The sequence below is a fragment of the Mytilus trossulus genome, chromosome 3, assembly GCF_036588685.1.
Source record: "Mytilus trossulus isolate FHL-02 chromosome 3, PNRI_Mtr1.1.1.hap1, whole genome shotgun sequence".
Classification (NCBI taxonomy): domain Eukaryota; kingdom Metazoa; phylum Mollusca; class Bivalvia; order Mytilida; family Mytilidae; genus Mytilus; species Mytilus trossulus.
In genome coordinates, this window is record NC_086375.1 from 40,068,839 (window position 1) to 40,213,017 (window position 144,179).

A 144,179-nucleotide genomic window follows, 5' to 3' on the forward strand; every position below is an offset into this window, starting at 1 on the left:
ATAAAGTAAAACCAAGATCAGCATGACTAAAAACAAGATGTCACACAGCTAAAAAGAGATACAAATCTACGTTAACCTCTACAAAGAAAAAACAAAAATGATAATCGTCGGTCAGTTTTACAGATCATACGTCATATATTACTCTATAATGTTTTACTTTTATGAAGGAGAAGTTATGATAAAGCCTGATTTTAGCCCCCTTTTCCCCATTTTTCGATTACTGTTTTTGAAAGCTTATTACGTTAAAACATTTCCTCAGGGTAGAAATGTTTTGGATGAACTTCAAAACCACTAATGTATGCAACTGGGGAGATGAAGGGGTTAACTTTCTGTTACTATTCAAATATTGTAATTATAATTAATTTTGCAGGTGATTTTAACAACAAATTATTTTTTGTTAGTGCCTGCTCCAACGTGAATCAGGTGTTTTTTTTCCAATGTCATGAGATCTGTTTTTTGCTAGTTAAATCGCCATAATATTTTCCTGGTCACGTAGGCGCACGCTATTAAATTTTAAGAAACAATGGCCAAAAATCGTTATGTTCCCTTCTTTTGACACCTTTGGTGCCCTTATTACCCCTAAATACCCCCTAATCTCACCCATTTTCTGAAATTATGGGTTTTTAAGGTTCGATCATCCAAACAAACTTCAAACCCGAAGAAATATTTTAACGTGATAAACAAAGGCAACAGTAGTATACCGCTGTTCATAACACTTAAATCGATGGACAAAAAAACTAAATCGGGGACACAAACTAAAACTGAGGGAACGCATTAAATGTAAGAAGAGAACAACGACACAATATTAAAATGTAACACACACAGAAACGGACTTAACATTATACAAAATCCGATGAGAATGACAAATATAACATCAAAACCAAATACATGAATTTGGGATAGAAAAGTACCGTGACATGTCTAATAGTATTGTGAATTCACACTCAAATAGTAGAGAAAACAAACCGCACAGCGTTTAAATATAACACACACAGAAACGAACTATAATACAACACTGGTCATATTCCCGATATGGTACAGATCATTTAAACAAAAAAGAAAAAAATGGTGGGTTGAACCATGTTTTGTGGCATACCGGATAAATAGCTTTCCAAAACAAAATTTAGAAAATGAGAAAAAAGGGGGAAAAACAGACCTTATCGTACCTTGTCTATTTTACTTGAATGGCAGTCATACCTTCATACCTTATCTTACTATATCCATAGATATGTATATAGAAAACAAAATATGGTCATATGTTTTTAACACTTGTGTGAAATTATGTTCGTGGGTTTTTCATGTAATGCAATATGTTGTTGTTTTGTACAAGTGAATGTAAAGTCAGCATATAATTCACAAATAAATGCACCTTCCTTTATCTATTGACTGCTTCAAAAAGACACAAGATATAAAAGGGAGATTAAAAATAAATTGTATACGTCGAACATTATTGATAGTGTCATAACAAAAAAACAAAAAACAACGAACTAAAAAAGTGTATACACAACACAACATAGAAAATTAAAGCCTGAGAAACATGAACTCAACCATGAACCGGGGATGATTTTAGGTGCTGCAGAAGGGTACGCAAATCCATCTTCAAATGTGGCACCCTTCATGTTGCTCTTTTCTAAAATATTTGTCACTGACTGTTAAACAAACGTGGATCAATATGTGAAGTACACATATATTTGGTACACTCCTTATAAGCATGCATTTACTAATACATTACGTATACCATTGTTATGCTTTCATTAGTGTCGATAGGTTGGCTGTTTAAATAAACTGTGACTTCTCCATGTGTCATCAGTGTTAAATCCACGTCATTGATGCTCAGAAGTTGGTCTTCATTTCTACAAAATTTGCATATAAACTAGAAAAATACCTTACAAAGAGTAGTTACAATTTCTCCTATAATACTATCAGTATACCTTTATACTACGGAAATCATACATAGGAATTAAAAGCTACACTTATATTTTACCATATGAAATATTTGGGTGAGGACATATTCAAACAGTTCAAAATTTACTCAATCCTAATACAGTTTGGGAATATTAAGAACAAGATATTACATTTCAATTGAATACAATGAATATCTAAGAGTGCTTTTATGTGTACCTGATATTTAGCTGACCAAAGCATATAGAGCTTGACACCGTCTGGATCTCAGAAAATACAAAGATGTGCTGAGAGTATCCCTCATTAGCAATATACCGGCTTTGTAAGGTCCCAATTAAGCTGAAACTATTATTCTGGCTTGGTGATGCATTTAAATTTGCATGGATCTATACAAAAATAAAATCAAACAAATATGAATTCGATTTGCACGGACATTTCATACACATTTGCTATCAAAATGTTTGCAATACCATCACCCAAATTATCAATGTGTAGCATTTCAAGTATGCTGCATTTTAATTAATTTATTCTTTTTAAATGATCTTCAAGTTATGTGTATTTTAGTTTGTAGAACTAATATTTATTTGGTATCGATTCTCTGATAGTTAATCAAGTTTGTGTTGTTTATATCTTAGATCAGTACGGTAATTTTTATGCGTGCATTCTCCAAATCAGCTAACACAATACACCGTGAAAATTAAACTTGACAATTGAGACTTTAAATACCGAATTGATCAGTTTGTGTGTTCATTCAAACAATGTCAATGGTAACGACAACACAATTCCCGAAACCTATTAATCGTATCACAACTAAAAACAAAAACTTTTGAACGTTCGATGCCGTGTAAGTTCCTCGACCAATAAACCAAAGGTTAACATATTGTACGTAATGACAACCACATATTCAAAGCTATCCCCTATGAACAAAATACAAATCAAATAGTGTGATATGTAGCAGTTATACTACAAATGATTGTATTATAAAACATAAAAAATAACTTACAGTAGGTTTGATCTTTTCTGGTTTTGTCCTGTTGCTTGGTATTATCTGGTTCTCAATATCATGTAAAGAACCTTCACGAAACGTGCTTGTTTTGTAGACATTGTTAGCAGGGTAGGCTAAAATACAAACAAACATTTTTCAATTTATGTCCCTCTGGTATCTTTCGCAGCACCTCTTTAATAGATTATATACACAACTCAACTGTTAATTCCATCATCAAATTGAAAAAAAACTGTTACTGTTTTTTTAAAATCATATATGACGAAATCAACATAGCTAAAATCGGTCAGGTCACATGAAAATGTTGCTAATTAGTATTTTAATTTTGACACACACGTCGTAACAAATAGACAGTTAACATGTCTAAGGAGACATATTGTGAATTTAAATGACATTCATTTTACATTCTTTACTTTATAAATGTAGCAATGTTCACCTTCACTACTTATATGGGTTTTTTCTTTGTTGACATCATTTGTCTTTTTAATACATGTTATAGTGATTCAAATTATATCGTAATGTTGTATGATTTGTATATATAAAACCAAATGTGGTATGTATGGAATTTCTACATTTCGCGAAACGTTTATTCCTCGAATGCCAACATAAAGATGGAATAGATGTTGTTTTTTCGAATGTGGGAAAGTTGTTCTCGATTCGTATGATTTGTTCAAGCTTTTGCTTTTTGCATCTGATATTCTATTTTCCGCCTTGAATCTTCTTCGGAGTTTGGTTTTTGTTCATTTACCTGACGTATTTTTTTTTCTTACAGTTTTTAGTAAAAAAAAACATGTACTGCTTGTCATTAAATTCAGGGGATTTGAATTAGTAACGAAAATAGAACATCTCTCTTTTATCTGTTATAATATCGGTTTCAATTGCATATGTTTAAATGTAATGTATACAGTTTTTCCAAATAACATTCTTATTTTAACAAGAACCTTTTCTGTTTGCCAATAATTTGTCTCATCCTTGTTGTGCCATTCTTATAGCGATTTCCTTTTCTCAAACAGTTTTATATCTTATTACCATGTGACTTTTAGATATTCAGTAATGCATTACATACCTGCCCGTGAGAGGACTAAAGTAGGTGCTGATCTTCCGCATACTGAAACATATTGAATAAGGTAATATACAAAAAAAAATGTATACATTATAATTATTATTATAAAGTTATTGCACATAAAGACGATTTCATCAAACACGTATAAGTTTAAAACCCAGATAAACAGCTTTTTAATAAGTTGGCATAACATTTTAACTGCGTCATATAAACATACTCTTTACTTTTGGTTTGATTGGTTCTAGATTGACGTTCTTTTTATTTGCGAACATATTTTTGTAGCATATAATAATGTTTACTTGATTTTTGCTCTTAAGTTCTATATTCATTTAAAAATGATACAGAAGATAGTGGTTTGTCATTTAATAAGTTGTAGTATAAGCAAGCTACACATACAGGTTTAAAAAAGAGGGACGAAAGATACCAAAGGGACAGTCAAAACTAATAAATCTAAAACAAACTGACAACGCCATGGCTAAAAATTAAAAAAGACAAACAGAAAAACAATAGTACACATGACACAACATAGAAAACTAAAGAATAAACAACACGAACTCTACCAAAAACTAGGGATGATCTCAGGTGCTCCGGAAGGGTAAGCAGATTTTAACCCACCACTTTCTATGAAAATTGCTAGTACCAAGTTAGGACTATGACAATTGTTGTTCACTTGTTTCGTTGATTGATAGCGTCTAATTTTGTCCGGTTTTTTTTAATTTGCCTGGGAGCTCGGCATTTTATATTTCTTTTTTGAACGACTACTTTGGTGTCGGATTACTATTGAGGATTACGTGGTTTGAGTAGACGATCCATACAACTTATACAAAGTACAACGTTGGTTGCTGTCGAGTAAATATTTCTCCACCAAACTAAAAGTTGTAGATTGTTACCTTTGTAAACAAAACAGTTTCCTGAATAAGCATTGCATATTTTGTTCTTTTTGTATATAATATACAGTGACTGCTTACTTTTACAACTTAGAATACTGCGTAAAGGGGTTTACGCTCTCTTCGATGTTAAAAATGCTCAAAAAATTAAAAGTAATTTGTTAATTGAAATATGTTGTCTTTGATTGATAAACATTTATAAAATATGTCGACGCATACTTTTAATATCAAGAATAGATAATCATTGAAGTTATAGAACTTGATATAAGTGGTCATAGGATGTTGATCATTGACAAAAGGTTACAGGCATTTCACTCTCACGTTTCAATTCATGAAGTGAAGGCGGAAGATATCAAAGGGATGGTAAAACTCATAATACGAAGACAGAATGACCTAGAAAATTATAAGATAAGCAACACGAATTCTAACAGAATTTGGAGGTAATTTCGGTGGCTCCTGGAGGAGAACCAGATCCTGCTCCAGATGTGCACCCAATACACCACCTTTCGTGATATAAATACGAATCACAAAATATATAATTGAATAGAAAAAATGGGGGTAAAGCATATTTTATTTTCCGATGCAAATGGTGAAAAGGTGAAAAAAAAACAAAAGGAAATTAAAAAAAAAACACCGAAAGATAAACGACATAATACAAAACACAACATAGAAACTCAAAGACTAGGCAACACAAGCCTCACCAAAAATAGGTGACCTCAGGGGCTCCAGACGGGTAAGCAGATCCTGCTACTCCACGTGTCGCACTTATCGTGTTGATTGTATTAGTATAAAACTAGTGACACATTTTATTAAATGGGCCGCATTCATGGACGTGATTAATGTTACATCAATTGAAACATATTCGTTGTGATCTGTGAAATAGATATTCCATAATGTCAACCAAATCGTGATGGCGTATGTTATTTTTTTCAAAGCCACCACTTGGAATTCTTGGTTTTATAGTTTCTTGGTGAGCAGCATCCGTGTATCCAATAAAGAGGGATAGAAGATACAACCCTTGGAATAAAGTAACTTGGAGAAGAACTCTGTTTGCAGATGCTACTGGAGTGTCTCTACAAAGAACATATCGTATATATTATTTACTTACCAACAGCTTCTTCTTTAACCATATAAACTTCCTGGACTTCTTCCATTGCAGGTTTAGATATTTCCTCTTTATTTACAGACAAATAGTTACTGCTATGAATTAAAAACTTGATAATATATATGTGTTGTTATATTGTCTGTTACATCAATGAATAGAAAGTGAATGAATGAATCGTATTGCCTTGTTTATTTGTTTATACTATACACACACGTGTACTTTCCGTATGACAACATTTCCGACCACTACGGAACTGTTAATACCACATCCGATACTGTGAACTTATATGGTTTGCTAGAACTTAGTAATTTGGGGTTTTCATATATACAGAACAAGGAGAGGAAATCAAATTTCAATGTGATTTATGTATACGGACGTTTTGAAAAGATATATTAGAAACAAAAAGTACACTTTCCCGTCTTAAAAACCATTAAACAACTTCCTTGTATTATTAAGGATTGGCTTGACTTATTGTTTCATTGTTTTCTTATAGATAAGATTTAATGAATGGAAAAGAAGGAAATGGCCTCTAATAGTACTTTTCTATTTATATTTTTTTTAACTATATTTACATTTTTTACTATTAAACTAAGTTATCATAACCAAAGGAAAAATATAAGACAAATAGATTTATTTTTTTTCTTTTCTATATAACGATTTTTTTTTTTTTTTAAAGAACTACCTTTTTTAAAATGACACACATTTCACATATTCTTGTTTCAAGGTGTTGTTTATGTTGGGGATAGGGATGTTCTGTTGGCTGTATTCAATCAGATACAGCGTTTAAGTTACACTCCTATGTTTTTTATCTTAAGTTTGCGTGTGTGTTTAAGAATAGCTATGCAAATGCGATTAGTACTAGAAAAAGGACTTTTGGGCAGAATTACTACCAAAATAATGATAAATATAGGAATACATTTGATCGGGTCTCCAAAAATATTAAGGTGTTATTACAATAGCCTCAAAAGTGTCTGAAAAGACTATAGATATAAGAAGATAGGCATGACTTCTTATGAGACAACTCTCAATCTATATCACAATTTGTAAAAGTAAATCATAATGGACAACATATATTAAAGTACGATCTTAAAAATGAAGCCTTGGCTCAAACCGAAAAGTAAACTATAAAGGGCTCCATAAATGACATGTTTAAAACCATTCTAAAATTAGTTACAAAACACACCTCAAAAATCGAATTAACATGTTGAGCAATTTGCCAACCCTTTTGAAAACCAGGAGTAAACTCAAAAAGTATCTGCAGTTTCTGCTCCACTTGGGGACATTCGCCGTAATTTCTGTTGTTACAGTGCATCATACAGCTCAAACTAAACCGAATGTGAAAGTTTATAAAAAAAATGATTATTTGGACATATGACATAAGAAATTTTACCGGAAGTTACAAACAAGATTATTGTTTGGTTTGAGCAAAGGCACCGTGTTGAAGGCATTACTTTGACATTTACCAGTATAATTGTTACCTTTTCATTCATTGTTACTCGAATGAAGAGTTGTCAAATTAGCACTCATGCCACATCTTGTTCAGATTTCAACACCTTAAACACAAGAAAAAGCAACATGTACATCTGTGAAAATAAAAGAGGGACGAAAGATACTAAAGGGACAGTCAAACTCATAAATCTCAAACAAACTGACAACGCCATGGCTTAACTATAGGTGTTTTCTGGTGCACCGGTTTGGTACCTCGGTATACCATAATGTTATGTTACTTCTTTTAGTAAATGTCTGATGATGGGTTATAGTTTTAAGAACGTAAGGATCGTGGAAAAGAAAACGGAACTGCGGTAACGGAAAGTCCCTAAATCAAATGGCTAAATCAAAAGTTCAAAGGCAAAAATTAACAACTTTGATATACATGAAAAGATGTAGTTCGACTCCGTGTAGTGGTTCACATTTAGGTTATATTAATTATTATTACAGCCACTGTTTCAATTTCTTAACCTTACTCCTCTATAAAATAAATCTGTTTAATAAACCAATTTAAATTACTTAATTTTGGGGGGATGTAAAAGTACCAAGCCACGTTCAACTAGTTAACCCTAGTCAAAATTTACTATTATATTTTGACGGTCGTTTGTTTGCGAAGTTTAAATACGCAGACTCTGTCGAAACTACTGCACTCTGTCAATTTTAAATATTTATAAATTTAGATCGTGCAGTACTGTTTATTTGGTACTTTTATTAACGTAATCGTTCTTGTACCATCAGAAAAGAGGGACGAAAGATACCAAAGGGACAGTCAAACTCATAAACATGATGAAGTTGCCGTTAAAGCTTTAGAATTGTGCTACTTCATATCTGACATTATTATATTTATTTAAAGCATGTATCTGAACTTTCTGTTGTAATTCGCCATATAACCTATGTCATGTTTGACTTTTTTATGGTATAAATTTCAAGATTGTTATAGTGTTATATAAGAAGACTAAAAGATGATTCATTTAACATCAGAATTTTACTGAGGAAGGATATCTGTAATCCGAAATATTTATAGAGAATTACATTTACAGTTACCTTTTTGTTTTGTTTTTGGTGTTGTGTACACTTTTTTAGGCGTTTATATATATATATATTTTATTTGGCATTCGCCAATGACAGTCTGCAGGGTTAAAGAATATCAGTTGTTCGACCTGTTAGTCAAATGCGTTTTGTTTAAATAAATATTTTTTCACTTTTTTGGTCTTTTGGAAAATGTTATTTGTGCTGTTTTTAGACCCTTCTACAACGAAATTTGTTTAACATGCACACGTATAAAAATTGCGGTTTTTATCCAACGCAATCGATGTTTAGACGAGTTGTATATATATATATATATACACACGAGTCTAAATTGAAAACTACGTTCAAACCTATGATTGCGTTGGATAAAAACCGCAATTTTTATACGTGTGCATGTCAATCTAATTTAGTTGTAGAAGGGTCTAAAAACAGCACAAACAACATTTTCCAAAAGACCCCAAAAAAGTGAAAAAGTACATTTAAACAAAACGCATTTGACTAACAGGTCGAACAACTGATGTTCTTTTACCCTGCTGACTGCCATTGGCGATTGCCAAATAAAATTGATCACAAGATGTAACAAAATGGATCTTAATATAAATTTAATACGTCACAGAAAAAAAAAAATTGTTAACTTGTGGCTACGATGTTGTGCCACAAACATTCGGTGTCAATATTTCTTTAGTACACCAGATCTAGATTTCGACAATATATGTCTCTTCAGTGATGTTAGGGATCGAAACGGTATTTGGAAGGCCATATAATTTACTCTCAATTTAAGATTGACTCTTGAACTTTAAGAGACAATATAGGATGAACGGATCATATAAACCGGAGAGGAAATATGATACATGCCCAAACAAAAAATATGAATGAGTCTAAATTGAAAACAACGTTCAAACCTATGATTGCGTTGGATAAAAACCGCAATTTTTATACGTGTGCATGTCAAACAAATTTAGTTGTAGAAGGGTCTAAAAACAGCACAAACAACATTTTCCAAAAGACCCAAAAAAGTGAAAAAGTACATTTAACATGTTTAAACAAAATGCATTTGACTAACAGGTCGAATAACTGATGTTCTTTTACCCTGCTGACTGCCATTGGCGATTTCCAAATAAAATTGATCACAAGATGTAACAAAATGGATCTTAATATAAATTTAATACGTCACAGAAAAAAATAATTTGTTAACTTGTGGCTACGATGTTGTGCCACAAACATTCGGTGTCAATATTTCTTTAGTACACCAGATCTAGATTTCGACAATATATGTCTCTTCAGTGATGTTAGGGATCGAAATGGTATTTGGAAGGCCATATAATTTACTCTCAATTTAAGATTGACTCTTGAATTTTAAGAGACAATATAGAATGAACGGATCATATAAACCGGAGGGGAAATACGATACATGCCCAAACAAAAAATATAAACGAGTCTAAATTGAAAACTACGTTCAAACCTATGATTGCGTTGGATAAAAACCGCAATTTTTATACGTGTGCATGTCAAACAAATTTAGTTGTAGAAGGGTCTAAAAACAGCACAAACAACATTTTCCAAAAGACCCAAAAAAGTGAAAAAGTACATTTAAACAAAAAGCATTTGACTTACAGGTCGAACAACTGATGTTCTTTTACCCTGCTGACATATGAGGTTCCAATTGGGGATAAAAACGTCGTATATATACCCCGGCAGTTTCCAGGATATATACTGACATCTCTGTGTTGTTATCCAATCACAAACCTCGACACATTTGTAAACCGTAATTTACATGTATATACACCTCGTCTAAACATTAACCCAACCATGTTAGATCTGTAAATTTTCTTTCGTAAATTTTTTGTTCTTCCCTCGCCGGGATTCGAACCAATGCTTATGAGATATCGTGACACCAAATCCCCTGCACTATAACCGGCGCCCTAGACCAGACGACTACCTGGGCTATATATACATGTATATATTTACACATACATGACTGTTTATCACGTCTTTATACTAAATCCATTGGATGTTGGATGTGTACTGATTGATAATTTGATCTAAGAAACATGACTTTTTTTTATTAGTTATAAATGAATTTAAACTATAGTGCCTAACAAGATTTTGTGAGGGAATTCGATGTTTGCTTTACCACTGTTTCAACGCACTTTTTGACAATACTACTATACCAATCGAAATAAAGACTTCTGCAGTGTTCCGAGGTATTGTTCGTGAAACAGTTTAAGTTTTAAAAGGACGAATTTTCTGTATAAAGTCAATAAATATGTGTACTTTTGAAGCCCAAATTTTGTATTGCCTTACATACATAAATTAAAGATCCAAAAACTGTATCAATACAACACGACATATTTATGAAATGATGGCAAAACTTTTGGTTGACAAATTTTTACTCGTTATTGCAAAAAACTGAACTTTTAATATCTTACATTTTCTCCCTACCCAGTTTACCCCTATTACTTATGAGAGTATGGACCATTGTTATTGAACATAACGCAATTTGATTGGATGAAGTTATTACTAGTTTACTTTAAAACTGGTTATGCTTTTCATTCTCGACTATTGATTAAATTTTACACTCCAGCTGTATTGTTATACTTCATAGTTTCTATTTTTGAAACACGTGTAAATTGAATAGATCTATTGTTACGAATAACAATGGATTTTGACCACAGGCTGTGACAAGCGGGGTTTCTGGAAACCCCTGCTTCTACATCCCGCAAACAAAGTCCATTGTTATTCGTAACAATAGAAATTGATTATTCTTTAAATAGCATGAACACAAAAAATACTTACAGTGTTCACTACAAATTGTTTCAAGATATAAAAAAAAATTATTTAAGGAAATTCCAATAGCAAAAAAAAAATTAAGCATTTATTTTAAATTAAAAAAATCCTTCAATTACTCCTTTGCTGAAAGTAATATTTTTTTTTATCCCAGTCATATGTTACTATTATAAAAAAAAAAGGGGGGATTCTAATTCTCGACACTAATATATATAGTTACGATTACCTTTATTAAACTGATACAGGTAAGTACTTTGGGTTATAATATTGCCTTTATCTTTCAAATTAGTCTCATCTACCAAATCCAACGCTTGCTAAGAAATGTCGTCCGTCTCATACCCTTCCATATTGACAACTGCATACAAGGAGCATGACGTATATTTTGTTTTTAATATGAATACACGATACGGTCAACCTTGACCTGCTGATCCATATCAACCCAAGGATTTATTTGGAATATGCAAAACAGCCTTGACATTGGTAAAACATACTCACTTGTCAAAGAGGGAACGAAGATAACAAAAAAAGGCTACTAGTGGGTTTTCATGTAATAACAAAAAAATCTTATAAATCATGGTTTGATATTGTCAATAAAATATATGCTATCGTTGTTTTTTTTCATTTGATAATCAATTTTAACAATATAGAGTTTAAAAAGGGGTGTAAGTTAGTTATACACCTCGGCCGACGGGGTTTCTTATCCAGACATACCTTTCCCTAGGTGTATAACTATTACGTAAATAAAGTAATTCGAAAAATTAATTGGAAACAACACGATGTTTTGATTTATATCATTTATATAAATCAAAACATAAAGATTATTCCTGAGTACTTTTTTGAATTATTTTATAATTAAAGGCGTTAAGAAACCTTTGGTGACCCCACAGTTTAAATGTCTATCGTAGGTACGTCGTGAACAGTGGTCGTTACAGACAAACGTTCACGTAAATTGTCCCAGTCAATGAATGAATTTAATCTGTCAGTCAATAGCCACATCCACACTGTTTTAAATTTCATTCTAAGTTTCAAGAGCAGTTGTGGGTCAACATTCGTAAGGTAGAACTCCACACACAGTTAGGAAAAAAAATGAGCCACAAAATGATTTATCATCTCCTATTCCTGGATTTCTAATACATTTATTTTACTGTTTGTGTTGTACATGTGTATATGTAAGTAATCAGTATCTTTCATAGATTTGATTTTCAAAAGTTAAAAGTCGAAAAATAATTCCTTTCATGTGTATCCATGGCAACATCCTGCATTTATTTACTATAAAACATTGCAAAAGGGGCGTTCATGTCACATAATGATCAAATAAGAAATATGTGTCTTTCGCCTAATTTTTTCGTAAAATCTAATCACAAAGTTCGTGCGTCACAAAGTTGAAAAAAACCACATTACAATAATTGCCAGACCAATGTATGATGTGGACATACAAATACGGAGCGTCATACAGAAAAAAAAACTGTATTACATACATTATATAATCTTGTTGTTCATATACGCCCAATACGAAGGCTATTTTAATATCCAGCTATCCAAAACGGAATTTTATTGCACACTAGCTCTCATATTTGAAAAATCAACAGGACCAAAATACAAAACTACCCACTTAAGGATGTTCGCTGCTCAGTTTCAAAATAAATAACTTTTCATGAAACTAGTATATATTGATAGGGGATTAATTGAGGTTCTTAAAAGCAAAACAAAATATAGGGGTCAATGTGCTCGTTTTCGAGATATAAGCAATTGGCATTTTGGCGGGAAAATGTACTCTCTTGAGTTTTCATAGCTTTATCATTGACCAGTCAAGGTCCTCAAATACTATGAAAAAATTAAAAAGATTTTATGAGACTAATTCAAATGGCTTATAATTATACATGTTAAAGATTTATAAAATAGAAATTGGGGGTTCATGAGCAAAATATTTTAAGGCGTTCAAATGGATAAAACCAGAGGATTCCAAAAAAAAATGACAAAAATTCCAGAACATAACAAGCAGACATCCTTAACTGTGAAGTGCTTACGCGTCCGTTTTGTTTTGTCAGTACACAACGGACTCCCAACGGATAACAATTTTGTCAACGGACAAGTTTTATATTCATCGTTAGGCGTCCGTTCGTGCTATCCGGTAAGGTGTGACCAAGGTTTAAAAACCAAACTTCGCCTTATTATCTTTGATTGTTCTTGCACACGAAAAAAAATGATGTCACAACGACCAACAGTTACTGTTTTGTGTCAGTTTTGCTCGGAGTAAGTTATAATTTTGGATACTGAAATAAATCACAAATTTTCAGGCAGACAATGACATAATAGAATACATGATTTGGGGTTCGTGTTGTTTATTCTTTAGTTTTCTATGTTGTGTCATGTGTAATATTGTTTGTCTTTTTGTCTTTTTCATTTTTAGCCATGGCGTTGTCAGTTTTTTTTTAGATTGATGAGTTTGACTGTCCCTTTGGTATCTTTTGTCCCTCTTTTATGTAAAACTAGAGGCTCTAAAGAGCCTGTGTCGCTCACCTTGGTCTATATGAATATTAAACAAAGGACACAGATGGATTCATGACAAAATTGTGTTTTTATGATAGTAATGTGTTTGTAGATCTTAATTTACTAAACATTCTTGCTGCTTAAAATTATCTGTATCTATAATGAACTTGGTCCAGTTAGTTTCAGTGGAAAATGATGGTGAAAATTTACAAATTTTATAAATATTGTTAGAATTTGACTATAAAGGGCAATAACTCCTTGGGAGGTCAATTGACCATTTTGGTCATATTGACTTTATTTTTAAATCTTACTCAACTAAACAATATTGCTGTTTACAGTTTATCTCTATCTATATAATATTCAAGATATTAACCAAACACAGCAAAATTTCCTTAAAATTACCAATTCGAGGGCAGCAACCTAACAACGGGTTGTCTGATTCATCTGAAAAATTTAGAGCAAATAGATCTTGACCTGAATAACAATTTTACCCCTTGTCAGATTTGCTCTAAATGCTTTGGTTTTTGAGTTATAAGCCAAAACTGCACTTTATCCCTATGTTCTATTTTTAGCCATGGGGACCATCTTGGATGGTTGGCCGGGTCATCGGACACATTTTTCAAACTAAATACCCCAATGATGGTTGTGGCCAAGTGTGGTTAAATTTGGCCCATTAGTTTCAGAGGAGAAGATTTTTCTAAAAGATTACTAAGATCTACGAAAAATGATTAAAAATTGACTATAAAGAGCAATAACTCCTAAAAGGGTCAACTGATCATTTCGGTCATGTTGACTTATTCGTAAATCGTTTTTTGCTGAACATTATTGCTGTTCACAGTTTATCTCTATCTATAATGATATTTAAGATATTAACCAAAAACAGCAAAATTTCCTTAACATTACCAATTCAGGGGCAGCAACCTAACAACGGGTTGTCCGAGTCATCTAAAAATTTCAGGGCAGATAGATCTTGACCTGAATAACAATTTTACCGATGTCAGCTTTGCTCTAAATGCTTTGGTGTTTGAGTTATAAGCCAAAAACTACATTTTACCCCATATGTTTTATTTTCAGCCATGGCGGCTATCTTGGATGGTTGGCCGGGTCGTCGGACAAATTTTTTAAAACTTCGGGCCAGGTGAGCTAAAAATGAACCAAAAATAAATATGTAACACATAAACAAACGACAATCACTGAAATACAGGCTCCTAACTTGGGACAGGCACATACTTAAATAATGTGGCGGGGTTAAACATGTGAGGGATCCCAACCCTCCCCTAACCTGGCACAGTGGTATAACAATACAACATAAGAACGAACTATAATAAACAGCGGTGCTATGAGCGCATGCTACGTCCGACGTCTTGTGTGGAATTTTTATAAAATAATCATAAATAGTTTCTGAGAAAGTTTTAAGCAATAATCATATATTGTTTTTGAGACACGGCGGGACATGTGAAACCCCAAACCCTGTTTTTTTTTTCAAAAAACTAAATATCACTTAATAAAAATAAAATTTTGAATCAAAACCAAAAAGTATACAGATCTTTAGATTAATATAACAAAGAAGTGTGTAAAGTTTTAACAATAATCAAAAATTATTTTTGAGATACGGCGCGACATTTTAAAAAACCCTCCCTTGTTTAACAAAATACTCAATAACTCAAAAATAAAGTTTTAAATCATCACCAAAAAGTATACAGATCTTTAGTTTAATATAACAAAGAAGTGTGTAAAGTTTTAAGCAATAATCATAAATTGTTTTTGAGATACGGCACATGTAACCCCCCCCCCCTTTTTACAAAATACTCAATAACTCAAAAATAAAATTTTGAATCATCACCAAAAAGTATACAGATCTTAAGATTAATATAACAAAGACATACGTAAAGTTTTAAGCAATAATCATAAATCGTTTTTGAGATATGGTGCGACATGTAAAAAAAAACCTCCCCCTTTATTACAAAATACTCAATAACTCAAAAATTAAATTTTGAATCATCACCAAAAAGTATACAGATATTGAGATTAATATAACTAAGACGTATTTAAAGTTTTAAGCCATAATCAAGAATTGTTTTTGAGATAGGGTTCGACATGTGAAAAAAACTCACCCCTGTTTTAGTTACAAAGTGCCGTAACTCAAAAAGTTTTAATCTTATTATCACAAAAAAGTATACAGATCATTTGACTATCATAAGAAGCAACTATGTTAGGTTTCATGAAATTTGGATTAGTCGTTCTCAAGTTATGGTGCGACATGTTTACGCCGGATAGACGGACGGACGGACACCGGACATTTGTATACCATTATCCGTCCCGTCAAAATTTTGACGGGCGTATAAAAATCAATTGATAAAGGCTTAACTCATCAGATGGACAAAACAATGTTTATTTCAGAAACGACAGAATATCAATACTATACATTTAAGTGGTAGTACTGCATTTACACAAGTGAAAATGACAAAAATTCGTTCTAAAATATATCAATAACTCTTTACATAAACAATTGAAATATATCACACTCTGCCTGGCTCTTACACAGAGCTGTACTTAATATATATAACTAACTTAAATATAATAACTGAAATATAGCTGGAGATTGAGTAAATTGTTAAAAGCAAAAGTGCAATAAAACTTCTTTGTCTTCTTTTTGAGAATATACATCTTGTCGATCTTTTCCTGGGGTAACAATGACACGAATAACCCAAATTTCGATTTTCAATGGAAATCAATTAAACAGTTCTCTTGATTTAAACATTAATTTGTTTAGATCGAAAACATGAAGCTTACCGAAGTCAGTCTTTTCTTATACAGTAATCAAAATGATATTTATATAGTTAATGCATACATTAAGAAAAACAACAAAACACAGAAAAGAGAAATTATGGACAGCTATCAACTCTATAACAAAAGTTACAAGCTACTATAGTAGGATCAAAACATAAACCAGGTAAACAAGCTCCAACATAGGTGACTTTCTCCACACAAGTGACAATTCTGTTGCAGTCTGTAGGATGCTGGTATAAATTGGTTCCATTATAATTCCTGTTACAGAAATCATCTAAAAATGAAAATATGAAGTTTCAATATTATCGTTTTGATTAAGAAGTTTTTGGTAATTTCAAATAGGGAAGGTGATATTTTTTGTATCACATTTTGCGTCTCGATTAAGGGAAAGTGGTTATTTGAAAGTCTTTTGTACTTCTGTATAATTTGCCTTTAGTCTTTATATCATTCGTGTCGGTCGTATCAGATCGTTTTCTATTTTTAGTATAAAAATCGATAATGTGTGCCAGATATGTCAAGTTTCAAAATCCAAGAGAGATTATATTTTTCTGAAATCAGCATACACTAAGATATCATTGTACACCATAAATGATTTTTTAAACCTAATTTAATTTTGATGTATTTTTTCTTTAATTCACGATTTTTGAATGCTTCCGAAACTAACTGTTTAGGAAAAACTGTTTGTACTAGACTTGGGGTCAATTACATTGGAATGTAATTAATTAAATTACAATTACTTTACTAAAGCAATTAATTGAATTACACATTACATTTCATCATGATATTTTTTAACAATATTATACATATATATATAATGCATGTGTAAATTATTCATGTAAGCATAGTTTAAGCATTGCATTTGATAATCATTAGTTATTTTAATGTTTTGTCATTTAGTCTGAATCGCTCTGGTCTGAACACTTTGACATCAATTCTAAATAGTCTTCCGACAGTGACTAATGTGGCAAATATTGCTTGATCAGAACATGGAAGTTCCATGATCAGAAGATCAGATAAAGGAGAGATAATTTGTTCCTATTGACTTGCCAAAACATCAAGGTGTATTTTGACATCTCAGAAATGAATTCATTTAAATTAAACATAATTAAATAAAGAAATTATAAATAAATTAAAAATATTTTTTTTTACTTTAAAAATATTAAAAAGTGTGCTTGTCACAATATTGAAAATATTTTTTAGTGCAAACAATGTACATAATGTCTAAATATAAGCAATATTTTGCTAATTAGATAAAATACATGTTATAGCGGCATTGTCCCTGGACATTTTAATCTGATTAATTGCTGTTTGGTTTTACAGCTGTTACTTTTTATTTCTATAATCCTTTTGTGTATACTAAATTTGACAAAATGATTGTGTGCAGTGATTTTAAATTCTGAATCAACTGTCTGAGAAAGATTTTTATTGTTTTTTCGTTTAACAAGGTGATGAATTACTTATCAATAAATTTAGTTAAAAAATCTTTCTTAAAAACTGAACAACACTAATATACATGATATATGATCCTCACATTTGTTTTAAATTATAAGACTATTCCAAAAAAAATAATAATATAAAAACTTAAAAAAATCATATATTAAAAATAGTATGTGATATCAATATTTGAAAGATAAATATGGTTTTACAATTTATATTATTAGACACAAATCATTATCTTTAACACCATAAAAGTACATGTAATTTGAAATGTAATTCAAAAGAAATTGAGTATTACATGCTTTTTTCAATGTAATTAATTAAATAACCTTTACATGTAATTAAAAAATGTTCAATTACACATTACATTCAATAACATGGAAAATTGTAATTCATTACACTTAATTACCATTACATTTTCAATTACCCCATTCCTGGTTTGTACCATTTTATTGGCAGTGGGATTTAACAGTGCATTGGGATGAAGATTGGTAGCAGAGCACAAATATTTAGGAGTATAATTTTCTATTCAAGTTTATATTGATTTTCAAACAATTAGCAGTGACGGCATGTTTTGTGGCGTTGAAATATTTGTGTGACGCACAATTTAAATTCTGTTATGCTTTATTTGTGTATGTTGTGAACTGTCGGAAATTAATTGTAGGCGTTTGTTGTTAGTCTGTGGTTAATATGTCAAAATGTACTATTATATTATCTTTTTATGTATTTTTCTGCCCTAATGGTTCTTGCATTTATTTGTATTGTATTCCTTTAATGTTGTCAGGTATATGGTAGGTCTAATTTTATAGATCGATTCTATGTTTGTCATATTGATGTTTTTGTTGCACGTCTGTGTTTCTTTTGTTTCGTTGTTTTCCTCTTGAAGTTTTAGTTTGTAACCCGGATTTATATTTTCTCTCAATCGATTTATGATTTTTGAGCAGCTGTATATTACTGTTACTTTTTTGACAAATCAATGTTTAGATAATTCCATTCAGTTTTTTCTTCTCATCGTACGTAACAAAACTAAGATGTCGCATGGAAATTCAAGTTTGGAAAATGTTAAAGCATGCAGAGTAGTGGTCCTGAAAATGGCAAAACATTAGGTAATAACGCCGTTTTCCCCCTGAAAACCTTAATTAATAAACACCCAAAAGATTCAGAAGTAAAATTAACGATCACTAATCAGGTCAAACGTACGTACTAAGTATCTTTCGTTAAATGGTAGGTAAACATTATTTCAACATCACTCAAATAAGACCTTTATACTAATTTGTACATTGTTGCTGTAGATATGATATTGTCTAATCGCGGTCAAAACGTTTCAATATATTTACTATATTATGCAAAAGTATAGATAACGTGAGTAAATTTAAAATTCAATTGTGTCGGAGATAGGCATTACCTTGATATTTTCCTATATAAATAACAACAACAGAACTATCCGTTAGAAACGTTCAAAAAGTTTGTAAAATTAATAAAGGAATCGAGCAGTGTGTGCTATATTCGTCTGTTTATTGTCATTTAGACTCATTAAAAGCTTTGCTGTAGTAAAATTATATAATCTAAGATTCCTTTCATCAATTTAATACCAACCAAAAATGTGAATTTAGTTCCATTTAATTTATTATATACTGGCATTTGTATATTAAGCTTCGTATTGTGTGTGTTTATTTAGTTACATTTGTGTGTATTCATAAGAAATTACTTCCCTTTCGGTTTCTTTATTAATGTTTTTAATTAAATGTTGTTGTGTATTACATGGCCACTTGACAATCAAATGAACTACTTCGTTATAAAGATTGTAACTGTGTCGGTCTTTTTTACTCATCATTTATTTTGAAAATTATGCATGCGCTTTGGATGCAGAGAAAGGCGAGACAAAATAGTTAATTAACATGTAGCTCACAAAAAGTGAAGAAAGAGAGAGACATATATATATAAATATTTATAAATATAATTATTTTCTGTGACTGTATATTACATTAATTTGTAGGATCCTTTACTATAGATAATTTAGCTGATCTGTAACAATAACATCTTCATGCCTTATATATCATGTACTGTAGTACGCCGCTAGATTAAAACTGACGTGGAAAGGTAACATACGGCCAGCGAAAGCTCTTTTTTTGAGAGCCCAGCTGGTCGTGTGGTCTAGCGGGACGGCTGCAGTGCAGGCGATTTGGTGTCACGATATCACAGTAGCATGGGTTCGAATCCCGGCGAGGGAAGAACCAAAAATTTGCGAAAGCAAATTTACAGATCTAACATTGTTGGGTTGATGTTTAGACGAGTTGTATATACATTATGTACACAGCCATGTATCACCATCATTGATGGTGATCCAATGGATACATCTGTTGTAGAGTTGTCACTGACTCAGACTTACTTATAAATATAATTATTTTCTGTGACTGTATATTACATTAATTTGTAGGATCCTTTACTATAGATAATTTAGCTGATCTGTAACAATAACATCTTCATGCCTTATATATCATGTACTGTAGTACGCCGCTAGATTAAAACTGACGTGGAAAGGTAACATACGGCCAGCGAAAGCTCTTTTTTTGAGAGCCCAGCTGGTCGTGTGGTCTAGCGGGACGGCTGCAGTGCAGGCGATTTGGTGTCACGATATCACAGTAGCATGGGTTCGAATCCCGGCGAGGGAAGAACCAAAAATTTGCGAAAGCAAATTTACAGATCTAACATTGTTGGGTTGATGTTTAGACGAGTTGTATATATATATATATATATAAAACGTCTGAATAATAGTCAACGATTTTTCCCACGAGGGCGCTGGATCGTTACAAGTAACGATACATGTACACAATACAATAAATTATATAAACGCCTAAAAAGTGTACATAACAACACCAATTACACAAAAAGGGACTATAAATGTAATTATTTATAAATATTTCGGATAACAGATATCCTTCGTCAGTCAGATTCTGATGTTAAATGAATCATCTTTAAGTCTTCTTAGATTGTAAACTTTTACTAAATCTTGAAATTTATACAATAAAAAAGGCAAACCGAACATCAGTTAAGACGCTTGCATCATTGCAAAAATATGTTGAATATGAAATAGGTTATATGACTAATTACATCAGAGAGTTCAAATAAATGTTTTAAATAAAAATAATAATGTGCGATATGAACTAGCACAATTCTAAAGCTTTAACAGTGTCGATAATTATGATGTAACAAGAAAGATTGCGTCAATAAGAATTCCAAATAAACAGCATTGAACGGTCTTATTTCTAAATAAACAGCACTGAACGGTCTAAATTTCTAAATATTTCAGATTTAACAACTGTAGTGTAGTAACATTAGAGTCTGCGATGTTTAAAACAAACGGCCGTTTAAAAAAATAACAAATTTTGACTAAAGTAAAATAGTTGGACGTGGCTTGGTACTTATGCATCCCTCAAAAAATTAAGCAATTTAGATTGTTATATTCAACAGATATATTTTAGAAATGAGTAAGGATAGAAATAAAAACGGGGACTGTAATAATAAGTAATATAACCCAGATGTGAAGCACTGCATGGTGTCGAATTACATCTTTTCATTTATCCCATTTGGTGCCAAAGTTGTTAATTTTCTTATCCAAAATCTTTCCCGAGTAAGTCTATCCTCCCTAGACCAAGCAGAGTTGTGGTCAATGATAGTAATGGTCAGTCGATTGAGATCTGCCTTAGTGTGGCCAGGGGATCTCAAATGACGACTAAGAGGGAGGTCTGGCTTGCATTGGTAGTCGCTACGATGACCGTTCATTCGTTTGTGAAACGGCTGTTCTGACTCGCCAACATACTGTTTACCACATTTACACTGTAGGAGATACACAACATTTGTAGTCTTGCAATTAACATTGCAAAATATGGTGTATTCTGTACCAGTGGAGTGACTGTTAAAAGTCTGGGTATCCAGTATTTGTTTGCAAGTCAGACATCGTTTGTTTCCACAACCCTTGCAAGAGCCCACTGACGAAGAGCCTGCTTGAGAGCATAACTCAGCTCTCACCAGCAAGTCTTTAAGGCTTTTGGGCCTGCGGAAAGCCAGTACAGGTGGCTCGGGAAAGATCTTGGATAGTTTAGGATGTTTTTCGATATCTTTCCAACTTTCGCGGATAAGGTGAGACAAGTTGTCAAATTTTGGATGGTAATTCAACACAAAAGGCACCCTCCTGTTGACCTTTTTGACTTTATATTGTAAAAGTTCATCTCGGCTGATGTTGCTAGCACGAGAAAAACCTTTATCAATGTCTTTCCTTTTGTAGCTCCGATGTTTTAGGTGACCGCGAAGTTCTTGAAGCTGTGCGGTTACTTAAAAACAGAGACGACATTATAATTAAACCAGCAGATAAAGGTAGCGCTGTTGTCGTCATGGACAGATGTGACTACATTCAAGAGGCGGAACGTCAACTCTCTGATGAGAGATTCTATAAGAAATTAGACTCTGACCCCACCCCTCAATTTAACACAGAGATCACCACAAACCTGAAAAACATGTGTGAACAGGGACACATTGATGAAACCACATTTAAATATCTAAAACCGGAAAAATCAAAGCCGGGGCGTTTCTATCTACTGCCCAAAATACATAAAGTCAATAATCCAGGTAGACCAATTGTTTCCGCCAATGACCACCCTACAGAAAAAATATCAGAATTTATTGACTTTCATCTCCGAACACACGTAGAAAATTTACCATCATATATTCAAGACACAACACATTATCTTTAAAAAATGGAATCTTTGAACCCTCTCCCACCTGAAACGATCCTTGTCTCGCTTGATGTTACCTCCCTCTATACTAATATCCCCCATGACGATGGTATAGAAGCCTGTAGGGAAGTCTGGAACTCTCGTAACACCTTACATCCACCAACTGAATGTCTCATCCAGCTTCTTACTTTGGTATTAAAATGCAATAACTTCACATTCAATGGTGAGCACTTTCTCCAAGTTAATGGAACAGCAATGGGAACAAAGATGGCCCCGTCTTATGCCAATATTTTTATGGGGAAATTAGAACAGAGAATTCTCAATTCTTTTCTTTATCAACCCCTCTCTTGGTTCCGATTTATTGACGATATTGACATGAAGTGGGATAATACTAAACAAGAACTAGATTTGTTTATTCAACATGCTAACGATGCCCATCCCTCAATAAAATTCACATATGAAATCTCTGACTCTAAGATCACATTTCTTGACACTACAACGCAATTGAGGGATGGAAACATATTTACAGATCTGTATTGCAAGCCCACAGACAAACATCAATATCTGTCTCCTTCAAGTTGTCACCCTAAACATTGCACCAAGAGCATTCCCTACAGCCAGGCCATACGAATAAAAAGGATTTGCTCCACCAACGATGTTGCCAAAAAACGACTACAAGAACTTCGCGGTCACCTAAAACATCGGGGCTACAAAAGGAAAGACATTGATAAAGGTTTTTCTCGTGCTAGCAACATCAGCCGAGATGAACTTTTACAATATAAAGTCAAAAAGGTCAACAGGAGGGTGCCTTTTGTGTTGAATTACCATCCAAAATTTGACAACTTGTCTCACCTTATCCGCGAAAGTTGGAAAGATATCGAAAAACATCCTAAACTATCCAAGATCTTTCCCGAGCCACCTGTACTGGCTTTCCGCAGGCCCAAAAGCCTTAAAGACTTGCTGGTGAGAGCTGAGTTATGCTCTCAAGCAGGCTCTTCGTCAGTGGGCTCTTGCAAGGGTTGTGGAAACAAACGATGTCTGACTTGCAAACAAATACTGGATACCCAGACTTTTAACAGTCACTCCACTGGTACAGAATACACCATATTTTGCAATGTTAATTGCAAGACTACAAATGTTGTGTATCTCCTACAGTGTAAATGTGGTAAACAGTATGTTGGCGAGTCAGAACAGCCGTTTCACAAACGAATGAACGGTCATCGTAGCGACTACCAATGCAAGCCAGACCTCCCTCTTAGTCGTCATTTGAGATCCCCTGGCCACACTAAGGCAGATCTCAATCGACTGACCATTACTATCATTGACCACAACTCTGCTTGGTCTAGGGAGGATAGACTTACTCGGGAAAGATTTTGGATAAGAAAATTAACAACTTTGGCACCAAATGGGATAAATGAAAAGATGTAATTCGACACCATGCAGTGCTTCACATCTGGGTTATATTACTTATTATTACAGTCCCCGTTTTTATTTCTATCCTTACTCATTTCTAAAATATATCTGTTGAATATAACAATCTAAATTGCTTAATTTTTTGAGGGATGCATAAGTACCAAGCCACGTCCAACTATTTTACTTTAGTCAAAATTTGTTATTTTTTTAAACGGCCGTTTGTTTTAAACATCGCAGACTCTAATGTTACTACACTACAGTTGTTAAATCTGAAATATTTAGAAATTTAGACCGTTCAGTGCTGTTTATTTAGAAATAAGACCGTTCAATGCTGTTTATTTGGAATTCTTATTGACGCAATCTTTCTTGTTACATCATAATTATCGACACTGTTAAAGCTTTAGAATTGTGCTAGTTCATATCGCACATTATTATTTTTATTTAAAACATTTATTTGAACTCTCTGATGTAATTAGTCATATAACCTATTTCATATTCAACATATTTTTGCAATGATGCAAGCGTCTTAACTGATGTTCGGTTTGCCTTTTTTATTGTATAAATTTCAAGATTTAGTAAAAGTTTACAATCTAAGAAGACTTAAAGATGATTCATTTAACATCAGAATCTGACTGACGAAGGATATCTGTTATCCGAAATATTTATAAATAATTACATTTATAGTCCCTTTTTGTGTTATTGGTGTTGTTATGTACACTTTTTAGGCGTTTATATATATATATATATATATGTATAAACGAGTCTAAATTGAAAACTACGTTCAAACCTATGACTGCGTTGGATAAAAACCGCAATTTTTATACGTGTGCATGTCAAACAAATTTCGTTGTAGAAGGGTCTAAAAACAGCACAAACGCACAAATGCGTTTTGTTTAAATATACTTTTTCACTTTTTTGGTCTTTTGGAAAATGTTGTTTGTGCTGTTTTTAGACCCTTCTACAACGAAATTTGTTTAACATGCACACGTATAAAAATTGCGGTTTTTATCCAACGCAATCATAGGTTTGAACGTAGTTTTCAATTTAGACTCGTCTATATATTTTTGTTTGGGCTTTGTATCATATTTTCCATCCGGTTAATATGATCCGTTCATCCTATATTGACTCTTTAAATTCAAGAGTTTATCTAAAAATGAGGGTATTTTTTCAAAAAATGACGATACTCTTTATATGGCCTTCCAAATACCGTTTCGATCCCTAACATCATTAGTACTGAAGAAACATTTATTGTCGAAATCCGGATCTGGTGTACTAAAATATATTGACACCGTATGTTTGTGGCATAACATCGCGGCCACAAGTTTAAAAAGTTTTTTCTGTTTAGTATTAAATTTATTTTAAGATCCATTTTGTTACATCTTGTGATCAATTTTATTTTGCAATCGCCAATGGCAGTCAGCAGGGTTAAAGAACATCAGATGTTCGACCTGTTAGTCAAATGCGTTTTGTTTAAATATACTTTTTCACTTTTTTGGTCTTTTGGAAAATGTTGTTTGTGCTGTTTTTAGACCCTTCTACGACGAAATTTGTTTAACATGCACACGTATAAAAATTGCGGTTTTTATCCAACGCAATCATAGGTTTGAACGTAGTTTTCAATTCAGACTCGTTTATATTTTTTTGTTTGGACTTTGTATCATATTTTCCCTCCGATTTATATGATCCGTTCATCCTATATTGACTCTTTAAATTCAAGAGTTTATCTAAAAATGACGGTATTTTTTCTAAAAATGAGTATACTCTTTATATGGCCTTCAAAATACCGTTTCGATCCCTAACATCACTAGTACTGAAGAGACTTTTATTGTCGAAATCTGGATCTGGTGTACTAAAATATATTGACACCGTATGTTTGTGGCATAACATCGCGGCCACAAGTTTAAAAAGTTTTTTCTGTTTAGTATTAAATTCATTTTAAGATCCATTTTGTTACATCTTGTGATCAATTTTATTTGGCAATCGCCAATGGCAGTCAGCAGGGTTAGAGAACATCAGATGTTCGACCTGTTAGTCAAATGCGTTTTGTTTAATTTTATCCAACGCAATCATAGGTTTGAACGTAGTTTTCAATTTAGACTCGTTTATATTTTTTTTATTTTGGCTTTGTATTATATTTTCCCTCCGGTTTATATGATCCGTGCATCCTATATTGACTCTTAAAATTCAAGAGTTTATCTAAAAATGAGGTTGTTTTTTTTTAAAATGAGGATGCTCTTTATATGGCCTTCCAAATACCGTTTCGATCCCTAACATCACTAGTATTGAAGAGACATTTATTGTCGAAATCCGGATCTGGTGTACTAAAATATATTGACACCGTATGTTTGTGGCATAACATCGCGGCCACAAGTTTAAAAAGTTTTTTCTGTTCAGTATTAAATTTATTTTAAGATCCATTTTATTACATCTTGTGATCAATTTTATTTGGCATCGCCAATGGCAAACAGCAGGGTTAAAGAACATCAGATGTTCGACCTGTTAGTCAAATGCGTTTTGTTTAATTTTATCCAACGCAATCATAGGTTTGAACGTAGTTTTCAATTAAGACTCGTTTATATTTTTTTGTTTTGGCTTTGTATTATATTTTCCCTCCGGTTTATATGATCCGTGCATCCTATATTGACTTTTTAAATTCAAGAGTTTATCTAAAAATGAGGGTATTTTTTCTAAAAATGAGGATACTCTTTATATGGCCTTCCAAATACCGTTTCGATCCCTAACATCACTGAAGAGATATTTATTGTCGAAATCCGGATCTGGTGTACTAAAATATGTTGACACCGTATGTTTGTGGCATAACATCGCGGCCACAAGTTTAAAAAGTTTTTTCTGTTTAGTATTTAATTTATTTTGAGATCCATTTTGTTACATCTTGTGATCAATTTTATTGGGCAATCGCCAATGGCAGTCAGCAGGGTTAAAGAACATCATATGTTCGACTTGTTATTCAAATGCGTTTTGTTTAAATATACTTTTTCACTTTTTTTGTCTTTTGAAAAATGTTGTTTGTGCTGTGTTTAGACCCTTCTACAACGAAATTTGTTTAACATGCACACGTATAAAAATTGCGGTTTTTATCCAACGCAATCATAGGTTTGAACATAGTTTTCAATTTAGACTCGTTTATATTTTTTTGTTTGGGCTTTGTATCATATTTTCCCTCCGGTTTATATGATCCGTTCATCCTATATTGACTCTTTAAATTCAAGAGTTTATCTAAAAATGAGGGTATTTTTTCTAAAAATGAGGATACTTTTTATATGGCCTTCCAAATACCGTTTCGATCCCTAACATCATTAGTACTGAAGAGACATTTATTGTCAAAATCCGGATCTGGTGTACTAAAATATATTGACACCGTATGTGTGTGGCATAACATCGCGGCCACAAGTTTAAAAAGTTTTTTCAGTTTAGTATTAAATTTATTTTAAGATCCATTTTGTTACATCTTGTGATCAATTTTATTTGGCAATCGCCAATGGCAGTCAGCAGGGTTAAAGAACATCAGATGTTCGACCTGTTAGTCAAATGCGTTTTGTTTAAATATACTTTTTCACTTTTTTGGTCTTTTGGAAAATGTTGTTTGTGCTGTTTTTAGACCCTTCTACAACGAAATTTGTTTAACATGCACACGTATGAAAATTGCGGTTTTTATCCAACGCAATCATAGTTTGAACGTAGTTTTCAATTTAGACTCGTATATATGATATATATATATATAAATATATATATATATGCATATAAGTGTCTAAGAATGTAACTTTAACACACTGATCAATATGTCAAACTTTTGTGTAGCTCAAGCTACAAAGATATTTTTTGTCATGCATCCGATTTCACCTTGATAGATGCACACGCCCGATGAAGCTAATTTGTTTAGCGAAATATTGCGTGAATAATATATAAAATATAACACCTAATTTTATAACACTCATAAGTGTGTTAAAGTTACATTCTTAGACACTTATATAATTCAATTTAGTAACTGCATCAGTTTATTTACAAACTGATCCACACCTATATAGATTGAATGTTGATTGTTGCTATTTTTAGACACTATATATATATATGCATATATATATATATATATATGCAATAAATAAAACTTAAGGGTGTACTTAGGTGATGTTTTGGAATTTGTGTCAAATGTTCGGACTCCTTGGTGTTTTTCCATACAATACAATGTAAAATATTTTGCCCCATAACACCCATTTATTTTTTCATATAAGACTTAATAGCTGATGAAAGGTCATTTACCCAAATTTTAGAAGATTATTAATTTTTATTCTTTTGTTTTGAGACCTAATAATACCAATGCAAATATAAGGTAAAAGTCCGAGTCAGCCTTTTCCCGCCATATTTTAAATCTCAAATATCTTGAAAAGGAGTTCCATGACCTATCAATATGTTTAGCTTATTTTTATCCTTAATTGATGCTCTACCAGATTATATTATCAATTTTAACTTCTTAATTTATTCACTTAACCTCATCTAAGTACATCCTTAAAGCTTAGGAAGAAAGAATTGATGCCACAGACACATTGTTGTGGATAGCTCTCTCAGTGAGCTCGAGAACACAGATACTTCGTAGTGCATTTCTTTTAGACAATGAATTTAAATTCAAAATAAATCGCACCTACTAATATTGGGCCAACTAAAATGAAAGTTACAGATACTCATACCTGTTCTAACTAAAACATTGACAATTCTATGTAAAGGGGAGATCTAAAATTCAGTTTGACAGCTTCAGACGTACTAATTTTTGACCTTTTTGTAACTAGACCAAATCACTTCTTAACATAAAGATTCAGCACCAACTATTTTTTAACATGTCATTTTATGCACAAATATCAAAAATGAGTTTGTGTCGCTCACTTTAGTATTTGTGAATATTTAACAAAGGAAGCAGATGGATTCATGACAAAATTGTGTTTTGGTGATGGTGATGTGTTTGTACATCTTACTTTACTGAATATTCTTGCTGCTTACAATTGTCTTTATCTATAATGAACTTGGCCCAGTAGTTTCAGTGGAAAATGTTTGTAAAAATTTACAAATATTTTGACAATTGTAAAAAATTGACTATAAAGGACAACAACTCCTTAGGGCATCGACCGACCATTTTGGTCATGTTGACTTATTTGTAAATCTTACATTGCTGAACATTATTGCTGTTTACAGTTTATCTCTATCTATGATAATATTCAAGATAATAACCCAAAACAGCAAAATTTCCTTAAAATTACCAATTCAGGGGCAGCAACCGAAGAACAGGTTGTTCGATTCATCTGAAAATTTCAAGGCAGATAGATCTTCACCTCATAAACAATTTTCTGCATGTCAGATTTCTCTAAATGCTTTGGTTTTCGAGTTGTTAGCTAAAAACTGCATTTTACCCCTTTGTTCGATATTTAGCCGTGGCGACCATCTTGGTCGGATGGCCTGGTCACCGGACACATTTTTCAAACGAAATACCCAAAAGATGGATGTTGCCAAGTTTGGATTAATTTGGCCAAGTAGTTTCAGAGGAGAAGATTTTTGTAAACGATCACTAAGATTTACGAAAAATGGTTAAAAATTTACTATAAAGGGCAATAACTCCTAAGGGGTCAACTGACCATTTCGGTAATGTTGACTTATTTGTAAATCTTACTTTGCTGAACATTATTGCTGCGTACAGTTTATCTCTATCTATAATAATATTCCCGTTAATAACCAAAAACAGCAACATTTCCTTAAAATTACCATTTCAGGGGCAGCAACCCAATAACTGGTTGTCTGATTGATCTGAAAATTTAAGGGGAGATCGATCTTGATCTGATAAACAATTTTACCTTGTCAGATTTGCTCTAAATGCTTTGTTGGTTTTTTGTAGTAATATACCAAAAAACTGCATTTTACCCCTATTATCTATTTTTAGCCATAGCGGCCATCTTGGTTGGTTGGCCAGGTCACCGGACACATCTAACTTTTAAAATTTAAACTAGATACCCCAATGATGATTGTGGCTAAGTTTGATTTAATTTGGTCCAGTAGTTTCAGAGGAGGAGATTTTTGTAAAAAATTACGACGACGGACGACGACGACGACGACAGACGACGACAGACGCAAAGTGATGGGAAGAGCTCACTTGGCCCTGCCGGCCAGGTGAGCTACAAAATGAAAGTTACACACTGTTCACACTAAGGACTATATCCGTAAACAACGAAATTCAAAGGACAATAACTGTGTCCTTGGACAGGATTCGAAAATTTTAAAGAGTTCTGTCCATCGAAAATACGCTGTATGAAAATTTAATATAGACAAATTTAGTTCTTATTATTGGGACACATTTATCATATTTATTCCGATGTCCAAGATGATAAAACTAAATGACAATATAACTTACCTGGAACAAGTGCGAGGTTTTCGTTATTAGAATTTATTGGCGGATCAGTTGGGTATTCGTCATTTGTTATCTTACATCTAATAGTTGCGTTATTCATTGCCGCTGTAAAGGCAATCCAAAACTTGAATTCCCGATATATCGTGCAATTTTCATGAGTGTCTGATATGGATTTAAAACTTGGCTCGTATGTTTGAAAGTTATCGTCTCCGTCAAGAAGTATTTCAACGCCAATTGTACCTCCCGGATCGCCGATAGTACCAGTACACGAATGTAACTTTTCGGATCTAACAGTATTGAGGCCAGCAATCTGCTCCGGATGAATTTTGAATTCCAAAGGTCCGCTTGGTTTTGCTGAAATATAATTTGAACCTTATACTTGTTGTCAATTAACTTTTACAAAAAAACATAACATAACAATTGGAACCTAACTTTTTTCTTTCAGAAAATTTACTTCCTTTATGAAGCAGCGAGTACATTTAAATAAATCAATGTGTTTAAAATATATTAAAGAACAGTACGATTGATTTTGTAAAGACATTTCTCTATTTCTATGGAAATGTATCCCTTTCCGAACCCATTGCATAAAAAAATTTCTCTAACTCTATGAAAATTTATCCCTTTCCGAACCCATTGTATAAAAAAATTTAATCAACGTGTGGTTGCTGGTGATCTCAAAAGATCATTGGATGATTTTGAGGGTCATGACCTTTTTAGCTAACTGAATGAATCAAAATACGATAACAGGTGTTAATGAAATTGACAACTTCGTGCAATGTGAAAGGCACTCGAAGGGGATTTTCGGTTAACAATAAAAGAAAATGTCTTTTTGATCATTAGAGAAACAGATTCTTACATAGTTACTCGTGGATTATCGGATTTATCCAATCTCGATAGTTAAATTATAAATTTTAAAATCCTCGCCGAGGCGGCTCAGACTTTAAAATTGATAATTTAACTATCTCGATTGGATAAATCCGATAATCCACTGGTATCAATGTAAGAATCTATATTAAATCAACGTGTGGTTGCTGGTGATCTCAAAAGATCATTGGATGGTTTTAAGGGTCATGACCTTTTTTAGCTAACTGGATGCATCAAAATTTGATAACAGGTGTTAATGAAATTGACAACTTCGTGCAATGTGAAAGGCACTCGAAGGGGATTTTCGGTTAACAAAAAAAGAAAACGTCTTTTTAATCATTAGAGAAACAGATTCTTACATATTACTCGTGGATTATCGGATTTATCCAATCTCGATAGTTAAATTATTAATTTTAAAGTCCTCTCCGAGGCGTCTCGGACTTTAAAATTGATAATTTAACTATCTCGACTGGATAAATCTGATAATCCACTGGCATCAATGTAAGAATCGATATGTATTAGCATTCATTCCAGTTAATTGATAATTTATAATGGTGATGTTATTTTAACAAACATTCAATTTTTGTAAATAAATTAATAAATTATTATCACCTCGTTTTATTTTAGGTAACATTATATAGTTTTGACTCAGCTGGAACTACAGAAATAGATAGTAAAAACGTTAGGATTTGTATGACTGGCCAAACAGAACATCAAGATGATAAACAAATTCATTTAAGATTTAACTTTGTCTGAATGTTTTGTAACCTTAGATACTTAATTCAAATAAGCATATTAAATTCAACGCATGTCATTACCGATGCAGGAACTACAGATCTGATGATACTTTCGATGACCTGCATCTTCTCCGTTTCTAAAGGAGAATGAGCCAACTGAGATGCATACGACACATGGGAAAAACTAACTAACTACTAAATCAGGAATTTATCTGAAAGGTACCACGAAAATTAAATAAAATGAGAACATTGAAAAGATATGGTTTTAAATGTAACTTATAATTGTATCAAAACTGATCTGCATAGAACTTTAAACAAATGACCACTTACCAGTTACTGACAATTGACCATCTTTTCTGCCTGTCAAACCATTACCATTGTCAACTGCAACACCGTAAAATCCCTCATATGGACACGATGCATTCTGGATAGTTACAGTAACTGTTGAAGATGCATATTGAACGACAATTTGATCACTGAAATTTGTATATATAACCCTACCATCGCTTTCAATCCGTGCAATAAGTGACGGATTTACTCCAGATGATTTTGTGAATGTCACATTCATCATACCAAACGAAGTTGTGTTGACTACACAAACAATATTTGTTGGTCCAGTGTTCAGCAAAACGGACGTACCAGTACAGGAAACATCTTAAATAAAAATGTATTTCTATTTTAACAAATTTTTAATGATCAAGCAGGAAAACAACCACATTTCAATAAACACATGTACAACATATGTGTTTTTGCCAATTACCAATTATAACTCATTGTGAGTACTAAGGCCAATAAATAATCGTCAAATGTCGACAAACATTAATATTCATTCAAAGTTGAGGTTGTATTTCAATTTTTAATTTGCGTGCAAATATCATATTACATAAGAAAAACAACATATGGTTTAGGAATAATTAAAGAGACAGTGCAACATTAATCCCGTCAAAAGTCGAGGATGATCTCAGGTGCTACGGAAGGGTAAGCAGATTATGCTTCACATGATATATTCGCCGTGCTACTATTAAAAAAGTTGATACGCTATATATCAATGAATTTATCAAAGATATCTGGTAATACTAATAATTTCAAATGCCGGAGGCTTGTATATATTAGATTCTAAGTTAAAAGGCCAAAATGATTCACGATGTGGAAGGGCATTCCGGGCCCTAAATTTACCAAAAGGTTTATTCAAATCCAGCTTAGATAAACTATTATCACGTGATAATGCACCGCGTATAAGCTAATTAGCTTGCAGATAATCTTCATTTGTAAAACGTCATCTGTGTTTGTACAAACAATTTTTGTACCAGTATTTCACAAGCAACGTTTCTTCCTTATTGTTAAAAAACAATTTAAACGAAAAATACTAACACCTTATAGTTAGCATTCATGATCAGTGTTTACTTTGAAATAAAATAAAACAGTTTGAAACATGATTCTAGGTACTGAAATTGCGCATCTTTTCATTTACATATCATTTTTCCATTTATTTGCATGTGTGTGTGTTCCATGTCGTATGCCTCTAGCTGGGAATAAGTATTGTGCATCCAGCTATTGTGGCGCAATGAGGTTTTACAATGTTTATTTGATTTTGCGTACACTTGTATATACGATTTACGTAATTTGTACTATATCGAGATACATTTTGTTAATATACCGTGTGTACTATCAATTAAACAAATCTTCCTGGTTGACGTCTTTGTCATATTTAATTTCAACCCCAATAATTTTAATGTTGTGTCTGTCTCATATGTACGTGTAAGTTTATATGAATTTGTAGTCAGTTGTGTTGTGTAGCTGTGATGAATGTTTGCACAGTTTGGTCTCCTGGATCACAATTATTGTCACATTAACACATTTTGTTTGTTGGGTTGCTCATTTGCTGTTGTCAATTTAAATTGCAATGGATCTAAATCTATTGTATCCATTCTTTCCGTTGGTTCGTATTCCTTAACGCTGATGTATGATAGTCTTACAATGTCATGAATATTTACATTCGATTTTGCTCCTACCAGAGCATTATAACTGTTTGAGCAAGATGGAAACGAAACCATTCTTAAATTGACTTCACACAATACAAAATTATAAAATCATATCTAAAAAAACTTAAAAACAAGACATTCAGAAAAAAAATCCTCAAAACAAATTGAAATAAAGGGAAATTCGCCTAACTGCGGACACTTTTTAAATTCCGGAAGTTTGGATACCGTAAAGGTCAATTGCGGACACACTTGTAATTGCAAATATAAATGTGCTTGCATGCATGTTAGGAACTATATATACCAGCCACAAAAGAAACGATACCAGATTTTATCAAAAACATGTTTTAAATTTCAACAATGATACTTTAGTTTTGTATTTTATGGAACAATAATATATAAGCATACAAACTCAACAAATTTACCAGATCACAATTATTTCCTTATTGTACGGACTGTTTAAATATCTCGTTGTCAAAACCCAAATTTTAAGAGTTAATATCGCGTATGGCCACCTCGTGTATTGATTACAGTAGTGAATCCACTACGCATTGATCCGAATTAACGCTGGGTAAATGCTTACGTCGTGAACCCAAACCAGACTCTCATTGCCTATTACGTACAGTTTAGATTGTATCCTTGGATTATGCCTCCAAGGTGTTTATCTTGCGGTAATTGTAGCTTGCAAAAACCGATCCTTGAGATAAGTGAATCTTGTTTGACGGTCTTGGCTTAGCGTTGTGTCATTGGACGTCCACTATACGTCGCCTGTCATTAGATGAGCCAGTTTGTCTTAAACGACTCATTAATCTTGTTATTGTCAATTTGGAAGCACCAAAGATGTTTGCGACGTCAATATGGTGCATACCTGCTTGTACCATTCTCACTACTCTATCAGGTTCCTTTTGGCGTAGACGAGGCATATGAAACCGTTTTTTTTTTCATATATCACCTTCAATCACCTTTTGATTACCTGTGTTGACCGGATATTTAACCAACCTCATTGAATTTTAAACCAGTGTTCGGACGACATTACTGTGTTTCAGCTCCAAATTTAAAAATACGCTAAAATTACGTTATATTCCGGTAAAAAAAACCAAGTAAAAGTGATTTAACATACAGACGTATGACTCCCTTCAAACAAACAGCTAGTCGCAATCCATAAATTTTGTCAATAAAAATTATTATTTATTAGGGTGGGTATCGATTTTGTTTGCCTAGTATAGATAAAACGACTGCATTACACAACTAGGATAATTCCTTGTAAAGTTCATACATTTCTTAAATCCTACATGATAAAAGTAAACTCCATTTCAATACATTATTCTTACCAATAGATGGTACAGGTACAGTGGTTTCTGGTTTAGCTGTCGTGGTTATATCTATAACAAATATCAATTATATAGATTATATTTGACTTCTATTTTTTTCATCTACAACATGTATATTATAATACTTTCAAACGCTATCATAAGAAAGTTGCGAACCGAAAATTATAAAAGAGTGAAATTTGCATAATGCTTGTTGGCATAATAATTACTTAACATATACTATTTAAGTTACAAATTTTTTGAAGAGCAGTAGACAATGTAGACTGTACCTTTTTAGTCAATATTCTATGTTTAGTATTGGACAAGCTGATATCAAGATGCAAACTAAAGGTACCCCAAATCAGTATACTTGCGTAGCAGTATATTGATAAAGGAAATGACAATGTATTACAAGTAAACATACCAATTTGACTGGATTTGAAAATAATTGTTAATCATATATGCACAGAACTTTTTTCCTGGCTCTCGCATTTTCTTTAGTTTTTGATTACAAAATCTTGTCTTATATAAAAGTTATTCTAGGAACACATATTTCTCGCATGGAAATCATATCATAAAATTTCATAAACATTGGATGCGCTCTGCTTTTGAACAATTATCATTCCCAAAATCTGCTATACGAATATAACAAGTGATATCTACACATTTTATGGATACCTGTTTGTTAATAGAAGATATATCCAAGCGTATAATTATATTGTGCGCCAAAAAATCATACGTTTTAAGAATTATTTGTATTAAAGACTTGGGCATACATTTGTATGTTGTTGTTTCTATCAAATAGTTCGTTTCTATGTAAGTTGGCATTTGTTGTTATTACACTACAGTGTGTTCTTGTTGTTTCTTTGATTTGTTCTCTTATAGTTGATGTATTTCCCTCGGGTTTAGTTTGTTACCCGCATTTGTTTTCTCTCATTCGATTTGTGACTTTTGAACACCGGATACATACTGTAACATGTTTAAGTTACCTATATTTATGAGAGATAAATCGATTTTAAAGTGGTCTTAACGACAGTTTTATTTTTAAATACTAAAACTTTAGTAACAAAAAAAAGGTATTTATAATTTGTTAATCTAATCCTAGTGCAATCTTGCAAAGAACTTTATACTGCCGCATGGTATTTCATGAATCAGTGAGCATAGACATTTAGTTGTTCAAACAAGTTTGCAAAGACAGAACCTCAATATACAAAGAAAGAAATGCTGCCTTTGTAGGGCCTACTAGATTTGAATAGCATGCAGTTGTAAACGAACCGACAAAACAGGACATAACTTATAGACCTACATGGAGTTATTTCCTTTCGTAACAACATGTGTTCCTTTTGACGAAACAAACATTGACGATATAATTTACAATGAAATATCCTTCAAGGCTTTAATTAATGTCCGGCATCAGGTCGTTATGTTCCTTGATTACAAATGAAAACTATAAAGTCTTAAAACACTTAATTGTGTATTGTTGTCATCTGGGTTTTATTTTACAATTTTCCATTTTTTAACACTATGAAAATATTAAGTCAAAAACAATTCTTTCCATCGTGTATTAGACTAAAATTAACAATCATTGCTCTATTAACTTACAAAATATTCCTCCTTTATCCAGGGGGTCTTAATATATGTTATCCTGATTTTCAAGTTTTGTAAACTAAACTGTTAAAAAAACAGATAAAAACATTTCTATTGGGAAAACCGTCAAAAAACTTGAAAATTGATTTGCCTTTCTACGAGAAAAATGTCAGGTACTAGAGAAAAAAAAATAGAAAGCATTACCTTTTGTATAGGTTTTTAAAATGATGAATTACTTACAACATGCACAAACTGAGTGGTATTTTTTCGCCTATTCGTAAAAATTCGGTTGCATCTTTCCGCATGTAGTATATATACCATTTAAATAATAACAGTACAGTTATTGTTAGTTTTTCATGTATCTAGATTAATTAGTGAGTTTTATTTCACATTAAAAACGAGCCATAGGGAGGTGTTATACCTAAATATTTACAAAGTGAACGGTAAAGGAGGATACAATTCCCGAAAACATTTAAAACAAACAAATTTTTGCTGAGGTAAGATAAATCAGATAATGCATATTTTAAGTTGTTTCTTGTTGTGTAACAGCTCGTGATGTCAAGTTTTCCCCACACAAGATTTCATTACGGTCGGTCTTTAATTCGATCGATCCTGACACCCCTCGGTGTGTTATACGACAAGAAACACATCAAACTGTGCATTACTAGTATCTATAACATATTTGATTTTTGACAAATTTCTTTTTCCTCAGTTGGTCAACCTTTTTATCAGAGGTTAAAACACATTGTTACCATAGATTGGTGTGACGTCAAAAGCTGTTTAAAAGAAAATAAAGAAATAACCGTTAAAAGTGTTCTTCAATACTTATAGATATCTCAACCTAAACGAATCCAGGATTCCATCCATGTGTATCCCAAATGAATGAATCACAAGAAATCAAACGTGTTCACAAGGGTATTGGCTTTTGTATAGAAATGTAAAAGAATGCATGACATGTGATTAAGGTAAAGGGACAAAATCCTGAAACGCACATAAAGAAAAGGTACAGCAAATTTAAGAAAATTCTCTATGAAAACCTCATAGTAAGAACTTCAACATCAAGTTTAAAAGGCAACAGTAGTTAACCACTGTAAAATAGTCAAAATTGACTTAGTGAAATCAATTTCGGATAAAAAACTTAAACCGAAGGAAATAAATCAACTGCTTAAACAACCGAACAGCAGAAAAAATGAACTTTAACAACAACAAACGCTAATATACACCCGAACGCACTTTTCGATTTCAACAGTCATATTCCTGACTGGGAATATCTCCTCTTACTTTTTTTAAGACGTCGCTTAGCTAAATACTTCAATAAAAGAAAGGCAAAATTACATCGATCGTCACTGATGAGTCTTTTGTAGACAAAACGCGCGTCTGGCGTAAATATAAAACTTTCATCCTGGAATTCATGATGAGTTTATTTACTAAGGAAATACTCAAATTTGTTTGTCGAAAAAAATAAGACGAAAACTTTACTAGTTTTATTTAGAATTGTGGTATTTGTACGTATCAATTGTGAAAGTACATAAAAAAACGGATAACGTGTAAATGTCATTTACTTCAAAGGCAGAATACAACTAACGTATTTTGAAACAAACAAAAAACATGTTAAACACAATGTTTTACCTAGTGTACAACTGCCGACATATCATACTAACCTGATGGACAAATCGCATTAAAACAGAAGTCACATCCATCTCTTTGTGTAATTCCAAAACAGAGACTGCTTTGACACTTTTGACCATATACAGTATTGCCTTGGCATTGGATGTAATAGTTACAGTTTATTGTATGAGGATTGTAGGTAGCATTATGGCTTTCACAAAAATCACCTACAATATAACGTTTGCTTTATTAACCGTGATTTTACTCATACAATGTAAATATATTGCGACATAAGCATATTTAAGATCCATTATAATCAATCTCAAATTTTCAAAACTTTCATGGTTTTAACTCTTGAAAAACACTTTTTCTCACAACTGTAGTTTATCAAAATCACTGTCTAAAGTGAATCACTGCATAGGCTCTAACTTTTCTTTTACAGATCATCATATACCTCAACCCATGTTTTAATTTAAAAAAATGACAACAAGGCTTTTCTTTATGCCACCTTATGGTGGTATATATAAATGTGGTATGATTGCCAATGAGACAACTATCCACAAAAGACCAAAATGACACAAACATTAACAAGTATAGGTCACCGTACGGCCTTCAACAATGAGCAAAATCCATACCGCATATAGTCAGCTATAAAAGCCTTAAGGCCTCGATAAGACAATGTACCCCATTTGCAAATATTTCTAAATTGTAATGCCTAGACTAGGATGATTGTTTGAAACTATTTTGGTAACGAATTAAAAACATTTCTGAATGCTACAAATATATAATACTAAAATTACGAGGTCCAATTTGTCAGCCGATCTGACAGGCGCACCACCAAACGGTGTATTTAGGATTAATATGCTATATACACGGGTCATAATCACAAGGTTGACACTACTAAATTGTCAAATTGTTACCTATTGTAGTATTTTAACCAGTAAGACTTTCTAAGATAACAATACGACTACTAAAAATCTTGACTAAAAATAAGGCGTATAGGTACAGTTTTCAATTTGTTAGTGGGCATGACGTAAAACAGCGAAACAAAGAATTCAACTTTATTTATAACTAATATAGGACAATGCTGTTGACTCCATTCCAGGACCTCTTTTTTCCAAATAATAAATATTACCAATAATTGATAAGTTCCGGTTCGACGGGTTCAAACAGAAAGATTTGAAAGCAGAGAAAACTGTGTATCTTATAATCGGCATGACTTTATCAGATGACAATACTAATACTAAAATAAGGCTTGCGCATAGTTATATACTTTAATTCAGTCACGGACCCGTGAGATCACGGGTGTGTTCTAGTGTAAATATAAGAAGTAAACCATTACAGAATTTAAATCATATAAAGTTTTAAATCCTGTCTCTGTCTCAAATCCACATATCACATAAGCAACACGACGGGTGCAACATATGGAACAGGATCTGCTTACCCTTCCGTAGCATCTGAGATCACCCCGAGTTTTTGGTGGGGTTCGTGTGGTTTTTTCTGTAGTTTTCTATGTTGTGTTATGTGTACTATTGTCTGTTTGTCTTTTTCATTTTTAGCCATGGAGTTGTCAGTTTATTTTAGATTTATGAGTTTGACCGTCCCGTTGGTATCTTTCGTCCCTCTTGTATGCCTATTTGCATACAAAAATTCATAGTTAACCCAAATGGTCAGTTTAAAATATTGTCTCTAAGTCTTACTATATATCTTAAAAAACGTCGATAATATATAACTAGCAGTGTTTAATCAAAGCCATAATTGCAAAACCTAAAATGTATGAATTAACCAGTCCGATTATTGAATTCACTGGAAAATTAAATTAGAGTGATTAAATTCAAAGCACATTTATTGTTTTCTATACTAATAATCCACTCAAACTAAGATTTAAACTCAAACTAATTGCAACAGAAAATGTTTAAGTTCTAATCCATAGCATTATGCCCTTTATATACATAGAAAAAGTCCCTTAAAACTTGAAAAAACTCAAAGTCAGCATTTATAATTTCCTATGGAAATTTACATTAGAAGTGGAGATAACTCTTGCAAAAATTTGTCTTTTTTGGTCAGTTTTTTTGTGGTTTTTCATGAAAAAAAAGATATGAAAACACCATTAGAATTGTTTGTTATACTATGAAGACCGCAAAAATATCAAGAATCAATACATTCTGATGAATAGAAGCGGTGAATTTTTGTAAAACACTATATGAATAGAATTAATGGTACCAATTTTCTTGCACAAGATGCGCATTTCGACAATACACAATACATGTCTTCTCAGTGATGCTCGTGGCCTAAATATTTGAAACTTAAAGCTTATGTAAAAGATGAAGAGCTATATTCCAACAGGTCCAAAATTTATAGCCAAATGCGTGAAAGAAATCAGTGCTTTGCATGGGGAAGATACATTCCTTAATTGATAATAATTTCTACTATTTTGTAACAGCAAATTTTAATAACACAAAAAAATCCGTATTTTCTGCCAGTACCAAAGTACTAGCTACTGGGCTGGTGATACTAACAGTCCACCAGCAGCGGCCTCGACCCAGTGGAAGTAATAAAATTAACGGTTCCCATTTTCTTGCACCAGATGCGCATTTCGACAATACATGTCTTCTCAGTGATGCTCGTGGCCAAGATATTTGGAATTCCAAGCTTATATAAAAGATGAAGAGTTATAATCCAAAAGGTCCAAAAAGTATAGCCAAATCTGTGAAAGGAATCAGAGCTTTGCATGAGGGAGATACATGTACATTCCTTAATTTATAATAATTTCTAATATTTTGTAACAGCAAATTTTAATAACACAAAAAATCCGTATTTTCAAGCCAGTACCCAAGTACTGGCTACTGGCTTGATGATTCCATCGGGGACTCATAGTCCACCAGCAGCGGCATCGACCCAGTGGTAGTAAAAAGATAAACGGTACCAATTTTCTTGCACCAGATGCTCATTTCGACAATACATGTCTCTTCAGTGATGCTCGTGGCCAAAATTTTTGAACTCCAAAGCTTATATAAAAGATGAAGAGCTATAATCAAAAACATCCAAAAAGAATATCCAAATCCGTGAAAGAAATCTGATCTTTGCATGAGGAAGATACATTCCTTAATTTATAATAACTTCTAATAGATTTTAATAACACAAAAAATCAATATTTTCATGACAGTACCAAAGTACTGGCTACTGGCCTGGTGATACCCTCTAGAACTAATAGTCCACCAGCAGAGGCATCGACCCAGTGGTATTAATAAAATGTATCCTAAAGCGGAAAGATCAAATGACCAAATGCACTACTTTTATAAGGTCAGTGCACATGTACATACCCCGAACTTTCAAGTTATAGTTTAACTCTGTATTTCCCCTTCCTTCAAAGTGATCCTGCCAATGATTTTATTTTGACCGCAACTCATATGTATTGATACTGGTAACATTACCAACTTATGTCTCTCTGAGATGAAACATAGAGATTATAGCTCGGAACCAGTAGGTAGCAAAACAAAATATCTATGAGTCATACATGTATATATACGCAAAATGGTTTATGAATAGGTGTTTTGACAAAGTGTAACATATACGAACATTTATTTATATTTTATTGGACTTTTTTCTGTATATATTTGGGGCATAATGCAGAAGATTAAAACTTAAAAATCTTCTGTTGCAATTACTTTTGGGTTAGGGTCAAATTTGTGCTAGATTGACTGGACTATAAAGACCTTAGAAATCATAGCAAGGCTCAATTTTTTGTTTAATGACCTAGGGGCTTCTGATTTGTCACTGTGTTGTAGCCCATGGGTCATCAAATTTGTCTTTGAATATGAAATATTTTGTAATTTTTTAAGAAGTATCACTTTTGTTAGTTTTATTGGGGTATTTTAGTATGTCTACCTGGTGTCTATTTATGACGCAATTTCAGGTGTTACGACTTCATTACGGATTTTCGACAGGACAAATATACCCCAACATCAATTATTATCAATGATCTCTGAGTTTCAATGACTGTGAAGAAAAAAATTCAGCGCTGCTTAACCAATTAAAATAGAAATGAGCATATATTTGTTTCTCTTTTTTTTTATATAAATAAACCGTTGGTTTTCCTGTTTGAATGATTTTACACTTGTCATTTTTGGGGCCTGTGAAAGCTTGCCGTTCGACGTGTTTCAAGTCTTCGTTTGTTTTGAAGATTTAATTTTGAACTATAATTGTTTACTTCTCTAAATTTTGCCATTGACCATAGAGAGTTAACTTATTGACACTCATACCTTATATTCTTATATATATATATTATGAATTTAATTTGAATACAGGGTTATCGGTAATCTATGTTTACTGTATCTGTTATCATAATAAATGCCAAACAGCGTATCTATTTTCTTGAAACATTCATTTTGTATTTTGCACCGGTCCTAAGTCAGGAATCTGATGTACAGTAGTTTTTCGAAAAAATCAAAGTTTTGTGACAGGAAATTTATAAAAATGACCACATAAATGATGTTCACGTCGACACCGAAGTGCTGACTACTGGGCTGGTGATACCGTCGGGAACGAAACGTCTACCAGCACTGGTACGACCCAGTGGTGTTAATTTTTATCAAAGGTACCGAAGTCAGGAATCTGATGTACAGTAGTTGTCGTTTGTTTATGTAATATATACGTGTTTCTCGTTTCTCTTTTATTTTTTTTTTATAGATTAGACCGTTGGTTTTCACCGTTTGAATGGTGTGAGCCAAGACCCCGTGTTGAAGGCCGTATATTGACCTATAATGGTTTACTTTTTTTTAAATTGTTATTTGGATGGAGAGTTGTCTCATTGGCACTCACACCACATCTTCCTATATCTATAAAACTTGATATTTGGGTAGATTTTATGACGAAAACTAAATTGAGTAAAATTTCTTATATTTCCCACCCACTATAGGTTGCAATTCTGTATATTTAGATATATCAATTTCCCATAGAAACGGCTAGAACTGTACTGCTTTGATTATGAACTTACTTACAAAATCATACCATAGAACATGCACTACTCTTTTTCAAGGTTCATATCGGGCTGTGCGGTATAAATTCAACATGCATATGCCCTAACAGCTTATTACAGTTTTAACCTATTCTAAAATCCTATTTACCCATATGCATTCCTTCACTGGTGGTTTTCACAGATTTCAATTTCGCTACTCATGTATATTTATACTGGTAACATTCCAAAATTATGCTTTTTTCCAAAACGATACAAAGATATCATAGCTGGCAACTTGAAACCTTTACTATTTATCTGTTTACACACATATTGTTCATTGTTTATCACACTGGACTGATTTAATTTGCGCTTTTTATCTTTAAATTTTAGTTTAGTAAAGTCTTGGAATGTGAGCTTTTGCTTTTATATGCTATCATGATTAAGCGTTTGGTAAGCTTGAAGTATGGTGGAAAAATATATGACAATGTTAAAAGGGCTAGCAAATTTCAGTACTGTGAGATTTGTATTTGTGATTAAAAATGGGTCGATAATTTCATTCATGAACATATGCGTATGAGAATTTGAGTATTCAGTAAAAGCTATGAAGTTTTTGAGTAGTGCACGTGAAAATGCTAACTTACTTGGAATAAGGGAAACAGTGTCATTGTTAGAGTAAATAACTGGATTTTCAGGATACAAGGTAGATTTTACACTGCATCGAATTATTGCTTTGTCCATATTAGCAGTGAAGTCTATTCCAAACTCTACTTTCTTTGTTACAGAACAGGAGCCACTTTCATCATTACTGGTTACGATATTGGCATCTAAAACTGTAAATTCAGCTTCACCTTCATTGAGAATTTCAAATTGAACTTCCCCTGGTGGATACCCAACATCAGCTTCACAAATGTGAAGAAGCCAATTTCTATATGCTAAATCCGCATTTTGATCTGGATGTAGTGTAAGAACTGCGTCGGAAGGTATGCCTATAAAAAAACATAAAGTAATTTGAGCAACTGAGGTATAACGCTGTTTACAGATTTTCTATAATTACAATTACAAATAACACAATGATTTCAGAATAGTTTTGGCGAGCTGAAATTATCATGTGAATTTTTTTCTATCAATATTCCCCAAGCGATACTAAAATAGTTCACGTTGAAAATTAACCTTCACAACAACGAAGGTAATCATAAGGTTTGTATACATGGTCAATTGGATTATCCTACGTTTTATGTAATCATCATTAACTGTTATATATATAAATCAATACTATAATGCTGCAGACAACATGTTTAAAAATATTACACGATCCAAACGATAAACACTCTACGTCTCACCCATTCTAAATATCTTTTAGACAAAGCCTGGGATTTTTTATATCTGATAATTTGTTTATTTCAGTTTTGTTTATACAATATTTAATTTGTCCGCTAAAAACTTGTGGTAATAACAAAACTTTCCTCCAAAATAGCCCAAATCTACACTGAATAAACTGACCGTGATATTTCCTATTCAAGGAGATTTACCGACAAGCAATCTGCTTTATAACATTTTGAAAAATATATTAGTTGACTTTACAACAGTTGATGTATCAGAACTTCAAAACTGCTTTTACAGCACATCGATCGTCAGGTGGTAGTTCCATGACAGCGGTTGTCAATGGTTATATTGAAATAAATCAGATTTCATTTTTCACCTTAAAGTTTGAAAACACGGCACAAATTAAAATACACGGGTTGACAATTATTATAAACGTATAAAGACTGTACGTTTATAATCATGGTAATAACAGAATAATATCTTATACATGATATAAATCGATATACAATCATATTTTTTTTTTATTAAAATGACACGGGGTTCCCTGTGGTAGTTTCTTTTACTTTTTTCAAACTGTTCGCTTATTTAAATGTAGCGCGAACAGTTAGATTTGAGTTTTGAGTTCATTCTTAGTTCAATATCTAGAATTATCATGTATACAAAAATAGATCACCTATGATATTTGGGCCATTTTTGTCTTCTATGTAAACGTCAAACAATAAAACTTCATATTGCTATTTGTCACCATGATATATTTTACAGATATTTTACACTCATCAGACATATATTACATACTTCCTACAATAAGCTTTCCTTCTGCTTGTCCTTCGGCTTTCCCGTTTATATCAACTGCCATAAGACCATAGAAATCCCCACTCGAACATGAAGCATTAAGTATTGAAATAGTAACAAGCTGACCTACATAGGTAACTATTACACCATCATCTTGGATCAAATCATGAATATTTCCATTACTCTGAATCTGCGAGATAATAGTAGGAATGACTTGTGTAGATGACCTGAACGTTACATTCAAAACGTTGAAATCAGTAGTGTTTAATTTGCATACCATATCGACGGGCCCGGAATTCCATATGACTGTTGAACTATTACAGAACACATCTAAAAAAATTGTAAAATAAATCGTCATTGCAATTCAAAAGTATAAAATATACAGTGCATTTTTAACACGCTGGTTAAAAATCCAAATACAACACATTATAAAATAAAATTAAGGTTATTGTGCAAATATTTGTTTTTTTTAAACCGTGTATCTAAGGAAACAATAAAGACTATGTTAGGATTGCCTACTTAACCTTACCCTCGATTTTGATACAACATTAGAAATGAATAGAATCGAAATAATTCAGTACGTCTTACATTTAAAGATAAAATATTCAAAATAAAACAGCATTTCATGCTTTAACTATTTGAAGATATTTTAAATTATTCGGCAATAAAGGAACATATTAAGGGCATACGATACAGTTTTGATCCTGTATTTACAAGTTCATGAAAATTTGCATATAGGCTATTTTTTACCTGATTAAATCAAATATGTAATAAAAAATATACCTTCATGTGCTACTTTTTGAGTAAAATGAGGTCGAAATTTTGTATATTTGCTCGAAATTCTTATTTGTGGCCGTAATTTCTTTTTCGAAAGAAAGACATAACTATAAATATCTTTAAAAAATATGCAATTTTTTATTCAGAAATAACTCATATTTATCAAATGTTCATGAATTGAGGAAAAAATGTAATTTTTTACTGCATGTTTATCACAATTAAAAAAAATCCTCTATTTACAGTTCGATAAAATTTGGGTCACATAATCTCCCTGCAAAATGAAATCAAATGCAGTTTTGAAAAATAGGGGTCCATGAACTCGTTTAAATTAAATCAGTTTGAATGATAAAAATCAGTCGAAAAATGCATCTTTTCCCGATATGTCACCGTTTGACGTCGCGAAAATAACAAATTACGTTGGCAACGTCATTGCCTTCCCTGTAACTGTATCGTATGCCCTTAATGCTATGTTATAATACAATACATACATTCACAATGTTAGAACATTGATTAAATTACTAGACTTTACTTTCTGTCTTTTATTTTTTAGAGGAAAACCTTTTTTCATCACTCATAAACTTTTGAAGAGCATTACTTGCTATGCTTGTTGAATAACTTAAAATTGCTAAATTGAATTGTTTACTGGAATAATAAATGATAGTTTAAAGTAATACTCAAGTAAATCTAGATAATACAGCCTTCAGTATATAAATTAAAAATGTAAGTTAAGAGTTTTTTTATTAAGTGCTCTTCAGGCGTAAGTTCTTTGTATGTTTTGTTTTTTTATAATTATGTTGTCCTTTTGTTGGTAATTTTTTGCCATGTGGTGGCAAGTGTTTTTGACCAGTGATTTTTCATATTCGTTTGGTTTCTTTTGCCTCTTTTTTGTTTTCTTGAATAATTACCATTTGTTTGTTTGTTTTTATTTTTTTTTTTATTTACTATTCGTCTGTCTCCAATTTTTAAATGTCACATTAACAAACTACAAGGCAAGTCATCATACATCCATAGAGTATAGGGGTATTAACTCTCATCTGCCAAATCCGGTCTAAGGCTTTTCAAACAAGAAACACATAATGAGTTTCTATATTTAAAATATAGCTACATTGCTAGAATAAGCATATAAATACTTCTTATATAAACCAATTATGTCCAAATAGAAATAACTGAAACTTTATTTTCATGAACACATATGATGTAAAGAGATATGATGTTATATATGTTTTCAAATTATAATCAAATTTATAATATACTTAGCATTTCTATGCTAGCTTTTGCATATGTGTAATGAGCGGAAGTACACAAGCCATAGTTTTCCACCCGGTCTGAAAACCCATATGAGGTGCATCTCGCGCACAAAACCCATACTAGTGCCTCGTGCCTCCGGTATCGGTTGTTTACTTTTCCATTGTGACGTCAGATATTTTACGGGAACTTTTGTGGGGATAGTCTAGTACTTGCCATTGACAATTATGAATCATTTTATAGTAAAACAAACATGGAGTAATAATGAACTTAAAACTCTTCCAAATTTTCAATGTTTCAAAATGCCTCTATAGGAAATGTTACCATACTTATATATGAAGGTAGTGATGCTGTTGTTGGACAAGTATAGTATATTTGATTCATAATTTAACTTCTTAATTAAGTTTTTGACTGTTTAGTTATTGCATTCGTTTATTTGCCTTACACAAAACTATTGTCGGAAGTATATAATAAAGCGATTAATGCATGGCCTTTTTTTAAAATAAGATAAGTGATAAGATAATAATAAGATAAAATCAGATATGGACTTTCCGATTTGATTTTCCCCTCAGTTCAGTATTTTTGTGATTTTACTTTTTTTAGTGTTAAAATCAAAGTCACACTTTATATATAAGTTGATAGTTCCCAATATTTGTTTTCTTTCATTTGTTACATATTAATATATATCTGCAACTTATCTTATCTTAATTTTTACTTTTTATATGCTCAATGAAGGGACGTATTATGATATACAAGTGTCCGTCCGTCCGTCCCTATGTCCGTCCTTCCGTCGTCAACATGTTGGACATTAACTCAAAAATGATTCAACCAACTTGCAAACATCTTTGGTCATTTTTTTATAACTATTGACGTGTGCTCCCTCTTGTGTTTTATTTATAAATTTAAGATTTTGCGTTTCCAAGTTATTGTACACATTTTTTTAATCTTTCATGAACCGTAACTCATGTTTTAATCTTTCAAGAACCGTAAGTTCTTTTTTATTGTTTCAAGAACCATAACTCCTGATCGGTAAAAGTGGAAATCCTGAATATCAAACTTGACCGCCAAAATGTCATCAGTAACAACATATTAAAATGCAATAAGCATTGGTCTTGAACGGTAAAAGTAAATATCGTCATTATCCTACGTGACCTCCACTTTGTCATCAGTAACAATATTTAAAAACTTGAAAAGCTTTGGTTAAACGGTTCATGAGGAAATGCACGGACACAAATGGACACAAATACTCCTGAACGGTAAAAATCTAAATCGACATTATTGAACTTAACCTCCCTTTTGTTAGCAACAGCATGTGAAAATTTTAAAAGACGTGTTTAAGCGGTTCATGATTAATTGCACGAACGATAGCTGGCTGGCTGTCTGCCTGCCCGCCCGACCAACCTCCAGCCGTACATACCATTTATCAATAACCAGTTCTTTCTTCGAAAACCCGGATAACAAGTAAAATAACAAAAAAATCAAACCCCAATGAAATTCAACTAGAGGCTCTAAAGAGCATGTGTCGCTCACCTAGGTTTATGTGCATATTAAACAAAGGACACAGATGTCTATCTATAATAATATTCAAGATAATAACTAAAAACGGATAATATTTCCTTAAAATAACCAATTCAAGGGCAGCAACCCAGCAACCGAATGTCCCATTCATCTGAAAATTTCAATGCAGATAAATCTTGACCTGATAAACAAATTTACCTCCGTCAGAATTGCTCTAAATGCTTTGGTTTCTGAGTTATAAGCCAAACTCTACATTTTACCCATATTTTGAATTTTTAGCCAAGGCGGCCATCTTGGTTGGTTGGCTGGATCACCGGACACATTGTTTTTAAACTAGATACCCCAATGATGATGGTGGCAAAGTTTGGTTAAATTTGGCCAAGTAGTTTCAGAGGAGAAGATTTTTGTAAAAGTTAACGACGACGACGCCGGACGACTGACGACAGACGCCAAGTGATGTGAAAAGCTCACTTGGTCCTTTGGGCCAGGTGAGCTAAAAACGGAAAATCCCCAATCAAATAGATTAATTAAAAGCTCAAACACTTCAAACGAACGGATACCAACTGTCATATTCCTAACTTGATACAGTCATTTTACTATTTAGAAAAAAAGTGGATTAAACATGGTTTTATAGCTAGCTTAACCTTAAAATTTCAAAAACTGATAACTTTATATAATACTTTTACTAATGTTATATTAAAAAATAGAAAATATATCGATTAATATTTCAAAGTTTTATTATTATATATATATATATATATATTTTTCATTATAAGCAATAGTTTTCTAAAATTACAATTGACCACCTAATTTACCAAATTATATCATAAATTACATTTAAAAGTATGTAGAATTCGATTGGAGACTGAAATTTAAAAATAAACCATCCAAACAGAATATAGCGTTCATTTGAATTTTGTCAACTTTTTTTGAAAATGGTAGGAGATCATGGTTGTGAAAGTGTGCAATAAATTCAAATATGACACTAGTGCAATAAATCGGCAGAATTCATGACGTCATCAACGACAAAGTCTTAGTTTAAACCAATTTCTACTCGGGACAATATTTCCCAATATTCACGCAATAACACTATAATATTACAACTTTTAATTTATCAATAATGTGATTTTCGTTTAAATTGGCTAAGCGAATATTTGATAATTACTTGCAGTTACTACAATTTAGAGGATAACTTAGTTCAACTAAAACATTATATGAAATTACTTAAAGCATTAGGTAAAATTACTAGTAACATTGCTTCGAATAACTAAAAGCTTTTAAGTTACTTGCAATTATTGCTGAACATATAATTCAATATAACAACAAAAAACTATTTGGAATTACTTAAATTGTTACTTATAATTATAAAATTATTACTTAGAATTATGAAAATTATAACTTAGAATCCCTAAATTATCTATAATGATTACCAAAAGTCACTTGAATTGATTATATACAATTCTCATGAAGTACTGGTATTTACTATGCATGATCACTGGTGATCAATAATTTCGATATCAAACTACGTGAATGGTTGAATTAATTGTTTTTAGTTAATCAAAGAAGCATATTTGTAGAGCGTAATTTCAAATTCATTCGAATTGTCTTCCTTTTTCTTAACAGACAAACCTCCAGTACGTCGTGTATTATTTTTTTAAGTAGCCTGTTATGAATTCTCAATTTATGTTATATAAATTAATTAAAAAAACGACAACAGATTTTTCTCAATTTCTCTTTGACTGATGACTATTTATATATTGTCAATGTGACAACTCTTTACAAGAAACCAATTAGGACAGAAATTAATTTCCAACTACAGGTCACCGTACGGCCTTCAACAATGTTCAAAGTCCATACCGCATACTCGGATATAAAAGGCCCCGAATTAACAAATGTCAAGCAATCCAATCGAGAAAATTAACGGTCTTATATGTGTACAGTAAAATAAATGAAAAACAGATATGTAACACAGCAACAAACGACAACGAATGGATAACAGGATCCAGACGTTGGACAATACTTAAATACACAACGTGGAGTGATTAAACTTGTTAGCGGGATTATAACCCTAAAAATAGCCTGGGCCGTGTCAATGAAAGTATCCTAGGATAAGTCCTAAGATATGTCTTAGGACATTATATAGGATGGTCTTAGGATGTGTCTGAGACATGTCTTAGGATGTAAAACAAAGCTGTCTTAGGTCAGTCCTAACTACGATGGTCCTAAGACCATCCTAACACATTTATTTTATTGAAAAAAATAGGTAGAGATTTCTATGACAAAGATTTTATTGTAATTTAGTACCTATATGTAAAGATAGGCAGGATGACTCTATATTGAAAACAATTAACGAAAATTAAAGTTAAAGTTATAACGTAATTCAAATCAATACGTTATTAAATATGATAAAAGATATAAATAAATTTAATGCGAAAACAAAAGTAAATAGTAACAAAATCTAGTAAAATGCGACAGTCGTGCAGCAATTATTGTGAACTAGTTTTGTCCTTAGGTCCACTCGATTTCATTACATGTATCGAATCAGGATAATTAAAAAAGAAGTAATTTTTCCCCCATATTTAAATTAATATTGCATCGTTTTTATAAGTCGCAAAAAATGTTGCTTATGATGATAATATGTTTTGGGCTTCATAAATGGCAGCACAGCATAATTTAATGTAATACAATTAAATCTTTAACAAATATTGAAAAAAAAATGTTTTATTTATTTAGTTCTAATAACAGTATATGATAGTTTAATATTGTATTAGTATTTTTAGTATTGAGTTTATGCCATATTTGTTGTTTTTATTACGTTTTAGGACATCGTAACCTTTAGGACAATCCTAAGAAACCTATTTGTATATCCTAACTTTAGGACCAAATTTAGGACATATCTTATTTTAGGTGACTTTCGTTAACCTGACTTAGGACTAAGACGTGTCCTAAGACCATCCTAAGACATGTCCTAGTCCTAGGACAGCTTCGTTGACACGGCCCAGGGTTAGTAATGTAACAGGACAGCATAATAACGATATCATTGGTATATGTTCCTCCTCTAACTTATGCAAAGCAATGAACACAGTATTAGTATATTGCTTACCAATTGAAGACATAGGTTCTGGTGTTGTAGTTTCTTCTGTTTAAACAAAATAAAAAATAAAGTCAAATACAAAATCAAAAAAAAAATAATTATTTCAAATTAAAACTTATGTATTCATACTTTTAATCCTTATAAATATATAATTTACATTTAAAGACAGTTGGGTGTTTTGTAATGTCATAGTAATTTTCTGGCTAAATATGACTTACATGTTTACGTTTCATTGCTGTTTATGTTTCATGTTTGGTTTAAAACGCCCGATTTACGAAACAAACCATAAACCTCACTACACCATGTACAGGAAAATGCAATTTTTCGAACTGACATGACAAGAGTTGACAGATATTAACTACTAAGAAAATCGATGTCATTTACTTTTACATGTCAGGGAACGAATTTTCTTCATTGTGTACATGTAAAGCATGCACATTTCATCATCTTAAAAGTTGCTAGAAATGGGGGATCAGACCAGGACAAACTTGTTCAAAATAATAAGATCTACATAGCCTGTTAGATGACTTTTTTAATATGAGTTATAAAGTTGAGATAAACATTAAAGTACAAATACTATCAGTAATAGAAATATAAGAATAATTAAAAACCAATTGTTCAAAGAACAATTGAAGGTCTTTCAACCAATAAGGATGTATTTTGATATGAAAATATTAAGATTCAGTTAAAAATGTCAGTTCCTATGGCTTTATGATGTATAAATATGAATTTCGACCAAAGGTCAAAATCTAGAACGTCCAATTAACCTATGACCTTGACCTCAATTTCAAGGTCATAAAAATAGGATCCCAAATCAAAAGACCCTAGGTCTGTATTATGTATGGTTCATGAGTAATATCACTTTACGCATAATTCTAAATATAAGAGGGGCCAAAACTCCCATTTATTGTCTACGCACCCTTGTAACCAAAATTTATAATTAACGAAATGTCTCAACTAACAATTTAGTTAAAATAATTTGTTGAAATCTTATTTAGCAATTGAAAATAAGTGAAAATAAGCAAAAATCAAAATTTAGAATTTGACCTTGACCTTTGACCTTGACCTAATTTTCAATTTTTTGGACCCAGGATCTTAAATCAAAAGACCCTAGGTCTCTATCACTTATGGTTTACCAGTTAGAAATGCATATCACTTATATCATATATAAAAGGGGGGATAACTCTCATATGGAGTCTCCGGATAGCTTCGGTCAAAATAAAACAGATTATCCTGAGGATATAACGAGCAATTTGGAAAAATAAATTTGTCGGTTTCTTATACGGTTGCGAAGCCTTAGTGGGCACAAGAAAAACAGTGTTTGGGGAGATAACTCTTACAATGTAAAGGTTTTTGTTACGCGGTGTCAGTTTCAGAAGCGCATTAACTGTTCGATATCATATACCAAATATCTAAGCGACATCTTGTGAAACAAAAAAACAGCGAAGGAAAAAAAAGTTGGCGGAAGAAAAAAAAAATAATCAGAACGAATACAATAGGTCTTTCAACAGAAAGGTTGAAAGACCTAATAATAATCAGAACGAATACAATAGGTCTTTCAACAGAAAGGTTGAAAGACCTAATAATGATAATCAAAAATTGAAATTGTTTGACAACATAATAATTACGGTGTTGCAATAAAATGGCAATTTTAATCAATAAATTATACGTTTGCCTAACGCATGTATCATAGATATCCGTCAAACTGTATAGTCGATATCTTCGAAAGACAATTCTTATCATTTTGTTTGCATGTTTGTTTTAATGATATAATCAATACTGCAATAAATAAAAAAAAATCAAATAACTTAAAAGGTTTATAAAGAGATGATCTTCAAATAAGTTTAATGATTAATTCCGTCAAACGACCTTTTATTTAAGCTGTTTCCTCTTAAAACGAGTTATACCGTTCTTCTATGGTTTTGGTTATTATTTGAAAACCTACAGTATTAAGACAGAAAGAAGAATAATTCTGGTTCTCAATGCCAAATAGTGTGTATTGTCGACGATGCAAATAGACAAAGGTGAGCGAAACAGGCGCTTTCGAACCTCTTGTTATATCTATCAAAATATTTGTTTGCAGCAAAACTGTAATATATGTATGATAAATAAAAGAAGAATTATTCTCACCAATCGAAGATGCAAATGTGCTGCTTTCAGGTACTGGTGTTGTAGTTATATCTTTAAAAAAATATCACATTGTTAAAAGATTATTCGTAATTGTCGCATAATATTCTATTTGATATTCATTAAGTAGTAGGGAAACGATTATTCTTTCCTGCGAAATGAAACTCGTTTTCTGAAAATGTCTGTACTTTACATGAAACATATATTTACGTAATGTCATGTTCAACGACTACAAACCTAGACGGAAGTTCACAGAAAGATAGAACAAAGCACAAATATTCAAAACGATATGTTTCTTACATCTTCTTTCTAAAAGAATCATGAATTATTTTGCGTCATTTTATTTTTAAAAACGATTCAACTGATTCCCTTTCCACTTATAATATTATATGTTGAATTAGTTTGTCTTACCTGCTGGACATATAGCTTGATCACAGAAGTTACAACCATTTGTTTCAGTTACTCCAAAACACAGATTTGATGGACAAGGTTGACCATATGTTACTTCTCCTTCACATTGAATAAAACTGTTACAATTCTTTTGATGTGGATGATAACTTTGTGGGACAGTATTATTCTTGCAAAAGTCAACTGCAAATGTTAATATATAGATTTAATTTCAATTATGTCTCCCTTAAATAAGATTAAAAAGTACCTTACTCAGAAAACTCTACATTTTCAAAACGAATTAAAAGAATTCATGAAAGCTTATCTAACCAAATGCTCGATTATATCAACAACGTAATGCCTGAAAAAACTGACACATTTGGAACGAATGTGGTACAGACATTTTATGTGGGTTTAACCTGGTTTTACTGCTAGCTAAATCGCCAACGTGTATGAACGTTGTATATAGTTCTGTTGTATTGACACATTTGTGTAAATAACCCAAACATACATGAACAATGTAGAGTTGTACCATTTAGAATCATAGACATATCCGAATTTTTATATAAATTGGTAAAAGTGACAAAATGTAGGATCCTACACCCAAAAATGAGTAGACAAACAACATATATATATATATATATATATATATAATAAAATGACAATATAAAGTACAAACAAACATACAATACAATTAGAAAAAGACGCCAATAAAAATATGCTGCATATTTTGATAGTATAGTAAAGCATAATGACAAACACTAAAATTTCGAAACAAAGTACAAAAAAGTAAAACATAAAAACGAGGAAACACAATTGAAGAGAGAAGAAAAATAAAATTGTCAAGTGTCCGATACCCCCTCCGTGCTTAATGTTAGTTTGTACAATTTTAACTTTTAGAACCTTCACATATAGTTGAGGGATATTCCATTTGATACGTATATGATTAAGCAGATCATGTTTATCATATCCTACCAACTGCATCAAAACTATATATTACTGCTAGGTCAAAAGGTATATTAGGCACATATATTGGATTTTATGACTTTTTCTTTGTAAAGCAACTTTTCTAGACTATTTGTCCTTGGAAATTATAACTATGGATTTGTTTAATTTGTCGTAATCAGAACTTTTCCGACTCAATACCGTAGCAACACAGTTTTAATGAAATAGAACCAGACTGCTGACTATTTGGCCTATTACAGCTTGTGCAGGGTTTGTGATGTCAAATTCTGTTTTCTCTTATACATTTCTATTTCATTTTAACCGATATTTCCTGTCCTTAATCACTTCTGTATACTCGAATATACCTTTTGTATCTTTCATTTTAATATGTCGAACATATAAAATTAGATTTGTTTCTGAAAAGGTTTTGAAACCGCTTTTAAATGGACACCAAAAGTGATGGATAACAAGTTTAAGAAGGCAAATTTATATCAAAATTTGAATTGGTATTTTTTACCCTGCTTTAACACTTTATATCCTTATGCGACAAAATTGACGTCTTTTCTACGTTGTTTTTGGTACTTAATGGTTACATACCATCTCAATGATCAAAACCAGTGTTATTTAAAACTGATATAGATCCAATTGATCTATTCTTGTACATTAGGTTTTTATAATTTCTTGAGATTTGATATATTTGTTAACAGGTCAAATTTATTATTTGTCCAACCTTTATAAAAGTTATAGTAGTCAAATCGATTTAAGTCAAAGTGTTGAGTACCCTCTATCCTGGTGAAAATAAATGTGCCATAATGATTATGACGCATACATTAATAAACTTTACGATTAATTCAATTATTTTTACCACGTTCCCTTGAATTCGTATTCGTTTAAAACCAGATAATCATGCAGTGTGTTTAAACTAATTTTAATTAAGAATTGAATCTTTTTTTATGTAACTTAATTTAGGTGTAAAATCCTTGACAAAAGTACATTTTGTAGGACGCGCGGAAGCGCTTCATTCTAAAAATTTGCGCACGTTCAACGCTTTTAAAAACCTATGAAGTCACAAAAAGAACCATTCAATACTTATAGTTACATTTTTTGGCTAGGTTCATAAAAACACGAATTTTATCATTTTTTTATTTAATTTTCTTGTGCATTTTATTGTGGGACCTCGTGTTGTCATCAATGAAAAGTTTTTTTGGAGTAATGCAATTGCTTAAGGAATAAATAGATGTTTAGTTAGCCAATCAGAATAACGTATTAGAGTGAAACATACATCTAATGTAATTTTTTTGTATGCATGTTTTTTTAAGGTTTATTGTCTTTAAACATTTATTAATTTTCCATAATGTTCCATTGGGACAAAAAGTTTAAACAAGGAATATGGCATCAAAATCTTCAAATTTTATTTGGCCGAAAACTATCACTGAGTTTATATCAGAAATGAGAATAATATGTTTAAGAGACATTATTTGTGTCTATACATCAAATGATCAATGATTATTTTCAGAGGTTTCTTTTCAAATTGAAATATTGTATATCAGGTATTTTTTTAATAATTGTTTGCGTGTTTTCGGTTTATAATAGAAGAGTCAATACCATATCGCAATAACATAATAAGAATGGAGGTCATAATGAAGTTCGTATCATATATTGTTATCATACAAGCATAGCCTTTTATATGATGTCGATGCTAAGATATGTCGATCGCAAAGAAGTATACAGACTTAGGACAAAGGTTTGTTTTGTCCTGTATCTTTCGTTTGATTGATTGTTGCGATTTCGTTCTCGTTGATCTGTCTACCTTTGAAAATTCTCTTGATATGTAACTGTTTTAATTTTATCTAAACAAATCAATTTAGCTAAAAGTACAAAATAATAATAATAATCATATAGATGTATTCAAAGGATTTGAGGTATAGTTTTTTTTTCATTCTGATAGCATTTCGATTTACATGTAAACTTACTAGGAATAAGGGAGACTGTTTCATTGTTCGAGTAAACAACATCGTCGACAGTAAACAAATCGTGCGTAACAGTACATCGCATAATAGCCTTGTCCATATCCGCTGTAAAATCAAAACCAAATTTAGTTGTTCGGACATAAGAACACGTCGTATTGTCAATGTCGTCATCTGTAGCGTGAATGATTACATTCAAATTGTTAAACTCCGTTTCATCTTGTTTCATCATTTCAATACTTATTTCACCTGGTGGATATCCAACGTTTATTATGCAAGAATGTAGTAACCAAGTTCTATAGTTCAAGAGTCCTGCTATTTGATCAGGATGTAGTTGCAAGTCTGCATCTCCATTTGGTTTACCTAAATGAAAAAAGTAGACAAAAATCTTTACAAACAAGAAAGCTGAAATAATATTTGTCTTAAAACATTATAGCATGAAACGTTATGACTGTGGAAAAACTTAATTTTCAATTATATATGCAATGAAACTAAACAAAAATTAAACGTTGCAATAGTTTACTAAACCCCCATTTGTGGTATGGTCTTTGCTAGTTGAGTAAAAATTTTAATGGTTCGTATTTTTCAAATATTGAGTCAAAGACTATTAACCGTTTAAAATGTGATAGCTGATTGATTGTTGTTTGCCAACACTTCCAGTTGCATTTATTGCATGCCCCTTCATGACGATTTTTAATAGTTAAAATATAAGTATAAACAATTAATTGTTTGCGTTTAAATAGTTGAGTACAGCATACAAAATTATAGATTTTTGTCATGAAAATATATCAGATGTTAACATATTTAATATATAACTGTATTTTATTTGAAATTGGTCTACGTAAAACGTAGGGTATACTGTTCAAAAATTGAGATGGTAAACAGTTATTTTTGACAGTAACAAACATTTGTACATAGGCCACGCATGCAAGTCATGTAGCAAAGCAAATTTTACTTGGCAACATACAGAACATGATACTTACTTATCACGCTAAATTTTCCTTGATCCTTTATTGTCTCCCCATTGATATTTGTAACTACAGCAAATGTTCCCTCGTTTGTACATGATGAGTCCAATATTGTGATGTTGATAATGTTATTTGACATAATAATAGATACAATACCTTCCATTGCGAACATTGTGACGGTATTATCTTCATCAATTAATGCTAGTTGTTGAACATCAGTTGTTCCCAATTTCATGTACGTTACGTTCATAACTGTAAAAGTAGCTGTGTCGTTAAGATGACATGTTATCACAGATGGTCCAGAATTTATAATAGCAGTAGTATCAGTACAAACAATATCTGAAATATACCAGAATGTCAATTATTTAAAAATCGTATTTGTATTATGTTGAGGAATATACAAATTACAATGAAGCGTGTTGATTTGCTTTAATTGTTGAGTTGTTGATGATGACATATGGTGTCCGGTATTTTGTCTCCTGAAAGTTAAGGGTATACACATACACAAATATCACACATTTGCTTTAATAATGTTAAATATCATTCATTATTGTAAGACTTTTTATTCTCGTTAACATTCAAAAGAAGGGAAAGATTCCAGAGATGTTTACATTCATACATTGAAATCAAACAAACAATGCTTTGGCAAACAAAAAACGAAAAAAACATCAGTACATTCCAGTAAGTGCTCCTGAAGGGTATCAAATTCTGCTATGTTTTGTATCTCAAACCCGGTTTAAAGGCTGATTTGTTAGCTCTAACGTTGAATCGCGTATGACGTCATAATGTAAAGTATAGCGGATGCATTCATAAAATCAGCAAAAGAAGCAAAATAACAAATCGACTGGAGATTGCTTTGGTTTGTCTTTGTACCGCTTTCTTAACATACGTGGCATATGCGGATCACCCGGCGCCGGTGACCACCATCTGTATTTGCAAAAATCTTGCACCATGTACCAACAAATGGCGCACCTTGGAGTTCGTGTCGTTTATTCTTTAGTTTCTATGTTATGTCATGTGTACTATTGTTTTACTGTTTGTCTTTTTCATTTTTAGCCTTGGCGTTGTCAGTTTGTTTCAGATTTATGAGTTTGACTGTCCCTTTGGTATCTTTCGTCTCCCTTTTTTGAACATTTTGAGAAAAAAAATCTTTGATTACATCAATTTCTTTATCGTAACCGACATTCATAAAGTTGTCATTTATGGCGAATACCTTGGCATGTTTGTTTATACAATGGACACCAACGAGCGTTAATTACTTTGTCGATTTCTTTAATGTTAGGGTGTAAAAATGAAGAGACATTGCTAAATCATATATGTTTAAAAGTTTGTATAACAACTTATCAACAATGTTTTTTTACTGTGATGCCAAAATTCAAATATATTTTAAGAGTTTTAAAAGTCTCATAAATATTCGATATTGAATACCCTTGTTCTATCATCTGTGTGTTTAATAGTTCTGATTATTCCAATTTTTTAGTAACTTATACCCTCTTTCCTTCGGAAAACGCCACAAATCAGCCCCAATCTGAAGAACCAACAACTTGTAATGGACACATGGCAAAATCAAATGACAAATCACATCAAAAACAATTGGACAACAACTGTCATATTCCTGACTTGGTACAGGCATTTTTAAATATAGAGAATGGTGGACTAAACCTGGTTTTATAGCGCTAAACCTCTCACGTTATATTGACAAGGATGCGTGAACTAGATATAATAGTAAAACATGGGGACAGCAGTCATAATCGTATAACAATTTTAAAAGGAACAAAAAGACCTTTTTACAATCCTTAATTTCAAGTTCAGTGAGTTAAATCGGTTCAAAGCACTATCGATTACCGGATATGATCAATATATCTGAAAATAAAATCAAAGACAGATACATAACTTTGGTAGATGTGTTTTTGTTTGGGTTTTTTATACGCCCGTCAAAATTTTGACGGGACGTATTATGGTATACAAATGTCCGGTGTCCGTCCGTCTGTCCGTCTGTCCGGCGTAAACATGTCGCACTGTAACTTGAGAACGACTTATCCAAATTTCATGAAACTTAACATATAAAAATAAAATTGACAATGGAAATGGGGAATGTGTCAAAGAGACAACAACCCGACCAAATAAAAAACAACAGCAGAAGGTCACCAACAGGTCTTCAATGTAGCGAGAAATTCCCGCACCCGAAGGCGTCCTTCAGCTGGCCCCTAAACAAATATATACTAGTTCAGTGGTAATGAACGCCATACTAATTTCCAAATTGTACACAAGAAACTAATATAAAAATAATACAAGACTAACAAAGGCCAGAGGCTCCTGACTTGGGACAGGCGCAAAAATGCGGCGGGGTTAAACATGTTTGTGAGATCTCAACCCTCCCCCTATACCTCTAACCAATGTAGAAAAATAAACGCATAACAATACGCACATTAAAATTCAGTTCAAGAGAAGTCCGAGTCTGATGTCAGAAGATGTAACAAAAGAAAATAAACAAAATGACAATAATACATAAATAACAACAGACTACTAGCAGTTAACTGACATGCCAGCTCCAGACTTCAATTAAACTGACTGAAAGATTATGATTTCATCATATGAACATCAGGCACAATCCTTCCCGTTAGGGGTTTAGTATCATACCATCATAACATATATGAGAAGAACATAACCCGTGTCATGCCAACAACTGTTTTTAGAATAAATGTCTTTAGTTCCGACGCATAGTTGTTTCTTATGATGGTCAAATGATCTGTATACTTTGTGGTGAAAATAAGATTAAAACTTTTTGAGTTACAGCACTTTGTAACTAAAACAGGGGTGTGTTTTTTTCACATGTCGCACCGTATCTCAAAAACGATTATTGATTATGGCTTAAAACTTTAAACACTTCTAAGTTATATTAATCTTAATATCTTTTGGTGATGATTCAAAATTTAATTTTTGAGTTATTGAGTATTTTGTAAAAAAGGGGGAGGGTTTTTTTACATGTCGCACCATATCTCAAAAACGATTTCTGATTATTGCTTAAAACTTTACACATGTCTTTGTTATATTAATCTAAAGATCTGTATACTTTTTGGTGATGATTCAAAATTTCATTTTTGAGTTATTGTGTATTTTGTAAAAAAGGGGGAGGTTTTTTTGTACATGTTGTGCCGTATCTCAAAAACAATTCATGATTATTGCTTATAACTTTACACACGTCTTTGTTATATTACTCTAAAGATCTGTATACTTTTTGGTGATGATTTAAAACTTTATTTTGGAGTTATTGAGTGTTTTGTTAAACAGGGGAGGTTTATTTTACATGTCGCTCCGTATCTCAAAAATAATTTATGATTATTGCTTAAAACTTTACACACTTCTTTGTTATATTAATCTAAAGATCTGTATACTTTTTGGTTTTGATTCAAAATTTTATTTTAGTGATATTTAGTTTTTTTGTAAAAAATAAACAGGGTTGGGGGTTTCACATGTCCCGCCGTATCTCAAAAACAATATAATATGGTTATTGCTTAAAACTTTCTCAGAAACTATTTATGATTATTGCATAAAACTTCCACACAAGACTTCGGGCGTATCATGAGCTCATGGCGCAGCTGTTTATTTTTAAATTGAAACGGATTTGTATCAATTCTGCTTTCCCAACAGAATATAATGCCGGCTAGAAGTTTTAAGAGTCTAGTTTTTGTTGAACTAGATATTGAAAACGTTACTCATAAAATGCTGTCCACTGCAATGCCGACTAAATAAAATGCATTGCTTTCATATTCAAATATAAATAGCCATTTCCAATGCAAGATAATTCAAATAACACACAAACACTCATACAGGCTCACAAAATGCGCACAATTTACTATACAAACACTTCATGAAAACTTAAAACTTACGAATACACACACACTTGTAGCGTGTACAACGACAACAAAATACGCAAACTGCTTAAAGATATGTAATTGTAGTCCATGCAAAATGTGTAAAAAAATATAATTTTACTAGTATAAAATGTATAAAGACTTACAAGGTGAAGGAGCTGGTGTTGTTGTCGGCGGTGCAGGAGTTGTACAAAAGTCTGAAATACACAAAATTCTAACATGTAGTAAAGCAAAGCCAAATTTGACTTATTTCAAAACTACAATTTAAGGATGCTAAAAAAATGAACTTATCCTTGACAGACTAATGAATGTCAAATTTTTTTCAAGTTTTGTTTTAAACCTAATAGAAATGGAGTTTCATTCTTTGTTTCAAACATTTTACTCAAACGTAAATGCATATCGAAAACAAATAAGTTGCCATATTGCTAGTAACAACGATTAACAAAATTATAGTCACAAACTGTACTGAACAGTATATTGATATTAAATAATTCAAAGACATTTGTTGTCCTGTTATCAATTTTAAAATTTAATTCTCAGTTAGATGGAATGTAGTATAGTGTTTCCTATAATCTTATACACATATACGATGGGTATTGTAACAGTGAGTTGAAATGTGTAGATTTCACAAACCAATTGTATTATTAATATTTAAAAATGCAAGGTCTCGTCAGACAGGATATGTGTTATCAAAACAAAAAAACTGCGCAGAGTGAAACAACGATTTTTCTTCGGACGAACGGACGGACAAACGAAGATAATAAAAATAATCAAATAAACCAAAAGTGGTGAATAGTTTCAAGTGTCAAAACACTTTAGTATTATTTTCGTCATGACAGGATATACCTCAAACATGCGATGATTATATATGACCGCAGAAATATCTTACCTTACAGAAAAACATATTTACTATTACACAAAGCAATCTTGGAGGACAAATTGCTCTCTAGATTTCGTTTCATAAGTGTCAATGAAGGAGAAAAATACATTTCACATTTTTCAACACAAACATAGTAAGCCTCAAATTTAGGCTACTTGTGAGTTTAGTGTTATCCATGTTAGTCTTTCATTTCTTCCGCTGTGAGAACAGTGTGTCAGATTTTAGGTCAGCAATGCTCTTCAACTTTGTTCTTGTTTTGCATCATTCATAACAGTTTTGATCTGAGCGTCACTGGTGTGTCTTATGTAGACGAAACGCGCGTCTGTCATATTAAATCATAGTCCTGGTACCTTTGACAACTATGATTTATGTTTGCGTACAGACTGTTACATTGTACACCATAACCTTAAAGGTTCGACTAAACGTGTCTCCTAGTTCAATACAGGGCTCACTTGTTTTGTTTATCTGTAATGAACATGTAATGTGTGTCACTATGTTAACCATCAATCCATCTTTTCGCTGAAAGTTTGGTTCTTCTTAATGCAAACATACACTTGTCCGCTTTTTTCGTTATTGCTGAAGATATTTCAGTAAAGTTACTGCAATATTTTTATTATAAACATTCTGTTTCCAAGGCTTTCAGAACTAGAACAACTGCTTTTTGTTGCAGGTGAGCATAATGCGGACTCGCAGATAAAGGGTGAAGCAACGTGTTTTTGCGAATTGGCTGTAGCAGTAAACATTCGTGTCATACCAAAATAAATATATATATTTATATTCAACAAAAATACTATGTATCAGGTTACAACTATAAAACATACTACAAGAAATATTTTCGGTCTGAATTATAATATCATTAATGTCTTACCCGATGGAACAGTTTCATTGCATACTGTAGCAGAACAGTCATTCGAACAAACTCCTGTTATACTGTTTCGACATTGGTTTGATGCACACGCAATACCTCTGGGATATGCAATGCCACCTTCTGTTACACAATATACCTGCACTTTACAGTTGCTTGGATGTCCCCGATAACTAAAACTGGCACTACAGTCACATATATTTCCTTTGTAAAGAAAAAAGATGGGGAAAAAATAAGAGATACTAGACTTTAATTATAATCAAAATCAAATAAATAAACTGATCATAGACACCAGGATTGAAATTGTATATTTGCGCCAGACGCGCGTTTTGTCTTCAAAAGACTCATCAGTGACGCTTGAATCAAAACATAAATTTAAAGGGTAAATAAAGTACGAAGTTGAAGATCATTGAGGACTAAACATTAATAAAACCTGTGAATTTCAAATTAACTAAATTCTTCGAGAAGGTTGGTGTTTGATAATATGTATGAATAACAATATATTATTCTGCCTTGTATCACATGGTAAAATACTCCTCATTTTGAAAGAACAAAAAAAAGACAATAACGGATGAGAGAACAATACATACTCGGAATCAAATTTAATTCTTCGCTTAATGTGTATTCAGTTAAACTGTCTGATACTCGGCATCTCAATCTGGCACCATCCATTTCTGGTGAAAACTTTAAACCAAATGATAGAGTTTCTTTTGTGCTGCATTCATCCGAAGTATTGGTTCGTGATACTAAATGTATATTTGAATTGGAAATTGGTGCAAAGCTCGTGCCATTATTATACGTGATATCTATTTCTAACTTAGCAGGAGGTTCTCCAATGAGTCCTTCACATGTATGAATTCCAGAGCCGCGATAATAATTTCCATCAGGGAAGACTAGGTCTATAACTTGGTCGACACTCAGAGTTACTGTGGGTTTTCCAGTTGGACCTGTAATAAAACTTCACTTATGAAAGTTATGACCTATTTAAAATAAAACCTAACTTATTAAAATTCCTATTTCAATGAAAGCCTACTTACTAGATTATAACTTGTTTAAGAAATCTGCTTTGTTTGCACGCTTTTGAAAATTGAAATACAAAGGTTTGCTTTATTATCTTCAAATTTAAAAGAAAAGGGATATTCTAAACAGATATTTTAAGCAATAAAAACCTAGTACAGTCAATATTATTATATACGATCATCGATAGTATTTAACGGTTCCTAATGCTATTTTTTTATCTTTTTGTTGTAGGGCTGATTTTCGATCATACTACAGAAAAGTGTTCAGATGTCGACCAGGGTTAAACTCGGAGAGATTACACGTCTGGTAATAACTACATTAAAAGCACATTATATATGCAGGTGCATGTATTTAAAAATTTAGTATACATGACAAAACATAACAATATAGAATCAGATAATTGCATTAAATTTTCACAAAACACTAACGAAACCTTAACTTCCACCATCGAGGTAACAGCACACTCCGTATGGTCAGATATTGAAATTAGTTGTTAAATTTGACGTTTACACCACATGGACGAGTCAACTTAATTTTAATGTATAAGCTAGATAAAAAAGGTATATTTTAGAATAAAGTGCTTTATCCATATTGTGACCGGTTTGTACCGGTCCTTTTTGTTATTTATTAGCTCTCTCTTATTTATTTCATATTCAGACTTATCAATCTTACATCGGATGGTTTCCGGTAGTACTTGCTGTGTGCAAATATATTGATATAAAATCATTTATCTCCAATTCTGTAGAATACTTTCCACTTAGCGGACATTATTACGGTACATGTATGAGTGTAATCTGTTAGTTATGTTTGTTTTTATCATGCATGTTTATAAAAGTGCCAAAAATTAGGTTTATAACATAGCCATGTTAACACCACCAACAACCCGATGGGCTAATGATTCGAAAATAATTTTATAAAGACATCATCCTATAATTAGCAAAGAATAAATCAATATATTATGATAAATTTACATAGCAGTCACTTACTTCTTATTTTCAGCAATACATTCACTCCAATTATTTCATTCATTTCACCTGAACTATTACTGATCAAAGATACTTTGTAAGACCCATCCATTGTACAAGTCACATTGATAAAAGTTATTATTAACTTTATTGTTGATGTACTTTCAATACTAATGCTTATATCCTGATTTTCCTTATATGTTTTGAAAATAGTTCCATTTTTATAAACTGAAACTCCGTATATCGTATTGTCAAACCCATTTTCATGAGAGATTCCAATATATTCAAACTCCTCCGATTTTATTATGGTGCATTCTATATTCACAGGTCCGGAATAAAGGTCAGCCTCAACTGCATCTGTACAGTTTAATTCTGTAACAAGGAAAAGGTACAAATTCCATTAGACACAATTTTGTTTCTAAAGTTCTGGAAGTTTTTATAATGTCACTTTTAGCAATAATATTTATATATCTTATTTGTACATACATCAAGCCATTTAATGCACAAAACTTACTTCAGAATAAAATTATGCTTTCGCTTAACTACATACATTTGTATATCCGTAAGTGTCTTTTTTGATTTTTCCTATGGTGCTTTTTTGTCAATATAACTGCTTTAGGTAATATGTAGTTTGCGAAACAACACTTTAAATCACAGATTCAACGTTGTTAAAATAATTGTTAAGTATTTTACCATATTAACTTCTTGGATTATTTTCGCTTTTTATTACGTTGACAGTAGACTCTAAACCGGAAATATGTATTGCAACCAAATGTAATAATAGTTATCAAAGGATAATAATGTTTTACCCCAGACGCGACTTTCGTCTACATGACACTCACCAGTGACGCTCAATAACCTATCTTTATAATCTGTTAAACTATGTTGCACATGTAGAATATTATGTATTATATTTAGGTCTTATCTCTCATTTACTTAAATTAAAAAAAAAAATAGGAGTTACTGTTGTTGACGTTTTTTGCTTTTTTTTTAGATTGGAAAGGATTTAAAGATATTTCACCTGAAGTGACAACATATTTTGTGATAGTCAATTTTATAACGTGGTATTTGAAATAAACATTTTCGACGGTGCTCTATCTGAATACGTAGTTTCCTCTGTCAAGTACCTTGATTGAATTGAAGTCAAAATAAATATTCCATTATATATGGTCTTACCGGCTGAAGAGGGCGTAAGCGTAGTCGATGTACCATCTGAAGATGGTTCATAAGCAGCGGTTGTTGTTGGAATATTGTCTACTGTTGCTGTTGTTTCTTTTGATGAAGGGGCTTCTGATGTTGTTGTCCTCGCTGCTATAAAAGGCAATTCATCATGCATTTACATCTCTTTAAAACAATCACATTGAATGAAAAATTGCATTACAAGGAAAGATTATAAAAGTTGATGAAAGGTGTAAAGCAACGATTAAAAGTTTAACATGTTTAACCCCGCCGCATTTTTGCGCCTGTCCCAAGTCAGGAGCCTCTGGCCTTTGTTAGTCTTGTATTATTTTAATTTTAGTTTCTTGTGTACAATTTGGAAATTAGTATGGCGTTCATTATCACTGAACTAGTATATATTTGTTTAGGGGCCAACTGAAGGACGACTCCGGGTGCGGGAATTTCTCGCTACATTGAAGATCTGTTGGTGACCTTCTGCTGTTGTTTTTTTATTTGGTCGGGTTGTTGTCTCTTTGACACATTCCCCATTTCCATTCTCAATTTTAATGTGTATTTTCTCCTATAAATTGTAAATTATAGTTACAAAATGAATTAATTCGGATATTTTCAATCAACATAAAAATGAAAAGATGTAGTATGATTGCCAATGAGGCAACTCTCCTTCAACAATGAGCAAAGCCCATACCGTGTATAAAGGCTAGAAATTACAATTGTAAAACAATTAAAACGAGAAAGCTTAACGTAAACAATTGTCAACATTTCAACATCAGAAAAAATACACAAACACCATAGAAATGAATCAAATCAGACACGACAGAAGAGATGTTTTGATTAGGGGTTGATACGTACATGGTTTAAGTTCAGACAAACATTTATTTCAATTCTAGGTGTCACCGTGATAATTTTAAAGTCAGAACGGTTCATACCTTAAACTTTGTTCGGAAATTTACATAAAAAAAATCCAATAACATCGGGTAATAAAGTATTGCAGAAGACTTCTACTCAATACATTTCATTATATATATATAAAGAATATTTTATTCAAATTTAAAACAGTAAATAAAAAGATTAACAATTATCAGATAAATTAAGTATGTTTTCATATTGTTTTCTTTAATATTGACATTGAAGCGAATGGTTCAGAAACCCCAAGTGTACACATGAGCTAAGATTTGTACAATATATAGTCATGTCTTTAAATATAATAACATAAAATATTTTCAAACAACTACTTACATGATGTTTTATCACTAGACGTGTATATTCTACTTGCTGATACGGTTGTTTCATCTTCAGATATACTTGATGTCATGTCTTCTTGAAGTGCTGTACTTCTCGATGTTGTGTCGGTTATAGTCGAGACTTTCACTGATGCATTCGTTTGGTCTGTCACTGCAACAGAAGTTGTGGTTTCTTTGTTTTGTGTAAAAGTTGTTTGTATTTCTATTTTGGTTGAAAAAAACGGCGATGTAGTTTCTGACAGAAATGATTTATGTGTTGTCCTAGCTGTAATATCAACCATTGTAGGTGAAATATAATCTGTAACAGTTACAGTTTTTGTTGTTGGTTGTGTAATTGATGGTGTCGTTGATTTGGCGTTCAACATAGTAGCAACTGACGTAGTTGAATCATATGCCGGTTTGGAAGTAACTGATGATGTTGTCATTTCTGGTGTTTTATAAGTTGTTGGCGATTTTGAAGTTTCTTTTATCGTGGAATCAATAAATGGCGATGTCACTTTAACTGGTGTGGTTATCGTAGAAACTTTATTGGAATTTTTGTCTTGTGTCGTTGAAATCTCTGTTTCTATGCTAGTTGAAGTACCTTCTGTTGTTTTGAAAGTTTGTTTAGTTGTTTCTTCTGACACTTGAGGGGTTGGTGGACTTGAAATCTGTTCTAGTGTTGTTGATATTGATGACAAAGTTGTTTCTTTTGTTGATTGCATAGTTTTTTGTGGACTCTCTTCTGTTGATGAGATTGAGGGTGAAGAGGTTTTGAATTGCATAGAAGTAGGTGTTGTCTCTTTTGTTGACGAGATTGAGGGGATTGTAGTTTCAGTTGTTGATTGCATGGTTTTTGGTGTAGATTGTTCTGTTAACAAGATTGACGGGGTAGAAGTCCCTGTTGTTGACTGCATATTTGTTGTTGTTATCTCATCTGTTGAAAAGATTGAGGGAGTGGTAAAATCCGTTGTTGACTGCACAGTTTTTTGTGTCGTCTCTCCTGTTGATGTGATTGAGGGGGTTGTAATATCCGTTGTAGATTGCATGCCTTTTAGTGCAGTCTCTCCAGGTGACGAAATTGACGGAGCGGTAGTTTCCGTTGATGACTGCTCAGTGTTTGGTATGGTCTTTCTAGGTGATGTGATCGAAGAGGTTGTGGTTTCCGTTGTTGGCTGCACAGTTTTATGTGTGGCCTCTCTAGGTGATGTGATCGAAGAGGTTGTGGTTTCCGTTGTTGGTTGCACAGTTTTATGTGTGGTCTCTCTAGTTGATGTGATCGAAGAGGATGTGGTTTCCGTTGTTGGTTGCACAGTTTTATGTGTGGTCTCTCTAGGTGATGTGATCGAAGATGTTGTGGTTTCCGTTGTTGGTTGCACAGTTTTATGTGTGGTCTCTCTAGGTGATGTAATCGAAGAGGTTGTGGTTTTTGTTGTTGGCTGCACAGTTTTATGGGTGGTATCTCTAGGTGATGTGATCGAAGAGGTTGTGGTTTCCGTTGTTGACTGCACAGTTTTAGGTGTGGTCTCTCTAGGTGATGTGATCGAAGAAGTTGTGGTTTCTGTTGTTGGTTGCACAGTTTTATGTTTGGTCTCTCCAGGTGTAGTGATTGAAGGGGTTGTGGTTTCCGTTGTTGACTGCACAGTTTTAGGTGTGGTTTCCGTTGTTGACTGCACAGTTTTAGGTGTGGTTTCCGTTGTTGACTGCACAGTTTTAGGTGTGGTCTCTCTATGCGATGTGATTGAGGGGGTTGTAGTTTCCGTTGTTGACTGCACAGTTTTAGGTGTGGTCTTTTCAGGTGTAGTGATTGAAGGGGTTGTGGTTTTCGTTGTTGACTGCACAGTTTTAGGTGTGGTCTCACTAGGCGATGTGATTGAGGGGGTTGTAGTTTCCGTTGTTGACTGCACAGTTTTAGGTGTGGTCTCTCTAGGCGATGTGATTGAGGGGGTTGTGGTTTCTGTTGCTGGTTGCATAGTGTTTGATGTAGTATCTCCTGTTGACGTCATAGTGGGGATTGTTGTTGTTGTTGCTATTTGTTCAACAACTGGTGGGGATTCTAGTGTTTCAGTTACCACGTCATGGACAATTATAGTACTTATTATAAAAACTAAGGTTCCTAACTGGGTACCGGAAACAGTTAAATGTGTAGTCAATGTTGCCGAAACAGCGCTTGTAGTGACCTGCTGATTTGCGGTACTAATGAAGTATATGAAGTAGTTCACAATGATGCTCCCATTCCTGTAATTGTACCATTAATTTATAAGTATCGTCTGAATGTTTATATATGCCAACACCGTTTTACTTCGTATATGTATTTAACTATCCACGGGATTGTTCGTAGCTGACAACCATATCATAAAAAATGTTTTGGCACAACTTTTTGAAAATTTGGGTCCTCAATGCTCTTCAACTTTGTATTTGTTTGGCTTTTTAACTGTTTTGATCTGAGCGTCACTGATGAGTCTTATGTAGACGAAACGCGCGTCTGGCGTATTAAATTATAATCCTGGTACCTTTGATAACTATTCAATCAGTTTGTTTGTATTATAAAAATAGGAAAGGGCAAATTAACCTTAAAAGTTAGCGGTCCATGTACATGTATAGCATTATATGACCATTTTTACATGCCGTACTAGCAGAAAATTATTTTTTTTTGTATATCGTGTCTTATTACAACTATAACCAATACATATAGATGCATTACATCATGATTAATGTATGCAAGCTCAAACATTTTTAATTGAAATAAAGCAAACATAATCGTGTTGCCTAAATGGCAAAGTTCGTAATTAATATTTTGTCAGCAACCCTCAAAGCAGCTGTATAACTTAGAAGCAAAGCCCTTAGATGTGATTGTGAGTGCACATGATGCAGATCATTCCTGGTACACGTGTCGGAGTGCGGAGAGAGATCTTCATAATGCATTTCATGTTCGCTAAACAATCATTCTATTTTCTATAACTTACGTAAGCTGGTTGACTTTACATCCATAATATCCATCTACGGAACTATTTGTACTAGCGTATACATTTTTCATCTGAAATAAAAGGATTACTTTAATCAAATAACATGAAACAACATGTTTAATTCTGTAATATAAGATAAAAGACTTTTCTGGTTTGTTGCAAGACAATTTTAAAAGTGCTAGTCACTTTTTCACAAAATATTGTATAATCTTTAATGTTTAAAAGGTTCCGTATGTTCAAAATTTTCTGTAAGCATGCTTCCTCTTGTGTGTAAATTTCATTCAAGTATGTTTTGTTATGTTTGTAATTTAAACACATACGTTTGACATAGATGAATCTGATAATTCTAACAATACTTCGGAAACTGTATCAACATTTTGTTTATATCATACCTTATCACAAAATTCGGTTGTGAAATTCTTATATTCCGGTGAATTTGGGTCGTTTAACTCTGCTGTAAAAGTCTTGTCAATTGCAACCGTCATGTTGACTTTCACTGTTTGAAAAAGAAAGTTATTAAAATGAAGTAACGACAGATTTAAGAGCTATTTTAAGAGACGGAGATATTGATATATATAATAAGAGAGTTCGTTATTTCGGAAAAATAGAGTGAAATGTTACAGTGCAATTATTTTCAAAAGTTAAAAAAAAATTTAAAAAATTGTCTTGTTGCATAACTTAACATCTCGTAACTTTTACCACTTTCTATTATATAGATTGAAGTCAAAGATGAGAAGCAAAATTATGGTTTTATTTTTATAATTTTGGTTAATATTACAATTATTTTAAGAATAATATTGCCTCAGCTTATACACTATTGCAGTCACTTGAAGTAATATATACTCACCATAGTCAGTCTTATCTGAAACAAGAACATTTTTTTTCTACAACAATTATTTTATGATTTATCAAACGTTTTTACTTTCAATTCATATAATTATACCAAACTGGATATGGCTGCATTTATCATATCTATCATAAAAGCGAAACCAGACAAAAATCATAAAAGGGTGTATATAGAATAACTAATCCATATAAAAAAAATCAACCAGTCACAAGTTGAATATTTTCAATACATATACTTTATTATTGTTTGGAATACTTATCCTTTTTATTACAATGATCACCGACTTCTAAATGCAAAATAAGGCCTGGAAAGCTCAATCTCTATTCGGTTTTGCTTAATGTTAACGTTTATAATATAGACCTAAAAATAAGAAAATGGGGAGACAACTCTCAATCAAAGTCACAATGTGTAAAACAATTACAGGTCAATGCACAGACTTCAACACGAAGCTTTGGCTCACATCGTAGCATATTGGTGTATGTCATTGAAGCAGTGAAATTGTTGGATTTATTTCACAATAAAAGATTTTTAATTTTTAATTACACGCTCGAGACCAATGTGAAAAATAAGCAAACACTTTAGTATTACAATTTATCTTTTTAAAGAATCGATAATAAACATGGTCCAAACGGAGCAGTCAAATTCCTTTTAAATTTCTTTGAAGGAATTTCAACCTTAGCTTTAGTACATTTGTACACTGTACATTTAAATGTCGATAGGTACACTCTTTTTATACAAAGTACCAGTACGGGGAGGGACAAATTAGGTATAGTCCCCATATAGGAGCTGTGGAATTGATGACTTATGCATTAACCACATATCTTTCATTTGTGTATTTAAAGATTTCAAAACGCCATCGAACAGTAAGACATTATGTAATTATCAACCTTGTAAATGACATTGATTTACGAAAACGGTTTGCAGTTCAAACTTAAAAAGATCGTAAATATGTCTTTATTGAAAAATTGCACCAATCTCAAAAGCTAACACCCAATTTTGAAAACAAAGATAGCATGTAATTTTAGAGTAATGGAATAGCTGAATTTTTTTAATTAATAGCAACTGACAAAACCTTTGAGTTGCATGAATGTGCCTAAAAGCAAAAAAAAAATCTTGGTTTTTCAATTTGTTGTTTCAAATGAATCTATTTAATTTTTACTAATAGTAATATACACGCTTAATTTAAAAAGTCTATTTACACATGCATTTGTTCAAAAGTAAAACGTTAGCCCCCAACATAATTATGTTGTCACAAATCGTTTGTTCGAATGTATTAATTTGCTTTAATTTTACCTAAATGTATCAATACACGCATAATTTAAACATGTAAAACATCTCAACACTCCAGATTTATACAGTATTTAAATATGTATTTGTTCCAATGAATAGCCATTGAAAATTACCAAAGGAGTGGGAAGTGATCAGTTCGGAGAATTATAAATCAATTACAAGAAAAATAATGAAGTCATGCATATTTTGACGTTTTGCCATGATAACGCACACGGTTAACAGACCAAAAATGATAGCTTATAGATTATATATACATACTCTTTTATAAACAAATAATGCTGACAACTATTTCTACATATCTTAGATAATTGCGTTTTAGGGGCACGTTACAAACATTGAGAGAGACAAAAAAGACTCAAATCATCATTTGAACAAAACCTTGTTTATATATTTGTAACCAAATATTCAATTTAATTTGTTTTCAAATATTACTTTATACTTTTACAATACTATTTGGTGATATTTCATGGACGTATTTTTGTAAAAGGTAGAATGCTAAAGAAAATGTTTCGAATGACAACTATACTCTTTAAAATCCGTCTTTATCAACACGAAACTTTGTAAAATGATATAAATGGTGTGCACAATGTTATTTGTCATGTCATTCTATTTAAACAATTGGAGGTTTATTTTAAATGTAAAGGATCAACCGATCAAAATGTTTAAACATGAAAACACGGAGTCATATTTCAAAACAATAATAAAGAATAACTGATTTATTCATGCGTTAAGATGTCGAATATACCAAAGACAAATGTCTTGTCATATATTTAGAAATGTGATTTAACATCAAATTTAAACAAAATCAGATACACATGGTCTTATTTCCGCATTTTGTTTTATTAATTTAGAAATAAACCCTTTTTTTTTACTTTAAAGAATAAAGTTCTCAAGTTTCTTATAAAAGTTACGATTACAGAGCAGCTAATATAAGCTACATGAAGAAACAAATGTGTATTTAAAGGAGACGCTTACCACAACTTTAAAATATTCGATTGCGTGAGTCGGCCGATGATCGAATCCGCGTCTAACTACACTCGAGACATACACGCATCCAAGAGACAATCAAACGCAGTTCTATACCAAAATATATTTCCTATGGTAGGTGGTCAATCAAAGAATATCATTATATCAAATACAAAGAACAAGAACTAACTACATAGAGAATTACCATAAAATATATAAAAAAGATAAAGAAAGGGCACGTATTGGGTTGATATAAGTAGAATTTATTAATAATACCTTTTTCGTAACTACGGAAATGGGGAATGTGTCAAAAAGACAACAACCCTACCAAAGAGCAGACAACACTTGTTCTCTGACTAGTTTTGACACGCCTTTACAACTTTAAGACGAATGCTTTTTTTTTCGGAAAGATAATGGATACATTTGTCTCGAAATATAATATGATATATGCTAGCTGTTGTCATACTTTTTTTATTATTAATGTATCTGCCTTTCTGATTTCGATTGGCTGTACGTTTGGGATTTCCCGACCATGAAACAATGTTTAACATAAAAGGGCAATTGCTTTGCACATGACTAAACTATGTTAACTTGCGAACATGTCACATTAAATCATATTAATCAGGATTCGATCAAGGATTTGTAAAGAAAGACAAATTCTTGATTCACTATATATATAATAAGCAAGTGCATTAAAATTGCAATGATTCTTACTAATTATACCAAATAGAAAGCTTATAATCTCGAAATGAATCTTTAATAGTGTACCAATTACGTTACAATATCAAATTTGAAACCTAACATTTATACCCCTTCCGCCATACATGTATACATAGACTTTACATAATAATATTTCGCATTCCAACATGTCAACATACCTGTGCTTTGAATTCATTTTATTTGTTAAAAAAAGAAAATGAAAAAAAAACGTTTACAAAGTTGCATTATTTAGTAGATAACCAAGATTACTTCGTGGAATTCGGTCATTTATAAATAATTGGTGTTCAACACTCTTGAATCCGATCACATTGCGTAATAAATGCTTATTTATACTGTCACTGCAATATCATTGATTATAATCTGTTCTTTTAGTGTTTTAGATAGTGTTAAGTTTCATCCAAGTAAGAAAGGATCAGACTATAGGCGGGAAAAAGGGCACTGGCGCATAATATTACCAAACTCCTGTACGATCCTCACATAATTTAATTACCTGAGAATATGTAATGTGAATAGGGCTTTCTGTTATATTTGGTATGCCTAAGTGAAACTTGAACCTATAGTGGGTATTTTGTTTTCTCTTTTTTTGTATCAGACAAATCCTCATGTGTCTGCATTTAAAAGGTGTATTTAAAGATTCTATACTTCGTTTTGTAAAAAAAAAAAGGAGCATTTAATATCATTTCAAACTTGGTATATTATACCAAACAATGCAAGATTCAATGATTAAAAAGGGAATTACCCTTCTCCCTGTATTTATTTCATAACTTGAGCAGACCATGATAAATAATAATGATTATAAATATAAATACAAAAATATCTGTATATATATATATGTATCTGAATATAAAATATTTGATAAAGTATCATGATATATTTTTTTTTGTTTATTATTGTCCAATGTTTTCGTCTTTGAATGAATCAATTTTTTTTTTAATTTGTAATATCATGGAATTATTTTCATTATGAACTAAAAACCAATACATTTGAAAAATTAACGTATCTAAATAATGTAAGGTGTCTCAAAGGATAAGGTTCAAACTCGGAAAATAGAAGTCTTTTTTGTTGCAGCTCTCTCCCCCCCCCCCCCCAAAAAAATGACTAAAAACATTTTGTTTAATGGATAGTGTAGAAAACCTATACGGAAAGTTGTATGTGTTATTGTAGGTTTCCTTGCCTGTGGTGCCTGTGGTCGATATCATCAGTAGCAGTTGACAGAATCAAACTCTTCAGTAATTTTTGCAGATATTTGTTTCAAACGTTAAAATAAACCAAATGAAAAATACCTGTTCTCTGATTTGCTATTAATGCTATGGTAATAATTGCTGCCCCAACCAGACATAATAACAATGTGCCAAATCCAATAACACATAACGTGTTCCGAACTTTGTGATCATGCGTTCCACTTTTTTCATCGATAGTATTACTACCTTCGTCGTCCGTTCCCGGAGCGAACGGATCATTTTTTCGAGTGTTGGCCAATGGTAGTGTTATCTAAAAAAAATCATAAGCAGAGCTAAAGAATAATGGCTAGTTCAAGTTTTATAAAGTAATGAAGAGAAAAATGTTCGCTTAAAGTCATCACATAAAAGTATTCAAATTTGTATTATCGTATAATGGGAAAATATTATTGCAAAAGAAAGATTTTGACATTTCATGCGACAGTTTTGTTTGCTTTTGTTTTTCTTCTATTCATCCATCTAACAACATTCAATTGTGCGAGACCTACATGTATAAACACCTAATTCAAGAAAACTAATTTTAAGTATAAATGCCTAAAAGGAATAGTTAAAATTGTGTTGAATTATTTTTCCTGACGACGTTGCATAACAACATAATAACATTATAATATTCAGTTGTTGCTCAAACAGCGCCATCATTAGTTTAAAGATCACCTGAAAAAGAATTACCCTTTCAAACTCTTTGTCTACGGAAAAGAAAAAAACTACTAAGCAAACTGTTGGCAGGATACTTCTGTTTAAAGCTCGAATTTGTCATTACCTTTCTACGTTAAAAGGGACATTATGTTTTATGATCCATGCTTTTGTTCGTCTGTATATTTTCATGTATATATATAATGTATGAAATTATAACGGTTCTATAGATGTAAAGCGATGATCACAATTTGTTTCGGATGGACATACGGACAGACTTATCACTATAGGGAGATCCACCACTAGGCGGGAACCTAGTCAAAGGGAATAGAGTATACTAGGTGGTGACAGGTTAAGTTTCCCCTGCTTAAATGTATGCATATATCACCAGCCATGCATGCGAATATACTCTAAATAGAAATTACCAAGTCGGATATCATACTTAAAATTCTATATAAATCATATATAATTATGAATATTGTATGCAATCTAATGTATACTGAGAGTTTGGACATAATAACAATGTGTCACAACGACAAATAAAAACGGTTATCTTAATTTTAGTATGTAATTTCATATTTTTAATTATCATTTTATTGCTATCTAATGATAGATGCATATATATCACCCCTGACACGTGAAAACTAGCATATAGCTGGCTGGTGTAATTTGCCTTAAATTATATGTATGAATGCACTTGCATGGTCGCAAAATTTAAAATAATTATACTCTATTTAATTGTATGTAAAGTTTTCTTTTGACATTAAAGAGAATAACGACCGTAACAGTGTCTTATTTTTATACGCACTCTTACTCTATTAGACATAAAATTCTATTATATTCACACGCATCATGTGATAAACACGTGATCATAAAATATACATAACAGAGAAAAGTATTTTCAAAACGCTAATAGTTAACCATTGGAAATTGCTCGGTGATACTGCTGTTATATTGTCAGCACAAAATATATACATGTTTATGACGTCCGACAATCAAAAAACGGCACTTAGGATAAACATCATTTAATTATATTTATTGGAAAACATTTACAACAAAAAGTCGTTCAGTTAAAAGAAAAGAGAAAATTTTATTCTTATTCCGCGTACAATTTGTTCTAAGTTAGAAAAAAATAATTTAACGTTGGAATCAGGGGCCGTGTCAACGAAGCTGTCCTGGGACTAAGACATGTCTTAGGATGGTCTTAGGACACGTCTTAGTCCTAAGTCGGGTTAACGAACGTCTCCTAAAATAAGATATGTCCTAAATTTGGTCCTAAAGTTAGGATATACAAATAGGTGTCTTAGGATAGTCCTAAAGGTTACATCGTCCTAAAACGTAATAAAAACAATAAATATATGGCATAAACTCAATACTAAAAATACTAATACAATATTAAACTATCATAAGATAAAATTAATAAAAAAAATGTTTTAAATGTTTGTTTAAGATTTAATTGTATTATATTAAATTATTTCGTGCTGCCTTTTTTGGAGCCTGAAAAATACTATCATCATAAGCAACATATTTTAAATAATTCAAATATGGGGAAAAGTTTACTTCTTTTTTTTTTTTTACCTAATCCCGATTCGATATATGTAACGAAATCGAGTGGACCTAAGGACAAAACTAGTTTATGTACTAAAATTGCAGCACGAATATCACAAAGTTTTGTAAACATTTACTTTTGTTTTCGTATTAAATTCATTTATATCTTTTATCATATTTAATAACGTATTTATTAGTATTCCGTAAAAACTTTAACTTTTATTTTGCGTCAATTTTTTTCTATATTAGAGTCAATCATCCTCCCTCTCTTTACATATAGGTTTTAAAATACAATTCAATCTATGTCATACAAATCTTTACATATATTTTCAATTGAATAAATGTGTTAGGATGGTCCTGGGACCATCGTAGTTAGGACAGTCCTAAGACAGCTTTGTTTTACATCCTAAGACATGTCTCAGACACGTCCTAAGACCATCCTAAATAATGTCCTAAGACCTATCTTAGGACATATCCTAGGATACTTTCATTGACACGGACCCAGATACTTTGTAAGTTTGCTGCCATTTAAAAAGTTTACTCTTCTCCTGTTTCTTAACAAAATGCAGTCTGGAATTCCTCCATAGCTAATGGAAGGATTTTGAATATAGATATATCTGCCCATCACGTGAAAGTCCGGCTGCAGGAATATTTTCAGTACGAGCCAAAGGGTATACATCTGACAGCCGGGCGATGAATGTTGATTTCCCTTTTCACTGCATTACATCTTTCTTTTGCAATAACGATTATATCCAGCTTATCATAATGGAAGATGAAATGATGATATCTGGGACATTATTATGTCTTGTTACTATTGTGAAACGATACATTTAATTTATCTCCCCTCGAGACGGTTATACATTAAAATTTAATACGCGAGGCTCGCCGAATGTTTTATATATCTAAAATTCAACTGTCGAAAGTGAATAAATGTCGTATTTCACGGTATTTGTTAGTAGAATTTGTTTATCAAATTATTTGTAACGATTTGCAGGCAAACTGTATTATGCTAAATCCTGTTTTAAATACTTTTCTTGTGCAAACTTTCTGTCTCAAGCATAGAGATTGTATTTAATGAAAGATAGAGCATCAGAGAAAACTTTTTAACTTTTTGAAAGCACCATGATCGTATAGTCTTATTCAGGCCGTCGATGTTTTGGTTTATAAATGTCTTCTGAAGAGCAGATGAATAGGATTTTTGTTTAATTGTTTTTAAACTTATTTGATGTATTGACGTTAACCCGAACTATTGTACTGTTTTTTTTTCGTAATGGAAAAGAAACCGCTAAATAACAGAAATTAGTTTAAACAGATACTAATTTGATACGGTTTACTGGTATGTCGCAACAAAGATCTAGATCTTTCTGAGATAGAGGAGACATTCATGTGTATTTTAAACATAATAGAAATTTTAAAAATGTTGTCAATGATGTTTTTTTTTGTGATAGTTGACTCTCTTTGTTATAAAGTTTTTTACTGTTCTATATGAATCTTGAAAAATATTACGATGTATTATATTTACGTTGTGCATAATTCAATACCGAATATGTTTTTCTATTTTTGTTTCTTTTGAGCTAAACAAAACTATTGATTATAACACCATTTAAATCTTGATTTAAAGTTTGGTTTAACAATTCCTAGTATAAAATGACCAAAATCTTTTGTCACCAATTCTGAGAAAAAGGATAGTATTGGAAACTACAGAATTAAATCTATAAATAAAGCATGGCAAATAATGATATTATGTAATGGAAAGAAATGAAATGGTTTTTTTTATTTAAATCATATGACTTTTTAAACAAAAAATCATGTTAACCGATTTGTACTATACTCAACCATTATCATATAAACACGGTTTACATTTAAACAAGGGGGAAATACACATACTTGGCATCACCACAATTATGCTGAAAAGTATATTCTTACCTTTGGCCACGTTTTCTTTATATAATCGTCTGTAAATTGTCGGTCAAACAACATGTTCGTCCAAGAAGGCATCTCTTTATCATCTTGAAAACTAGCGTTTGAATGTCCATCATAATCTGTAATTCTTCCCGTATCTAATACTTTCCGAGACTCAGAATAAAATGTTGAGTTATAATGTTCTGGCTGCTTGGATTCATCATCTCCTTCTAACATTGTTTCTAAACTATTTCCTGTATATTTATTTGGTTTAGAATGTTTACTAGATTGACGTTGGTTGTCTAGGCCGAAATTATCTGGAAAAGGAGTTGCCATATCTTTATCTGGTATTGTTTCTCGAAAAGATCCAATTTTACTATTATATAAACCACTATCTCTGGTATTGTCAAACGTTGAACTTCTTCCTATATCATTATTTGCTTTGTAGTCCGTGTCATACTGGTTGGATTCAATATTTCTAGAATATGTTCCACTATCTGGCGTTATATTCCCTTCTTTAAATGATTGGTCCCAATTTTGTCTTGGAAAATGTCCAGTAGAACCTAGCATTCCTTCTTTTGAATAATCTTCTGTTGGTTGTTTGGTTGATCCAATTCGACTGGCATAAAGTCCACTCTCACGTGCGGTTTCCGAAATGCCGTCGATATTCCTTAAATTATTCGGGTTATCTCCTCTCTGAGAAAAATTAAAAGGTGTTCCATTAACACTGTCATATATTCCAGAACGACCTAAGTCTGTAGAAAAGTATGAAGAACGGTTGTCTCTGTGCTGTGATTGTCCTGCCATATTCAAATAAGTTTCCAATTATCTTAAACCTAAATAAAATTTCGTTAAATGTATGTCCCAGCTGAATACATAGTTAAATGTACCTGCTTTTAGCAGTGACGTTGAGGCATTGAATTATGCAATTGGATTTTTTTTTTAATATATATATTAAATAACTGAAGGTTACTACCGGGTTTAATTTTAAGATAATTTATTCATCTATTCAAACACAAACAACAATAGAAGCCAAAAGAATAAGCTGAAACTATAATAAATTTAAAGGCAACGTATAATTACTTATCCAACCGATAGTCAATAGTTTAGGCCTCATAAATTGTTTTAATTAGTTTAAAGGTACAGAATATGTCATTTAAAAAGAAAACAACTGCCTTTTCCTATGCATATATGAAATAACTTGATTTTTAAAAATATTCTGCCAGTATTTTTTTAATATCAATTAGGATTTCTATTTGCTATTTAAAAAAAAATAACGTATACATTTTTAATGCCCGCGTCACACTACGGGGCGCCGAATGGGACTCTTGTGGTTTTGTACTCAAAATTCAATTTTGTACGGACAAAAGTGACTTTTGTTCAACAAAAATGAGTTCAGTTTAACAAAATTTGTATCATACTACAAATTTGAAATTTTGTCATACAAAATTATCTATCAGCGGACAAAAGTCACTCTTGTCATGACAAAATTCATTTTTGTTACACAGACTTGACTTTTGTTACCTAATTTGAAAATTGAGCGACAAAAGTCAATTTTGTATTTAAATTAGTTTAGTTTGGTTTCTGTGAACTAATTTGCATACAAAATCGACTTTTGTTACACAAAATTGACTTTTGTTACACAAAAATTACTTTTGTTACACAAAATTGACTTTTGTTACACAAAAATTACTTTTGTTACACAAAATTGACTTTTGTTACACAAAATTGACTTTTGTTACACAAAATTGACTTTTGTTACACAAAATTGACTTTTGTTACACAAAATTGACTTTTGTTACACAAAATTGACTTTTGTCTCAACAAAATTGACAAAATTGACTTTTGTCTCAACAAAATTGACAAAATCGACTTTTGTCTCAACAAAATTGACAAAATTGAATTTTGTCTCAACAAAATTGAATTTTGTCTCAACAAAATTAACAAAATTGAATTTTGTCTCAACAAAATTGACAAAATTGACTTTTGTTACACAAAATTGACTTTTGTTACACAAAATTGACTTTTGTTACACAAAATTGACTTTTGTTACACAAAATTGACTTTTGTTACACAAAATTGACTTTTGTCTCAACAAAATTGACAAAATTGACTTTTGTCTCAACAAAATTGACAAAATCGACTTTTGTCTCAACAAAATTGACAAAATTGAATTTTGTCTCAACAAAATTGAATTTTGTCTCAACAAAATTAACAAAATTGAATTTTGTCTCAACAAAATTGACAAAATTGAATTTTGTCTCAACAAAATTGACAAAATTGAATTTTGTCTCAACAAAATTAACAAAATTGAATTTTGTCACAACAAAATTAACAAAATTGAATTTTGTCTCAACAAAATTGATTTTTGTCTCACGAAAGTCAATTTTGTCTCAAAAAAGTCAATTTTGTTGTTACAAAATTGAATTTTGTCATCACAAAAATGAATTTTGTCGTCACAAAATTGACTTTTGTCTCAACAAAATTGACAAAATTGACTTTTTTCTCAACAAAATTGACAAAATTGACTTTTGTCTCAACAAAATTAACAAAATTAACAAAATTGACTTTTGTCTCAACAAAATTTACAAAATTGACTTTTGTCTCAACAAAATTAACAAAATTGACTTTTGTCTCAACAAAAAGGACAAAATTGAATTTTGTCTCAACAAAAATGACAAAATTGAATTTGTCTCACAAAAGTCAATTTTGTCTCACAAAAGTTAATTTTGTTTCACAAAAGTCAATGTTGTCTCACAAAATTGAATCTTACCGTACACAATTGACTTTTGTGATTTAATTTCTATATCAGGTAACAAAAGTCAATTTTGTATGCAAATATGTTTATATTTGCATACCTTTAAGACAAAATTGACTTTTGTCATGACAAATATGAATTTTGTCAACACAAATGAATTTTGTCATCACAAAATTGAAGTTCTCACAAAACAAGTCTGTAGCACATAGTTTTGTAAGACAAAAATGATTTTGTTATGACAGAATTGAATTTTGTACAAAACCACAAGAGTCCCATTCGGCGCCCCGTACACACTGTCCCGATTTTTATATACGATGTACACCCGAATGCGAAAATTGTAAGTTCGTACGAAGTTGGTCCCGATCTCGTTAAAATACCAAAAAGTGACCGAAGCAAGTACGATGCATAATGAAGTCTATACGATCGTGCTGAAATTATATACGATAGCAAAAGATGGTCATACGATGGTTAACCGAGGACGGGTATTTAAGATTCATATCTCAGCCGAAACATACACGATGGATCACAAGGCTTCACGATGGATTACGAAGGCTACACGATGGATTGCGATGGCCATACGATGTCTAAAAGACACTCTAGAACCAAAATGCTAAAAACTTGGTATGGTGTTACTCGTTAAGAATATCTTAAGCTCTATTGACTTTAAAGTTCAAAGGTCAAGGTCACAGTAGCAGTTGTAATACAAGGCAATACAACCCTTGTGGACACTCTAGATAAGAAAAGATTTTAACCACATTTGGTATATTGTTCCTCCTTGTAATGATCTGACATTTTTACGTTCAAGCCCAAAGGTCAAGGTCATGCAGATGAACTTGTTTTTTTCTCTTTGAAATACCAAAATACACAGGAAATTGGTTGCGCATTTTTTTTTTACCTGCTGGTTCAAAAGACAATATCAAAGGTATTTCCAGTTACTGAATGTTTTGGTTGATTTATAAATAAAATAGTTTATGTATCAAATGCATATTCAATTTACCATTTTCTGCATGTGTCATATACAATAAAGTGTCCATATTTGTCCCCACTATGTTACATACGAGGGGATGCCACGCTCGGCATTGCCTTGTTTGAACTGTAAAATGTGTGCACTATTCTGAATAATCACCGATAATTATGCCCAGGTTTACTGTCTATCTTAAAGCTAAGGTAATGGGTTCGTTGATCCCTTTTATTAAAAAAAATGCTCTTTCCAGGAGAAAATCATAATAATTTAGACAAAAGGAAGAATATGGGGAAAGCAACAAATGCGGCAAAATATGACACATTGAAAACAAAATGGTTATAATGGAGTAAACAACTCAGACGATACATATAAAATCAAAATAATGAAGAAAAAGTTGGCTTATACTTGTAACTGCAGTGTTGTTGCACGAGGCGCGTTTATGATTTTCATTATGTTACTTGATATGAAAAATTGACAAAAAAATAATATTCTACTTGTAAAAGTAAATCCTGAACCTGTGATAGCTGCTCTTCTTGTTCCATTTGAATTAATAGAAACAACGCTGTCGCCTTTCTTGTTCTCATAGAAACATATGATATAAGCTCCATGTTTTGTGAACGTCTCTCTGAATTGTCGTATTAGACTGACCAGTGCATATCGCGTATGACACTTAAAATGTATTTTAGCGCGAAAATTAACTTACATTAAGCTGGATTTATTGTCGTCGTAGTTCCATCTTGTCGCCTTCGCACTTTTATTCGATGGCAACACAACGGGATTACGAGGTCTTCACGAAGTCGTGTTGCCATCGCAAGACCTTCGGGTAGGTTCATGATTCATTCGTGTAGACATCGTAACGTCAAAACTGCCCGATGGAAACGATGGAAACACAATTGCAATACGATGTTCAAAGATGCATTCCCGGTGACATTACGGTGGTGAGGATGGTGATACAAACTCAATACGAACCCTCAACATCGGACGCATGTTAAAAAATTCAAAACCCTTCCCGAAGTTGTCCCCGAAGGCTAGAAAAAGTGGGCGATGGTTCTACGATGGTTTAATATGGCACTATGAATAGCCCGATCTGGATACGATCAGTCTCGATTTTGAAGAATTCCATAATCTTGTTGCCATCGGCGGAAAAATCGGGACAGTGTGATGCGGTCATTAATGCGGGGTTCACACATTGCCGATTATTGCTCCCGATTGAGTCAGACAGCAATACGACACGAAAAGTGAAAAAGTCGGATTAGTGTCCTCAATTATCTGGAATGTCCTATCATTGTCTGAACGCATTCGTTTTAGTTCGTAACAGATTCCTACGGATCGGGAAGGGTCCGAATAGTTCGGCAAAGCATCCCGACAGTTAGGTGCGTCCCGTAACATTCGGGGCAACTCAGCCGATTTTGTCTAGTCGGATTACAATCGTGGCTATGTCGTGACAGATTCTGCTGTATCGGATCGAATTCCGAACAATGTCTTGTGTATTCTGGACGGTGTCCTGTGGAACGGGAATGATCCGGAGTAATTTTTCATAGTTGTTTTTCTGCCGATTGAGTCCAGATTGCATCCAGATCTTGTCGATTGCGAACCGTTTTTTGCCGAAACCGTTCCGAAACAGTCCCGTTATTAATACGAAATTCGTCAATGATACCCACGTCAGAGTCCCGACAATTACAGAATACAATACGACTGAGACCAGACAAAGCCGTTTGCAATGCGATAGAGCGGACTATGATAGGATTACGTTCCGACAGTAGTTGATCATCCCGAATATGCCGACAGTTTTCGAACGGATAACTTCCGTCAGCGTCGGTTCACTGTCCGGTCACTGTCTGATCTCAGTCGGATAACATTCGGTAGAGTCGGGACGCAGTCGTGACAGACTCGATCGAATTTTACCTGGCGAAAAATACAAATCGGATTAGAAGCGGATTCAGAACGGTATTATCGGGACTAATTCGCTTAGAAACGGTTGAATATCGGTGCTTCCTGAATACTATCTGATTATTGTCGTGATCAAATTATTTTTTTTACAAATTTTAATTTAAGTTTGAATTTCCATCCACGATTCACAGGATCTTGATCAGACTTTTAATAAATTTTAATCGGGAATGGTCCTATCAAGAACGGTAGTAAAAATCGTGAATGTGTGACCCCAGCTTAACAAAATAAAATGTATACGTTTAAATCTCGATTAAAATTCATATTTGCTCAATGAATTTAATTCTCTAGTATAACAATTAGGATTTTCCACTTCCTAGTCTTAATATTCTCAATAATGATTGGTTAATAAATTTCAATGTGCTGTTAAATATATATATTTAGATTCTACCAATGCATCGAGTGTGATACTATATTTATCCACTAAAACGCGAGGCTCAAAGAGCGTTTTAAATATTTAAAATTAAATATTGTAGAGAGTGGATAAATATCGTATTACACGAGATTTAGTTGTGGAATCTGTTTCTCTATCAATGATTTTAAAACAATATGCGGGCAGACTTATTTCTTCTTTTGAAATGCTCTGCAAAAAGATGTGTTCTTTCTTTGTAAGTTATAACGATATCAGACATGCATGGTCGTTCTTTTTCATGCCATCACCGTGTGAAATTCAGAAGAAAGCAAGAAAGTTAGACGTCATAAACGAATTTTAACAAATCAAGAACTGAAATCTTGCTTGGTCAATAACTATGAGTAAAATTAAGAAAGGAAATGGGGAAAGTGTCAAAGCGACAACAACCCGACCATAAAGCAGACAACAGCCGAAGTTCACCAATGGGTCTTCAATGTAGCCAGAAACTCCCGTACCCGTAGGCGTTCTTCAGCTGGGCCCTTAAACATATGTATACTAGTACAGTGATAATTGACGTCATACTAAACTCCGAATTATACAAAAGAAACTAAAATTAAAAATCATACAAGACTAACAAAGGCCAGAGACTCCTGACTTGGGCAGGCGAAAAATTGCGGCGGGGTTAAACATGTTTATAAGATCTCAACCCTCCCCCTATCCCTCTAGTCAATGTAGAAAAGTAAACGCATAACAATACGCACATTAAAATTCAGTTTAAGAGAAGTCCGAGTCCGATGTCAGGACATGTAACAATAGAGAATAAATAAAATAACAAAAATTATAATACATAAGTAATAACAGACTACTAGGAGTTAACTGACATGCCAGCTCCAGACTTTAATTTAACTGATCGAAAGATGTATGTCTTCATCCTATGAATATCAGGCATAATCCATCCCGTTAGGTGTTTAGTGTCATACTATCATAAAATATATGAGAAGAACATAACCCGTGTCATTTTTTTCCAAAACAAACGATGCAAACGGCTAAGCGCGCACATGTTTCGATCATTTGTTTCTAACATACGTTTGCAAAGCTAACATAAACTTTGACAAACTATGCACTCGCTGAAACTGCGTCTACAGTTTGTCGTTTATCGTGACCTTTGTTCGTCCAAACGCTACATTTGTTTCCAACTTCAACCTGGTTAAACGACGTATTTGTATCTACGTTTGTAAAAGTCTGTTTGCCAAAAATATGTGCATGCATTATTGAAATGTTCAAACAGGGTCAGTAAACACTGATTATACGATGCATTTGTTTCTACTGTTGTAGCGTTAAAAAAAAACATCACTCGCCACACATTGTTTACAAAATTTTGGTTGGAAACAAATGCACTCTATAACATAATCAACAGGTCGAGAAAAGGATAAATCGAGTAAGAATGAGAGAAACACAGTTTACAAATTGGAACAACAAATTTACACACAACATTAACAAAATTTTGGTTAGAAAGAAATGCGTCCTAAGTTTCTTCTGAAAACTTAAGAAGTTTATTATCACTATCGTCATCTTGATTTTACAATAGGCGACCCGAAATGCATGACATATTCAACATGTTCAATATAGTTTACATCTCTTTCATTAAAATTAACAAAATTAAAGAAATTTCGGAAAGTACAGTAACGAAATTAAAATTCTCTTGTTTTAGTTGTAAATATGTTTTTGTTTGTTGTTTGTTGTGGGGTCTTGTTTTTCCTCTCTATTTATTTTTAATCGTAGGAGGAGAGAAGTATCGTTTCTACATTGCAGAATACAATATTATTAGTTACATAGTGTGCTAGTGACCTAATACGGTATATATGGGTCAGTAAATTCCATATTGCGTCTTGTTTTTCCTCTCTATTTATTTGTAATCGTAGGAGGAGAGAAGTATCGTTTATACATTGCTGAATACAATATTCTATTATATCTGCTTGTCAACTAGTAAAACAGGATATGCATTTTCTTTTGTGTTCCCTTTATAAATTTAGACTAGTTTTAAAAGGTAGCAACAAAGCATTTAATATGTGTCTTTGTATGTTACTATTATTTCATCACGATTTAAGATACGCAGAAACAAGATTTATATTGCATCATCATTGTGTCATTGGCAAGACAATATTGGTTTAAAGGAATTATAATAAACAAAGAAGTATCCCGGATCTAAAAGGTTTGGTATATTACTGATAATCTTAATTTTCATAAGAGAGATATGATAACATAGAAAAATGAAAGACACAAAACCCAATGACTAACAAAACCATAAAATGATAAACAAAGGTCTAATATACACTTTAAAGAAACGCTGGACTTGATTTCCAAACATTAAAAGCAAAGGGTTTAAAAAAACATAATGAAAACATGTGGCGCCAATGACCAAAACGGACATAAACAGAATAGCCGAACTAATCTAATGTCAATTTTGCCAGATAGAGACGTGTGTTTAAATTAAGAAAAAAAGGAAGCTTTTTTCAAAGGATTGTTATTCTTTTATCTAATTGTTTGTTCGATTTTTTCATAGTTTGGTCTTTGAGAAGTTTTCAATAAAAAGGCTTAATATGTTGTGATGTTACACTATTGTTACAGATAAGGGAGAATTCAAGGTTTGATACCCTTAAAACATTTAATCCCGCTTCAATTGTTTGCACATGTCCTAAGTCAGAAATCTGATGTTCAGTAGTTGTCGTCTGTTTATGTGGTTCATAAATGTTTCTCGTTTCTCATTTTTTTTATATAGATTAGACCGTCACAGTGGTTTCCCCGTTTGAATGGTTTTACACTATGATTTTTTTGAGCCCTTTATAGCTTACTGTTCGGTGTAAACCAAGGCTCCGTATTGAAGACCTTACCTAGACCTATAGTGGTTTACTTTTATAAATTTTGACTTGGATGGTGAGTTATCTCATTGGCTCTCACACCACATCTTCCCATATCTATTTACATAACTTAAACGAAGAGCAATCAAAAAGTAGATAAAGTGCTAGAATTTTCGGAAGTTTTATTTCAAGTGAACCAAATACTACGGCAAAGTTACATTTTAACCTAAATCTTAATAAAACTCAACAAGTTTGTAAAGCGTATAGCTTCACGTAAGACGAAAGTTCCAAAATGTATTATACGTAATGGTCTCTCTCTATTAGTGAGGCCATGTAATACATTTAAAATTTTAAAAAGCCGCTTAGTCTTTAAAATCGCAGGTTATCTAACCAATATGTCTCAGCATCTTTCTATGTTAAACAATTATATGCGCTGTTGATATAATAGATCAATGTCGTAGTTATTAAGCATAGGTTGCAAGTTCAATGTCGGAATCAACGTCGTCGAATCTTTGAACAATCCCAAACTAAGACGTTTGCATGTTTGATTGATTGCCGAGTACCCCGGCTTCGGTCTTTGCTTGGAAACTTGTGTATGCTTATGACTGAACAGCAACACTCTGACTAAATAAACAGTAACAGTGATTACCTTCAAATAGTACTCCAACTTGGTAAAACCGAGAACGAGTTTATAAACACTTGTACCGCATTTATTCTATTATAAAATATACAATCTATTTGTTTAATTGATTGACTAACATGCCTTTTTAGATTGTATATAGGGACATTGAAGTGTGTAATATATAATATTTTGTTTGCATATGCAGTTAGAATAAAGCTCTTATAAATTTTGTTCCCTTTTAATCAACTTTAACGAAGTTTTTACCAAGAAATGATTATATCAAAACTGAATAATGTGAGTACTAAAAATATAATTGTTAACAAATATCCATATAATACTTTTAAATTGTCTTTTTGTTTATGTTAAAAGATATTTAATTTTATATACAATTGCAAAATGACACTGTAAATTATATTTATGAATATATTAGCAAAGGAGATTCAATTGCAGTGTCTCAAATGCGTCAAAAATTTAAAATAGATACTACACTGTTATGTAATACATGTGAGGTTTTAATACTATACGCTCTCAAACATCGACTTGAATGTCTAAAACTATTGTTTTTTTTATAATAAGTTAGCTGGAAACATATATGATATTAGTTATTTTAATTCACAGTTTCTTTTACTATTTATTGGTGCATGTTTCAAAAGTATTTTTTTTTAAATATGCATTAATCAGTGACTAATTTATTATATTTGCAACTCCTTATATATGGACACACTTTTAATTATATTAAGGAGCACTTATAATGATAATTAAGTCCAACATCCACAATATACAATTATGCTATATATATTTAAAACTCTCCAAGTACAAAAAGGTTATATTTACAATTGAGAAAGGAAATGGGGAATGTGTCAAAGCGACAACAACCCGACCATAGAGCAGACAAAAGCCGAAGGCCACCAATTGGTCTTCAATGTAGCGAGAATTCCCGCACCCGTAGGTGTCCTTCGGCTGGCCCCCCAAAAATATGTATACTAGTACAGTGGTAATGGACGTCATACTAAACTCCGAATTATAAACAAGAAACTAAAATTAAAAATCATACAAGACTAAAAAGGCCAGAGGCTCCTGACTTGGAACAGGCGCAAAATTGCGGCGGGGTTAAACATGTTTATGAGATCTCAACCCTCCCCTTATACATCTAACCAATGTAGAAAAGTAAACGCATAACAATACGCACATTAAAATTCAGTTTAAGAGAAGTCCGAGTCCGATGTCAGAAGATGTAACAATAGAAAATAAATAAAATGACAATCATAATACATAAATAACAACAGACTACTTTTAGTTAACTGACATGCCAGCTCCAACCTCAATTTAACTGATCGAAAGAGTACGTCTTCATAATATGAATATCAGGCATAATCCATTCCGTTAGGGGTTTAGTATCATACTATCATAAAATATATGAGAACATAACCCGTTACATTTTTTTCTAAAACAAACGATGCAAACGCGGCTAAGCGCGCACATGTTTCGATCATTTGTTTCTAACTTACGTTTGCAAAGTTTACATACACATTGACAAACTATGCACTCGCTAAAACTGCGTCTACAGTTTGTCATTCATCGTTAACTTTGTTAGTCCAAACGCTACATTTGTTTCCAACTTCAACTTGATTAAACGACGTATTTGTATCTACGTTTGTAAAAAGCCTGTTTGCCAACCAGTTTTATTTGCTAATTGAAAATTAAGCGGAATAAAATAATTTAACACAGCAGAGAAGATAATTCTGTTTAATTGGTTATTACTAACCGACTTAAATAAAAGAGTGAGCTATTATTACTGTAAATGTATAATGTCTCTAGTCTGGTCAAAGGGTCAGAGTGTCCTACTTAATTAAACGATAAATTGTTGAAATTAGATAACTTGTTTTCACGTGCATAGAAATTTCTTTTATGACCAATGCATGACCGGATATCATCTTTCTTATTAGAACATACTCACCCCTTCTCGTCCAATGAAAAGTCAGTTTTTTGCCCTCTAATTTTCATAGTACATGGTTTTCCATGCACTATGAAATGCTATACATGAATGACTTTTCATTGTCAGTTAATTATGAAAGTGAACTCTTAAAAGCTGCACTAACGAAGTGTACAATCCCCTAAGGCATTTTCCTTGGGAAAATAGCCTACTGATTAAAGATGAAAGATCAAGATTAAAATAAAAACATTTTGAATTTTGCAAAATTTCATGCATTTTCTCATGGTACACATAATAGGATATTTATTTAATTTGTATACCTTACATTTGAGGGAATTATTTTTCTTTCCTTCAAAGACTTCAAAAAACACAATGCCAGACTGCTGATATATAAAGCAAAGGGTTGTTTTCGGAGAAACGCAATACATTTATATTTATCAATAAAAAGCAAGCATTTAATGTTGAATGGTCTGAATTCAAATTTGCATACAGAGAGTTTTATATCTATAAAAAAATCAAATTCCAAAAAGGGGATTTATATAGTATTGTGTTGCTTTTTAAAATAAAAAAAATGTAAAGATATATGAGTATTAAAATTTACCTGAAGCAGAAATAAAACAATTTATCCTTCACAAATTATGTCCGTGCTATTTCATTTCATTCATTGAAATGATCATTAATTACCTATGTTTTATATTTAGTTCATTATAAAAGTGAACTCGTATTTAGGTTTGAATATTACAATAGGAAAGGATAGTTTTGTAAGGTCACTCAAAAGTGTGAATATGTTCTAAATTGGTCAGACAATACTTGGTCATGTTTTATGAAGATTTAAGCCCTCGGCTTCGCCTTGGGCTTAAATCTTCATAAAACATGACCAAGTATTGTCTAACCTATAATTGGTCAATGGCATTGCGGGTCAGCACGAGTTCACGTGTAAGTGCATTGTGGTCACTTCCTTTTATCATCAGCATTTGATGTGTTAACTTGTGATTCTTATCAAACAATTTGTTCAAAATTCCCACCCACATACCGCGTTTAGTTCCGATGCAAAGACCCTAAAACTATTGAACTGCTATATACCTATGTTGTTATATTAAAGATACACTGATAAAGTTCAGCCTTTAAAAATTTTCAAAAAACAAGCTGGACTAAATATCCATTCTGTTGATGAACAGAGATTCTGTTATCTATTTAGTTTGGGTTGTTTTTTTCGTTCCTTAAGATCACATATAGAGTATAAATCTCCAAGTAGATATACGATACTTCAGAGCATGCATTTCCTATCATGATTTATTTGATAAAAGGTTGCTACTTTCAAGGAAGTATTTGTAAACCAATAGTTGCCAGTGGTGAAGTTATAATCAACTCTTCAAAATTTTATGGACGCTATCACGGGTAGACCGTTATGGAATATTTGTTTCACAGATGACGGTGGATATATTTCAGTTGTCGTAAAAAACAATCACGTTCTCTTTCCCTTGAATGTAACCTAACAAATAAGACTTATCACCGGGTTTGTAATTATATGAGCAACACAACGGGATACCCATGTGGAACAGGATCTGATTACCCGTCTTGCACATTTATTTGAAATCACTCCCGGTTGGCTCTACTCAGCATTTTTGACTTATGAAATTGAATTTTCTTTGGTGGATTTTGTCACACTATCATGTATTATAATTAAATGCACTTATTAAACTGATATGCTGCGTTGATATGTATAAACATATTCACTCTGTGGTTAAAAAAATCAATAACTTCTTATACTTTTTTGGATTTGTATCATACTTGTACAGAAGCATGTTTATGATCAAAAGTTAGTATTGAGGAAATTTTGTTAAAATTTTGTACCTGTGTATCTGTATTTTACTTATAAATGGACTTATTTATGTATGTGCCTGTCCCAAGTCAAAAGCCTGTAATTCAGTGGTTGTCGTTTGTTTATGCGTAACATATTTGTTGTTCGTTTATTTTTTTATATAAATAAGGCCGTTAGTTTTCTCGTTTGAATTGTTTTACAGTGTCTTATCGGGGCCTTTTATAGCTGACTATGCGGTATGGGATTTGCTCATTGTTGAAGGCCGTACGGTGACCTATAGTTGTTAATGTCTGTGTCATTTTGGTCTCTTGTGGACAGTTGTCTCATTTGCAATCATACCACATCTTCCTTTTTAGTTTTTTCGTCCTGTTGAAATTACTTACAGTCTGCAGTTAAAAGTTTTTAAAAATTTTATTAGATTCATAAACTATCCTGGATTTTAACCAAACTTGGACAGAAGCTTTTTACAATCAAAAGATAGTATCAAGAGGAATATTTTTGTTGAGCCTGCGATGAACACCAAACGTAGGCGTGACACTGGATTCCGCGGAACCCTTAGGATTTTTTAAAATGTATACCGTGTTTGTTTTTCTTTTCGTTTTTTAAGTGTGTATTAGTATAATTTTTTTTTAAATATTAAAAGATTACAGACAAACGACGGGTACAAAGTAACAACATAAGATAACATGACACCATGAGCATATTCAGCTAAACAGCTTGTTGCCACTTAATTACAGACTACTGGTGCAAGGTGACAAAGTCGTTAAAAGCAACAAAAAAATAAAAAAATAAAACAATTCTACCATTCATTTTCAAACATAAATCATGATAAAATGTTGCATATGTCATATCATAATATTACATTGGAAGCAGAAGTAGAGCATAATAGATCAAATAACCTATTTATTTGCACAAGACAAGTAAGCATGACATCTGGAATTACACAATAAGCTCAATCTTTTGAATTTACATGTGCCTTGGTCACCACTGAAAGTTGTTTTGCTTTCATGACGTTAACCTTAATGTTCTCTGGTATGTCCAACATTTTCAAATCCTTTCCTTAAAACTATTAATTTTCGATTTCATTTTAACTCATTAAACCAATCATTATTCCAACTTTTGTTCCTATTTTATATATTTTTTTAGCATTATTCGGCACAACTCCCTAGATATTTCTTGTTCATCGGACATTGGTCTACTCTTTGCACTGTAAAATACCATTGTTCTCAATTTCTAAATATTTAAATCATCTTTTGGAATGTGTAAACCGTCACGCCACAAACTTGTGGCATGACGGTTTTCACATGCATAAGATAAAGAGAGAAATTTTGAAATTTAAAGGAAGCCAAGTTAGGCACTTCAAATATATTTCTTACAGTAGAATGGTGTTTTGAATGCAGCAAATATTGAAAAACTCATTTGCAAAGTGGACGGGATTATTCATTATTGTACAGTTGATGAACTTTGATTAGAACAGCACATTCCAAAAGATGATTTTCAATATTATCTTTCTTAGAATCAAAATTTACCGGCTGTCATATTTTTTTTTTGCATTATCATTTCTCCGTGCGAGCAAGGCCAAACATAGCGAATTATCTATTTAAAAATACGTAAAGAGATTGTTTATAATTCAAACATGTCTACTATATAATAGGTTATTTATTTTACAATAAAAGGCATGACGTTAAACATGTTAAAGTGTTCATCATATATTAACTTTAAACTATAAGTGAGTGAATAATGACTTACTGCGATTTCTATTGATCAAGCCTAAAACAAATTTACATAAACTATATATTTAATCTTTCATGACTAAGCATTGAAAAGTCCAAGTGCTTTGTAAATGAAACAATACTTAAGAGTAATTTATTTGCAATTGAAAAAATTCTAGCAATTTATATATAATACTACGAACTAGTTTTTGAATCTAAATCTTTTGTTTTTGACAAGTTATCAAAAATTGATCTTGGGAAATATTCAATGAACACACCACAACATGGGCGTAATTCTGTTATTGCCTTCACTAAACATCCGGGTTTCAGATTTTGGAAATCCGATTATTCAAAATAGTTTTTAAAAATTGTACCAGAAGGGGACGCGACAAATTACATAGGTTTCGGACAGAAGAAATTTATGTATACAGGATAATCCCGATTAAGGACTACTTAATAGTGTCAAGTGAAACTTACTATTCGCATTTCAGAATCTAAAGCTTTCTGTGTATTATGTTCAAAAGCGAAAACGAAAAAAAATAACAAACGTGACTTTTATTTTCGTTTGGGGTATGATCAATGGAAATAAAAAAGAGTCCTTAAGATTCTATAATGACCGATAAGTAATTTCTTAATTGGAAATTTGAATATCTAATTATAAATTATGTCAGAACCAATAAGTTTGAAGGGTTACATGTATTTCAATTTAGCTGGAAAGCTTAGACAAGGTTTCATATATTCAATTTTTACAATTCTATGAAAAATTATTTGACATGATGACTGTCTTTAATATAATTTAAGTGGTCATACGTTATGAATGCAGTAAAATTTCACTAAAAAAGTATGTAGAATGATAGTTAGAAAATATAAAAACAACTCTGACATAGTTGACACAGTTGTAGTCTTTTACCAAAATAAAATACATACTGTGAAAGTACTTTAATTTTTACAATTCTATGAAAAATTATTTGACATGATGACTGTCTTTAATATAATTTAAGTGGTCATACGTTATGAATGCAGTAAAATTTCACTAAAAAAGTATGAAGAATGATAGTTAGAAAATATAAAAACAACTCTGACATAGTTGACACAGTTGTAGTCTTTTACCAAAATAAAATACATAATATATATAGTACTCTTTGCTAACACGGCATTATTAAGATACTGTGTGTTAACAATAGTGTGTGGACATCTCTTTGTGTTTTCAGTTCATCTTGTTTTAGCTTCTGTGACAGTCAATGGTTTGAAGGTGGTACATTTTGACACATCTCACAATGCATGGATTTTACAAGAACGATAAAGGCATGTGGGGTGATTGTTTTTAACTCTAGGGAACTACATTTATCTTTAAAGTGGGGTATGTTTTGTTTTTTAAGAAATAATTTAATCCTCAATTTAATGGGGGAAAAAATGTAGTCTGCTGTTGACAAAAGACAAAAAAAATATTCTGAATCCAGATTTTCCCTTTACCTTATAACCCCCCTTTTTCCATTGAAGTTAAATGGTTGCCCACTATTCCTATCTGAAACTTATTCTTTTAAATAGTTGATTATCTTGAAGTATGGTATTTGCAAAGTATCAGATCTGTTATACTGTAATAAATGTTATAATTATTAGGTAAAATTCGAATTGCGTGCACATATTTTAGACGAACCTTCTTTTTACCAGGACTTAGTTTATTTGTATTCTTAACTTTTTATCATACAAATAAAAAGAAATAGTTAGTTCAACAATTTTTTATTAAAGTAGTTTGTGTTAATGTATAAAAATCTAATCTTTCTACATAGACTAATTATTGAGTCCTAGGGCGGTGTTCAAGAAAGTATCCTAAGATTCGTCCTAAGAGACATCATAGAAAGACCAATTTTAGGATGGACTTTGGATCATCTGAGGACACTCTAAAGCTGTGTCTCGAAGTTATCTCAGACTCATCTTATGTTAAGACGTCCTAAACATATCCTAAGTGCGAAATCTTAAATCGTCAAAGCAATGTTTTGATAAAAAAATATTAATGACGAAACCAATCAATAAAATTCTTCACAAATTTTATAATTATACAAGTATTTATTAAATAAATGATTTTATAATTATTAGGAATTATTTTTAACTGTTTTATGCATTTCTTTTTTCAATGTTTGTGTTTTTGGACAATAAAGTGAAAAGTTACAAGCTACTACATACATTAAATTGGGAAGTACCCTTGCAGCAGCAAGAAGAAGATATGTTTCAGAAAAGAAAACATTTGACGTGTAAACTGCCGGTTCCAAGTACGAATAAAGGAGTAGGGAAGTCATTATTGAATTTCTTCTAATTGGCGCAATCGTATGTTTTTATTTTTGGTGCAAATGATACCATGTAGTTTTAAAACATGTGGCGCAAATGTAGCATTGGAGAAAAAAGTTGTGGCGCAAAAGGACGCATTTTTAGCGCAAACAGACCCCTCCCATTAGTAAATAATATAAAAAGGATATCAATTTAAACTGGAAAACTTTTTTGATCGAATGAGGATTGAATTTTAGTGTAATCGTAAACAAGAAGTTTACTGTAACAGTTTGAAATCATGCACTATTTCTTAATATACGTGGAGTAAAAACAGATGGTGCGTTTCTTTTCATGTCCGTCTTTATGTAAAATAATTAGTAAAAAGCGAAATCCAAACAGTTTATTAAGTTAGGGTGAAGATAGGATGATTTTAAGACTACTTATCAGGTGTCATAAAGTTCGGTCGAAAATTCGACATACCGTTTTCATAATTTAAAAGAGCCTCAAGAACACGACTTTAGACGTGTCATAAGATTGACTTAGAACACGTCCTAATCCTATGATAGCGTCGAAAACACCACCACAGGAGTCTATATAATTATATATATATATACTGGAGCGTCAATTTTGTATGATTTAACAAGAACAAAATGTGTCCTTCTTTCATTTCTTTAGAGGAAGTAATAAAATTGAGAATTATAAATAGGTACCGAAGTTACAATTTTCTATACTTTCTCACTAATCTTTGATGGTGGTTTGCTTAATTTAAAAAAAAGTGACATACTAGGACACGTTAAGTTAGAAGACAACTGTATTGTATTTTAATTTTGGCCTTTGTAAAACGTAGAGTTTACTGTTGTCTTTGATATTTTACCGCTTCCTTTTTGGAAAAAAAAAACCGCCATTTTTAAACTGCAATAAGGGTTAAAGCTGATATTTTTTTCAAACAATCCGCACTACTGTCATGCCAAAATTGGCCTGGAAGCTGATCTTGTATAAAAGATGTGCAAATTGTTATATTTTATGGCGACCATCTTGGAACAAGTCGCCATATCAAAATTGTGAGCCCATAGCTAATATTTATTTTTTAAACTTCTAGATCTACGGTCATGCCGAATTTTGTGCTTTAATCATCAAATCAACAATTTGTTTACCAATCTGCTGAACTTATACCGTACTTCGCTCGACAAATACACTGTGGTTAAACAGTACTAAAAACCCCCACATTCTTTAATTGAAATTGATATTGTCAATGTTTCCTACAGCCTTTCGTACAAAAAAAAATCAATGTAACATGAAAATATCTTGTGATAAGTTTTCGCGCGATTATAAAACTTTCATAAAACTGAAGATCCACTAAAGAAACGTAACTCGCGAAAGTTATGTAACTTCTATCATTTGAATATAACGTTTATAAAGTGAAATCGTGGTGTATATATCGACTATATCGTATGTATATATACAGTGAATCAAAAGAAGCGATGTTTGATTCTCTTTGGAGATTTATCAGGCACGAAGATATCAAATACAAATGAAAATTTAAAATAAAACACAACACAACACAACTGCTGGTGTATTAAACTTTGGTAACGGGCAAGTTTATGTACGTGTATGTCCGGTCAGGGTAATAACATGGAGCACTTTGGAATTGTCAGTTGGTGGCTAGATTGAGGTAATTTAGTATGTTTACAAATCATATAAAGGAAGGACAACAGAAGTAATGTACACAGGTGTGATGGGTGTATGATAATAATTATTTATACTATTATAATTCATAAATATATAATTTTTATCCATAAAACCTCTGTACGTCCCATTGTATTCTCTTTTCTGTATATGATTTAGATGCGCAATACAAATCTTGAACCGAACTCAAAGGAACAGGCAGATATATGAAGTGTCTATTGATTTATAAATAATTTTTTTTAAAGTATGCCTTCATACATACATCGACCCTTCTTTATATGATTTAGAACCACAAATGAAGTAAACATTCCACAGAAAGATATTTAAGAAACGTTCGTGATAACCATATGGTCCGAGACCACAATTGTCGTCCCTTGATTTTCGTTGAATATAGTCCCTAGTGTTAACAGTGGGTTACTTGCCATTAATTTTTATACCCCTTCCAAATTTATTTCTCCATGTTTAATGCCTCAAATTGTAAGTTGGGGGGGGGGGGGTAAAATTACACTGAAAAAAAATTTGGGTCCAGAATTTTAAAGGAAAGTAGTGATTTGGTCCAGGTGAAAAAGGTTGAAAAGTAGCACTTCGGAAGCTGTCAAAAGATTTCAAGACGCCCTAAAGATAAAATTGTCCATATTTTGAGTTAGAGACGATGAAGTTTTCTATAATTTTGATATAATTTGTCCCAAAAGTAGTACAACACACTGTAAAAGTTTCATTTAGAAAGCGCAGGTGGGATTTTTTTAATTTTCATTTATGTTCTAAAAGAAATGCACTACGAATTAATTGTGTTCTCGGACCATATGCACCATAACTTATATAGCTAGACTATTAACACGATATCTTAGTTCATTTTACTTCAGAAACATTGGAAGGTTAAAGGTCTCCTCTGTTGGGTAAACCTATCAACAATATTTACCGTTATGTTACATTGTATAAACCATAAATGCATACTTATGTAATTATTGATTTTCTATTGATTATGAAATTTAAAACATAGATTTTGTTTAAATGCACGTATAGAAATAAAATGAGAATCACATTATATATTTTAACAACGAATATCCAATACCATTCAATGGAAGAATAACTTGTCGTTAGTTCAGTATTTAAATATTTCTTGCTTACGCACAATTAACAAATACCTTGGACGAACAATTGATCGTTTGTTACGATTGAATAGTGTATTCAATACAATTCTTGCACCTAAATAAATAAAGAACAAGGAAGTACACAATATCAGGTTTAAATCAATGCTACATAATTATTCTAATTAGTAATTAGTATTATACTGTTGAATATCTTTGTACGAAATAATAAGCACTGAATAGAAAAGAAAATTGAATTGCAACAATTTTGAAAGTTATATTGTTTTCTTTCATTTCAAGTGTGTTCAGGATTATATATTATACCGGTTATATTTAGCAAGTTGTTTTTCAATTTTGTCTTTTGTTTTAGCGAAATATCAATCCGATTTAATGTTTGCATTTTGTACAATTTCCACTGATAACATCACACAACTTTTTCGTTCTTTCATTGGATAAACTTTTGCATCAAATGGAATATTTTCGAAAATCGTACTAAAATACTATGGCTGATAACAAATATCTTGGTAAAACGGCACCAGATCTGGGTCGGTCTAATGTCTACGACAGTGCGGGTGACGGAAAAACATTTCATTTGAACGAAATCCCAAAGTGGAGGCTTGGAAATAGTTATAGTGCAGGATTTGATTACTTTTCAAATACTGGAGAAAACATAGCAGAAAGTGATCATGGAATAAGTGAATCCAGAAAACCAACCGGAAGTTATAACAACAGAGCATTTGCAAAATCAACGAAGACCCTTTCAGCAACTCAAGATACTAAAACAGCAGTATCAAGTTCAACCAGACTTGATCAATCTGCCGACTACACAGACGATGGATCGTCACATTCCAGTCATGGTGAAAATCATCAGGAGGAAAAGATGCTAACATGGAGGAAAATGTTATTAGACCCTTTAACAGCTGGTCCTTTTCTTTCAATGCAGTGGCCAAGGGTGAGATACTATTTTTTTTAAATAGATACAATAAAATTTGATATGAGTGTCATGAGACAACTCGCCATCAAAGTAACAATATGTAAAAGTAAACCATTAAAGGTCAAAGTACGGCCTCCAACACGGATCCTTGGCTCACACTAAACAGCAAGATATAATACAATATCACAAAAATACCCATAACATAAAATGAAATAGCGCCATATAAAATAACGTTCACAGGTAATAAATAATAATAGGGAATACATTTTTAGGCACTTAGTCTTTTCGTTATGTTTTAGTAAAATTAAAAACAATATAAAAAAAATATTGGTAGATTTTTTTTTCTCTCATTCTAATATGATTTAACTCTGTAGAGCTGCATTAATTATAGATATCCCTACGAGCTTCATATAAACGAAAAGAGCCATACGTAGCTCCAGATGAAGAAGATGCAGATCTAGATCTAGATCAAAAAGGAGAAAAGATTACAAAACGAAGGACGAAATGCACAATACTTGCAATCATAATAGGAATTCTGCTTATTGTCATTGCAATAGTGCCAGTGATTGTTATAGCAAATTTGCCGCAAGGTGAGTTAAGCATATTAATATCAATGTATGTAAATGTTATTTACATGCGTTTGTTTTGGGTTTCAAGTACGGAGCTTTTTGTGTAAACGGCAGACAATTTGTCAGTTAGATTCAAGACTACCCATTATGAACAAAAGAAGTCAACTTAGAATCATTATCAAACTGTATTTTTTTTTAATACTATATGTTGCGAGAAGTCAGTTTGTTAAGGATTTACCTTCACTAGGAACGCTAATACCCGAATATTTGAAAGCTAATGATATGTTTTACTAAATAAGTGAATAAATCTGTATCTGTTACTATACTGTTGACAGTTCTTTGAACTTCCCCCGGTGTTGAATCGTCAAATGCTTTTTTTTTTCCAGAACTCAACAGACACTATATATTAACATTCGAACGTACAAATATACAATCAATCAATACTAGACTACATTATAAAATAATTTAATTTTGGATGTATCGCGTCTTCTAATTGGCTGACGTTATTTTGTTATCAGCCCATAGTTATAATTTTCAACGTTTTTTCATGGTTTTCTTCGGTTTAAAATTGAATTTAGAATTAAATTATAAGAAATGACTGTATTATTTTTTCTGTCTATTCGAAATAACATAACAAATTTGTGCACTATTCGAAATAACATAACAAATTTGGTGCACACTGTTGAATAACCCGCTACGCTCGTTATTCTGTGTGCACCACATTTTTTATGTTATTTCTTCATAGACAGAAAAAATATCACAGTCATTCCATAAATAAATATCATATAAACCTTGAGAAAAATTACATTTGAGGATAAAATGAAACTCCTCCTGTATATCATTTTTACATAGAAATCCAGATATGGTGCACTAATTTTTGCACCTCATGATTGTGGTATAACATCGTTGCCGCAAGTTTATTTTTTTCTGTTTGTTATAAAATTGATATTAAGATCCATTTTATTACATGTTGTTATCAATATTTTTGACAAATGTTGTTTGTGTCGTATTTTGACCCCTATACAACGAAATTTGTATAACATGCACACATGCACAACATACACCAGGCAAGTCTGAAACAAGATTTCAGCTATACCATGATACATCGCCTAAACCAATAACATACAGTTCATGTTTATAAAATACAACCAGTTATTCTTATTGTTTGGATTTGACTCTTATTCGCACTATAAGAAATTATGACAGTTTTTCAATATACAGTTTGAAGTATTTACCAATTTAAACTCACATTTGAAATTCATGCATTTTATTGTGAAAATAAGAGTTAGATAATTGTATTTTGACATAAGATTATCAGTCTTCACTGTTGACTGTACATACAGCTGCTGCTTATTGATGTGTGTTGTTAGGTATGCATACGTCTGTACGTTACCTATGAACATGTGATCTTCTTTAGATCAGCGAACAGAGCGAAACTTATAGTCAGTTGCGATTCGCAACCAAATGTTACTGCAATGGACTTTTCTTATATCTGGTAAACTGTTGTAAAAGCAAATCCAGAAGAATGGTTACACCCACCAATTCAAACCAACTACTAAAGAAATATTTTTTGAAATTTCCTTAACCAAATTTACTGTTATTTTATTGATGCTGATTAACAATAAAAACAACTGACAGCCATGTCTGAAATTTTCATGAAAACACATTCTTTTTTCTTCTTAAGCTGATATACTGAAATAATTAATAAAAAAACAACTATTCAAAAACATTTCTCAGAGGGACCTTACCACATATTGCGGAATTTTATGTTGATGTCAGATCCGTGTTAAAATAGTGGCGAAAGATACAAAAAAAAAACCAACATTCAAACTAATGATAGTTGTTGTTGCTACTTATGTGTACACGTAAAACTATCTTACAGGTGCGGATCAAGAATTTTGATAAAGGTGGTCCCTGGCAAGCCAATGTTTGGAGTGACACTCGTGAAAAGTATATGCATCTATCATATATGAATAACCATAAGAGGAACTTGCTTTCAGTGGCCCAAAATCAGTCTTAGATTTTCAGTTTAGAAGAATGTATAAATATATGTTCAATGTTTACGAACGTATGTTGAACTCTTCGGGTCTTTTGGGTATTTGTGTCGTTTATTGTCCAATTGACGTATACACTACGTCCGTCTGTTCATATTGGCTTTTGCAAACCCATATTTAACTTTTCAAGTATGCTAACATTCCAACTGACTCCATTTTCAGAAAACGAAATCTGTAACAAACATAAACTTTTAGCCTCCGCTTTACAAGCAGAGCCAAATACAATGAAAGTTCCAACTATGTATTGGCTTCCGAAGCTACACAAAACCCCTTACAAATATAGATTTATTTCGTCTTCAAGTCATTGTTCAACTACTAAATTGTCTATTATTCTTACCAGCACACTTGGTACAATTAAAAACCTTATAATAAATTGTTCAAATAAAGCCTTCGAAAATAGTGGAATAAATTACTTTTGGAGTGTCAAGAACTCGTTGGAAGTACTTGATAAATTACATGCTTATATTGGTGATTTTGAATCTGTTCAAAGTTTTGATTTTTCTACCCTGTATACCACATTGCCTCACATTCTCATTAAGAAAAAATTCACACACCTAATTAAATGGGCATTCAAAAAATCAGAATGTGAATATATATGTTCAAACTCTTTTAGGTCATTTTTTAGTAGCAATAAACAAAAAAACTATGTTAATTGGACATGCTTTGATACTATATATGCCCTTGAATTTTTACTAGATAACATTTTTGTTCGCTTTGGGGATTCCGTATATCGTCAGATTATCGGAATTCCAATGGGGACTAACTGTGCACCACTTATTGCGGACCTCTTTTTGTATTGTTACGAGTTACAATTTATGACAAAAATAAGCAAAGACCCATCAAAACAACATCTGATAAACAAATTTAATAATACTTTTAGATATTTGGATGATATTTTGGCTCTCAATAATGACGACTTCAGTATGTATATTAATGAAATTTATCCTGGTGAACTCACTTTAAATAAAGCTAATACTAACAATGACCACTGCCCTTTCCTCGATCTTGACATCTATATCACTAACGGAAAGCTGAATACTAAAATTTATGATAAAAGGGATGATTTTTCATTTCCTATCGTTAATTATCCGTTTTTAGATGGTGACGTTCCCTTGTCACCATCTTACGGTGTTTATATATCTCAACTTGTACGATTCGCTCGTGTATGTAACAATGTTTTAGATTTTAACGAGAGAAATTTATGTATTACTGAAAAATTATTACACCAGGGTTTTCGATATCACAAACTAGTCAAAACATTTACTAAATTTTATCATCGGTATAAAGACATCATTCGTAAATATAGCTCAACATGCAGACTTTTTATACGTTCAGGTATTTCACATCCAATTTTTTATGGAAATATTCTTTATAAAGCACAAAGGTGTCAGTATTCACCTCATAAACTTACAAAACCTTTGAATAGACTTATTAAGAAGGGATATAATTACGATACTGTTGTCAAGTCATTAAAGATTGCATATTTTGGTGTTAATATTGAGTCACTGATAAGGTCTTTGCGTCGGAACTAAACACATTTATTCTAAAAACAGTTGTTGGCATGACACGGGTTATGTTCTTCTCATATATGTTATGATGGTATGATACTAAACCCCTTACGGGAAGGATTGTGCCTGATGTTCATATGATGAAATCATAATCTTTCAGTCAGTTTAATTGAAGTCTGGAGCTGGCATGTCAGTTAACTGCTAGTAGTCTGTTGTTATTTATGTATTATTTCATTTTGTTTATTTTCTTTGGTTACATCTTCTGACATCAGACTCGGACTTCTCTTGAACTGAATTTTAATGTGCGTATTGTTATGCTTTTACTTTTCTACACTGGTTAGAGGTATAGGGGGAGGGTTGAGATCTCACAAACATGTTTAACCCCGCCGCATTTTTGCGCCTGTCCCAAGTCAGGAGCCTCTGGCCTTTGTTAGTCTTGTATTATTTAAATTTTAGTTTCTTGTGTACAATTTGGAAATTAGTATGGCGTTCATTATCACTGAACTAGTATATATTTGTTTAGGGGCCAGCTGAAGGACTCCTCCGGGTGCGGGAATTTCTCGCTACATTGAAGACCTGTTGGTGACCTTCTGCTGTTGTGTTTTTTTATTTTGGTCGGGTTGTTGTCTCTTTGACACATTCCCCATTTCCATTCTCAATTTTAACATTGAGTTTCACCAAAATCCGATTTATATTAAATACTTATTAACTTGGGTCGTTTTACCGTTCCGGATTTATTATCATAACAGGTTCCAATAATACTGACTAAACTCGAAACTTCGAATATATAAGGTTCGAGATCAAACATTTGAAAATTTTTAATCTTTGAAGTTATACAAAATTAATGTCAGAGAAAAATGATTTTTTATATTAAATAAAAAGGCATTTAGATGGAAGATCATGGAAAAGTATTTGTATTTCTTTGCATGTACCAAGTAAATGATACACCGACAGTCCTCCAACATAGAGATATTAATAAAGTGGTAGTAATAGTATAAGCGACGCCCCAACTGAAGTCGTACATGTACATTGTATTTGGTATATTAAAATACAAAATGTAATTAAAGAAACTGCTTTTTTCATTTGCTGCTTGTTATAATTAACAATAACATGTGTTTGTATTGCTTTTTTTAGATTCTTTAAAAAACCTACTTTATGGTAAGTAAACAGTAAGGCTGAATACCAATAGATAATTCATTCAGTAATTGAAATGTTAACACAAATAGTATAATACAAACAGACAGATTCATATTTTATATTCCCCCTTATTTCTTTAAAGATCTCGTAAGTACGTTTGCTTGTAATTGGCCAAATATTATATGCAAATAAAAAAAATATTTATATATGTATATTGTCTAGAACAAAGTAAAGTAACTCAAACTGGTGTCGCCTTTAACTAACAGTTTGTCCTGTGTAAATGACTTGACTGTGACTTTGAGATGTTTTTTTTATGTTTTTGGTCAAAGTAAAAAAGAATATTCAAAATGTCAAATACCAAGGAAACTTTGAGGTAATTAACCGGTAATGGTGAAAAACAGGCACATTCTTTTGAGATGAGGAAGAAGGTTAAAATATGCACACAAAAAACACCCACTAACTTTGAATCAATCAAAATCCGGTACTGTTATATGAGGTGTAATTATGTTACCTATTTTAACTTTCCCATAAAATTGAGAATGGAAATGGGGAATGTATCAAAGAGACAACAACCAGACCATAGAAAAAACAATAGCAGAAGGTCACCAACATACATTTATATTCAATATGTTTTATTTGTATGATTTTGGTTTTTTTCTATGATCATATAACAGAAACTTGAAATTTCTTTCAGTTAAAGTCAATATGACAGTTGAAGTTGTCGAGACCTTTACTGAGACTTTAAAAGATCTAAACTCAAAGGAATACAAATCCTTCACGAATGAGTTTTGTAATGAGGTATAATACATTATTATTCGCTTTTTAAAATCAAAACCTATTTTATCAAATATTGTTAAAAGCAAAAAAGTGTATGGCAATATAGATAGATTCAAGCACTGCATCAAGTGTGATACGATATTTTATCCACATGAGATAATTGATTTTTTAAAAATAAGTACTTTAAAAAGAGTATGCCCAAATCTCGTATTGCACCATATTTTGGTGGCAAAATCTGGTTTTCTGATGATTTAAAGACGATATACAAACACTTTGAATCCTTCTTTTTTAATGATATGCAAAAAGTAAAATATCAAAAATATGTAAGTACTGAATCTGATGATACATCATTACTCTCCAAGGGAACATCATGATACGATATTCTCATTGTGAGTGATAAGCATATGCAAGAAGCAACACAAGAGTCCAGGAAAAGTCAGCAGCAGTTATGTCTCTAATATTTGAACGATCAGAAACAATCAATTTATATTCAATTAAGGTCCCCTGTAATATAACTGATCAACTTTATTGACGGCGTTACACATTGGCGTATACAAAGGTATACCCTTGGTGAACGCAACAACTCGAGGTACCTTTTATGCTGCATAAACATTTGCATCCATCTCAAGCGTTTGTCTAGCGTATACCTGTACGCACGCACGTTATAAATCCACTATAAGCGCGTTTAACGTGCTACAGATAAGGTTGAGACACGTTTAGGGAACGTTGTATACGCTTTGGGGTCGTTAGACCTTTACTCATACGTATGCGGGTGTGTTTGTAACAACCACGTCACAATAGAACATCGAAGATATGACCGGGACGTGTCTCAAATACGTTCAAGATTTTTTTTTCCTTCGTAGCGTGCATTCCATCTACGTTAGGCATACTCAACCATACGTTTTTTGAACGCCCGATAAAAGCCAAGCCGTTACACTTCTTTATGCCCAATACAGCTCGTTGTGCACATGTTACAGATATAATTGACAGGTTAAATGCATCTTAAATTACTACCGTATTGGCAGCGTACATAATTTTTTTAACACGTCCGGCGTACGTCAGAGCTATACGCTGATATGTGACGCCGGTATAAGGTATATTTAGAGATGCAAGGAGAAATCTCGAACATTTTATTGTGTTATATATTTTATCGTAGATTTTTATGTATATTTCAGATTGGCAAGGTTTATAGAAATAATACTTCTGAAGCTTACCACGGATGTATAGTTTCAAGTCTCAAGTAAGCAAACGAATAGCTTGTAGATATAACCTATGTAACAACAGAAGATTTGGCTTGTCAGTATTTTTCTTTCTCCCTTTTTTTATTAGGTTGTACAATTATGACCACACACTTAATGAATACGTTGTATAAGTCTTAATTGAAGGGGGCTTGCGGGTCTAAATGATTTTTTTTATATAGGATTTTGCTAAAGTTTTCTATAAATGATCTTTATCTTATACCTAATAGAAAAATGAAATAAAAAATTAGGTCACCGTCATTTAAGCTCACAATCTGCCTCCAAAAGAAGCATATATTTTTGGTAATGTTTTAATATTTTGCTGAATTTTGTACCCTCGAGCCTCCTTAAGGTTCTTCAATATCAATCAAATGTTTATGCGTACTAAAAATATAGTAAAAGATATTATTGAAAGACGAATTTGTCGGCACAGAAAACAAATGTTCATTTAAAGGATGTTTGCTTGTTATGTTTTGGAATTTGTGTCATATTTCGAAGTCCTCTGGTTTTATCCATTTGAATGCCTTAAAAAATTTGCCCATGGACACCCATTTTTCTTTATATAAATCTTTAACATGTACAATGTAAAACTACAAGCCCTTTGTTAAAGTCTGATAAATCTTATGTATTTTTTTTTATAGTTTTTGAGAACTTTAACTGGTCAATGATGAAGCTACGAAAATTCAAGAGCGAACATTTTCCCGCCAAAAAGCCAATGGCTGATATCTAAAAAAACCGAGCACATTGACCCATACATTCTTTTTTGATTCATCAATCAATCCACTATTAATATATATTAGTGTTATGGAAAGCTATTTAATTTGAAACTGAGCAGCGAACTTCCTTAAATGTTAAATTTTTTTTCTCTAAAAAATCCCTTTTTTTATTTTGTCGCAATGAATTCATAAAGTATTATTTTCACTTATTTGTGTATCCTCTTGTATAATGCTAAAACTGTTTATATTCAAAAAGATAATATATTTTTTATTTGTAGTCATTAGTCTTTTATTTCAAAAAGCAATCATGTACTAAAATCACACATAACACACACGAATTAACATGCTTGTTTTGAATTATACATTCCTCAAAGACGAAGTTTAATTTCACAAGCAAATTGTTTCATATTCATCTTAGACCATAACTGAACAAAACTAGTATTCATTTTGTTTTTGTTTGGTAAGATGCAGAATTTACTTTTTATTAGAAAGTTTTGTAGTCGAATGTTTTAAGCTGTGATTCGATGATATAATTAATTGTTGTAAAATTTAATTAATTTTAAAAAGAGAAATACCAAAATTCTCTTTCTATGTTCTACTTTTATCTCATCAAGACTTTCCTACAGACGAGTGCATAATTTTTCATACTAAGCCTTATACAAACGATAATTGTCAATTTCTGTGAATTTCGACGATACTCAAATGTTCCCCTTTGTATTGATCGATCATATCTTTAAAAGAATGTATTGATTTATTTGACAAAAAAAAAAATTAGTTCGATGATGTTCAATAGAATGGAAAATGTTGGTTGATGTATAGTAATACTATATGTTCCTCTGATTTACAATAAGTGTTTTATATCAATATATATTTCAATGAAAATAAATAAAACAAAAATAGGCTTACTTCGTTTTGAGCATACATTCTTCAAAACTTTTATCTTCATAGTTTTCTTAGGGCAATATCATTAAACAGTGTTTCAATTATTACATATAGAATTTCATACTTCTTTTTCTTTTATTACCTTGATTGAGGAAGATGTGGTGTGAGTGCCCATGAGACAACTCTCCATCCAAATAACAATTTATAAAAAAGTAAACTATTGCTTGTTTCAACTGAACTCATATATACCAGGATTACAGTTTTGTATGAAAGAAAATGAGAACAACACCACATTTTACTTTTTTCTCCCTTTTGATATGCATTGTATTTTTAATACATAAATTGTACACCAGAGGAACATGATTTGTATAGCATTACTTTACATCATCCATCATTTCCCATTCTATTGAATATCATCAAACTATTTTTTTTTCTACAAATAACTTATGAAAAAAGTTTCCTTTTACAGAAACGGAAGTATTGTGGTAAATTTCATCACATATTTTATTGATACAACTAAACAAACGATGGAAACCAATACAGAACTTATTCTTAATAGTTATCTTAACGATACATCGTCTAAGCTCGGAGCTTTTACTGTAATACGTGTAGCTGTACATGATGTGTCAGTTGAAAGTTTATCCAGTCCACCTACGGTGCAAATATTCAACCCTTTCGCAGTTTCATCAACGTTATCCATCCTAGATTCAGCTGAGACATTAAATGAACTATCAACCGTGCATTCATCTTTTGCAATGATGTCATCTTTAGAGATATTGTCTACCCTAAAAATAGAAAAGTCCTCTTTGTCAATGCAAACCATTTCGGGGAGCATATCAGCGTCTCTAAGTGAGCTTTATTACTCAGATACGTCAGTTCTTTTATCAACAGAAAATACACCCTTAATCAGCAGCGCAGTTCAAACAGAACTGTTAACATCGATCATGACATCGCTAATCGATGATGATAAAATATTAACAGCAATTAGTGATACTCTGATATCAAACTCAATGTCGTCTACATATTTACCTTTTGATTCCATTCAATCGACACTACTAATTCAAAATCCAACAAGTGTACTTACAACTGAAGTATCAACGATTGATGAGATGTCTGTACCTATTTCATCGACCAATACAATGTCAATGACAAATGGGTTTGCAACAGAACAGTCAATGACAGTGGTAACGGGTCCATCTACAACAGAAACAACACCATCTCATCACTCGACAGAAGACAAAACAACAATGAATAACTCATTAACAGATGAAACGACATCAACAGAAGACACGAATATTTCAAACACAACCGTATCAAAAATGGAAACAACGACACAAGAGATTACCTACTCAACAAAAGAAAACACGACATTGTTCGAACTTTCATCAAACGAATCGTCAACAATGGCACAAGATAAAACAACACGTTACGAAACCGATACATCGACACCTATTCCATCTGATGACGAAACTGCATCAAGTACACCTTTATTTTCAAACGAAACAATGACCTCCGTTACTATGCCGTCAACCAGTGATAATACAACACAATTAACAGAATACACATCAATGCTTATTAACAATTCAGTAACTGAAGATACTGCACTGTCTCAAACTACCACACTCGCAGAAGAAACAACGACTATAACTACTTCGTCCGCAGATATCACTAACACGTCTATAATGATGTCTGCAACATCAGTTACAACACAGCAAAACACGACAACATTACGTATATCATCAACTGATGATACAACAGTAACGGTTACTGTGCAATCACCAACTGATCAAACAATGTCGACTGCAGATAGTACATTCATAGAGCGAACGACTTCGTCTTCTATAGTAATATCTAGTGAGTATTTAATAACTTAATATATTTTTTATCCCAAAAACATTCTGTTGCTGTAAATGAGAACAAAAAATGAATTAAAAGATAATTTTCTAAACAGAGTCTTTTTACATCTTAGATAGATGATTATGATTCTCAGTACATTTGATAAAGGTTTTATTTTGCAAAATCACGTTTTGTTTTACTTGTGGTACATTGAAGTACTATCAACAGATACATATATTTGTGCATTTAATGAAAAAAAGATATTCAGTTGAGTCTCAATTCACTTTTTAAAAACAAATGGTAGATATATGTCAAATATGACACATTATAGAATTTATTTGTGATAGATGTCCACGTGTTGGATTATTTGTGTCAACAGATGACCAAATCATGAGGTATTTGTGTCAAATATTTCCTATTTTTTGTGTTGAAATCACCCACTTTATTGTGATATAATCCACTGCTATTTGATGATTAAAAAGGTCTATTTAGCAATTCAGAAATAAATTTAGTATCCATTCATACTAGATATAGGAAGATGTGGTGTGAGTGCCGATGAGACAACTCTCCATCCAAATAAAAATTTAAAAATTAAACCATTATAGGTTTAAGTACGGCCTTCAACACGGAGCCTTGGCTCACACCGAACAACAAGCTATAAAGGGCCCCAAAATTACTAGTGTAAAACCATTCAAACGGGAAAACCAACGGTCTAATCTATATAATCTATATACTAGTTTATGTTTGTTGTCTTATTTTGAAATCATTCTATTACTTTTAATTTTTAGTCAAGCTGAAAGCTTCTATTCATGCAAACAGTTATTTGTCATAAAAAAATTGATCAAACTAAAAAGTGGTAGACTCAGTAATAAAATCTATGATAAACAAGACTATTTTGATTATTGAAATTTATAATGCACCCCTGAGTAACAATATCACAGTTTTATCTGCATATTTACAATCTCATTCGGTATTCAAGAGCCTGTAACTGATATTCATATAGATACATCTGCGGTTATCTATTCCTGAGGTAAAAAACTTTAAAATTTCGAAAATATAAGTTTTGTCAACAGTTAATTTATAATTATGAAGATATCGATGATAGTTCAGGTGAACTCAGAAGTGGTGACTACTGGGTTAATGATATCCTCGGGAAATCGACCCAGTGGTTGTAAATAAACTCATCATAGATACCAGGATTGAAATTAAGTATTTTACGCCATTCCGTTTTGAATGTTCATCGGAGATTGGTATTTTTTTTAGCAAAAGTGTATCACGGAGGGCGTTTAAAAAATATTAAAGTTACCAGACTTGTTGTTAGATTCGCCACTCGCGCATCTTCATCAGAATCATTGTCGCTGAAATCAAAATAGTTCAGAATCCAAAACAAGTACAAAGTTGAAGAGCATTGAGGAATTCAAAAAAGTAAAAATCAGCTAAGGCAACCTATGTCTGGGATAAGCGATGATAAAAACCTACATGAATCTCTCTCGACAACCTCCTCTCCTCCCAACAGTTTCTGACATAAAACATAGTGGTTGTCATGCGTTTCTTTATTCGTTTTTCGATATTTATATATTTATTAGCTATTGGGTTTGTCATACCGGATTTTTGAAGATTAATATCAATAAAATGAAAAATTCAAACACAATTTCAGATGATACAACAACTTCAACGTCTTTAACATCTACAGACGTCAACGTGACATCTTTATCGTATTCAGAAGCAATCATGTTAACAACAATTGGACCAAATGCTACGACTACAGACACATTGTCCTTAGGTATATGCTATACTACGTTTGAAACATTTAACATATAATTTTGACCCTCAAAGTCTTATATCTTTTTATTTAACGAATTATTTCATAATATTTAGTAATAATTATTTACATTTAACAAATAATTTTTTGGAACGCATATTTGAATTTTGGTTCAAGTAGAATAATTAGAAAAAAACAATATATGTACGTAAACCAATACTAAAAGCGAAGACAGATTAGCACAACAATGGTTTAAAATGAGCTTTTTACATATAAATCTGTGAACTCTCATCAGTTGAAAAATACAATACAGAGCTTGCTATCGTTGATGAGTTGTTTTAAAAACCGATAAGCTGTAGTTTCGTGATTGTTTGTTGCTGTGTTACTTTTTAAATTTTCGTTTACTATTTGTTCATTAAATAAGACGTTAGTTTCTCATTTGAATTGTATGACATTTGCTATTCTAAGCCTTTTATATCTGCCTATGCGGTGTGGACCTTTCTCATTATTGAAGGCTGCACGGTGACCTACAGTTTTGAATGTATTTGTCATTTAGTCTCTTGAGGGAAGTTGCCTCATTGAAAATCATACCACATCTGTTCTTTCCTTTGCTCACCTGGCCTTAAGGGCCAAATTAGCTTTTCTCATTACTTGGCGTTCGTCTTCCGTCGTCAGTCGTCCGCCGTCAAATTTTACAAAAAAATTCTCCTCTGAAATTACTAAGCCAAACTTAGCCGAAATCATGCTAGTTTAAAAAAAAAGGGTCAAATGATCCGGCCAACAAACCAAGATGGCTACCATGGCTAAAAATAGAATTTAGTGGTTAAATGTAGATTTTGGTTATATCTCTGAAACCAAAGGAGACAAATTTACCAAATTTGGTGACAATAATCATTGGTATTTTTAGTTTTTAAAATGTGACTGTTCGTTTACCCTGCCAGCCAACCAGCATGGCTAAAAATAGAACATGCAGTTATTGGCTAATATCACGTAAACTAAAGCATTTACAACACATATGACTAGGTACTAATGATCAAAAGGTTAAGATCTATCTGTCATGAAAATTTCAGACGAATCAGACAAGCCGTTGTTGGGTCGTTGACTTTGAATGAGTAATAATTTTATGTAAATTTTGCAGGTTTCGGTAATTATCTTGAAAACTATTATACATAGAGGTAACTGTAAACAGCAATAATATTCACCAAAGTAAGATCTACAAATAAATCAACATGACCAAATTAATCATTCAAGAAAAAAAGCATTCAAAAAAATCGTCACCATTGTGTGTTTTCAAATCATAAGATATACATCGCAAAATAAATCCCATATACTAGTTGCAAAAATAAACCTGAACGCCAATAATGGTCCTTTTCTATATTACGGTATATGTCAGTTTCAAATTCTCTTGTTATCTTCGATTTGTTTTTCAACAAACAATCGACATTCCAATGGGAACTAAATGTGCCACTCTTCTTGTCGACTTGTTCTTATTTATGAGACGTGTTTATAAAAATATATGGTGAGCGACACACGCTCAATTGAGCCTCTAGTTTATAATATGAAAGTAAAAATATAAATGATGTTCGTCAAAAGTAAGTTTTGAAATTACCTCCATCCGGAATATCCAAATCATAAATATTTGGATTTGGTGTCTATATATAAAAGAACATTTTAAAAGAACAGCAAGCTCAATCTGTGGTCAACATATATTAACTTTATGAAATTCATGCCTTTGTTTCTTGATAATTTCTTAATAAAAGTAAAGGATCGTGTTGCAATCCGAATATGTTGGTTTTTTACCACTGATGCACTAGATACTATGATTTGTATTAGTCAAAGGAGTATAAAGCAACCACTTAAAACGGGTGTGCTCAAAGCAAAGAAATATGATAATCGTCAATATTTAACAAATCAAAATACATTTGTACATACAGACAAAAAGAAGATGCAAAATGCAAAACAAAACACAACAGTTACGATTTTTGGTTCGGAAATATTAGGTGTACAAGTCCGTTCTGTGACAAATTATAATTAGAACGTATAACATACTCTATTCCACAAATTTCGATTATTTTAAATTACTTTAAAAAATATTTGAGCATTTTATATTTATTCCAAATATTTATAATATATTCTTAGATAATATATCATTTCTGGAAAAAGATTTGGACGCAATTATTATCAAGATGCTTTTTTATTTTTTGTAGTTTTGTCTTGTACTAATGTAACGGCTGAGTTGTATTCTGGACCACACGTTATGACATGCACCATTGGAACATCGTTTATGTACGACATATTATCAATAAGGCGAGGAAAAGATGATATTAATCCCGAATATGCTATAGTTTATCATAGAAATGGATCACTTTCACTTAATTTAACAGATGACGCTGATATTGTTATTCATTTTGATGGATCCATGACACTCACGGTGACATTTAAGAATATGTCACATAATATTACAGGAAAATATGATATAGAATTGGGAACAATTTCTCACGAATTAGTCAATAGAACTGAAGGACATGTCGCAGTACTTCAGTTTGATGGTGAGTAAACTCTGTTTAATATGAATGAAAACAATTTGATAAAATCATCATTGGACAGCAACCAGAGACAACAATAACGAAACGATATCAAGCGTACAAAACGAATTATAGAGTGATGTCAATACATTATTATGCCAAATATTAAAACATTTTTAATAAATTTTATATCTTTCCTTCAAATAAAGTTCATATGATTTGAAGTGTTTCGAGTAGTGAAATCAAAGAGGCATCATGCTTACATAAATGTCATTCAATAAAAAAACAATCAATAACATCGTCAGCATAGATTGTTTTTAAATCATAAGATATACATCGCAAAATAGGTCCCATATACTAGTTGCAAAAATTGACTTAACGCCAATAATGGTCCTTTTCTTTATTAAGGTATGCCAGTTTCAAATTCTCTTATTATATTAGAAGTGTTTTTCAACAAACAATCGGCATTCCAATGGAAACAAAATGTGCCCCTCTTCTTTTCGACTTGTTCTTTATTCCTATCAGACTTACTTCATATAGGACCTTCAGCTATATAGACGATGTTCTTTCATTAAATAATTCAAAATTTGGTGACTATGTTCAACGTATCTATATATAGAAAGAGTTGAAAGTTCCCTCATATCTCGACTTACATCTGGAAATTTAGGTTCGGTTGAAAACTTTACAACAACAGACATGATTTCTGCTTCCCAACTGTGAACTTTCCATTTCTACGTAGCAACATTCCAACAGCGCATGCATACGAAGTATATAGCTCCCAAATTAATACGATATTCCAGGCTGTTATATCCCATGTTTAATTCAATGATAGAGGGATGCTACTCATAAGAAAGTTATCAAACCAAAAGTTTTAAATAGTGAAGGTAAATTCATTCCTTCATAAATTTCCCGGTCGCCATCATGAGTTGGTTGACCTTTATGTAATATCTGTTTCACAGATGATACTAGATATGTTCTTAAGCCGTGGATGCAATCCCGTCCCCTTTTCACGAATTGAACGATTAGACTTGTTACCAATTTTATTCTAACAAGCACTACACGACGGGATGCAACATGTGGAGCGGGATCTGCATACCCTTACGGAGTCCCAGATATGATCCCCGTTTATTTGAGGGTTGCTTAGTGTTTAGTTTTTTAAATGCTGTGTTTTTTGTACTAATGTTTGCTTGTTGGACTTATTTCTTCTTTAGTCATGGCGTTGTCACTTCTTTTTCGACTTATGAGTTTGAATGTCCGTCTGGTTTCGTTCGACCATTTTTATAGACACCATAATCTTATTTCGATTTGTTTTATTCTTAAAAGTATTTCTATTCAATTGTGTGTACATTTGTTTCGTTGTAGGACTCTCTTGCAATAATGTATCGGATGCCAAACTTAATTCAGGACCAATACAAATGACATGTACAATACATACTCCAGAACCGTTTGATTATATCGGTTTCTATCATGGAAATAGATTAGATAATGAATCGTACAGTATCATACTTCATAAAAATGGAACAACCTTTGAAGAACAAAATTCAAACGAAGATATTGAAGTCACGATTGACGGTCCACCACAATATATTCTCACAATAACATTTTTAAACGTTTCTTGTGTGATGCATGGCATATACGGACTTGCGCTTATTAGACAAACCTCAGGTGAATTAGAGGAATTTACAGGTACCTATGGATATATGCAAGTAACAAGTAAGTAAAAATTTATACTTTGTGTGTATGACAACTTAAGTTGAAAGCTTATCAGTATGCAACGAAAACGTATAGAGCCAATAAGTTCTTTAAATTATGCGTACTTTTCTAATCTCCTGTTCTACGCTTTCAGTTTTTGATGTCAGAAAAATAAAAAAATCTTTAATTTGTTCTTAACTGTGTCTTTGGAATTAAATAATATTCGCCGATTCAGGGTCTACATTAATATGATGAATTGAATTGTTTACATACGTAAGCTTCCTTATTAGTTGAAATTCCATTGTTTTACAGCATGCATATAATTTGTTTTAACCTGACGTGTTGTATATATACGTATGAATAAGTTACCTAAAAGGTTCCATGTTCTTAGATGGCTACTATTGATCTTACTGTGTTATCATCAATTATTGTGTTGGCCCTCCGAATCACTCAACTATGCTCATTTCATTTTAATCGGTTCTCGATGTTTATTGTTATTTTGCATATTCTTGTGAGAAATCTCAATTTCCTGAATTAAGATCAGTTAAGTTATAAAAGTTGATAATGCTTTTTTTTTGTTTTAGGTATGTTTCAGTTTCTCACCTGTTTGCCCATTCGTAGATGTCAGGCTATACAACATTTCCAAATAAATATAACATTTGTTTAGATATGCATAATTGTATTCATAATGAAACATGATCATTTGTATTAGAATAGAACCATTTTTTTATAATGTAAACGAGGAAAACAACAAGAATATTGCAAATATTTAACATCACAAAGCGCAAAAATGTAGGCAAATAAAGATCCGTATCATGCTTAAAGATTTGACTGATCTTTGAAATTCTAGTATGCATTGTGATGTTATGTTTGTAAATAGATTGTACATTGCTTTTTCTTTCAATTTCAAAGTGTGCTTTTTTGTAACGTTGGCATTTATTTATGTTTCCTCAAAGCTAAATAACTCTGATAATAATTCATCGACTGTGCCTGTCCCAAACCTGATACACGATCTTTTTGTCCCATGAATATTCTTTCTTATATGTTACGTCACTGTATTAAGGAACTATGTCTTGATTTATGACTGCCACTGTCCACCGTTTTCTTATTCGAAACTGTTTAAAATTAAATAAAATCACCATGCTGTGAGCATATCGAATTAGGTTACAAGACCTTATTCTTTATTTTGAAGGTTCGTCTGAAAAACCAACTATAACACTAAACGCAGATCAAGTGGTTGACCTAGTTTTTCCCGATGGAAATTTCTATCGGGGCGATAACGTTCATAAATGCGAAGGTTATGTTGGACACCCTTCTAGTACATTGGAAATAGACATAACGCATGATAATGGAACAAGCTTTGAACAGATACTTGATGAGAATATCAATTTAACCCGTAGGGTTGAATTCACTGGCTGCCAAAATATAGAATATCTTGAATTTGCGTTAAGATTTGAAGAATCTATGGATGGGGCTAAAGTACGATGTCGTGTATCAAATAGTCAGTTCGATTTTGTACTAAGCGATGCACTTAGTTTAATTCCAAGTAAGTTAAATTATTTTTTATTATATTTGTATATGTTCTATATTTGTTTTTTGTTATACTTATGATACATTAAATGATTAACTATAACAAAGGCGAAAACCGGCATATAACTTCTGTCCCAGATTTTATGTCTTCTCGTATGAAATGGAATTAACGACAACAGATATTTTTAGTCAATCTTAATCGTAGTATAAAAAGACTTCTTCTTACCGAAATTAACAACACTTAGTCTATTGAATACGATAATAATAAGAAATAATTTTTCACACGTTTTGCAGTATCCTTATGAATAGTTGACGATATATATGTATTTGTGACTGGGTGTGAGGGTATTATCAAGTTTGTTGTCCCTGAGATACAAACTATTGCTCGAGGCCTAGGCAACAGTTGGTATGATAAGTCAAAGAGACAACCAGTCATTCTGAATGTTTTATTAAACTGAACAACGCAGTCATCAAAGCGTTTTAATATACCAAATTAACTAATTAACTTATAGTGTACATACATCATTTGAAAGAAAAGAAAAATGTCACATAAATTGAAATGCACACAAAGAACTATGCGGTTTTTTTTTTATATTTGGTGTTGTTTTGTTAATATTTCATTATTTGCAATATGGACTAGAAATAGTTTTGTTAAACCGTCCATGCATGTAATAAATTCCAGCTAAAGTACACCAAATGCAAATACAATCTTATGATACTACGACAGACTCGTTTTGTTAATAAGAAACTATATTTTAGATCCCGAAGATTTTTTTTCTCTTGTATAATTTCTTCTTTTGCGTGAAATTAAAATCGACACAAACAGAATATACTCTTTACGATATAAGAGTTTGACGTTCACAAGCACAGTATTTTTGTCCAATGAAAAATAAGCATGAAAAGGTAAAGGAAATATGATTATAGAATTATTAACAGGGGTAATATTTTTTGAAACTATTGACTGGCAAATAGTCTGTGGAATGAAATACCACAACTATTCCGAATCATTGTTGTTCATATAGAAGAACATATTGGCAGATGTGTTATAACAGAAGTTGATAGATTTTGAGTTTTGACCCGCTTCAACAATTTTTGCCTAAAAAACATTCATTTGCAAGGGAATGCATATGATTAAAAAAATCTGACCAAAGTATGAAAAAATCGTGATATTGAACACGGAAAATAATGACATAAGTCGGCACTGAATTTCGAATATAAGAATATAATATTCAAGCAACTGTAAGGCCAATCAATATTTTATGCAGATATTTTTTAAGTTTACGTTTAAATTTCAAGTATCGATTTTGAATTTTTTGGTTAAAATACTATTTATGAAATAACAAAAACTGAAAAAAAGCAAAACGAAATTAAAACAACTCATATTAATCGTTTTTGAATATTGTACAATATTCAATATGGACAATACATTGCATGTAAGCAATTTATTTTCTATGTGGATTTAATTTATTTGTAGATTGATAGTTATTAGGTTTTGACTGGCATTTTTTAACTTCTTCGAGTTTTATTGCATTTGTATAGCTCATACTAACATATATTTTGAAGTTCTTTTTAACAACAAATACGATCTTTCCATTTGATGTATTAATTATATGAAGTGTACGAACGTTGTCGTACAAATCTTAAAATGAAAAGTCATAGAACACACACAGAGTTACTTGACAAAATGTTGTGACCATACACATGAAAATTAAAAACAAGTATTCGGCAAATGACCTTTGTGTGACAAAAGGGAGATAATAGACATACACTAAACGTTATAAGAAGAAAGAATAAACATATATGATACACTGTTCATTAATGTGCACATATTTGTTTGTCAAAACAATGTTGTGTTTATCAAAATGAAAAACGCAGGCAGTTTTAATATAATTTAAAACTAAAAGCTTTAACATGGTCGATGTCATGCTTCAAGCTTATAGGTCTTGATGGCGTCAACTTAAGCAATATCCTTCATCATAAAAAAGTGCAATCCAAAATACCTCAAAGATCAGTCTATATCAATCATTTCTTATACCTATACTAAACATATTGCAACTAAAATTTTCAATTACAAGAATTTAAGTCTAAACCTCCTGATTGCACTTGTGCTAGTGCCCAATTTACATATAAACCGACTGGCCACGGTATAACCGGTTATTTTAAAATTGTAAATAACACTTACCTACAAAATGGGTTAATAAAATATCCGAAATATCGTGAGCCTAAATCCATCAATTGGAAATGCAACTTTAAAATTTCCAAGATTCAGTCGAGGATTATGCAAGGCAGGAAGACTTAGACACTCTTTCAGAATGGATTAAGGAAGTGAGGTCGTTGATATAAATCAAAATTATAAAACTGAATGGGTCTATCAATGCCATGCTGCGTCAATATTTAAGACCCAAATGTTGCAAAATACTTATCCTACCTCCATGAAAAATATGTTATTGTCCCCGCAGATTTAGCCCCAAACAATATCGTTTTTGTGTGGAAAACTCATAACACTAACTGCTTGATAAACGTTAAGGTATTGACAATTCACTGAAAGTCAAAATATATCCTGAAGAAAATTACAAAGGAGGAAATCCTGGATAATCATAGGTCTGGAATTGCAACCAAAGATGAAGAACTAGATGTTCCATCACTGTATTGGATAACTAAACTACATAAGTGTCCTTACAAACAACGGTATATTGCTGGGTCTTCCAAGTGCTCCACGAAAAAAATTTCTTAATTATTAACATCTATTTTATCAGCAATCAAAGACAGGCTTCATAGTTATTGTGAAATGCCTATCTTAGAGGTGGAGTGAATCAGATGTGGATACTTTAAAATTCCCAAGATCTTTTAACGTACATTCAATCTAATTCTCTTTCATCTTGTAATAGTATGAAAACATTTGACTTTTTACACTTGACACAAGTATTCCTCATTTGAAACTGAAAGACAAATTAAAAGAGTCGGTATTGCTTGTTTCATAAAAAAAGAATAGCCAACACAGATACAAGTATCTTGTCTGGCAGGGAGGTTATCGTACTTTGTAAAGGATCACTCTGATCCAAACAAAACATTTTCTGAATTGACACTATCAAGTTGCTTGATTTTTTGATTGACAACATATTTATTATGATTGGGGGACGTGTTTTCAACTGACTGTCGGCATTCCAATGAGAACAAATTGTGCCCCTCTTTTTGCCGAATTGTTTCTTTATTATCATGAGGCTGATTTCATACAGGAACTTCTTAGGAAGAAAAAATAAGAAGTTATCGATATCCTATAAGTCTTTTTTCCGCTACACAAACAATGTTCTGTAACTTAATAATTAAGAATAAGATGGTGACTATGTGTAACGCATCTATCCAGTCGAACTAAAGATAAAGCATACTACAGATACAGTTTAGTCGGCCTCATATCTTGGCTTACATCTACAAATTGACAATGAGGGTCGGTCGAAAAAAAAACTTTACGACAATAGAAATGATATCAGCTCTCCAATTGTGATCTTTCCATTTTTAAGTAACAACCTTCCAGCAGCACCTGCTAACGGGGTATATATCTCCCAATTTATACGATATTCCCGTGCTTGCATGATTCATCTGATGGAGGGAAGCCGTTTAACCAATGTCGAAGTTGAGAGCATCCCTTCGTAAATTTTAAGAACGCCATCACGAGTTGGTTGACCGTTATGGACAAGAATCATCTATTTTGACAAATGTAATTAAGTGTGAAAATATGTTGAAATAACGTAAACGGTTGTTCATGATATTTTTATTCTAGAATGCATACATATAGTGCACAGGTATCGACTATTAATAAAGTTTATATTATTTATCTTTATGAAAACATCTTTGAAATTAAATTGTCTAGTGACTACATGTAAAGTTAATTGAATCTTCTCTAAACAGGAAATATTTGCAATTGCGGGGAAGATGAAAGTTTTCGAGGACACCCCAGTAACTGTCAAGTGAGAGTGTTTTGTGAAGAAGAAAATGGTATTATCTATCCGACTGGTATTGCATGCCCTTCAACCCAATGTAGAAACAGTATTACAGGAGATTGTTCAGATGACTGTTCCGATTTAGTGTGTGAGAAAGCAGTTCCATCAGGTAAAATTATTAATCGAAATTGTAAAAAAGTAAAACTATAGAGTGCCGATAGAAAATTATTATGTCATGCAATACTATAAGAAATAATATTCACAGTATATTCTTTTTTTTATATAGAATTGAATCCTTTAAAAAAAACGTATAGGGCATTGATACACCAAGCAATGTTTTTATTTATATAACAATAAGATATATGTAGTATGATTGCCAATCACATGGAGTGGATCTAAGCAACCATGAATCAAGGCCGGGTGCCTGACTTTGCACAGACTTATAAAGAATGTAATGGGGTAAAATATTTGTCCATTAGTCCATAACAAAAACGGTATGTTTTTTTCCCTTTTTTTCATATTGCTGAAATATTCAGTTAATTCTTAGTGACCATTTGTTATTTCGTTTTCAGATTTTTGCACTACACCAGCACCACAGACGACAACGCCAACTCCATCTTCTTGTAAGTGCCTACAGTATCTGATTTATGTAGTGCTATATCATGATCCATAAATATAGACAGTAACAATTTTCTGAAATCTTTTAACGTATGACTCGTAATGTCTTGAAGAAATACACTGATTACGCTACAAATACATCAAAAATGATATTAGCATGCTAGGAATATGACAAGTTGATAACCATTTAATTTAGTTGTTTGATGTTTTTGAACTTTTAATTTTGACATGTGAGTACGGACTTGAAATTTTGAAGTTTCCTCGGAACGTTTTTGTTTGGTATTTTTGTTATCTAACTTTTGATATCGAGACCATAATTGTATGATCTAGGTAAATTGGTTTTTCAAAAGATAGTCGGTATTAACATGTGCATGTATTGGCCGACTTGTTTGCGTACTACTTTGATCCCGACATTTCTCAAATACAGCTATATTCTTTAAATACTCTTTAAGATATTTTTATAATTTTCTGCAACTCAAAAACCCGTATTAATAAAGGTTAAGATCTAAATACACTATTTTAAAGAGTCACAAACAATACCAGAGGGACAATCAACCCCATAAATTAGAAATAACCTGACAAAAAAGACAAACAGATGAAAATTAATACAAAAGAAACAACAAAGAAAACTAAAGACTAAGCAGCACCAACCCCATCAAATACTTGGGCTGATCTTAAGAAACTTAAGAAACAGGATTTTTCCAATTTTAAGACCAAATTAGAGTTTTGAGTGCACTAGGGACACATTCTTGTTTCCTTTGTTTTAAACTTCTATTTATAGTTTATTGTGCCTGATATCTATGGGTATTGTGTTTTATGGTCTGTGTGTCAGTTCGTCAGTCTGTCCAGCTTCAGGTTAAAGTTTTTGGTCGAGGTTCTTTTTGATAAAGTTGAAGTTCAATCAACTTCACACCTAGTGCACATACTACCTATGATATGATCTTCCTTATTTCAATGCCATATTAGAGATTTTCCTCCGGTTTTCATGGTCAAATGAACATAGAAAATGATAATGATGGGGACACGTTTTTGTTTATCTTTTTTTTAAATTTTTTATGTCATTTTTCATCTATGAATGCGTTAAACCCTGTTTTAGATTTTAACGTCTTCTGTATGCAAATCAGGTAAAGCTCAAACCATTAGACAATATCAACTTTACTATACGTGTAGTAATCACCATAAAATAATAAATACCCTTTTCCCGAGGCTAATTGCACGTAACCTTTAGCCAATTTGGGAATTACTGAATGAATTACGAATCAGCGCGTTAAAACTAATAACCAACGGCTTAACCAACGCATCAACGCGTTGGAACTAAAAAGACCAACGTGTTGAAAATTTCATACAGTATGTTCATACCGGCGAGGATACGAATGGCAACTCTTACATCTTTACTTACGAAATCCACACAGATGTTTCCTATTCAAAATTAATTCGTAGTATTTACAAACATTAAATTCGCGATTGATTTATCTTTTGGGTTCCGTTTTTTTTTTATTTCATATTACTGGATTTTTATGTTAGATTTATAGTGCATTACTTAGAATTTTCATATCTTTTTTTCTAAACTAAAAGACTTTAACATTTCTAAAATCCGATCCGTAATTGGTGAATTGTGTTTTCTGAAACGTAATAATTTAATTTAATGTAAATTTGATGATTATGAATACAAATAAGAGTTGTTGGATATATCTAAATTAGTATTTAAGATGTTCCACCGTAGGCATAGATTGCATAAGCCGTATGTGGAACAACTTCGGGATTTTCAATTTCCAATGCGCCAAAGCGTCAAATGTAGACTAAAAGCGCTTCTTATATGCCTTGTATATGTTGTGTACAAGTTGCAATGTTGTACCAATTATAATTTGTACAGATTTTAGGTTCAAGTTATCAGTGTTTTATGACCTGCTGAACAAAAATGGATGATGCAAGCACACGGTCGTTTGCTTCGCATATTTCTCTCATATTTTCACAACTTCATGATACAGTCTAATACTGAGCATTGATACAAAAACATTATAAGACTTCACAAAGATTTTGTATGGATATGAATATGGTATAAGGAAAATAATAAAATTAGAATTTAAACCATTCAGGTTTCCTCATTTCCAGTTTGAGGACAAGAAGAATAGCACTAAATGTACAGTTGAAGAAAATTCTTTTGAATTTAAAACATTTTACTGTTTAATTCTATAAGATAAATCTGTACCACCTGTTGCAAGCAGGTAGGTGACAAAAAACTTATAATTTGTACAAAAACCCTGTACAAATTATAATTTGTACAAACTTACATCTTGTACACAACATATATATTTGACCAGCATTTTAAGTGGGTTAAAGCATTATTTTTTTTATTCTGAAACAATGATTACATCAACGTCGTCAATGAAACAATGAATAACAGCCGTGATACCGTCAATGACTAGTCTACATTAGGCCGTGTTCACATTTACAAAAAAACGGTGTTGTGTGAATAACTAAAAGACCGAAGTGTTAACTACCTGGCTGGTGATACCCTCGGGGACGAAACGTCCAACAGCAGTGGCATCGACCCAGTTTTTTTTAATAGTTATCAAAGTTTATGACATCTGAAGACAACTCGTGTTTCTATTACCTCTTATGATAGCATCGCAAATGTCCTTACATGTAATTAAGTAGTACATTTGATTTTTTTTGATTTTTTATTCGTGTATGATCGTGAAATTTTTTTTTTTAACTAGATTTTAAAGGAATGTTTACGATATTCGTGTACCGGCCCTATATTGGCTCCTTTTTAACGGCATTGAAAAGTAGTTGATAGAACCCCTTATTTTATTTTTACAAAACACCACTTTCATAAGTATTGAAACAGTACGTTTGATTGTTTCGAAGAGATTCCAATTAAGTTATTTTCTAAATGAAGCATGGTCTTTTTAATAAGCTCGGAAAAACATAATATTTTTTAAATATCTGCAGATGCGGGTATGTCAACGTATACGATACGGTTGATACGTTTGTAAATGACCGACCTCTATTAAAGTTCTTTACTGACTCATCCATCATCATTGCCGAACACATAATTCCTTTGAAAAGATCGTCCTGAATCGACTGAACGTACACTCTGACAGAAACATTTGCCACTGGTCTTAGCTGAAATAACGATTTACTCCTAAATGCATTACTGAAAAAGGTGAGGTTTTAAATTGTTTGTATGTGTAGTATCTCAAACCCGTTAAAAAACAATTAGAAATATAAAAAAAAACATCAACCCCTCCCTTTGCCAAATAATCCTTGGGGAAAAAATACCATTTGACAAATTTAAAACAGAAAAAATAGAAATGTAGTGATCCTTAACATCTCAATTCTTTCTCTTCGTCTGTAAGCGTAATGAGCTGGCATGTCAGTTAACTGCTAGTAGTCTGTTGTTATTTGTGTATTATTGTCATTTTATTTATTTTCTTTTGTTACATCTTTTGACATCGGACTCGGACTTCTCTTGAACTTAATTTTAATGTGCGTATTGTTATGCTTTTACTTTTCTACATTGGCTAGAGGTATAGGAGGAGGGTTGAGATCTCATAAACATGTTTAACCCCGCCGCAATTTTGCGCCTGTCCCAAGTCAGGAGCCTCTGGCCTTTGTTAGTCTTGTTTGTTTTTAAATTTTAGTTTCTTGTGTATTATTCGGAGTTTAGTATGACGTTCATTATCACTGTACCATTATGCAAATTTTTAGGGGCCTACGGGTGCGGGAATTCTCGCTACATTGAAGACCCATTGGTTGCCTTCGGCTGTTGTCTGCTCTATGGTCGGGTGATTGTCAGTTTGACATACAATGTATTCACCATTTCCTTTCTTAATTTTATGATGCAGCCTACCTTTCTAATGCGTAATCAAGACATCTTTAAAGTACTGAAAATCATCCAAAATGACTTTCTTAATTGAGCAGCCACTTTGCTTCAAAAGTGTGTAGGGGGATGGGTTCTAAGTCAGGATTTTTTTTCTCGCTTGAAAGTTAATATTTAGGTTTTTTTCTATGGTAACAATTCAATATTTTACATTATAATGTATGGGGAAACTTTTCATTCAGAATATTTGTTCATTCTCATCATCTGTATGACCCGATTTTATTTAAAATCAAATTGTGGAAAAATCACTCCTCCCCTTTTTTTAAAGTCAAAGTGCTTGAAAAGTTGTTCCAAAATTTGAATTCGGTTCTACGCAGTGAACATTTAAATGACAAATAGTTTACAAGTGTGAACAAATCTTATGTACAGGTAACTAAACAAGTTGTATAGATGTAAACAAATTTAATGTAAAACTAGTGTACATTACATGAAACCAAATATAAACATGTTTACTGTACACGGCGTTTGGTGTGAACACGGCCTTATTGTATTATCAATACATTTGATCTTTGAGTGTATTTGCATTATTTTTTTGTATATGTATTATTGCACTAAATAAAAAGTCTTGTAAAATGTCTTAAGAGAAATGTAAATGTTATTGTAATGGTAGCATATTTTCAGTTGGTATTCCTATAATTGACTTAAATGCAATTGCTATATAACAAATGCATGAAAATGATTATACTTTTAGATGTTTCCTGTAATAATGTAAATGTTCTGTTAAACTCTGGGCCAGCGTCATTGAGCTGTGTATTAAACGATACAGCTTTTTCAATGATAAACGTGACATTTACAAAGTTAGGAGAATCTGAGGTGGTGACAATAGCAAATATTTATAGTAATTATACTATTGTGATGCTGACCATGCAAGCTATGATTGAAATAACTTTGTCAAACTATATCATTAATGTTACTATTCTACAAACGATCTGCGAAAATGAAGGTACATTTGGAGTTGTAATGGATATCAATGGTATGTCAGAGATGGTCCAAGGAAAATTCACTGTCTTCAGTAAGTAGTTAAATATGAAAATCCGACAATAATAAAGGTGTTGATTCACATAATGTGCCAGCATATGTATGATACACATAATCTCAAACTGGATATATGTCGTTGTAAGTAAAGAAAAGTTTCGTTATTGGTAATGGTTTTTATTTCAATTGAAAATGAAATAGAATTGCAATTATAACTAATACTGTTTTTTCGCCTCGAACTAACCCTACCAAAGCTTCTGAGACCACCCTGAGTTATTTGATAATTTTGTGTTTTTCATGTTTAGATATACTCTCGATTACACCGGAAAACCTACTTTGTCGTTTTGTTCTGTAAAGGACTCTCATCACGATTTTTCGGAATTTATTCCTTCGCCCAATCGGCAATAGCGAAACAATTCACCAGCGTATTGATGTTTGGTAATATGTATGACGATCAAGATTATTGTTTCAGTTTTCCTACCGGTTATACAATTACACAAATCATTTGACATCTTTCTAATGACGGAGATTAATTATCACCGAAGTATTCAATATTTGTCATAATTTAACTTATTTGTGTGATGTTGTTCCCTGTCTCCCAAAACGCTGCTTTTCATGTATTGGCATCTTATTCTAAACCGTTGAAGAAATCGACAATTGTTTTTAGCTCACCTGACATGAAAGGTGAAATGTGAGCTCGGAATCAAGATATTGACAAATATAATTCCTACCCATGATAAAATGATCATAGAGCATGGCATGAAAGAATTATTTCTCAATTAATGATTTTGAGGTATATTTTCAGATACTCCAGGTTCACCAGTTCTTACTTTAAGCGAGGATCAGGTTATTGATTTAGGATTTTACAGGGACACCGGTGCACATTCATGCACAGGGATTGTAGGATATCCAACAATGGACCTAATATTAGAAATTTTATATGTCAATACAACAATATTTCATAAAATTCAAGATGCCAAATTCAAAGATTTTAAAAGAAATACAAGTATATCGTCTTGTCAGAGCAGACAAGAAATCACATTTGGATTATTGTTCACAGCTGACATGGGGGAAGCCACAATACGATGCAGACCTTTAGACGAGCTTGATAATGAAACTTTTGCTGAATCGTCTTTGTCCCTTATTCCAAGTAAGTGTTAAAGTAATATTTTATTGCGGATCTATTTATACATGGGCAGATTTGAAGGACAAAAGTTAATGTACGGAATCGAAATTTTAAATGAAAATGCATACATTAGGGTAGTTGATACAACAAAAGGTAGGGTTTTATAGAATTATTTTTGGTAATGGTATGATCATGAACTCTAAATTAAATGACAAAGTCTTTGCTGATTTACAAATCATTTTGTAATAAGCATGTTAAACATCTCATACAAATATAAAGTACTTACAATTACTTAGTATTAGTTCCGGTATTATAACTTATATTCTTAAACGATGTATGTCAAATAAACAGCGGTATACAGCTTTTACCTTTTTTCATTTAAAATTTAGGGATGTTTTAAAAAGGGAAACTTTATCAAAGTTTAAAAACTTTGAACATAAGTGCCTATAATAAACTCATCATAGATACTAGGAAACAATTTGATAAATACGCCAGACACGCGTTTTGTCTACAAAAGACTCCTCAGTCACGCTCGAATCCAAAAAAGTATTTCAAAAATTCTAAATTGTGTAAACAGTTAATTTATGAATAAATTACCTCTTGAAAAATGTCACGCGATAAAATTTTGACCGAAATCAAAGAATTTGGAAATATATTATCCAATGAAATAATTTCAATTGAATATTAAGGATATATTCTTCTGACGTTTCAGTCTCGTTGAAATCTCGTTTTGGAATTATTTCCAAAATATTTGATACAAGTGGAAAAGAGAAATGAATTTAATAAATATCATAACCAAAAACTCTGTGCAAATATTGTAAATACAACAAGTAGTTTTTGAGTAATACATTTTTCAACCTTTATTACCAATCAAGTCAGTTTTTTAGCCAAATTTTAGGAAAAGGGGTGATGGGTACAAAAAAGGTTAAACAAGAAACATGTATATCTCATATTCCTTTTTATCTTTTTTTATTTCTTAGATATGTGTTCATTAAGTAGTAGTCCAGCTAAGAATCATGCAAAGGATGATACATCCATAGTGAAGGATATCCATCTGCTATAGTTTAATTGATTCAATTTGAGTCAAAAATAATATAAATGACAATTTGCACACAAAAATTCAAGCTGTTGCTATGGAAACGGCTGTTCCCAGCAACAAGGTGTTTAATTGCCTAAAATACCCAAAATTTGTATATTTTTTCTAATTGGAAAAAGTGCAATACTGATGAACTGTATAAAAAGTATATACCAGATCCTTCAATCTATAATGTTCAACTTAAATAGGGAACATTTGTAAAGATGGATGCAAGAAGGGAAACTTGGTTACCATGACAACCTAATTAACAAATATTTTCAAGTTGTAAAATTGTCAAAAATTCGAAATTTTCAAACTCTATTATCTCCCTAGACCCTGATGATAGAATTGATTTGTTTGGTCATTCTATTTCAGTTAACTCTTGTTTAAAACATATAGAAAATAAAAATATGTAGCCTAGTACAGAATTTTCATAAAAATGTTGATCATGTCGTCACGTTTTTTACAATATTTATGCACTTTTTTTCTCAAAAATTATATAAATAAGCTTTCTGTAGATAACCTTATTTACTTTTTATTGCTAGTTTAATGTGAGTAATGTTTTTAAACCATTTTGAAAGATAGTCTGTTGAATTCTGAAGCAAAAGCATATATAATTTTTGTGAATATGGACATTGTAAGGTAAATACGATCCAGTTTTTCAGAAGTTGATTTTCAGGTTCATGAAGAATAGAATGGTACAAATTTATGTGGCTACACTTATTTAAAACAACCTTTTCTCAATACATAAATTGAAAAAAGAGCATGTCTTTACATCTTAAGAATCAATTGCCTGGTGGGGGGGGGGGGACTTCCCTGAAATAACTTAAATTCATCAGTACTTGGACGTGTCAGAAGCATCATTGTTTTTAATACAAAATGGAAAGATAACCAATTGTCATACAAGTGGCAGGTTAACTTATGCTTGCTATATAGCTAGGTTTGACCCAACATTCTCTTTGAATTATATCTGTATCATGTAAAAACAGAAGGGGCAGATCCTAAATCCCCCCCCCCCAAAAAAAAAGGGGGGGTCTAATTCTAATTATAGCATAGTCAATTTATGACTTTCTTTGAGATATTAGAATCGTATTCGTAACAGTGTGGCTGTGGACACTTTAATTTCCCATTGACTGGGACAGATTAGGTGAACGTTCGTCTATAACGCCCATAGATCACGACGTCCTTAGTATAGACATTTAAACTGTGGGGTCACCAAAGGTTCTCAACGCCTAAATAAAATAATTCGAATTTGTGTTTTGAAAAAAGAATGACTTACTGGCTTTAAAAATTGCAGTGCATATTTTGATTGATTATCTTTTTCGGACGTCAACGATATTTAACAATTGCGATTGTCGAATAATGTCATCTTTTAACTTTTTTATCTGGTCAAAACATTTATTTTAGAACGAATGCATAATCCACTTTCAAAAGTTGTGCGAATACATAACATATAGACAAAATATACTTCTGTCCTGTCTTTTTCGTACTTGAAAGTTATTGGATAGTAAGAGAGCTATTTGGATTAAACCTTTTAAAATTTGCATGCATTTACGGTATTGTATTGGTAAAACTGTTCTGCTATACTGCTACTACTTTGTGAAAAACACTTGTCAACAGAAACGCATTCATCTTATTAATATTCAAATCGACCCAATTTACATAGAAATGGACGACTTCGTGCATTTTGTGATCGCAAATAAAATATTTTCCGGACCATACGCGTATGGTCCAAATACTCATACGGCCCAAACACATACATGATATTCTGTGCGTTATAGGTCGTCTATTCATTTTTTTTCTTTCTTTTGAAGATGGATTGGGCGTCTTTCTGTGAGTGATTATTTGTTTTAAATACTTTAAACTTACTTGCAAATAATTTAAAACCAAGACTTGAATTAAATGTCTAAACAAACCATGATTTTTTAAACATACATCACATCCATTGAAAAGGCTTAAATTCGCCAGGTCTTTCATTTCAACTTAGTGAGTTGACAAAAGTAATATTGCGGACCATTTTCTAATTTGTATGCGGTATCCTTATTGTTTTTCTCTCGCTTAACTTTCGTGTTTGTTTTTACATGCCAAGACCTCTTGGAGCTTTCATTCTATAAAGTGTGTATTTTGCTAACGCCTGTTGGTCACTGGAAATAATTTGTATGATTGTCTATCACACCACACATTCTTTTTTTGTACATGCAGTTATATCTATGATAAGAATGAGAATTGAATTGTCATAGAGACAACAACCCAACCAAAGAGCAAAACAAGCCCAAGACAACATGTATTCGTATCAAGGGAATTGCTATACAAATATCTATTTCAGGTTAATAGTATAAGACCATACTCAAGTTGAAAATAGATCTTGTCGTCAACTTTTGCAACCAGCTTCTATGTTTCTATAATGCACCGTTCATCTTTTTTTGGCCTCAACCTTTCCATTGGACAGACAATTTTGTTTTCGACTATTTTTAAAAGATGCATCTATTTACAAAATCATACAGGACGCATTTGTTCCTCCTGTCCCAAGTGTTGGACTTAAGAGCCAAGGCAAATTGACAAATATCTGAATAAACGGATCGATTTATGGTTTATAACAACAACAAAAAAATGAATTTTTTTGTCATCTGGAACTCTTCACAAACAAAGCCCACATTGTTAGCATTAAATAAATAGAAGGTCACTCTTAAATGATTTTGTTCCCTTAATCAATAAGATATTTTGTAAAATAACGAAGGTCCCCATTACTTAAAAGTTGTTTTTTTTTTTACATGAATAAACTTTTTTTTATCTTTATTTATTGATATCAGCTCTGAACATTATCATTCTTAAAAGTGAAACTGTAGTATTAAGTGATGGTAAAAAAAATATTTAAAACAAATTGCTTAAATGATTTGTGAAAAGAAAGTTTCATTTTATGTATCAAAATGTGTTAACAAGTGATTATTTAAATCCCCACTTGAAGGCCTCTGATAGACTGAGTGAGCATAAAATCATCGCCAACGACAAACAAGTAATAGGTGAATTTTTCAGTATAATTACTAACAAACGTTTTACCGTCGACCACACTGTTATAAATTTAATTCTATTGTGTCTGGGAGACGTAATTGATGCCCCCGCAGATGCAAAAGTGTTACTCTAAAAAATAACTTCAACATTTAACCCCTTATACCCTAAAATAATGACAAAAGTTAAACTCCCGCTGGTATCTCCAAAAAAAAAAATCAAACCCTGACCACATGCACATCTTCAATATATGTAGCAACAGATAGCAAAGTGAAAACTTTCTAGATTTCAAACTTTAGGAGGAGTTAAGCTGAATAACTATGTACCCATAAAGGGACGAACATAGGTATAACAATACCCCCCCCCCCCCCCAAAAAAAAAAACACGTTCAGTTGCGGGGCATACACATATTTATTTTCCATGGTATACGCCATCTACCCAATACAGGACGATTATCTGTTTCTAATTGTTAGTTTTTAGAACATCCAGTGGCAAATATTTCATGCGTGTTTCTGACAATTAATTTTAATGAAATATGAATGATAAAAGAACGACATTCAGTCTTTTTTTGAACTGCAATATGTGCAGGCTGACAAGTTGAAAGACTCCACAAGAAGAAAATTACCTAGACCAAAGTATTTTTCTGACTCCTAGCAAACATTATTAAGTACTAATATTTGCTTCTACTCTAAAATTTTCAAAATTTAGGTCTTGTCCCAGCTGGAGATGGAGGTAAGTAAGTACCCGACAAATCTCAAAATTACACACCTTCTAATACCTTTGGTCTCTAGAGGTGAGGTGTCTCATACCACAATGACATCTTCTTTTTTTTTTTTCATAACATATATTTCAACTCATAACACGTAACTACAATCCCCTTCCCTTTCATGAATTTGACCTACCGAATTAGACTATTTACCGGATTTGTAATCACATAAGCAACACGACGGGTGCCGCATGTGGAGCAGGATCTGCTTACCCTTCCGGAGCACCTGAGATCACCCCCAGTTTTTGGTGGGGTTCGTGTTGTTTATTCTTTAGTTTTCTATGTTGTGTCATGTGTACTATTGTTTTTCTGTTTGTCTTTTTCATTTTTAGCCATGGCGTTGTCAGTTTGTTATAGATTTACGAGTTTGACTGTCCCTTTGGTATCTTTCGTCCCCCTTTTAAGATACTGACCAAATATACAATTCTGTTAAGTAGCGAGAAAATTATTATTAGAGTAATCATGGTCATAAGGAAGACTAACAGAAGACGGATTTACAAACGAATGGACAACGTTTATAGCACCTTGCCAAGGGTGTGATTTTTGAAAAATGCACAAAACATGAGGTGAAGTTTATTCATGCTGTTTGTGTCAGATTACAATGCAGCTAAATATTTGACACAGAAAGCTAAAAAAACCATTACTTATTGTTAGATCTGCAACTTCAAAACAATGTCGATACCTATATTTTAGCATTGCACAAGCTTGTGTATTTCCCTGACTGTTTAAGACGTCTGTACACTAGATTCATTGGATGTTGGATGTGTACTATAAGTGTACTGACTAATATACATATGTTTGTACTTATTATTTTTGGCTGTAATCTAGCTCTTAGCAAGTGAATATTCTCAGATCTGTACTTTAAATACTGATTGACAATAGATATATTTACATTTTTTAAACTGTACACATTGTACCAGTGACCAGACTCGACCTTTGACTTTCAGTACCAAACAAATCTCTATTTTGTTGGTGATCGAGTAGGCAGATTTTTTGGTATTCAAAAGACATGCTTTATCTTTCAGAATGACATGTTATTTGGAAAATCAATTTTTCGACTTAAGATTTATATGACCATATCATTATTTGTTTGGTTTCATTATTTTCATTAGTGCTTTTGATCAAATTGAGTGAAATATTCTGACTAAAATAAAGATATTTCAGTTTTCTTGCTTTGACATTAGCGGTCTGATAATTGTATGGTATTCAAAATAATTGTGACATATTTGTGTTGTTGAGTTGCTGTCTCCCTAGTGTATACTACAGTTGTCAGGGTTATCTCTTTTTCTTTTCTACATACCTTCTTCATGTTCTTGATACCTTGTAAAACTGATGAGTTATCAGTATTAAGGTTGTTGGGAATAACATTGTTAAAAAGGGAGCCTCATTTTTTTGTATTAAACCAAATACATGTACCACTAATCTATTCAAACCATTGCCTTTCTCAATTGGCTTTGTTGTTTCATAATGGATGTGCTTGTGTTGTTTGTTTTCTGTTTCATTGACTTATACATAACAACCCACATCTCCTTTCTTTCATATAGACTTGATTTTTTTATTAGTTGTTAGTGGCTTTGAACTAGCTGTCAGATAACTGCAAGTACTCTCAGATCTGTTCATTGTGTCTGGATGTATAAGTACCCGACCACGTCCACTTGTATTAATGTCCATCTGATGAGTTTAGCCTTTTTCAACTGATTTTTATAGTTCGTTCTTATGTTGTACTGTTATACCACTGTTCCAGGGTTGGAAACCCGCTAACATGTTTAACCCCGCCACATTATTTATGTATGTGCCTGTCCCAAGTCAGGAGCCTGTAATTCAGTGGTTGTCGTTTGTTTATGTGTTACATATATGTTTGTTTTTCGTTCATTTTTTTTACATAAATAAGGCGATTAGTTTTCTCGTATGAAGTGTTTTAAATTGTCTTATCGGTGCCTTTTATAGCTGACTATGCGGTATGGGCTTTGCTCATTGTTGAAGGCCGTACGGTGACCTATACTAGTAGTTGTTAATGTTTGTGTCATTTTGGTCTTTTGTGGATAGTTGTCTCATTGGCAATCATACCACATCCTCTTTTTTATATTGAAATAACAGCAAATGCCAAATGGTGACAATAGCACCGTTGGTCATTTATTTGGGGAGGTAAGGAACAGACAAGAACATTAGCTATAGCTAACAGCTGGTATTGTAATTGACTTTTCTAAAAACCCATTGCAGTATACAAAAGTAATGTACAAAAGATAATTCAAAATAAGGGGAAATGAAAATATGTCTTCTCAAAAGATTTATAATTATTCATTTATAAAGTTAATGTTTTGATATATTTTCAAAACAATGTGAGCAAAAATCTTTAAACATTTAACATTATATATTTATATATATATAAATTATATTCAAATATCAGACAAGTAAACTTTCAGCTTCATAGTTTTTTTGTAATATTTGCTTTGTATCTATAAGAATTTATTCTTTTAATTCTTGTTCTGTGTTCTTAAGCTTTGTTCAATCAATCCCTCAATGTTCTGTGTACTGTAAAATGTACATCATTTGTAGATAAAGACAAGCAAGAACTTTCTCCAACAAATTACTTCTTCCACCATTCTGTGTGTGAAACCTGAAATAAAAGACAGAATTTCCTAATATAAAAGAATAAAGTCAGTGCCTAATGTATTTATGTAACTCCCCTTTAAGATATATGAAAGTAATAATGAATGGGAAAACAAATATAGCTTGATCAAATGTAAAGAGAAGTAGATCAGAAACCTTGGTTAACAAAGATAATACCTAATGAAAACTGAAGAAATTTATTAACTTCTCTCAATGTCATACATACATGTATATACATACAATCTCCAACTTTAGAGAGAAAGTTGAGAAAATCAGGTGATGCTTGAAATCCAAGGGTGGATGTACAATATTTTACATTACAAAATTCCTAACATGCTTTTTTAAAGTTCATTGCAAACATGAACAATGTATAAACCAGTTATTTTTTTAAACATCAAGATAAATGTAAGTATATGCTTTAATGAAACAATTGCACTGTTTACATTCATGAAATTGTAGGTACATGTACACATGAATTGCTGAAAAATTGACCATCAGTTTTATAATCCATTTAATATTTATTTATTAAAAAAATATCACTTAGTACCTTATTCAGTACTAGTTTTCTTAGTAGACTATGGGTAACACTGGTAATTAGAAATACCTAAAAAATAAGACATAAAATGTTGAACATTATTTACATGTACATGTACATCATGATCAGTACATGTATAACATAGAAAATACAAGTTTTCATTTTGTTAAACAATGTTAAAAGATCAGGATGATCTTCAATCAGTAAATACAATAATTTGTAATTATAACATTTATTACATAACAAATAAAAGAATTTATAACATACATGACATATGGGGAGGTGGTTTTTAGTATTTAGTCATTAAATAAATGTCATTTGAGTGGTCATGGTACAAATTTAATAAAATTTCAATCAAACAGTTGTAAATCTCTCGCAACAAAAAAAGGTAATTTAAATTAGCCAGATTTTTTTCTTTTCCACAACTCTTAAAAATAGCATCAATTTTGTTGCTATGTTAGATGGGTAGCAGTTTATTTTTTTAATTGAATGACAGGTTCTGAATTTTATATCCATGTACAAATGATGAACATTATTAGATATTATCAGACCTGAACACTGTTACAGAATAAACACCTCACTTTATATAGTTATTTTTTCAAAAGGGGTAGAAGGTACCTTTGTAGCTATTTTATTTGTTTGTTTACATTTTTTTAAAAAGGAAAAGTCTGATGAGGGGCATTTGATACATTACAATACATGTCATGCATGTTGTTGTCAGAAGGGGCAACCGAATAATGCAAAACTTCAAGAAAATGATTTAAAACTTTGACTCTTTGATATGATTATACATGTAATGTACATAGATACAAATTTGTTGTTCATGTAACTGATAACTGATATATTTTTCTTAAATAAATTATTTGATCAATTGTAGCTTATCCATGCTGTAGAAAAATATGTAGTTCATTACATGTACATTTTATACCTAGTTATTTCTTTAATATAAATGCAAGTACATTTTATTGTATTATATTATGGCTTGTATGGTCTGAAATATAGTTTGGAGATGAGTGAGTTTTTTGGCAAGTATAAGATTATTAGGCTATACCCCATTTACAAAGTCAGGCTTAATCATTGTAAATCATATACAATAGGAATTGAAATATGATCACGGCGTTATAAATATTGTATTTAAAGAAACCAATTGTTTGACTTTCAAAGAGATTAACGGGAAATATGTCAAAATAGAAAGCACGACTGATCTGTCTGACCAAAATGTTTTACTTGCGAGAAATGATTGACAGGTGTGAATTGATGTAGAGGCTCCGAAGGGGAAAGTTGTATCAAAAGGAAAAAAACTTTATTCACAATGCCTATACATATTTTATAAATACGATATGTTGGCCTTATACTTAAAATTGTGTTTCTAATAATAACATATAAAGGAACAGGACGTTAAAAGGGGAAATAATATAACCATCAATGAAAACTGGTTTAATTTACGGGATTGATGTCTCAACAATTTGATTTAAACTTCGATTGAAAACAGTCTTGGTTGTTATTAGGCTTATTATTTTGAATTAGATGAAATATTTACGGTTTACAAATACAAATGCAAATACAAAAGAGTTTATTGGCACAAAACTATTATAATAATTGGCAACACAATATATTGTTAAAAATCGTCTTTATTTCATTTTCAAATTATAAAAAAAAAATCCCACATTCATGATATTTAATTTTAGTTTTAATTCTAAATATTTTATTTTTAATTTAAATTCTTATATATTTAATTTTAATTTCATTTCTTTCTCTTTGAATACAAAACAATATTTTACATTTATCTATTCTCCATAAATACAAATATATCTGTACAGGTAAAATTTAATTCTAATCAAGCTGGTACAGATTGATTTACGACCTTCCACTTGGATATTGCACAGCAGGTGTTTATTACTCTGGGACAACTGTCCGACCAGTCTGACATCAAGACGGATTAAGGCTTCCATAAAAATAAGTCCCTACCTGTTCTGTATATGCATTTTAGTCACAGTTTGCCAATTTACCTTTTTTTTGTGTGTGATCATGGTGCTGGTCAACTCCCACAAAGTTTAAGAGGTACATGTAGTTACTAGTACTTATTTTGAGATGAAACATAGAAAATGGAGGGGTTTGGTAATGATTTACAATGTACTAATCATTTGTTTTAGTTCACTGTAGGTAAGAATAAGTTACATCATTATTATTAGACATTTTACTGCACTCTAATATCATTTGAATGCATTATCTCAATGAATGATATAAATCTATCCTCCATAAAAAAAGAACATTTAAATTAAATTTAGTTAGTATTACTATTACTTACTATTACTCCATGGTCTAGGGATCTTTCTGTTTTGGTCATGCCTGGATACTCCTGATATTGCTCTCCCTTTTCACAGTGGATAGAGGATGCATACACCATGTACACTGTTTTCTTTGATTTATTCCAATAAACAGGACACTGTGCCAAACAGTCAAAAAAGACAGTCAAGTGAAAAGCCACACATACAAAAATGTCCTTAGAAGTTATCAAGTTATGTCATGCTTCATTGCTTGCTCATGCAGTCATGGACATTGACAATGATATTGTCTATGTAATCTTGGTATTTCTATTCAATGTATGAGTTGCAGTCTTATTGTCTGACTAGCTGGTCTTGGCCCAAGTATAGAATACGTTTAAGTAGTTCTGGCAATATTCGAAATATCCATACGCCAATACTTTAAAAATGTTTAGGCGCGCAACAATCTGAAGGCCTAGTTCCGGCAATAATCGAAATATTCATTCGCTGAAACATTAAATATGTTCTTGTGGGTCGGTGTTTTTGGGGGTTAACATAACAGCTGTTAATATGTCAATGTGGATAGGGACTAGCATGAGGTTAGATACTCAATTAAATAGTCAGCAAGTTTACAGGTCAGGAGGTCGACAGGTCAGCAGGTCAACAGGTCAGAAGATGTTTCATGTTATCCATAGATTATTAGTCATTAAGTCAGGATGTTGTGTAGAGGGAAGGTTTGGTACTCAGTTAAATAGTCAGAAAGTCGACAGGTCAGCAGGTCGACAGGTCAGCAGGTCGACAGGTCAGCAGGTCGACAGGTCGACAGGTCAGCAGGGCGAGTTCTTTTATATATTAGATGAAAAACTATAAATAGCTTATACTGTTATTGGATGTGTTGATGCTTATGTTTTTTTATCTATAGAACCGTTTGCCTAAACTTTTAACAATTATAAAAAAAAGAAATAGCTACATTTTCGACTTGTCGGACTGTCAATCAAGCTAATTGTTGACATGTCGCTGTCGACCTATCGACCTGTCGACCTGTCAACCTGTCGACCTGTCGACCTGTCGATCCCAACTTAATATGGCGATTAAACATAACTACAATCTTCAAATAATAAACCTGGAAAATAATTTAACTTGTATAAAAACCGATTTACTTCATTTGACTTAAATATAAGTCCGATGGTACTACAATTATGTAATTTGTATAAGAACCGATTTACTTCATTTGACTTCAATATAAGTCCGATGGTACTACAATCACGTATTCTATACTTGATCCCTGGTCTTCGTTGGGATGTCTTTGATCATGATACAGTCCTGATAAATTGAAAACTACCACAGGAATTCTCAAGCTTCTTTACTGGCATCGGACTCGGTAGCATGGTATACACATCAACAAGGCATTGTTCATGACATGCCACTGGCACTGGAAAAGTTGTGAAAGGACTCGCCTAAAAATGTTCTAAAATATTTCCACATCATTCACAGTATCTTCTTAAAGAAGATTTAGACTCCCGTAACAGTAAAAACGGAATAAAACTGTGTTATATCTAATGAAACACAGCAGATGCAAAATCTTTGCAGACAGGAAATGAGTAATTGTAAACATTGCAGTTCAGGGGTGAATTAAGAAAATATAGTCTTTATACTATTGATTCCGTTTAATTAAATAGGAACCACTCTGTATTTTCATAAAAGATAGAAAAATGGCATAGCTATCTTTAATTCTATTTAAATAACGACTTTGGATGTTTTTCAGTCACATGGCAACTGTTGTTATGTAAGAGAAAGTAATGTTTCTTGGAAGGAGTTATCTCACTTAGACCATTTTGAATAAAAAAAGAAATCAAATGTACTCAAAATCAGGACTAGGCTACATATTTTATTTTTTGATATTTTTTAAAGAAAGTTATCCTCTTTAGGTTGCATATAAACATTTTCCTTAGAACATCCGGTCTTAGGAGAAAATAGTGAAATTCTTATACTGCAATAAGTGGGGAAAGTTCATATTTGTCCAATATTCAATAAAGCACCAAGAAAAATATACTGTGTTCAATGGTTTAATATTACAAATTTAGCTCTTACTTCAGTATATCTTTCAACACAAAAAGTATTGTGGATTTCTGTGATTCAGTGTGTATCACTATTTTATCATTTTGCATGGTTCTTAGCCAGACTGCTACTTAAAGAACAAAGAAGTTGAAATAACATGCATTTTGTTCTTACAACAGTGAAAAATCACAAATTAACAAAATTGACAGCAAGGTTAATTTGACACAAAAAGCATCAACATGTGATAAAACCTCTCTATAGTTTTTATAAGTTAAATTTATTCAGATTGGTCCATTTCATGATAATTGAAAGTATGAACAAAAGTTTCATTGCGGAAAATGGGTAAAACTTGACGAAAAATGAGGAAATTGTTGTTGTACTACACAAAATTGAAAATTGACAACTAGTAAAACAGAAATCATGGTATTTGTCATATAGTCAAAAGCAAATTCAAATTAATTTATCAAACAATAAAAGTTTTGTAAAGCCTGTAAGGAAACGATGCATTTCAAATTCTAGGAGATATTTGTGCATGTGGGTCACCAGGATCTTATCGTGGGCATCCAGGCAGATGTGACTCAAAAGTGTTATGTGTAGAAGACAAAGGCATTATGTTTCCAAGAGGAATTGCTTGTTCAAATGGGGAGTGTCGTGACAGCATTACTGGGAAATGTTCTAGTAATTGTTCAGATGCAGTATGTCAACAAGAAGTTCCTATTGGTATGTTAAATGGAATGAAATGCATCCAATCCATTTTTATTCTAGGAAAGAAAGAAAGGAAATATATGGGACTAAAATTATTGACAATAACCTAGAAATTAATCACCCAAAAAAATAAATTCAGTTGTAAATAGACTCTGAAAAAGAATGTCCATCAGATAAATCAGAGTTGACCAACATCCAATTTTTTCAACATCAATATCTACAAAAAAAAATTAAAATATTTTTTTTAAATTATTGTCGAAACTCTTGTGCAAAAAAACAACATTAATACTAAAATGAAAAATAATATAAAAATGGAAAATATAAAAAAGTTTCCTAAAAGACTGTTATTGAAACATTGCTCTGAAACTCCGTTCTTATGAAAACATTGTATGTGTATCAAGGTAAATTATTTCTAACTGTTTTTGAAATATTCTGAAGATTCTGAACATTTTCTGAAATCATCAATTATGCTGATATATTTTAAAGGCTTAAGACATTGATATCTCATAAAGCTGTTGCATATAATGAATATATTTTATCAAAAATTTCAAAACAAGTAAACAGACACATTTTAAACAGATTTTTTTTTCTTTAAAATATTTCAATAACTATCGAGCG

General features: G+C 32.0%; 3 protein-coding genes across 4 annotated transcripts in view; 1 reads left to right on the forward strand and 2 right to left on the reverse strand.

The window, feature by feature from the left end:
• Window positions 1-6,189, reverse strand: part of LOC134711468 (uncharacterized) — a 9,570-nt gene extending 3,381 nt beyond the window's left edge. The window contains exons 1-5 of the mRNA XM_063572070.1: window positions 5,964-6,189; window positions 3,972-4,013; window positions 2,906-3,021; window positions 2,122-2,288; window positions 1,739-1,853 (exon numbers count right to left, since the gene is read on the reverse strand). Coding sequence (XP_063428140.1) covers window positions 1,739-1,853; window positions 2,122-2,288; window positions 2,906-3,021; window positions 3,972-4,013; window positions 5,964-6,009 — 486 coding nt within the window. The 5' untranslated portion in view covers window positions 6,010-6,189. The remainder of the gene's footprint in view (window positions 1-1,738; window positions 1,854-2,121; window positions 2,289-2,905; window positions 3,022-3,971; window positions 4,014-5,963) is intronic.
• A 9,941-nt stretch (window positions 6,190-16,130) lies between these two features.
• LOC134711469 (mucin-3B-like) lies at window positions 16,131-81,744 on the reverse strand. 2 transcript variants are annotated; one of them, XM_063572071.1, is made up of 23 exons: window positions 80,857-81,744; window positions 76,795-77,002; window positions 72,536-72,550; window positions 72,081-72,184; window positions 71,689-71,759; window positions 68,739-70,960; window positions 67,500-67,634; window positions 66,345-66,695; window positions 64,929-65,285; window positions 64,342-64,542; window positions 62,740-62,790; window positions 58,734-59,057; window positions 57,757-58,113; window positions 54,863-55,042; window positions 54,455-54,505; window positions 52,334-52,369; window positions 45,694-46,020; window positions 44,217-44,561; window positions 38,672-38,845; window positions 35,445-35,495; window positions 32,465-32,788; window positions 30,537-30,887; window positions 16,131-16,818 (listed from the first exon to the last, which is right to left on the reverse strand). In XM_063572071.1, the coding sequence occupies exons 1-23, from the start codon at window positions 81,637-81,639 to the stop codon at window positions 16,640-16,642; spliced, it is 7,197 nt and encodes a 2,398-aa protein (XP_063428141.1). In that variant the 5' UTR covers window positions 81,640-81,744; the 3' UTR covers window positions 16,131-16,639. The 2 variants fall into 2 exon arrangements, with proteins under 2 accessions (XP_063428141.1, XP_063428142.1); XM_063572072.1 differs by lacking the exon at window positions 72,536-72,550.
• Window positions 81,745-101,215: 19,471 nt separating this feature from the next.
• Window positions 101,216-144,179, forward strand: part of LOC134710765 (uncharacterized) — a 48,939-nt gene continuing 5,975 nt past the window's right edge. Inside the window, exons 1-15 of the mRNA XM_063571161.1 lie at window positions 101,216-101,791; window positions 102,165-102,363; window positions 107,736-107,839; window positions 108,994-109,058; window positions 111,124-112,508; window positions 114,148-114,273; window positions 115,391-115,396; window positions 116,460-116,801; window positions 118,140-118,490; window positions 119,662-120,015; window positions 123,906-124,106; window positions 124,510-124,560; window positions 129,133-129,453; window positions 130,222-130,566; window positions 143,376-143,576. Coding sequence (XP_063427231.1) covers window positions 101,342-101,791; window positions 102,165-102,363; window positions 107,736-107,839; window positions 108,994-109,058; window positions 111,124-112,508; window positions 114,148-114,273; window positions 115,391-115,396; window positions 116,460-116,801; window positions 118,140-118,490; window positions 119,662-120,015; window positions 123,906-124,106; window positions 124,510-124,560; window positions 129,133-129,453; window positions 130,222-130,566; window positions 143,376-143,576 — 4,501 coding nt within the window. The 5' untranslated portion in view covers window positions 101,216-101,341. The remainder of the gene's footprint in view (window positions 101,792-102,164; window positions 102,364-107,735; window positions 107,840-108,993; window positions 109,059-111,123; window positions 112,509-114,147; window positions 114,274-115,390; window positions 115,397-116,459; window positions 116,802-118,139; window positions 118,491-119,661; window positions 120,016-123,905; window positions 124,107-124,509; window positions 124,561-129,132; window positions 129,454-130,221; window positions 130,567-143,375; window positions 143,577-144,179) is intronic.

Coding starts and splice junctions, on each gene's coding strand:
- LOC134711469 (XM_063572071.1), bottom strand. CDS start 81,639: ATGGCAGGACAATCACAGCACAGAGACAACCGTTCTTCATACTTTTCT. Junction 55,043..57,756: donor AACAGTCTCCCTTATTCCTA/GTAAGTTTACAT, acceptor TAACATTTGCAG/TTGACTTTTGCAAGAATAAT. Junction 38,846..44,216: donor CACTGTTTCCCTTATTCCAA/GTAAGTTAGCAT, acceptor GTTATATTGTAG/GTGATTTTTGTGAAAGCCAT.